The sequence below is a fragment of the Lepidochelys kempii genome, chromosome 12 (assembly GCF_965140285.1).
Source record: "Lepidochelys kempii isolate rLepKem1 chromosome 12, rLepKem1.hap1, whole genome shotgun sequence".
NCBI lineage: Eukaryota > Metazoa > Chordata > Testudines > Cheloniidae > Lepidochelys > Lepidochelys kempii.
This window is the reverse complement of record NC_136391.1, coordinates 11,847,209-11,991,387: the sequence shown is the minus strand read 5'-3', so window position 1 is coordinate 11,991,387 and position 144,179 is coordinate 11,847,209. Positions and strand designations below refer to the sequence as shown.

General features: G+C 42.5%; 6 protein-coding genes and 2 pseudogenes across 7 annotated transcripts; all 8 read right to left on the bottom strand.

Annotated features, from left to right (window-relative positions):
- Positions 1-88,040: 88,040 nt before the first annotated feature.
- LOC140896534 (ferritin heavy chain A-like) lies at positions 88,041-91,695 on the bottom strand (annotated as a pseudogene). Its single transcript, XR_013634504.1, has 4 exons — positions 91,594-91,695; positions 91,004-91,143; positions 89,979-90,111; positions 88,041-88,281 (listed from the first exon to the last, which is right to left on the bottom strand). The product of XR_013634504.1 is annotated as a ferritin heavy chain A-like (transcript).
- A 4,860-nt stretch (positions 91,696-96,555) lies between these two features.
- LOC140896533 (ferritin heavy chain A) lies at positions 96,556-100,129 on the bottom strand. The gene is made up of 4 exons (XM_073308459.1): positions 100,025-100,129; positions 99,213-99,359; positions 98,617-98,742; positions 96,556-96,711 (listed from the first exon to the last, which is right to left on the bottom strand). The coding sequence occupies exons 1-4, from the start codon at positions 100,124-100,126 to the stop codon at positions 96,556-96,558; spliced, it is 531 nt and encodes a 176-aa protein (XP_073164560.1). The 5' UTR covers positions 100,127-100,129.
- A 3,410-nt stretch (positions 100,130-103,539) lies between these two features.
- LOC140896532 (ferritin heavy chain A) lies at positions 103,540-106,278 on the bottom strand. The gene is made up of 4 exons (XM_073308458.2): positions 106,177-106,278; positions 105,585-105,731; positions 104,266-104,391; positions 103,540-103,695 (listed from the first exon to the last, which is right to left on the bottom strand). Exons 1-4 carry the CDS (start codon positions 106,276-106,278, stop codon positions 103,540-103,542), a joined length of 531 nt encoding a protein of 176 aa, XP_073164559.2.
- Positions 106,279-111,131: 4,853 nt separating this feature from the next.
- On the bottom strand, positions 111,132-113,902 carry LOC140896531 (ferritin heavy chain A). Its single transcript, XM_073308457.2, has 4 exons — positions 113,801-113,902; positions 113,274-113,420; positions 112,559-112,684; positions 111,132-111,287 (listed from the first exon to the last, which is right to left on the bottom strand). The coding sequence occupies exons 1-4, from the start codon at positions 113,900-113,902 to the stop codon at positions 111,132-111,134; spliced, it is 531 nt and encodes a 176-aa protein (XP_073164558.2).
- Positions 113,903-116,905: 3,003 nt separating this feature from the next.
- LOC140896530 (ferritin heavy chain A) lies at positions 116,906-119,337 on the bottom strand. Its single transcript, XM_073308455.1, has 4 exons — positions 119,236-119,337; positions 118,491-118,637; positions 117,929-118,033; positions 116,906-117,071 (listed from the first exon to the last, which is right to left on the bottom strand). The coding sequence occupies exons 1-4, from the start codon at positions 119,335-119,337 to the stop codon at positions 116,916-116,918; spliced, it is 510 nt and encodes a 169-aa protein (XP_073164556.1). The 3' UTR covers positions 116,906-116,915.
- Positions 119,338-128,457: 9,120 nt separating this feature from the next.
- Positions 128,458-131,072, bottom strand: LOC140896529 (ferritin heavy chain A-like; annotated as a pseudogene).
- A 3,544-nt stretch (positions 131,073-134,616) lies between these two features.
- Positions 134,617-137,476, bottom strand: LOC140896528 (ferritin heavy chain A). The gene is made up of 4 exons (XM_073308454.2): positions 137,375-137,476; positions 136,652-136,798; positions 135,564-135,689; positions 134,617-134,867 (listed from the first exon to the last, which is right to left on the bottom strand). The coding sequence occupies exons 1-4, from the start codon at positions 137,474-137,476 to the stop codon at positions 134,712-134,714; spliced, it is 531 nt and encodes a 176-aa protein (XP_073164555.2). The 3' UTR covers positions 134,617-134,711.
- A 3,115-nt stretch (positions 137,477-140,591) lies between these two features.
- On the bottom strand, positions 140,592-143,339 carry LOC140896527 (ferritin heavy chain A). The gene is made up of 4 exons (XM_073308453.2): positions 143,201-143,339; positions 141,957-142,103; positions 141,321-141,446; positions 140,592-140,747 (listed from the first exon to the last, which is right to left on the bottom strand). The coding sequence occupies exons 1-4, from the start codon at positions 143,300-143,302 to the stop codon at positions 140,592-140,594; spliced, it is 531 nt and encodes a 176-aa protein (XP_073164554.1). The 5' UTR covers positions 143,303-143,339.
- Positions 143,340-144,179: the final 840 nt, after the last annotated feature.

Sequence of the window (144,179 nt, the reverse complement as noted above, 5' to 3'; positions counted from 1 at the left end):
TGCTCTCTCTCTCTCTCTTTGGTCAGAAGTGACGAGAGCACCCTGGACCACAAAGCACTTTTCCAGTGAAAACTTAATCAAAACATGTATGTCTTGGCAAAAGAGCATATTTAAATGAAATTTAATTTAGTTGAAAATGTTCCAACCAGCTTCATATGGAACCCCCACGAGGTCAGACAGGAAGTGGAGACATAAGTCTGCAGTCTGGTCTTGCCCAGGAAGAACAAATTGCACCCCATAAATGGCTCCCCCTACTCATCCAGGAATCTAAAGGACCAGCCTGCTGAGGGGCAGGTTGCCTCTCTGAGCTACCTCAGGTGCAGTGGGACAGGACACCAGCACTTAGCTATCTGGAGTAGCTAACAATTCTATCGCTCCATTCACAGATTTGCTCTGAGGCATGTAAAGCAAGAAGCTTAAACTGAGACCTCGTGTATTTTAATAAGATATAATTAATTAGAAGTATACAGGATTCCAATATTAGTGCTCAAGAAAGGATACAAACAGGGAGTAATCATATTGTACAGAAAAAATGTTAATTATATTTTTCAGAAGAGAAAACCCTGTTAATCCTTGTATTGCTTTAACTTTGACACTACAGTTTTTCCAATTTTCTCCCCTTTGTTTCTATCCATGGCTTTGGCTACTATAACTGGCTGTGTGGATTAGTGTACATGATAAATATTTGCAGCAGCATGCTGTGGATTCTGTTGAATCAGTAAGTATAGTCAAAGGGCTCAGTCCAGAAGTTATGAGATGTTTAGTGAAATATCCATGTTGAACTGCCAAGTGATTTGCAAAAGCGTCATCAGACTCCCACAGCTCTTAATGTTCATTGTTCCATCCCGATACAAAGGAGAGGCCATTTTGACTGGAGGAAGTAATGGTCCATGCAGAGAAGACATTAGAATTAGAGCTCTGTATTATGGGTTCTCACATCTCCAACCCTTGCAACAACATATTACACTCAATTAAAGTGTACTGCTGTACACAAATAGACTTCAGGAGAGTGCAGTGGTGTGTATATATATTTAGCATGTGACACATTACACAACACTCTCAGTCTGCTGTCACTTACACCTTTCATGTTGTTATGGTGAATGCTCAGGAATAGAGTAACAAATAAATAGAGCTAGATAAAAACAACAAGGAGTCTGATGACACCTTAAAGACTAACAGATTTATTTGAGCATAAGCTTTTGTGGGTAAAAACCTCACTTCTTCAGATACATGGAGAAATGAGGTTTTTACCCACGAAAGCTTATGCTCAAATAAATCTGTTAGTCTTTAAGGTGCCACTGGACTTCTTGTTGTTTTTGTGGATACAGACTAACACAGCTACCCCCTGATACTACAGCTAGATAGACACAGCATACATTGCTACTACAAAAGTTCAAGGTTGGGTGAAATCATTAGGGAAAAGCAGCAAAGATACCACATTCCTTAAGGATTTTGCAAAGGTGAAGTTAGTTTAACCACTTCTTGGTGTACTGGGTCAAAAAGTTGCCCCCTTCCAGATGCCTATTGATTGAGAATGAATGTATTGTGCTTGGTGCTGTACAAAGCAGTTCCTTCTCCGAGAAAGTTACAATCTAAATCACCAACAGATAGTCCAGTCCTGTCCAGCCCAATTCATGAAATGTTGGTTGAAGGCTGGATCTTCAAGTGGGCTGAATATTCATTTTGTTTTCAAAATCTATGTGTATTTAGGAGAGGTGGTCAAGAAACAGAATTTATCACATAAATGGTGATCAAATGAAGTGCAAAAAGAAGTGCAGTGGGTTTGGACTATTTTTAACATTGCATCTCTTATGTTCTTGTTTTTATAAGCAGATGTGAAAGGGAAGGATGTCTAGAGCTCTGGATGGATGTGGTTTTGTGGGGAGTTTGTATAAGACCAAAATCTCAAATAATAAAGTAAATACAATATCTAGGGTCAGTTTGTAAAATCTTAGTTTTGAAAGCATTTTTATGCAGAAATGTAGATTTTGGGGGAGGTCTTTTAACTGATTTTAGCAAGTTATTCACTCTGGATGTACTATAATGTTGCTTTAGATATTTGAGATGTCACAGTGTACTAAAGTGTTAGAAAAGTTACACATAACAGTACACATCTGCAATGTAGGGATGTTTGAAGGCCAAAATAGAGCGTGATGCACAAACAATTAGAAGGCTAAAATATCCTCAATAAAAACTTATTTGGTCTCCAGTACTGTATGACTGAAAAAGTACAGCAAGCCAGAAACTTTAAAGGGTTGAGTCCTATATTTTAACAGCACTTTTTTTTCAAATAAAATGTATTTTTGTTATCATAAATGAATCACCACAAATCCTGTAAGCTAGAGGCTTATTTTAACATAAGCTTGTTTTGTGAATTAAAACTCTCAGCAGTGTATCAGCCCATCCTGCGTTCGCTCACTGTGTTGTCAGCGGACCGCTGTGTTATGAAATTCTTCATAACTCAACATCACCCATGTTCAAAACTGATAATGAGGCCTCGGAAAAGGCAAGCTTTTGGAGTCAAATGGAAATTAACCATGATGAGGGCAGTGGGTAGGAGAGAAATTGCATTTTCCCAAGATTAGGGAATAACAATACAACTCAGTCAAAATTGTGCTATATTCATTGTTGGCATTTCTCCTGTAAAACATACATTGACCTTGACAATCAATGCACTGACGTGGGGTAGTAATAGCTATCTGACTCTCCTGGCTGTGTGCGTTTATTCTGCAAGATGAGGATCACAGCCCACAATGTAAACTGCCAGTGATGAGAGAATGCACTGGGTTTTTGAGATGTTTAACGTGCCCTGTCAAGAAGGTGAGAAATAATGTGGCAATAATTATAGAGAACATAAGCTGCTGGGTATATACTCTGAACACTGGAGTAAGTTATTCTATACGCTGTCTACGATCTTGTGTAAACTTGGATGATGAATGAAGGTGTTAAAGGAAAAGTTAAAAATAATGAACTGAGTTTGTTTTACATAAGTTAATATAAACACAGGCAAATCACATTCCATTAATTTGTATTCCTCACTAAATGGAATGATTACCCATTACATTACATACTTTGCTGATCCAGGCCCTGCTTCAACAGAGCACTTAAGTACTAGCTTAGCTTTAAAATAAGCATTTGTTTAAATCCCTAGGAACTTAATCACATGCGTAAGTGCTTTGCTGAATTGGAGCTTCATTTCCCAAACCTCACCCTACTCCCAAACCTTCAACCCCTCCTCTTTTGTTTCCACTACATGCTGAAGCAGTACAGAGTCTGCAGGGGGAATGAACCCTCTGCTATACCCGGTGCAGTTAGTTTGCATTGCTGAGATCAAGTGAAAAAGTGAATCATCTTTTTCAGTCTGCAGATGAGGGAATTATCTTAACCACTAGCAAAGAGAGCATGTCAAGTGTTGGATGCCTTTACAACTGATCATTTTGTTTCTTTCCGCAGTAGAAACATTCCAGATGTTTTAAGGAAGGGAACCATCACTAGGGAGTTGACTTGTTCAGCAACAAAACAAAGACCAAAAAATAATCTTATTTTTACCCTTTCCTGAATGTCTGTCTACTTCTAGAAGCATAACTGGTCTAAACTGTTTGATGATAGGGTTGTTTTAGTTTACAGGTCCAAATTCTGCTATCAATCCGCCCGCTGAGCTTCTCCCCATCAGTGAGGTGGCAGCAATGTAAGTGAGCCCAGAATTTATGCTTACAAGAAGAAGGGAAGAATATTTTGTCCTCTGCGGTGTGTTAAATCTGGCAATTCAAAAGCTGACCCCTTTCCGAGAAGTTGCTTTCCCTCTTTTGAATTTGATTAAAATGCTCAGAGCCATAGAGATTATACCCTTTAAATCAAATACAGTGGCATCAAGTACTGCTCTGCCTAGACAAGAAAAATACGCCTTTCTTCAGTGTTTTTTCAGCTAGACAGGTAGCAGAGTTGCAGGTATCAGTTACTGACATTCCTTATTTCACTTTGTCGATCTGTTTTCAGGCCACACTTCTCATTATTGTCTTAAATGTTGTCTGTTTGCCATGTTAATTTTTGCATCAAACTTCTGTAAATTGTTTTCAAGCCTCTAAAATCAGCATTATTAACAACTACTACTACTAAAGTGGTCCCGTAGAGGTCTTTGACTGGAGAAAGTCTAGTTTGTGCGTCCTCCTAAAAGTGTAATAGAAGTAATGATTTCTTCTCAGCTTTTGGCCAATTATGTTGGGCCTCTTCTGTTAGAGAAGCTAAATCTAAAATTAATTAATTAAATTAAAATGGCGTGTCCTTTCCAAGTTGAGGACTCAATAGTGGTAACAATATATGGTGTTAATTGCATTAAAAGGCACAATAGGTACAAAATGTACCCTGAAAATGGTCTTTTTCTATAGTTTTCACAAAATTAAGCTTCTTGGTACACTGTGGTAATAGAAACAGAACAGGTTATCTGTCCTGCCGAGAGCTAAAATCTGGAGAATGTTGGTCTACATTAAAGTGAATTAGAGAGCATACAGGCACATAGAAACAGTAAAGGAGATTTTAAAGGTGATTTCAGTGTCATTCCCTTGGGGCAATAGAAAAGCGTGACCAGGCAATTTGTTTCTAGTAGCTGTATTGCACTAAGAAAAACTCTCACACTTGTAAACAAACAAGAAAGATTTGGATGCAAGAACTCCTTAACCTTATATAACACAAACTTCTACAGCAGTCTCTCTCAGCATTCTCACTGTGTGCTGTGGATATATGCTGAGATCAAGTGGTATAGTAGGATAGTATATGATTTGAGGGTCATCTCCTGTATCATCTCCTTTTATTATTCAAGGCCCAATGCCATTCGGCCATAATTGTCACACTCTGCCTCCCTGATTTTCACATAATCTCACATACAAGTATGTGAACTTGTTACTTATCATGAAAGTCCACAGCCTATTCTCAGTTTGTATAAAGTTTACAGCCAACAAGAATGGTGGAAAGCTGCATGTAATTGGATTTAGTGATCGAGTTACAACTCTTATTTATGCAATCCTCAGTTTCTACTATAAACAAATCCTGATGGATACCTGATTTTTTGCCAGTGCCATTCTCTTTCTACCTTTGACAGCAATGGATGGTTTATACAGTTTGGATTGTGATCCTCAGTACAGTTTTGTAACAAGCACATTAGAATGAAATAGATAAACAATAGATCAACATCCACAACCAGAATCATGTAAAATCAAGCTGTTCCAGATTAATGATTTTAAGTTTGGGGTTTTTTTTATTTGCCTTCTGCTGTCTGAGCCTTTCAGGTTCATGTTTTCAATTTTTTCTCCATAACCAAGAAGGCTAGAAACTTTCATTTAATAAAGATGGCAGAGACGCTCAGGTAATCATTTGACTGGGGTTTAAGAAAAATGCCAAATATTACTACATCTGTAACAAAATCTCAAGAGTTGGCAACACTGCAATCAGCTTGATAATATTAACATAGTATTTAAAAAGCCCTAACATACTATTCTTCCCTTGCACGGAAGATACAAAAACGTTTCTACAACTGGCTGAAACCTGCATTGAAAAGATAAAAGTCTGAGACCTTTCCATCCATGTGAAAAATAACTGTCACCCAAATTTTTGCCACTGACATCAGAGGTATTGTTCTGGTGCTATCTTTTCAGAAAATCTATCATTTGCTAATCCTCACTTTGTTGAATTATAGAGGTTATAATCTGTATAGAAAATTAGCAGCCTTTCCTGACCTCTCAGCAAATAATTAATAGCAGATGCTATACGTATAATTACTTAGATTTATACCAATCCCTGCCACAAACCCCATTGCCAACTCTGTCTGTATATCTATTCAAGGAACACCATCATAGGACCTAACCACATCAGCCACACCATCAGGGGCTCAATCACCAATGTGATATATGCCATCATGTGCCAGCAATGCCCCTCTGCCATGTACATTGGCCAAACTGGACCATCTCTACACAAAAGAATAAATGGACACAAATCAGACACCAAGAATTGTAACATTCAAAAACCAGTAGGAGAGCACTTCAATCTCCCTGGACTCTCAATAACAGCCTTAAAAGTGGCCATTCTTCCACACAAAAAAACTTCAAAAACAGACTTCAGTGAGAAACTGCAGAACTGGAATTAATTTGCAAACTGGACACCATCAAATTAGGCTTGAATAAAGACTGGGAGTGGCTCAGTCACTACAAAAAGTAATTTTCCCTCTGTTGACACTCACACCTTCTTGTCAACTGTTGGGAATGGGCGACATCCACCCTGATTGAATTGGCCTTGTTAGCCCTACAAAAAGTAATTTTCCCTCTGTTGATATTCACCCCTTCTTGCCAACTCTTGAGAATAGGCCACTTCCACTTTGATTGAATTGGCCTCGTTAGCACTGACCACCCTTCCCCCCACCCCCTCGGTAAGGCAACTCCCATCTTTTCAGGTGCTGTAATATATATACTGCCTATTGTATTTTTCACTCCATGCATCTGATGAAGTGAGTTTTAGCCCATGAAAGCTTATGCCCAAATAAATTTGTTAGTCTCTAAGGTGCCACAAGGACTCCTCATTGTTGTTTTTTAGATTAAAACATATATTACTTAGATTCTATTTTTATATAAAATATACAAAATATGTATTAACGTACTGTATTATATAGTATCAATAATTCAAATTATGACTGGCAAAATAAATGAACAAAGTGCAATTTGTGATAAATTAATTGTATATAAGAGCTCGGTATTATTATTAGGTTTATAGTCATTCATTTACTTGCTAGTTCAGAAAATTCAGCCATTCACAACGAGTTTCCCAGCCAGTCCTGTGAATTAGCAAAGTTCTTGCCTATATATATATCTTTAAGCTACACGCAGAGCAGATAATAGTTCCTGCTATAGGACTGCCGCTATTCTTGAAACTGAACGATCTATAGGGAGTTCTTGCAGCTAGCAGATCCCTTGGATTTAGTTTGGGCCACATTATTGAAGATGTTGTAACAGTGAAGACCTCCAAAAATACAGATTTTTAATATTAAACATACAATGACCTGTTAATCCTATGTTTACAATTATATTGCCATCTCCAGTCAATAATAATAAACAAATATCTGGGTTAAACAACCAATATTATGCCAAAAAGCTTTAGCTCTTCAACACTCATTTTTCCTTAGAAACATGACCAATTTCAAAATCTCTGTCTATAGTCCCTATCAATATTTGTAACAACTACGTCTTGTCTTTAAATCCTCCATGAAATGTACCCCTATAACCACACCTATTAACCGCTATTATTTAGAACCGGGTAGCCTGGTGGCAAGCTGGGGCTTTTCTTCTGAAAAGCCGTTTCTTTTATTGTTACCTCAGCTTCCCAACCCGGGTTCACCCCTTCATCCATTTTGTCCACCCATTGCATCTGGTTGAACAACTAAACCCCACTCCTGCAAACACTTATGCACATGCTCAATTTTATGTTCATTAGTAGCTCTATCAAAGCCAAAGAATTTACAGGAATGGGGTCCTAAAATGTGAGGTCTACAGGGCAGGGGCTGTATTTTTTGTTACATGTCTGTAACACCTTGCAAAACGGGGCCCTCACTTTTTATTATGACGCCCAGGCAGTACTATTACATACATACTCAACAAATACATGTTTTTAATCATATTGAGAAATGTCCTAGTGGTGTAGCAGGAAGCAAATATATTTTAAAATAATAATTAATGTTGGTTGTATTAAATAATTAATGATGGCGGAAAATGCAAATTGCAATTTTAGTTTAAAAAATAAAAAAGGAAAAGTCATGCCAAATAATACTTCAATATTTATTACGCTTCTTCTATGTGATGGAAATGCTTTAAACTGCAGTCCTCAACAGTTTATAAGCAGGTGAACATAGCACACCACCAAAAACAAAGCAAAATGTGTAGGCAATCATGGACAAATCTCACTAGGTGGAGGACAGCTCAAGGTGAGAAAAGGCAAACATTTTTTGTGCCAAATGAACCTATGCTATGACTTGGTTGATGAAATCAGGGCTGTGACAAACATACAGCTTTACTCATACTACAATGATATATTTAGCATGTGGTATAAAAGTTTGGAAATCTCCTTCCATGTTATATCTTTGTATATTTCATCTCCGCAGCCAGATGGAGTTATTTTGGGGGTGGTTTTGTTGTTGTTGTTGTTGTTTTTAAAGGCCCCCAAATTGCTCTGGGAAGCCCTTCGTGCAGAGAAATTACCCATCCCAGCTCTCACAGCATGCTTGTTGGCTACCATAAACATTACTTCTGATCATACGGAAGCACTGTTGTCTAAGGGCTGGGGTGCACTACGCAGCAGTTTAGTTTATTCTTTTAATTTTTTTACCAACTGTCTGGTGGTGTAGACTACTTGCTGCTTTCATCTAGTGGGAACCTAGACTGGCCTGTGCGGGTAGATAGAAAATGTTTGTGTGCACACTCGTGTGTGTGTGTGCATATGCATATTTGTGGGAGATAAACCTTTCTCTCATCTATATTAGTGGTATTATCTTAATTTTACCGATGAGGCACAGAGAGACTGAGTGACTTGCCCAACGATGGAGCAAAGAATGGATCCATGTCTTCAAAGTCCCAGAGTAGGATCCTAATAACTGAGCCACCACACCACACCATATAATAAGGACCAAGAGAATACTGGCCAGACAGTCACAACTCTTCCTTTACGGGACTTTGCACTCTGCTATCAACTTATATTCAGCTCTTGACAAAACAAGTGAAAATTCCTTTCTTTTCTGCATTTTCTTCTTCCATTTGATAGAGATTGGCAACTTTTGTATTTCATTTTTTTATTTTTCATTTTCCTGCACTTTTCTATGCACTAGAACCAGAAGTGCTGAGATAGTATAAGCAAGCCTCCACCCTGACGTCAATTACTAGGCAATAAGTAACTGCTCATCATCCCACAAGGTAAAAGGAGACACAGAGCAGTTTATCTCCTGTTGTTAATAAGATGCACAACAACAACAACAAAAACTAGTAACAGGCCACAAATAATGGAAAGGAATCCAAGGTGATGAATGAAGATATTATTGATAAAAATCTACATATCAGATGGGAATGCAAAAGCTAGAAGCATTGTAAGAATTAGAAAGGCACAAGTCTGTCTAAGGGCCTGATTCAAAGCCCATTAAAGCCAATGGAAAGATTCTGTTAACTTCAGTGGGGTTTAGCTCAGGCTCCGAGTCCTCCTGACAGGAGTATGCATTTAAAGTAGCCTCCTCTGAGCAGGATATAATTTACAACTGTCACGTTAGTTAAGGAGTTTAAGAATTCAGTGAATTTCTGCCATTATTACAAATGGAACACCAAGAACAACCAGACACACCAGCAGCTGATCAATGCATTATTGCAGTCACTGTTTGATAGAGGCAGCAGGCCTCAATGTAGAACCCAATGCGGCAAGGTGTCTGCCATGACTGTGTGGAATTAATTTGTACCATATTCCATCACAGAAGGAGGGTTGTTAAGAATCTTTTAGTGAAGCTGCCACCTTTCTTTGGGGAGATGTAGTAATAGTCTTCCTCTTTCTATAAATGACAGCTAGCAAAGAGCACTCAGCCAAGCACATCTCTCCACAGGAAAACAAGTATTCCATAACTATAGCTAGACACAGCTTTTATTGAATCTATTTTTACTGGGCTGAATGTCATGCAAACACTTGTGTACTTATCCTAATCCTGATACCAATAAAAAGAGATGTACAGATGGATTATAGAAATTAAACACAATGCTATGGAGAAGATGAACATGCAGTAAGCCATTACCCCTACAAAAACCACATTCAAGAAATGTTAATGTTGATGGCTAATGTAGATGCTGACCCTGCAGGAGGGGGATCTGTAACATACACTCAATGGGCACTGACACGTTCTGTTATGATCCTAGTGGCAAATGAAAAGATGTGCAAAACGGAATGGAACTTCCACATACACCTGCATACCCACCATCCTTACCGTAACATTTTGGAACCTTAAAACAACAGATTCGGTTGAATTTGGGTCTGTAAATGGACAAAGATTTGGGGATGTGTTTGCCTCATTTTTTTTCTGAACCTGCTTGCCAATTTCCTAGCTTATCTCAGATACAATAACCGTATTGCTTACATGTTTTTCCAAAAACTCATCTTTGTGCTCTCAAATTGCGATGACATTAATTCTTTGGTTTGGCAACAGCAGAAAGTGTCCATTTATTTTGTTCTTATACTACTTGAAAAGCTAATGGAACACCGTATCTGAACATTACAAACTCACTTTCAGTTAAAGCTGATATGTGCATCGTCCTTCTGGCTGTAGGCATCTCTGGAATACATCAGATTACATTGTGCATTAGAATCCTGATGGACAGTATGTTCAAGGATCGTGGCAAGGTTACAGTGACACAAGGCAGGGAACTGACCTTTCAGTCTCACAAAAAAAAAAAAGAGCATTATACTAAAGCAGCAATCTCAGACAGCACTCAAAATCTGGATTAAACTTGGGTCCCACAACAGGAACAATATCATAGAATAAATATGCATGAAAAAGAATGGCTAAAGGGGACAATCATCATATCTTCCATTTGCAGATTCAGAACAAATTGACACATTCTGGAGCTGCATAAAGTTGATATATACCACCACCAAAACACTAGTGATGAATTTGGGATGAATCTGCTCATCTGCTTTTAACTAAAGTTGGAAGACACCAGCTGTGGGCAGATGTACAAACAGAATGTGATGAGATGTAGCAGAAATGTACGTGGCTGATGCTACACCTAAATAAAAAGTATTACATTAAATATATATTTATTTTCAGACGCACAAAGAATGTGATTGTTTTCCCTTGGTGAGTATAATCTAACTCTTCTTTTTCTTAGCACATTTCATTTCCTTCTCGCTTAAACACTAGAAGTTTTACATGCTTTTCTTCTAACAATAAATATACCTGAATTGGTAATATTCATACATTGCCAGGCAATCTGTCTAAAGACTTGAAGCATATAATATTTAATAAAACTTAGCCTAAAAATAAGACATGTTCCATCCTTAGAGACTAATGTACACACTGATGACTTCAAAATTTCTCTCATTAAAAAACAAAATGACTACATTTCACACCACCTATCATAGAATATCAGGGTTGGAAGGGACCTCAGGAGGTCATTCAGTCCAACCCCCTGCTCAAAGCAGGACCAACCCCAACTAAATCATCCTAGCCAGGGCTTTGTCAAGCCTGACCTTAAAAATATCTATATTTCTCAGAAGAGATGAAGAAATATTTGGAAAACTTGAATATATGCAAATCAGTTCAGAGCTGGCGGAAATTTTTCATTTGAAACTTTTTTTTTAAATTGAAGAATGGACAGTTACAAAAATCAAAATTCTCTCAGTTTTTTTAAAAGTTTTCCTATTTCTCAATTAATAAAAATCAAAAATATTTCTTTTTTTGTCCTCCCCCCTTTTAATTTAAAAAAAATAGAAAAAGAAATACAAACGAAGGGCAAAAGAAGTAAAGTAAGGGAGAATAAAAAATACCAAAAGCGGAACCACCAAAATCCAAAACATTTATATTTTTGGTTCAAAACCTGAAAAGTGTTTTGTTTTTTCTCTTTATTTCATCAAAAAAATCACATTTTTTAAAAATTGTAAATAAAATCGAGAAAAGTAATTTTTTTGCAAAAGATATTTACCATTTTCCAACCAGCGCTAAATCAATCAATTGAGATTATACACACGCTAAAGCACTATGGGAATAATACTGTTACACAGTGAGTTTGTGATTTTATGGGTCTCAAGACCTACCTCTGATCAGTGCCAACTTTTTCCCCAAATCATGGGACTTGGGAAACAGAGAGTGCAGCCTGCTGGCAGACAAGCCGCACTCAGTTCCCAGTAACAAAGGAAGCTAGAAGCTTCTCTTGTAACCATCATCTGGAAATGGACCAGCAGTTCTTCCTGTGCTGATGGGGAAACAGGCACTTCCAGAAAACCTCTGCATGCAGAAGCTAGAGGGGAAGGCTTAATAAATCAGGAACTGACTGACAGGATGCGAAGAAGTCTGCGATACAAGCTCAGGGGATTGGAGGATTCCTGTACAAGAACTGGACGATAATCCCCATATTAAGTAGTCAGATCCAGGAGCGTAAATTTTCTGTTGAACTCTAAAGTCTGGTGAGAGAGAGAGAGAATTTGGATGTCGAGGCAGTGGGAAAGACAAGCCACACACTATCACAGATACTGACAATTATTTGGAAGCCAGAGAAAGGAGGAGACTAACTGAAAAAATAAGAGTAGTTTTCAAATACGGAAATATGAGTCAACCTAAGAACGACAGTCGCATCATCTAATTTCTATCCCCAGCAAAATATTGAAAGAAAAGAGGATAAAAGAAACAAAACAGAACAGAAGCAGGAGAAATAAGCCACATACAACAAATCTTTCCAGACACACTTGATTGATTTGTGTTTAAATACAATTACAAAAGCAGGGATAGCAATACTGACCTTCTTTGTAAAGCATTTTGAAATCTAGGCGTAAAAAGTGCTATAAGAAAAGGTAAGTATTATGATTATCACATAGACTTGGATGGAACTATGGACAAATAGATCCAAATTCCACTTAGGACATTTAAAACTAACCTGGACAATACACTGAACCTGCCATAGGGAAAATTCTCACACAGGGTAGGAGAGGGACTTAATGACACTACAAATTTCCCCTCTCCTCAAAATAAATCACTAATTTGTAGAATTGGTGAAGAAGAGAAAACCATAGGTTTCGAAAGTTTAGCGGCTGTACTTGAAGTGCACCTTGCAGGGGTGGGCAGAGCCAGGGTTCCATTCATTATGGCTCTGGGTCAGATAATCTTCACAGATACACAAACACAGCTTCCATTGATTTGAGTCTTCTTCTGCTATCCCTCGATGCGAGGATGATGTCTGCCAAGGGATTCATTGGTAGATTTTTAAGCGGCTGAGGAGCCCAATTCGTGCCCTGCTAATTTTCCCACAGAAGTGGCAGGTGTAATCTTGGAGGAGACATAGTTGTTGGCTGGAGTGTTGTGCCCTTTCTTTCCTCCTTTGTCGCTTCTCTGTCTCATGAGCACATCTGTTCTCCTCAAAGTGAGCTGTGGCTTGGTGTATGGTGTGGCACCACTGTGTTCTGTCCCGCACCGAGTCCTCCCAGTTTGTTGGATTGATGCCTCCCTTTTTAAGCTGTACTTTCAGTATGTCTTTGAAGCGCTTCCACTGCCCTCTGCGAGCCCTTCTTCCTTGCCTTAACAGAGAGAAGAGTACTTGTTTTGGAGGACAAGTGTCAGGCATACGTACACAGTGGCCAGCCCAGTGGAGTTGGTATTTTATGACCTGCACTGCCATACTGCTGATGTTGGCTGCAGAGAGAATGCTGATGTTAGTGTGTTGGTCTTCCCAGCTGATCCTGAGAATCTTCCTGAGACAGCGTTGCTGGAACCACTCCAGCCACTTGAGATGTCGTCTGTAGGTTACCCAGGTCTCACACCCATAGTCTTGTAAAGCAAGATCTTGGTACCTGTTTGTAGGTCCCTATCACTGAAGACTCATTTGAGTAGTCTTCAAAAGGATGTGCTTGCACTGTGGATCCTGAATTCAATTTCTGTATCAGTGCTGGCTGTTTGGGAGCGGTAGCTGCCAAGGTATGGAAAATGGTCCACTTTCTCCAGGGGTTCTCCACGGGTTCTTCTCTGATGGTGATTTGTGGAGTACAAAGAGTAATTTGGACAGGTGAGGGCTGGTAGAGTACATTGTTTTTTCTGATGTTGAGAGAGATACCCAGAATGGTATCTGCAAAAAGGTCGGCCTCTGTGTGTGCGAGAATGACGCAGTCATCTGCATACTGAAGGCCAGTGGTGCCAGTTCTTATCATCTTAGATTTTGTTTGGAGACATTGGAGATTGAGGAGTTGACCATCCATATGATACTCAATCCCGATTCCATCAGGAAGGCAGTCGTGGATGAGAATCAGGATCACGGCAAGGTAAGTGGAGAAGAGTGTTGGAGCAATGAGACAGCCCTGTTGACACTGGTGCGAATGATTCGGTCTCTGAGCTGTTAAACAGAATGGTGGTAGTCATCCCATCATGGAGTAGTCTGATGATGGAAATGAATTTCTGTGGACAGCCACACCTACACAGCACCTTCCATGGGACATCAAGATTGACAGAGTCAAAGACCTTGATTAGATTGATGAATGCCATGAACAGTTCCTGGTGTTGCTCTCTGCACTTCTCCTGCCACAAAGATCGTGTCAGTTGTGCCTCAGGATGGCCCGAAGCCAAACTGTGATTCAGGGAGGAGTTCCTCGGCAAGGGGGAGAAGGTGGTTTAGTAGGATCTGGGCAAGATCTTCCCTGCAATGGAGAGGAGGGCAATACCTCTGTAGTTCCCGCACAAACATTCATCCCATTTCTTGAATATTGTAACAATGTTGGTGTTCTTAAAGTTAGGTGAAATTTCTTTGCAGGTCCAGATTTTGTCGAGAAGTTGGCAAAGTTTGTGCTGGAGCATTGTTCCACCAACTTTAGAAACCTCAGCTGGGATGCCATCTGGGCCTGGTGCCTTGTGATTTTTTGTCTGGGTGATGGCATGCCAGACTTCCTCAGAAGATGGGGGATCAGCAAGGTGTTCAGTTGCTGAGCATTGTGGAATAGACTCTATGGTGTCTTCAGAGACCATGGATTCGCGGTTTAGTATGCTCTCAAAGAGCTCCTTCCTGCATTGTTTAATGGCCGCATTGTCCTTAAGAATGGTGGAGCCATCCTGAGAATATAAGGGGGCTGGGCCTTTGGAGCTTGGCCCATATATAGCTTTTGTTTCTTGAAAGAAGCTTCTCATGTCATCCTGGTCTATGAAACCCTGGATCTCAGAGGCCTTCTCTTACCACCACTTATTTTTGATGTCATGTAGCCTCCTTTGGACTTCACCTTTGAGCAGGTGACAGACCTCATGTTTTTGTTGATTAGAGGAATCATTTTGCCAGTTGCAGAATGCAGTTCTTTTCTGTTGAATTAATGCTAGGATTTTCCTCATTATTTTCATCAAATCAAATCAAATGGTGTCAATGAGTGGAATATCCTAGCGTTTCAGCACATGCACTGTGAATGGTATTTTTAAGTTGATCCCAGTGCTCTTGAATGTCAATGATGTTATCAGGCAAGTTAGAGAGTTTCTCAGACAGGTGTTGCTGGAACATCTCACACTGCCTTGGTCTTGAACTGCTTTGACATTGTACCCCTTTTGGTTAGTCTTTGGGTGTTTGTGGTGTGGTGGAGCAAGCTTCAGGTACAGGATTGATCCTACTAATCAGTGGTCTGTCCAACATTCATCTGTACCTCTCATGGCTCGAGTTATATGGACATTGGAGTAATCTTGGGCTCTGACTATAACATAGTCAAGGAGGTGCCAGTGTTTGGACAGAGGATGTTTCCAGGTGATCTTAAATTTGTTACTCAGCCTAAAGATGGTATTTGTGATGAGCAGGTCATGCTCCACACATTTTCTGAGGAGGAGAATACCATTGGGTTTACATTTCCCACCCCTTTTTTGCCAATTGTGCCTCTCCAGAGTTGAGAGTCCCGTCCGACTCTGGCACTGAAATCTCCCAGGAGAATGAGTTTCTCTGCCTTAGGTGTGGCTGTGAGGACTGCACTGAGAGTTCCATAAAACTGCTCCTTATTGTCTTCCTCATCATCGAGCGTTGGGCTCTATGCGCTGATGACCATGGCATATTGGTTGTTGCGGAGCTTGAGCCAAAGAGTCATGAGATGCTCGTTGATCCCCTTGGGAAGCTCCAAAAGCTGACTGGCAATCTTATTTTTGATGGCAAAGCCAATTCCGTGACTGCGTCTCTCTTCAGTGGCTTTCCTTTCCAAAAGAAGGTGTAGGCACCTCCATTCTCTTTTAATTGGCCCTCACCGACCCAGCGGGTCTCACTAAGAGCTGCAATGTCAATGTTGAGTCTTGCCAGTTCTCTGGTAATTTTGGCAGTTCTCCTTTCTGGGCATTCACCGTGCTGAGAGTCCATAAGGGTCTGGACATTCTGGTGCACAGGCAGTGACCACACGAGACTTCACAGGAGGAAAACTCTGACCCAGTTGCAAGAAGATCCAAGACAACCAGGGACCTCCCTACTGCTGCAGTCCTCACCCGCCTTTACAGCCACAGTGTATTAGGAAGGTCCTCTATATGAGCCTGCTCCACCACTGGGGTCTTGTGAAGTTTGGACCACGGCTAGTCAGGAGCCTCACCTTAGGCCGGCTTACCAAGGGGGACCCTACCAGGAGCATAAAAGCTCCAGATGATGTAGCTCTGAGGGTCTTTAGCCCATGCAAGCCTCTCCACCATGACAAGGTTGAGGTCAATCAGAGTACAGAACTGCTTGATGCTCTGGCTTTTTATTATCTGGGCCCTGAAGACCAGAAAGGGAAATTTCCCACTTTCATGCTGTGAATTTATGATTTCCAAAGAAAGAGGTTTCAGGTCAGCTCCTCCTTTTAAGGACCCATCATTTACAGCTCTTTTCACTGACAGATCCATGACGGTAGTCAAACTCTGACCTGACAAGCTAAAACAGTGGAGAAGCGGAATTTGCATGAAACAGCAACCTCATCATGGCATCCTGTGGCCACACTATAGAAGCATTGCAGAATGACACATTCACACATTCATCATTGGGCTGCTTTTAACTTATTTTAGAAGAGCAAATCCATGAGGCACTGAATTTGTTTGTCATGCTGTGTAAGCATAACTGTGTTCCCATCAGAGTGCTGTGAGCTTGGACTGTTTACTTGATCCATCCCAGGGTAAAGTTTTCCTTTATCCTGAGCCCATTTCACATTGTGATGAGATTAACTAGACTTAGAACCAATCTTAAATATTGTTTTCTCCCCTTCCCATGCAGGGGTGGATAAAGACAATGGGCTTGATCTTCAGCACCTACTCACAGAAGGAGTCAATTGAAGTCAATGGGACTTCTTGCATGAATAAATATTACCCATAAGAATAAGGAGTACAGGTTTGTGCTCTCTATTATGCCTGGACACACCACACCTTTGCTGTCCCTACCCCCAAACATACACCAAAAAATCCTTCTAGTAGCGTATGCTGGATGAATGAGTCATTTATTGCCACTCACTGCCTGCCCACCCTACCCTGATGTCACATAGTCACATGATGTGAGATGACTGAGGAACTTTTACACCAGAATCAATCAGGTATTTGCCACAGCACCTGCTGACTGACTCACAGCTGTACTGCAGCCCCTCCAACTTGCAGCATCCAAAATCCCAAGGCTCTTACCTTTAATCACCTCTTTATTCATCTATTTTTCTTGCTACTGCAATTGACAATAAAGCCATAGTGGCAAGAGTAGGCAAAGCACAGCAACAGAAAATTTGCAACCCACTAACAATTCCTCTGAGGTCCTTCACCTGAAGTTGTCATGGAGATATTTGTGTCATACACAGAAATAATGACTTATAGTAAGAGAGAACCAAGAAAAGTAGATGAACTCCAGGGAGGAAAGATCTTATTTTCATGCAGAGGTGGACTAGTAGTAAAGAACTAAGGGTACACAATAGAGAAAATATGCTGTTGAGAAGTCAACTAGAATGTTCTTCAAAGATCTCAGGGTGTGTTTTACAGATTTTTATGTTCAGTTATTTCCTATAGAAGTAATAATTAAGAAAAGAGAATTTCACATAAACACTGGTGTCCTCTTGAGAGGAGTATTTAACAACATGTTGATGTCTAAATCTAACTATGATATAGCACTGATAAGAGCTGATCTACTGTAAGTTTTCAAACTGGAGAGTTTATTATCACAGCAGGTAATGATATAGTATTGGACACTATAATTTAGTACATCTTAGACGTGCTTCTTATCACAACATACACATGTTCCTGTTGCATGACTGCATAAAAGACTGAACTGTATTAAAGTGTATCTGTTAAGTAACAACAGACAGAGCTAAGATATCTTAAAAAACTCATAGCAAAGTAGCACCTGGTTTTCCAATGTGAATACGTCCAATAAGTGTAGATTGTGATTTTCCCAAATTTATTTTAAGCTATTTCACTAAATAATTTCTGCAGTTTATGGAGACAATTCAATATTTAAAATTTGCAGCTGTTTTGATTGGACACAAAAGTCATATGGTATAGTTCTGTTCTCTGATTAGATGAGCCAGAGCGTTCAATGGGAGATAGTGATGAATTCAAAATTTGCTTTCTGTGAATGTTCTCCACCATTCACTTTAGAGTTGCAGCTCCTGAAAACTATCCTGCCATTACAATCATTCCCCAGGACATGAATAGAAAGCAAGCACAAAAGGGGCCTCAATCAAGTCAAAGCAAATTTGTTTTAATATTATACCTTATGTTGGAAATTTTTGTGACAGTATTTACCCATCAAAAATCAGAGATCGGTCCACTAGAGAACCTTATAATGGGGGAAATGGCTAAGCAGACTGATCAAGTAATCACACAAAAAATGCACTGTATGGAAGAGATAGACAGCTGCTTGTCTGCTAATGTCTAGCTTCTATGAAAGATTGACTATCCCATGAGTAGGCCCACTTGATGTCTTCCAAACAGATGGGCGTAAGTATAAACACCCGAGAAGATACAGTCGGTGCAGTTTTTTCATTTGAACACACAATTGCCATGCACCAGAGACAAACATGAAAAACTACAACACACAGTCTTTCAGCAGCTCATGGGGCGGGACAGTGATGGGGAGGAGACGGTGTGGGTGCAGTCAGAGGTTTTTTTAACAAGAGGAGAAACTTCTAAAGCTTCAGATATCTATCCAAAATGTTTAGAACTAATTGTATTAAAGGCTGTCAACTTTTTATGCCTATGCTCTGTATCTTCTAGGGTGTTTATACTTATGCCCATCTGTTTGGAAGACATCATGTGGGCCTACTCATGGGCTAGTCAATCTTTCATAGAAGACAGACATTAGTAGACAAGCAGCTGCCTATCTATCTCCTCTCTGACTACCATACCGGCATCATATTTTGCCAAGTCTTCCTATCACTAGGCATTTTAAACCTGATGACTTATTTGACTTTAAAAATGTGAGAGTCAATTAGATGAACATGAAAACAAGATTACAATATTATTGGCTCCAGAAATTAAGCTCATGAAAGAACTTTAGCCCTGACAACCAACACTACCCTTGCCATTCCAGGGCTGGGCTCCTCCTAATCTTACTTCCATTAATCACTCTGCATTGTACCAAGCTGGGTGACAACTTTATCTTATGCATGATCTGGAACTGGATGAGACCACCAAAACCAACCCAACCATATTTTTAATTATGACTTACTCCAATTTCACTCAAGTGTCTCCGTCTGAAGAACTAGTGCTCCAACAATGTCCTCACATCCTCTGTTAAACCTATGCCACCAGCCCACACAATCTCCATGAGAAGTATATCTGACTGGAGAGGGTGGAAGACACGCAGCATGAGACTGCGAACAATAGACTCAGTCAAAAACACACATACCTGAAATATAGAGGCTAGTGATGAATCTTTTGCTCCCCATGTCCATCTCTACCCAGGACTGATTTCAAGGAAAGCATATTTCTACCCATACAAATGCCGTCTCAGCTTTATATTTCCATTCGTTTAAGACGACGGTAAATGACAATTAAAGTCAAAAAACTATTTAAGGTCAAAGACAAGCTAATCCCTGTCGATCATTTTGATATTAAAAATCAAATTCAGATTAATTACTGCATATATCATTTTTAATGCTAGAAGCTGTCATAGGTGTGCATTGATATTTTACATAAGGGTAAAACAGATTAGAGAGAAAAACTGACTCTTTGCTTTTTGAATGAATGCGCACAATATATGATAAAATGATTTGCATTGCTCAGGAATACAGTAGGTTAGCATAAAGGACCACCAAATCCTGAAAGGAAAGAGAATTTGCAGCTGCCTCTGAGAATTTTGCCTTATGAGTTACTGGAAGACGGGTAGTTTAGTCATCTATAAATTCATATATCTGTTTAATGTCTTGGCTTAGAAAGAGTTATAAAATCCATTGTTGCTTCAGGCCACATATATATCTTGAGAATTGATTTTTATTTAAATAAATACTTAGTTTCTTAACTGAATGGAAAAAAATCAGTTCTAAACAAGATATTTGATGTTGTGTACATTTTCAGTGGGTGCCAGTATTTGACTTCACATTACTGACTGAGCCATGGAGAAAGGACAAGAAACCCAATTTAAAAGGTACAGTATCTAAACAAAAACATTTAAAAAACTTTTAATGTTATTAACATATTAAAACTGAAGTAAATTTTTATAATCCACGTTTCTTTTAATCATTTTTGTCATTTCTTTCCCTAGAGCTGGACAAAGTCATTATTTTGTCAATATTTTATTCAATTAATTTCTGTTCTTTTCATTCCTGTTCACAAATTGTTCACACACCGCTGGCAAGTCAATACTTGAAATTCTTGGTTAATTTTCTTTGCTTCTGTTGAGTGCATGAGAGCAACTCTCAGAATCAAGTTTACAATATGAATTTTAATCTCAAAATGTGAGCATTCACATTCCTCAAATATTCACTTAAAACTCAGTGGTTCTGCAGATATTTCTGCTGGTGACTGTGTTTGCTATAATATTAACAAATGTGAACATGAAAGCTTGGAAATACAGCCAAGTGAATCTGACATTTGGGTTCAAGTGAATATTCATGAACAGTTTTTTGCAGTGTTTGCTCAGCTGTACTTTTTGTCGTTCATTCAGCTTGGAATGTAAAACTAGACCCATCAGTTTCATTGTCTGTTTTTATGGTTCATTTTTTGTTCCTCGTGTTCTAATGCAGTGCTAGTGAGTTTGGATTTCCAGCAATGCAGAAAAGTGTTCAATTAAAATGTTCAAGTGTTCCATGTTGATAAATTGGAGTGGGTTCAGAGAAGAGCCATGAGAATGATTAAACGATTAGAAAACCTGCCTTGCAGTGATAGACTGAAGAAGCTCAATCTCTATTTAGATTAATGAATAGAAGGTTAAGAGGTGCCCTACACAGCTGCGTGCTTTGTGTATGGGTAAGCATGACCCTGCATTGAACATAACAAATCATACTTTTACTACAAAAAGCATGTTACACCTAAGTACTCATTTTAGAGAGTGAATACACTGTTGCTGCTGCTGCTAAAAAATCTCTGCTCTGACCATGTTTGTTGGCTGTTCATAATTGCTCATGTTATAGATCCCACGAATAAATGGCTTTTCATCGACCTATTCACTAGCAGTCTATTAACCAATTTTGAGATCACCGTTGCTGGAAACCATGCACCATGCACTTGTGGCTGCAACAAATTCTTTTTAAAGCTGTGCTGCAGCACGTGCATTAGAAAAATTCCAAATTCGATTATAAATTATTTTCCAAATGAAAAGACAATTTTATAAATATTTTTGTTCGACCCCTGAAGGAGCCTGGATTCTCAGCAAACATCCTATGGATCCTTTTCAGTTTGAATGGACAAACATGTCTACAAAACAGGATGAAACTGTATTCTAACCCTATAGCATCCACAGGAGTGAAGGACCAGAAATGCTCAAACTTCAACCTGAAACGGAACCAATGAACCAGGATATCCCCTTCTCCCTCTTTATGTTTTCTTTAGCACTGGGCTAACTGGCAATCATAATTTAATTAAGGGGATTGCAGGAATTAAGGGGACCAAGATAATAAAATCAGTGTGTAATGTCTCCCTGAGTTCATCCACATAGACCTGACCCAGATGACATTTAAGTCCCTCCTCAAAGATCCACGTCTGCCATACTGCTTACAGTGAACTGAGCTGACTTGTATGTAAATTGATTGCTGTTATTCTCTTTCCCATAACCTGTGTCTATTTGTTTCTCCACCCATAGTGTGTGAGCTCTTCAGAGCAAGGATTGTCCAGAAAGCACATCATGGACACTATTATAAATCAAATAAATCAATAATAGCATAGATGACATTGTCTGGTGGTCACTTATATCTCACTTCCCCAAACATTACATACTAAAGGTTGTTGGGATGGGGCAACAGAGATTTGTTCCCCAAACACCCCACCCCAGACTGAAGATTTGCTTTAATTAGCAAAGAATGTATATGTGCTAACCTAGTAAAAATAAACAATAAGCTATGGGGGGGTGTGGGGGTTATGGATGCTTGCGTCAAGATACATAGTGCCTTTGACCATCTGAAACATGTGCCTGTAGCCTACTAGTGCACAGGCTGTTGGGGCTCATTGCTATCAGACAATGGTTTAAGTTTACATTTTATTCTATTTTTTTAATGGGGGGGGGGAGTTACACAATACCTCCTTCCCCTGTCTTAGTAAAATAGTAAGAGAAAATATTAGGAAGCAGGTTATAAATATCTTCAGCCTGCTATTCAGAATAAATTGATTGTTCATTTTTTTCTAAATCTCTCTCTATTTTTTGCAGGTTTTCCTGGACTCTTTAGACCACTTCCCTCTGAAAAGCCCAGTTGCCCTTTCAGTCTCAGTTTCTGGTCCACCAGACATCTTCAGCTCCCTTTCTTTTAAAAAATAAATGACCCTAAATTTGAAGTATTGACTAGCTTCCAGTGTAGCTTTCACCCCAGAAATTGGGTTAAAAGTGGCTAGAAGGGCCACAAAAGTGTCTCTCTCTTCATCAGTCCTATCCCTTGATGTCTTTGTCTAGTACCATCAAAATTTCACATTCACTTAACTCAATGGCACAAGAATTTTGCACAGCTGATTTAGGGTGTCTCTTCATCGCACAGTTAATGCACATTATAACTTGAGTGTGAACTCCTAACTCAACTCCTGTCCACACACAGAAATTTATACTGTAACTCAAATTAAATGGTGCTTTAATTGTGTGTTGGAAAAGTTGCAACTAACTCTCCTTCTGCCTTCTAACAATAGCTAAGGGGAGTGATTGGTTCTTGTGCTCTTCCACGACAGGGTTCCCCTCCCTAAGGAGTGCTGTTCAGTCTGAATCCCTTTTGTACAGACACCATTAGCTTCTTGTTCAGCGTTTATTCAGGTTGAGAAGAACGTTCCATTTATCTTGAGGGGGCCTAACTATATGGGACAAAATTCATGGTGCTGGATCTGCCCTGATCTTCTCAGGTTTTCTACTCACACATACAGCTTTGCACACACACCCCTTAAATCTCTTCTATCCCACATGCCTACTACTGACACTGGTCAGATTAAAGTTGTCAGACAGGAGCCTCATGAAAGATCACTTTCAAATGTGCTACTACCCCTTCAGCCCAACTTTTACCTCTAGGCAGAACATCCATTAGGATCCTATTTAATGGTATTCTAAACATACCAATATAGCTATAATTCCACAGTCATTTATACTAGTACTGAGAATGGAATCTCATTCTACCAAGCCACAACTTTTCATACTGACAAAAGTGTGCTAGATGCTTAATAACGAGTGAATTTAACATGTTGCTACTGCAAAAGGAAGCTTATTTTGCAATATAAAAAGACTCATAATACTATTTATCATGGATAAATATTTCATCTGCATATTTACTATAAATACTACTCTTAGGCTCAGTGCTGAGGATATACTAATGTGAAAAGTGATGCAAACGCACATTAGGCACTAGTCCAGAGAGATTAAAGCAATATGTACACCCTTCTGCTTTCCAGTGGTAGTTGTTATTGTAATTATTAAAGATATTCAGCCCACTAGCGTTATAAAATAATACATAATAGCATTATTGTACTAGACGCTAACACTTGTTTCTGAAAAGTCAGCTATTTCTCTTAGCTATTCCAACTAGCAGCCACCGTTTCCCCCCTAACCATGCATCATGGGTGCAATGTAAATGTTGATTTTATTATGCAGCTTCTTTGCCTTCAAAGAAGGTGAATGTCAGGGAAGTTTTAGTAATAAAAAAGGCAAAACGAAACACATGTTGGCATTACCTTTACATAGGCCTGCAGCAGCTTAGCACCACAGGCAAAATTCTCTGTGTACTGCTGACCATCCTCATAAGATAAATTACCCATTTCTCACTGTTTATCTGCTTATGAAACCTCTCTGCTTGAGCGACTGAAGCTTCTAATTTGCAGAGATTGATCTCAGTGCCCACAGCATTTTATTTTATTGCCAAGTAGGTTTCTTTTCCCAGTGGCAGTTGCAGTTTCCTATAGTGGTCTCCTTAAACACCTACTTCTTTTACCTTAGATGAATAGAAAAGAGTTCCTCCATTTTCACAACATTTCTTAAACTTATTGATACCATGGTATCATTATCTAGTTATCAACATCCTGCCTGCTAAATAGATTGCAAAGGATTGTCTTCCACTCTATGTACAGCATCAAGCATGATAAGGCCTTGATTCTGATGGGAAGTGTCTGAAGGCTACAATAATATGACTTTTTAAGTGTAACCACTGTACTTATTCTCTGTTTCCTAGTCTAGGTGCGTCACCCCTTTCCAAGTGGTGGGTTTTTTTATTTGGAGGACAATGAAAGATACCTCTTGCAGAAGGCATTCTAAGACAATGGGATGAAAGATGAAGATCCTAACAATAAAATATAGCTGAAATACATACCCTTCTTTGTTCTGTACACTTACAGGTTAAAAAAAATTCCAAACATGATTGCCAATAGATCAAAAGGCATCGTAATGGCCATTAAATATTCTCAGAAGTCAGCTGTTGGTTAAGGAAACTTAACTATTAGAGATCTGTATGACACCTTGCCTCAAACTCAGGCTGACAAGAGTCAAGGAAATCAGATGCTTATGCCAACAAAGCTGGTCCCTCAAACCTTCTCAGTCAACTTACCCATAAAGAGAAGATTTGAAGCTGGATGTTAATTGGTTTAACTGTCTATGGACTGGCATCCAGCAACCACAAGTTTAGGAGAATCTGGCCTACTCTTGCAGGAGGGCTCTGAGAATCCACTCTTTAAAGGACCAAACCCCACTTCCCACTTCTGTCTCTACCAGCCATGAGGACATAGGCTGCTAGTCACAGATCTCCCAGCTCCCCCAAAATTTTCATAGATGGTGAATGCAGAAGAGAGAATATTTAGGACAGTTCTAGGAATTAGATGATTCCTCCATCCCATCCTATCCTTCCCTCCACCCCCAACACACACAATAAAACACTCAATCTGTGCAGCATTTCATATACCAAGAAGAGTCAGTTAATCAGTTGGGTATTTTCATGAAGTTCCATGAGTACTTCACTGAACTGGGTATTTTAAGTGCATCTGGCTTAATTATAAAGATTTATCTATTTCCTCCAAGTATTTTATGAGGATAAAATAGAGAACCTGTTGAGTAGCTAATTAGCTAAAGCTAATTCAGGAAAGTATCTAAGCACTTGCATAAATCCCTTGACATTAATGAAAGTTAAGCATATGCATGCTGTCCTGAATAGAAATACCATCTTGAATCATAGCCCAAAGCAGGTGGGGCGACCTGCTAAAACCACTGCAAACTAAACGTATACCCATTTAAACTATTTCCTGAACACATACCATGAGAATCACAAGGTTAGAATGTTGAGCCTGTGGTGAGAAAGGAAAAGGATCATGTCACATTTTTAGTTCCTGATTGATTTTTGAGCTTTACTGTATCCTAATTACAAATTTTGTCATGAGAGTTTGAGAACACTAATGGCTTTTGTGTTCTGCTAATGAGGCACTGACAACCCTTTAAGACTTCTGTTTTCAAACTTTGAGATTAACTAAACCTTATAGTGATCTAATTGATCTAATTTTAATGGTGAATTTTAATTCTGCTGCAGCCAGGCTTCCAATCTTTGGAGAACTTCTAAAGGAGACCAAGTCAGACATACAGACAGGGGGTGCATGTTCTGAGCAAAGGACAAGAAAGTATGAAAGCAAGGACAAGAAGTATGAACTTGAAACACTCTGCAAATGAAAGCCAATGAAACGATTTGAGGTGCATATGATGCAACATGGTCAAAGTAAAAAGCAAAAAAAAACCAAGATGATTTTAGAAACAGCATTTTGGATAAACTGGAGCACGGGTAAGATTGGTATCAAAAATACCTAAAAGACAATCAAAGGAAGACGACCAGGCTATGTGTGAAGGATGTGTGAGGTTGGTTTATAAAACATTATGAATGATATAAATTACCTGGGTTATTAGGATAGTTATTGAATGGCTATAATGGGTTACTGGAATGTTTACTGTGTGCATATATTTGCTTAGTTTAATAGCCGGGCTAAACAAAAACAAAAAAACTTTCAAAATGTCCTGTGAAACAAAATTCATTTTGAGTCAATAGAAAAATTTTCAAAAAGAAAAGGAGTACTTGTGGCACCTTAGAGACTAACCAATTTATTTGAGCATAAGCTTTCGGGAGCTACAGCTCACTTCATACAGTTTCCACAGTATGCATCCGATGAAGTGAGCTGTAGCTCACGAAAGCTTATGCTCAAATAAATTGGTTAGTCTTTAAGGTGCCACAAGTACTCCTTTTCTTTTTGCGAATACAGACTAACACGGCTGTTACTCTGAAACCTAGAAAAATTTTGTTTCAATGAAATCAAAAACTTTTGTTCTGATTATGAACAGCTAAAACTTGTAAAGATAGCTCTTCATATGCAATTAATTTTATTCTGAAAGTCATCTTGAAGTGAAAAATGAACTTTCTATTCCAAAAATGTCAAAACATGACTTTTGACATTACCAAAACACTCTGTTTCACTGTTTAAAATGAAATTTTATGAGAATCAACATTTTTTGAAACATTGATTTCAACAAAAATGGCATTTTTCATTAAAAACATTTCTGACCAGCTCTAATGGTAAAACATAGGGAAGATGGATATACATATAGATTATTTTACTATTTTAAAATCCTATTTCCCTTTGCTGTGCTGTATTCCTACTGTTAAGATTAAACAATACTTTTCTTTAGGAAAGTTGTCTAGTCACTATATTAACCACAGGTCACAGGGTTCGAAAGGGAAGACTTTGCAAGTGTCAAACCCTGTCAGGCCTGCTGAGTAATCACTACTGGTACAGAGGGGGCTGTAGCCCAGTCTAAGAGTGGAGGAATCATGGGGTTACATTCCTGAAAAGATAAGGTCAAGAACTCTAACATCTGAGTGGGTGCACTCAAAAAGAAAAGAGAAAGGGTCAAGAAGTATAGCTAGTCTGTAACCATGAGAATGTGAACCAGTGACTTAGCCACCAGGATGGAGAAGGAGGACTGACTGGATTTTGGAGATCTTGCAAAGTAAAAAGTGACAGAATTCGGTCACAGCCTGGATGCAGAATAGAAAGGAGAAGGCGGAGTCAGAGACAACCCGAATGGTGTCTGTTTGGGTGACAGGGTGATGTTGCTCACAGCAAATGAGAAGAGAATAGTAGAGAGGAGTTGAGGAGTTTAGTTTTAGCCATGCTGAGATTTCAGATGCAGTGAGATTATCCAATACAAAAGGTCAGACAGACAGTGAGAGATGAGAGATTAACACACACACAGGCAGGTAGACCTGAGAGTCATCAGCATAGAGATGATAGGTTAACCCAAGAAAATGGGGAATGTCATTCAGCGAGAAAATACCGATGGAAAAAAGAAGACCAAGAACAGAGCCCTGAGGGACTGCCACAAAGAAGGAAATGTCAAAGGAGCGGTCAGGGAGGAGAAAGGGGAACTAGGTGTGGACAGTGTTGGGAAAAGACTATTAAGGAAGTGGGAGGGATCACCAGCATCAAAGGCAGCAGAAAGGACAAGGAGTTGGAGCAGAAATCATGAGACTTCACTGGAGATTCTGAGGGCAGTTTCACTGGTGAATAAAAAACAAATAAAAATAATTCACTTGTGATGTGAATATTAGTATGAACATGCATTCGTGATCAAATTCATGAAGTTTTCAGAAATTGTTAATATTTTCCCAAGGGGTTGCAATTGTTCAAATATGCAACAATTCATGAGTAACGTAGCAGTGTGAATAAAGTTCATCACTGCTAGTTGTAAAAAATACTAGTGACTTTTCATTATTAGTATTCTTTTAAAACTATTGATCTAACTCTCAAGTGGTGATAAGTAAATTTTCAGATCTCTTTCTTCATGGGCATGCATAAAAATACATGGTCTCACAGCTGGCAGGTGCAGGCATCTGCTCACACTCTTTATGCAGTTTATCACATGTACTTATACTCGCCAAACCCATTGTAACACTGGCAAAGACTGTAAGCTCCCCAAACCAATTATTTCTGGGTTTCTCTTTGCACCTTTTTTTTCCCCCTCCCATATAATAGCCAAGGAACTATTTGACGGGATGTACCTGCCCTTTGCTGATCCCCACAGAAGGCCCTGCGGTCCTGCTACACCCTGCCCCAGGAAGCAGTGATATGGGAGGAACAGGGCAGTTAAGGTGGGTCCTCCAGACCTGGCTAGAGAAGCCACCTTGGAGAAGCCATTTTAGAAACTACAGAAACCTGGTCCTCCCAGGGCTGGGGGGGGCTAGCAACAGACAATCGGGGTCCTTTTGGGCCAGCTAAAAGGAGCTGCAGGGCCCTATTTGGTGAGTTCCTGGCTGGGACCAAAGAAGTGAAGAAAGGCGCTCCTCTATGGCTGAAGGAGCCTAACGGTCAGAAAGAGCTTATGGCTACCTGAACTTACATAGCTGGGATTGTGGAGAGAGAAGAACATGAGATAGGGCTGGAGATAAAAGGGTCCAGCAGGATGAGGCCCAGGGAAAGGCAGCAAAGGATTGAAGTGAACAGTGTGTAGCTCCTGTATAGCGGGTCCATAGGCTGGAACCCGGGGTAGTGGGCAGACCCAGGTTCCCCAGGTAAAGTGGCATTAACCCCAAGAGGAGGACAGTTCTTATTTGGGAGCCCGAATTAAGGGCTGAATTTAAAGGGCCTAGAGCCAGAGTGAAGACCCTAGAGAGGGCAGACAGACTGTTTATTTGTTGGACTCTTAAATACCCTGGAAGGGGTTCATTAGGACATTGTGATTTGGCTGGAGGACCAAGCCACTGAAGACCTCTCCCCATGATCAGCCAGCAGCCTGCAAGGGACACCAGGGTCAAGAAAAAAACTGAAATACTGCACCCTACCACCCAGAGGGTTCTAGAAATGAGTGCTCCTTTACAAACCAAAAAGCAAAAAAGATGGCATGAATGCAGTGTTAAGGTCAACATCTCTCACTGTAACAGGCTAAATCTTAAAATACTCCAAAATCTAGTAAAGCTCAGATATGGATCTGCACTACAAATCCCTATGTTTGGGAACTTTGACTTCAGATCTAGGGTTTAGCCTCATGCCCATGCCTGATAGAGCGTTCCATGTGGTAAAGTTAAGGATATAAAATCATTCCCTACCTTCTGGATTTTCTTGCATGGGTTGATAGTTTCTCCAATTAAAGCGACGGGCATGCAAAATATCCAAAAGCTATGAGGGGGGAAAAGAACTATACAGGTGCAGGAATCATATGGCAAAGAAACTAATGTACTGGCTACCTCCCTTCTCCCCAGTGTGGGGAGAAAAATGGGTAGCCATAGACATTATAACACACTGGCTCCTCAATACGTAAAAAGAGCAGCCTGGATTTGGGTTTCTAATGTCTCATCCAAAAGACCTACAAGGGACAATAAACCAATTAGAAGTCAATGCATCTACTTCAGAAGGTCGAAAGCTCAATCAACCTCGCTAAAGTTTGGAATTAAGTTTAAAGGAAGTCGAGGAATTTATGCTTAAACAACAAAGCCATCCTCTCAGGCAATTTTGTTCTTTTTTCCTTGTTAAAGATGTTATGGAACAAATAATTAAATGTCCTACTGAATTGACCCTGAATTCCTTGAACTGTTTTGTTCTTTGCTTTTTAACCTATTTATTTAAAAATCAAATCTGAAATATGAATGTTCCTGCCAGGCATGTATAGTGCAGTATTCTTTGTTATCTAGGAACAGAATAAGCTGTTTTCTATTCACTGATGTGATGGCTTTTGTCCTCACAATATGTCAGTTCAGTAGTTCACATATTCCACTGGCTCTTCAATGCTTCCTGAAGCCCAGAATGACATTATCTTTTAAGTACATGAGTCTACTGTCATTAAGAAAGAGGTAGCACAGAAAAGTCACCGTACACTAAACTAAGCTATTTATTAGTTACCTAATTGTAACTGTGATCAACAAATTCTGCTCCCATTCTCTCTGTTTATTGAGACATATTGGAGAAACATATGGTCTGACATTCATAAGAATAAGAATAGGGTAGCAGGACAAGTCAGGTCAAAAAGAGTTCAGTTCACCCTGTATTCTGTTCTCTTCCAAAGACATTTGAAAAAGTCCCTTGGTAACACTTACACACAAAAAAGCAAGACAAAACAAAAACACCTCTTGCAGCTGTGTTACTTGTAAGAAGTAGGGTTTAAAACTTCTTTTTAGCAATTCATCTAGGACCCAAGCCAGGTACTTCAGTTTATCCATTTACTTCAATGGTCTTTGGATCAGATACTTATTTCATTTGTTTGTTTCTGAGGCAGATCCCACAACTGGTCAAATCTAGATGATTTCTAACAGTGACCGAAAGATACCTAGTGCTTTATTCCTCTTCCTCTCGTCTATCATTAAAATCAGTGTAATTTCCAGGAATATTGCAGACCCACAGGCAGATTCTATAGCTACACCAACAATAAGGCCATACGTTATTTTCTTATTTGAAAATTAACTTTTGTTTTTATTGGTGTCAATTATAGAGCTGGTCAAAAAATTTTCATCATAATTTCTTTTTTGTCAAAAAATGGCTTTTTCTAAAAAAAAATCCATTTTTATTTTTAAAAATCCATTTTCAATAAAAAAGTTCAGATTTTTCTTTAAAAAGACAAAGCTAGCCAAATATTTCACTTTTTGTTTGCCGGACAATGAAGGGAGTTTGGCCTCGGGCTTTTCAATAAACATTTTTTATAACAATGAAGGATTTTCATTGTCATCAAAACTTTTTTGCTGGGAGAATAAAGTAAGTTTCCTGAACAGGTCCAAGTTCAATTTCTCAACATTCTTGAGAGAAGAAAAAATCCCTTGAAGTGGAGCGAAGGTATATTAAAAAGAGCTTATCTTGTTAGTTTGAGAGATGAAAAATGTAATTTTGTTGTGGCTCGTAGTTGTCACTGCAATCACATGGTGTTATTTCATGATTTTTGCACGATTGGGAGAGAAGGTTTTTACTTCACTTGTTTTTGTAAATTATTTAAATTACTTTTTATTAATACATGTTTCTCTAAACCATTTTCAACAACAAAAATAGCTTTTTACAGTAGACAAAAGGAAAACAGGTTAATAGTTGTACTAAAGGGCAGTTTTTATCTTTTATCTGCAAAAAACAAAGATCTTTGAGACAAATACTAACCATTTGTAATGAAACATGTTTTTTAACAGTTTTTACAGCCTCAAGAAGTTTTTTCACACATTTCTATTGAGAGGTACAGTAACAGTTATTTCACTATACACAGACAGAAACTGAGAGATGGTGTACTGCAGCTCAATCCTTCAGGGCCACAAGACTGCAAATCTTGCGGCATGAATAGCACCCACAGAATCTAGCCTGTTGTTCTATGGTACCTAGGGTGCTGGTCCTCTGATATAAGTTCTGCATTGCTTCATTCCCTTCATGGGGTGTTTATATCAATGGAGTTCCAGGGACATGTTTTTGACAGCTGTCAAGGGATCGTATAAATAAAACAAAAATTGTCTCAGTTTTTTACCTGAAACCCAAACTGATCCCAAACTGATTCTTTCAGGTAGTCTGAAAACCACCTGGGCAACTCCCTCCCTCCCTCCCTTCACACTCACATATTCATATACAGTCTTTTAACTTTTCCTCAGCTTCCAGTTGCTTCTAGTCCCTGTAGCACTCAGGATACATAAAGTATCTACCTACTATCTAGAACAGGGTCACTCTTCCTCCCATTTCTACCTTAACCTGAAATATCAAGTAGAAGAACTGTCCAAAGAAAGCCCAGGCTTTGCAAAATTTCCAGCCCAATTTTGCAAACCCAAGAGGTCTGGAGAGCAGTGAGATGAGCATCCGAACTTGGAGGTGTTTCTCCAGAATAAACCTAACCACAAAACGTTTTGAAGATTCCCCATTCTCCAACACATTCTCTGTCCCCAGAGATTCCATTCCCACCCTGCGCAAATGAAGTAATGTTTGATGTGCTCTGTCCGCAAATCTGATTCTGCACATTTGACTCATTCTGGGAGCTCCTTTATTTTGTAATCTATTCAATGATCCAAAAATATCTATAGAAAGCTTTAATAGAATGAAGAATTTGGGGGGCAAACATCAAATCCATAGTGTAATAGAAGAGTTGCAATGAGCTGCATAGCTCTTACAATCTTTGTAACTAACCTGGCCTAATGCATGTAACAAGAGGGAAAAGTATCACTCCATGGAAATACACAAGTAGTACCGTACACAGTGATGAGGGAAAGAGGGGATTCTACCAGAACAAAAGAGATTGTTATACAGATATCTGGAGCAACATCAAAAGTGATTCAAGATAATTGGAAAGGAGCATGGACATTAATAGCAGCATGTCCAGGCATTCCACACATGCATAGTATGAAAACAATAACAGTGAGCAAGAAGGTCCTAAGAAAAACCACAGAAACAGTCCCCCTACAGGATCCTTCTGGGCCTAAATGAAATTCTGACATAAAATGGATTTCTATTGCACTGGATGCGCATATTATGCTGGTGCATATATGGACATAGGGTCATATAGCTATGAATGTCTACCACTGAAGCCAATGAGAATAGGCATGGGGCCTTAGGGACCTTGCTACTACTGAAGTCAATTAGGGTTTTGTCTTTGACTCATTTGGGACCAGGTCTAGACCCATTCTCAATAGTTAGGTGTCCATGATAATAATTTAAATCTCTCTGTATCTGATGTAATTGATGAGTTTCCATCGTAAGTCATGGTATGGCTAATATCTGTAATAGTGCCAAATGCAGTCATACGTTTATTTTCCAGAAACCATTTGTATATTCCTTCTATGAGGCTATTTTTGGAGTACTCTGTTTAGGAATTAACTCTGTTTGTACAAAACCAGATGTTACCTTGTTAGAAAAGAGTCTGGTGGAGTAAAACATGTAGACCAATAAATACCAATAATCCCAGTGAACAAAACTGATTTTAAGTAAATACTTATTAGAAAAATAGGGAAATAGCGATACAATAATGGCAAATGCATCAAATATTTTAAAAATCTTCTGCAGTTTGAATATAATCTGTGTTTATAGTCTATGATAATATGCATGGGAGAGTCTGACATTTCAATATTTCCTTATCTTGCTGGTTTTCTTCCAACCTGTTGCTATATAATGATACAAAAGGTCAAACTCACAAAATTCCTTAAAATTTGTTTAAATCATAAAAGCAGCAAACTGGTTACAAACCCCAGCATAATTGCTATGACTATAACAGTTTTAATCCAATTCAGGAGAAGAAAGGATTTTTTGGTTTGCCGTCTGGTAGCAAAAACTTATTCAGACCATTTCAACTCTAATCTAATTGGGAAAACATTAATCTGTCTGATTCGTGATCTAAAAACTACCATTCTCAAAAACTTGCATCTAATCTAATTTGAATATTTTCAGACTGTATAACAACAATCCCAAAACACAACTTCTGCTGAGAATAACTACAGTTATCCACAGTGGGCATGTGCAAATATACTCATACATACTAAAAGTTCCTATCTTGCAGAGTTTCCATAGTACATTCTGTTTCTGATTTATAATTATTAGAAGCTTCAGGGTACAATACAAAATCTTAAGAGGAATCTCACGAATAGAATATTTACTCAAACTAGGTTTTTTAAAGTACATTATAAATATGAAATACAACAGAAGGCTTTGATGTAGAACATTACAATAAGTTACATTCTAGAAGAGTACTATACTCCGCTTCTTGCCAGAAAATCTGCACAAAGCAAGGGGAACTTGCAGTGAAAGTTTTCCACTGGCTTTCTCCAAAACCCACAGAGAATAGCATATTCCATCTTTTTAGTTGTTATGAGTTGAATATGTTGAGTGCATGATTTTCTATTATTTGTTGTGGTTTGGATGATTTCAACCAGGGTGAAATATGTTCATTGCAAGAGAAATTGCTTATGTTAGGCATGGCTGGTAGACTGTAAATTCAAAACCAGAGAACATATTTAGTGCAATCCCTATGGATGGGTTTCATTATTTTCTAAAACTTCCACAGCTGTAAGACTCACATAGCTTTTTTTGTGGTGAAAACAAAAAAATCAGTTTTTCAACTCAGAAGTGTACTCAAACACAGCTGTGTGAGCATACCCAAATCTGCCTAGTGGAAGCTGTCCAGAAGATCTTCAGGAAATTCTCAGCTTGGTCAATCACTATATTGATAATCTGCTTTGAAATATCTACATGCACAAAATATAAAGCTGATTGAATAGTGGAAAATATCATCCATTTTACTGCCAACATGAGTGCTCAAGCTGCCAATCTGTATGCTTCGAAGTCCTCCTTAAGACTGCCCTCTCTTGTGATGCATAAGAAACCCTGCAACAGGCTGGCTGATGAGTAGGTTGAGTATAAGTCATCAATAGCTGATATTATTTATTTGTAAAAGAGGATAAGGATAGAGAAAAGTTTCATACAATTCAGAACCCCAAAGCTGTGCAGACACCTAATCCATATAACTTTGCATGAAACTTTATGACTATTATGTGTACCTCTGTTTGTTTGATTATGGTATAGTCTTGCCATATGGTGACACAGAGATTAATTCCTGCAGAAGTCAAACAGATCATGTTCCCAGGAAATGAGTACAATAGCCAACCATCTACCAACACTTACAAGACAATGACTGTACTGTTCTCTTTGATGGTCTACCTCTACCTCCTGGTGTGTTCACCAGATGAGTTTGGTAAGGGGTGGGAGGCCCCAACTTGTTGACACAGAACAAAGGCACCTGTCTGGTTTTAAAAAGACACACTCCCAGAAGCTCAGGGAAGACAGGAGACACAGAGGCAGTGCCTACAGGGAAGCAGACTGAAATGCAATTCCCAGAAGGGAAGGTACCTGAGGTAAGGTGGGCCTGCCTAAGTTTTGAGAGAATATTAAGCTTTAGGTACCACAATATGCAGGCAGACTCTTTGTTACCTTAACCTTTTTCTTTCTGAATGTGATGTTCCTATGGCTGAATAAATAACACTTTATTCTAAAACTGTTCTGAGTCACTATATTTACCCTGTTGATCATAGCTTCCAAAAGAAAGTCTCTTGCTGAGGAATCACAGTTGGTAACAAGGAGTGCTATCGCCCAGGAATCTGGTCTGGGAGTGGGAGAATTGTGGGATTCTACCCTAAGAGGAGTGGAAGCACAGCATTTGTCCCTTGAAAGGGTGCAATCCATGAGTAGAGCTGGGTAGGAAACTGTTTTCCCATCCCAGAAAAGTGTTCAGGATTTCAGAATTTTTCCCATTCCACACTGGGACAAAACTGAGACTTGTTAAAGCATTCTGCAAAAAAAGAGAGAAAGACCCTACCGCAACAACCAGGTGGTAAAGGCACACTCCTCTGGGGTGTGGGACACCCAGATTCAAAGCCTGGACTGGAACCCGAGTCTCCCACATACCAAGTGAGTGCCCTAACCACTAGGCTATTGGCTCTGCTGAGAGGGGTGGGGGGGGTCTCTTGTTCTCTCTCTCCCTCCCGAGCTAAGACGCCTTTCCTGATGAACATCAAGTCAAAACTGATACCTTCCCACAAAAACTTTCAGCTTCAAATCAACATTTTTCCAGTAAAAATCCATTTAATCCCACCAACTTCTACTTGTGAGATACTCAGGAAGAGCCAATGGGTGGGTTACCCTGTAACTGCGACAATTTACAATATTAGTGTTACCCTCAGCCTCTCTTGCTCCCTCCCATTTTGTTACCTTCACTTCCTGAGCTGTATTTTGAGTTAAACTGTAATCTCTCCTAGTGTGTTTGCACAGCACTGAGGATAATGTTTAGTACTTTAGTACCTGATGCTGTTTAGTACTTTGGGTGCTACTGCAGTATTATTAATAAATAATAGCAGGTTTACTTTCAACATGATTGTTTTTAGCTTGGATTCTTGCAGGACACAAGTAACCCCCTCTGCTAGTCTGAGTGGATGGAATGGCACCCCCTATTGATTCACTAATACCACATCCTAATGTGCACAGGTGACATCATGGTGAGCAGAAAAACTAAAGCTGGATGGATGGGGCAGGCATTGTATCCTGACTATTACTTACAGTCATGCAACTAGAAAATATAAGCACAATGTAGTGACTAATAAATTGCACATTCTGAATATTTGCAATGAGGCATTTACAAAGGGATCTAGAGACAAAGAATTATTTGATGAATACATTTGTGAACAATTTCAAAACCAAAAATACATTCAAGGACAATTTCTGAAAAGGAAAAGAGGCAAAATTCAACAAACAAATTTTATTTTGTGAATCATTCTATCAGCTCTACAAGAAACCCTGATTTGACGCTTTTGGGGACTGATTTGAAGCCTGGGAAGCGTGGTATTTGTTAAAGCAAATAAGCTCCAATAGCCCATACCTCTATCTAAAGGTTAATATAATTTTAAGGCAGTGGTCTTCTGCCAGACTAAATTAAAAAAATCTAAATTAAACAAAATTATTTTAAGTCTTCTTGGTATTAAATTACATATATATTCCCAACAACTTCACTCGGAATACAACTTCACAATGCAAACGTTTAAATAAGTTCATTCTTGTACTGTTGGTTTTCATTTTCTATCACTTCAGACTACGTGTATGTATACTTCCTACGTCGTGGTGGTTTCAAATATGCATTGCAAACTTGCATTGGTAGCTTGCCAGTTGAGGCACGAATACAATAATTTGCCTCATGATGCAGTTATACTGTAACGCAGGTCCCTCTAAAACTAGAATGTGAACAATCTTTAAAGAACTGTGCAACTTTTCTTACCTTTTCTGAAGGAGGATCTAACTTCGCTCCTAATTTAGCTTGAGAGGAAGGGTATACAAGCCATTTACAACGCACACTTTGCTTCTCTACATATGCTCTAATAAATTGGTTAGTCTCTAAGGTGCCACAAGTCCTCCTTTTCTTTTTACTACTTCCATAATGACTTTTCAGATACTACTTCAGATGAAGTGAAGAAAAATTGCATGTGGGCCCTTAAAGGGAGTAATTAAATATTCAGCAACAAAATGAGCACTAAGTTATCGGGCTTTAATATGGAATCTGAAGGAAAAATTGTGAGACTAATGTTGTAGCAACCAGGCAAGGTACTAACAAGCTTCAACAGGACTTTATTTTTTAAAGTGGAAACCTCTTTACCAAGCTGCTGCTGCACCCTCGGTAGCTCTCACTCCGCCTCCTCAACTTCCCTCCCCCTCCTTCCTGTTTCCTGTCCTTTCAGAGTCCCAACAGCCAGTGCTCCCAGTTCTAATAATTACAAACAGCATCTATACACCACATTCCCTCCTCTCTTAAGAAACTTCCAGTTAAAATAAACATTGTTGTTCTAACCACAGGAACAAATATGAAACGAGACACTATACTACTGGTAGAAATATTACACTGAAAACACTGTAGATACTACATACCATAGTCTCTAGTCCAGACAGGTGGTCGTCTGGGTCTGACAGGCCGTCTCTCAAGCCCCGGTCCCAGTGCAATGTCTTGTTGTGTTGGTACTACGGTGAAGTCATCCAATGCAGACTGGGTGTTGGCATAATCTCCTCTTGGTGCATAGGTAGGTGCAAGATAAGAAACATTCTGTACCTGCCCATCAGAAAGTCGATAGGTGTAAGGTCCCTTCTTCTCTATGATTTTAAGAAGAGCTGTGAATTTATGGTCCCCTTTGCGTAAAACTCCAGGTTTTCGTATTCTAACGAAGGAACCACACTCAAACTTTGGTTCCTTAGCACCCCGCCGCTTGTCTGTGAAAGCCTTAGACTTTGCTTGGTTCTGTTCAACTGTTTTCCTCACATCATCCTCGTTTGGGGCATCAGGTCGTGCCTTTAACAATCCAGCAATGTTCAGTTTAGTATTCATCTGTTTCCCATGCAGTAACTCTGCGGGTGATCTTTGTGTTGTGGCATGTTGTGTAGCCCGGTATGCTTGCAAGAAACCAGTAGTGAAGGTTATCCACAATCACCCTTCCAGTTTAGCCGTTTGCAAACTCTCTTTAAAACTTCTGTTAAACCATTCAATTTCCCCATTAGCTTGAGGGTAATATAGGGATGACCTTCTGTGTAAAATGTTCCTCTCTGCTAGAAAAGTTTCAAACTCCAGGGAAGTAAATTGACTACCATTATCTGACACCAGTTCTTTGGTGTTACCTTCCCTCCTAAAAAATGAAGAGAGCAACTTAATTACTGTAGCAGAAGAGATTTGTGACGTAAATGCTACCTCAGGCCATTTACTGAAATAGTCTATTAAAGTGATGGCATAATGGCAGTCACTTGGAGCAGTATCAAAGGGTCCTACAATGTCAATCGCCACTTCTTCCCCATGAAGATTCAGGAAGAGGAACAGGCTGTAATGGAGGGGTACATGTCACTGCTGTCTTATCATGCATTTGGCAAGTGACACGGGATTTTATTAATGCTTCAGTTTGAGAGTCCATCCCTGGCCACCCATACAGTCATTGTTTAGTTCTGACAATTCCTTGATGATAATCGTGTGCCAGGTGTATGAGTTTTGACTGTAATTCTTCTGGCACAGATAACCGGTGTGTACCTCGTAGCGCACAGCCATCAAGCAAAGAAAGTTCATCCCGAATTCTAAAATAAGGCAGCAAAACTGGGTCAAGGTTTTAGGGTTACTGGGCCATCTCTTTGTCTGAAATTCCCATAGCTTTTGTGAATTGGACTCGCTGAACAAGCAGCTTGAAATTGTTCTCTTGTAAGTGCAGTGAGAGTGCTTGTAATAAGCGCAACCACTACATCCTCATCCTCCGGTGGACCATCTGGGGAAGGCAAAGGCAGGCGAGAAAGGCAATCAGCGACCACATTTTGGTTTCCAGGCTTATATTCCAGTTCATAATTGAAAGAGAGTAGTCTTGCAGACCATCGAGCAATACGATATCCTACTCTTCCCAGTCCTTTCATAGTGAGCAACGTCATCAAAGGACTGTGGTCTGTGTGCAACTTGAACGTGTGGCCGCACAGTTAAGTTCTCCATTTTTCAGTAGCCCAGACACAAGCAAGTGCTTCTTTTTCGACTGTAGAATATTTCCTCTCAGCATTACTTAGTGTCCTTGAAGCAAATGCAACAGTCCTCTCTGTTTTGTCCTCATGAAGTTGTGTGAGGACAGCCCAAGTCCATAATCAGAAGCATCAGTAGTTACAACTGTGGGCAATGCAGGAGTCAATAGTGCAAGTACTGGACTATGTACAATCAAGTCTTTCACAGTTTCAAACTAGCTTGTGCATTCGTTGTCCACACTAAGGTTGAACTTCTCCACAGTAATTCTCATAATGGTTCAATGACAGAAGCATAACTGAGAATGAATTTTGCATGCCAGGAGGTAAGACCCAAGAAGGAATGTAAGGTTTGCGAATCTGTTGGAGGAGGAGCATTTGAAATTGCCAGGATATGATCTGGATCAGGTTTTCGTCCAGCCTGTGAAATTGTATGCCCCAGAAAGGAGAGTTCAGTTTGTCTAAATTTGCAATTTGACCTATTGAGCATAAGGCCTGCTTTGCTAATGCAGTTTAGTACAGACTGCAGGTTATTGTCATGCTCCTCAGAAGTATTTCCAAACACGATAATATCATCCAGATACACTGAACTCCATATTGATTCTTCAGAATCAATGACATCATTTTTGGAAGGCACTTGGGGCAGATGCGAGACCATATGGAACACGTTTAAAAAGAAATAGTCCCTCATGTGTAATAAATGCTGTGAGGTCTCTTCTATCTTCATGCAACATAACCTGGTAGTATGCGGTCTGCAAATCAAGAGTAGAAAACATCTATGCTACACTGAGTTCTGCAAATACTTCTTCTATGTGAGGAAGAGGATGGCTGTCAATCAAAATAGCTTTATTTGGCTCCCTTAAGTCCACACACAGAAGAATGCCTCCACCTTCTTCTGCATCACTACGAAAGGTGAAACCCATTTCGAGGAGTCACTCTCTTCAATAATGTCCTTTTGAACAAGTTTTCTATGTTCCTCTGAAATAGCTTCCCTGATTGAAAATGGTAAGCGCCGTAACTTCTGTCGTACAGGCATCACATTATTCTGCATTTTAACTTTATGCAGAAACCCATAAGCACAGCCGAGTTTCTCCTCAACCTGGTGCTGGGTCGCACATGAAACTGGTGTGTGTACCGCAAGAGTGCTTTGCTGAGGAAGATCAATTCACCAATTAACTACTCTGAGATTTAAAGCAGCCAATAAATCTCTGCCAAGGATCGGAGTGCCTTTGTGGACAATGTAAAACTCTGCAGTTACACAGCAATCACCAGAAGTAACTGGAATATGGTTTTTCAAACAGCACACCAATAGAAGTTTGGGTTCAGTAAGAGGCACATCTTTAAAGTAAGACAAATAGATGGAATCAGGTAGTATAGATACTGCTGAGCCAGTGTCCAACATTAGCTGAATAGAGAGTGGTTTGCCTGAGGGTATGGCGGAAATGTTTACAGTGCACTTTATCTGTTCTGGAATATGTGCAGTAGTCTTTTTGCCCATGCTCAGCACAATAACATCTGGTATTGTAACTGCATGCACCTGTTGATTGAACTGGCTGCTGCAACATACTTTAGCAAAATGCCCAATCTTTTTGCAATGATTGCCCTGAGCTACTTTTGCCGGACATCCTGTGTAGCTTGCAAGGTGTTGTGGGGATCCCAGCGAAAGCATCTTTTACTGTTTTTTGAATTTACTGATTCGGTGGTTTTCCATTAGTTTTCCTCTTGTAATCGTTTGTCTGCAGCGATAGTGAACTTTTCTGCAAAGGAGTCACAGCCTGGACTGTGCCTCCTGTATCCATGTTCATTATTTTGGCTTTAGCTATAGCTGACTCAATCTGAGTAGCAATGGTTATTGCTTTTTCTAGTGTAAGTTGTGGTTCTAGAAGTAAGCGTTCTTTTACACGAAGCATGGTTGTTTTCTCAATGAGCTGGTCTCTAATCATCTCATCTGCCATATTCCCAAAGTCACAAGTTACAATCAGACTCCTCAGAGAAGCAATACACTGCATTATAGTCTCCCCTGTTTTCTGCTCACGCTGGTGAAATCTGTAGTGATTAGCTACTACATTCACGTTTGGCACAAAAAAGTTCTTTAATGCAGTGAGTGCAGTCTCATATTTATCATCTGCAAGGAGAAATGTGTAAAATATACGCTGCCCTTCTGCTCCAAGGCAGTGGATTATCATAGCACGCTTTCTTACTTCAGAAATCTCTGTAGCAGTGATTGCAAGCAGATAAGTCTCAAACATATGGATCCAGGCAGTAAAAGCAATTGGAGGCTCACCTGGGCTTTGCAGAAAGGGTGCAGGTGGGTTCAGAGGCAGAAGATCCATTCTCGTTGCCAAAATGTTGTAGCAACCAGGTAAGGTACTAACAAACTACAACAGGACTTTATTTTTAAAGTGGAAACCTCTTTACCAAGCTGCTGCTGCACCCTCGGTAGCTCCCCCTCCTTCCTGTTTCCCATCCTTTCAGACTCCCAACAGCCAGTGCTCCCAGTTCTAATAATTACATGCAGCATCTAAACACCACAACTAAGTAGGAGAGGACAGGATATTCTCATCTACCAGTGGAACAAGAGAACGAAGTTATCTGGAACAGCATCATTAATGTTATTTAAAAAAAATCTTTCCCTTCCCCATCCTAAGATTAGATTAGATTAAGGTTTCCTGTGCTAGAAAAACCTCATCTATTTATAAATTATGTTTACAGTGGACTGTGCAATACATTCCCTATATAGAGCACTTTGCTTGTCAAATACCTACCGAATAGTATTATCTAAACATTATTAATTGTCCCTAAATCAGCAAATAAAAATGTAGATGTTTAAAAGGTTTAGAAATGCAGATAGAAACTGTACCCCTACTATACATGGGCAAGGAATTTCAAAACTTCACCAAACGGCAGGCAAATGCACCAGCACAGAAAAAAACCGCAATCTGTTAAACAGAATGACCACTCTTCTTTGAATGAACAAAGAGAATCAGAATACTAAGGGACAGATTGTACCCTTTATCCAGAGCGCAAAGAGTGGGGGGTGGGCATTGGCAGGCATTCTGCCTCAGAGGAAACATAACCAAATCTGCGGCCCTTTCTGGCGTGGTGTATATATTAATTCCTTCTCTGCTGTGCATGTCTTACTCCATGAACTATTGCAAAGGTGGCAGGCAAGAGACTAGCAAAGGATTAGAATTTCTCTTCCTGAGTGCAGGGACTGCAATTTTGCCTGACTCTTATATAAACTACTTTGAGGTGTAAGTGGGGAAAACATGGCATGTTATGGCTGAATAACACATTCCAGCCCTATATATATGCATAAGTGCAACTGCAAGGCAATTATACATGCTCTGTACCTTTGGATTCTCAGCCTCTAGCCATACAATCTTCTTTCCATGACAGGTAGATATAAGTATGCTGTGGAGTCATATGTTGTTTTTCTAGGCAATACAATTTTTGAAAGTGCAAATTCCTTTGACACCATCCCGGAGGAGTCAGGTTCCCAACAAACATAAAGAAAGCATCTTTGCTGGAGAAATTTGGAAGTAAACTCTGATAAGACAAACATTTGGTATGCAAAATAAAACTTCATCTCCATGTATTCTGGCTGACAAAAACCACCCAGTAAAAAGAAAAAAAAAAGCACTCTCATTAATTTACTTAGCAACCACTAATAATTTCCCCATATTTATGAAAACAGAGTCATTGCTCCCAGTTACAAATAATTTAAGTCTGACTCATTTTCAGGATTCCACAGCACAAGTATTTTTTTCATGACACTATCTGGCTTCAATAAAAACAACAGCAAAGAAAGTTTAAAAGTAATGATCAGAAGCAAGTCTTAACTGTGGTGGGGGGAGGGTTCAGCTAGAAACCAGCGGGATATTAATATCTAAAAGCAGAAGAGACCCGGCTAACCTCAAAGGATTATTTTATAGACCTCAGATGCCTGCAGGTAGCACGTCTGTCTCAGCTACCCTCATTCTTTGGTGTCACTTAAGACCTTTTGAGCTGCTTAGCACTATGAACTTTCTTTTTTCAGTCTGAAATAAATGCTACAGTACAGTAGGTACAAGGTGATACTAAGGGTTGGTCTACACTTAAAATGTATGCCACCGTAGCTGTGCTTGTCAGGGGTGTAAAACCATTCATGTGAGCAACAGAGCTATGCCAACAAATCCCCAGCAGAGACACAGCTATGCCAACAGAAAAGCATTCAGGTAATGGTGTTCCCACACTGCCAGAAAAACTCCTGCCAGGGTAGGTTGCACCTACCCTATGGGGCTTTGCCACCACGGGCTCTGCAGCATAGACCTAGCCTGAGCCTCTTGGTCACTGAGTTACATACACAGTGCTGTGTGCAGCTACCATCTTGCTCATTGTGTGACCTTCAGTAACTATGCGATATTTCAGTCTACCCCTCCACAAAATGGATATAATCATGTTTACCTGCTTCACAGGACCAGGCTTATTAATGAACTTTTAAAAAACTCTCTGAATCCCCAAATGAAAGGTAGCATTCCTGCAATGAATCACAGTAATTATGCAACCATTCATATTTTCCCCCCTTCATAATGCATGTTTAAATCTCTGAGTCTGTTGCAAACAGCTGCCTTTTTGTATTCATTTCAATTCCAGCCCATTACAAAGAAGACACAGGCCATCCTATCTCCTAGAGACTTTACTTTTGTTTTTTCTTGGTTTATTGTTTTCCTGTAAAGGCAATAATAAGGCCAAAATAAAAGGCATTCAAACTAATGACATTACCTAAATCACAGGACAAAAACGTGAACATATTCTGTAAAATCTCAAGCATTATAAATCATAATGAACTTGGTCAGTAAGATTTATCCTTGATGTAACTCCACTGAAATCAATGGGCTTAATTCTACTCTCCAACCCACTAGTGAAAATCCTGGGTCATTCCAATGATTTCAGTTGTGTTAACTCTGGATTACACCAGCAAAGCTGAGCAGAATTTGGCCTATTGGATTTATAAATGAGATTAATTTGGTCCATAATTTCTAAATGGTCACATGTAGTGAGGTTTAATGTAACTTTGATAATTACATGACCCATACATATATTCTATGAGAGAAACATACAATTCTGTATGTAGCTAAAACTTATAAAGATGTTCTTAATAATTCCATTCAAAAATTCATTCTATCAAAATGGTTTATAAGTTATGCATAGGAACTTTAGAGGCAAATCAGTTATTTTTTTTCTTAAGGGTTTTTTAACTATCAAAAACTTTATGTTTTAATAACTGTGGAAAGTCTATGGGGCTGTATTTAAGAAATTCCATGTGTGAATGGTTCAAGCTATACTTCATAATAGCACCCCAAGTTCTGCACACTGAAAAGCTTCAAAAATATTCAGAGTTTACAATTCATTATACCCATAAGTGCTCAGCAGAGGATGAGTGTAAATCACCCCAGGGCAGCTTTAACAAGTCTATGGCACAACATTGCTTCTTCTCCTATCCACAGCACTGAACTACTTAATAAGTCAGTATTTATGCTTCGATTCCTGGTGGGCCAGAGGACTGCATGGAATTTGATTTATTGAAAAGACTGCAGTAAATATTATGTTTGCACACATTTGGACATATCCCTTAAGTTATAAATGAGGTTCGAGATATGTGTGTGTACAAATAAATCATTCTTATATTGAAAGTTGCCATAGAGACACACTACTTACTATTGACCAGAATGGCAGTTCCTAGAGAAGTAAACAGGGCTGAGAAGACAAGAAGATAATAGAGCTTGAGATGTAAAAACTAAGTCCCATTAATCTATCTCTTCAAAAAGCCTTGTTAGTTACACTGGGAATGAATTTGGCTCTGCGTGTTCTTAGGGGCTATTGTTATCCCATTTACTTCAATGGAGTTACATCAGGGTTGAATTTGCCTTTTAGAGTTTTACTGATGCTCTCCATTCCTGATAAAGCTTATCTGCAGTGCTGAGCTGAACAGCAGGCCTGGGTCAATAACAAGCTATCTTCTAACTTATACTGTAGTAGTAACTTCCATGGCCCAAATATGACTCCGCATTACAACATGCCCAGTGGGACTTATTATCAGAGGTGTTGAAACATACTATTGTCAGAACTCAGTGAATATTATACTGAACTGATTTTAAAAGCCCCTTGCAGTTCACCAGATAAATTTTAAAATATATATTATTTCACCAGTCCCAGCCCCATCCAACTTTCAACCCCTTGTTGTGTCTCTTCTCAGCCAACTCTGCAGATTACAAAGGTATCTGTGTACACAACACAGTGTTCTCCTATCTTATCAGCCCGTTCCTCCTGTTGGATTAATTCAGAGAGCTTTGACCGCTCAGGATTTGTGACAGGACTACACACCACTGGGGACATGAGGCATCTCTGTGAAAGTCAGATTGGCCCATGAACATCTTAGCTAAAGAAAAACCTGCCCTCTTCTATGATACCTAAGAACACAAAGCACCATGAATTCCTTTTTACCAAGCTGCCCTAAGAGTTGCAGTAAAGGACCTGACCCAGAGCAGTTAAGAGCCCTTAGCCTAGGAAAGGCAAACACAAAATGCTCCACCATCTAAGCTGTCATAGCAGGGGATGGTAGGGGTGTAAGCATCAGAGAGGACATACTGAGTAACTTTTGGAGCCACAAGTCTGAAAGCTGGTCAGGTGGTTTCATTCTTTCTTTCATGGTATATACATTGAGTACCAGATCTTCAGCTGGTATAAGTTGATATAATTCTGTCTGGATAGTGTTCCATTCAGTTTATACAGGGTGAGATTTGGACAGAACCTTAAAAGGTGAGATTCTGTCTGTCTGCTCCCTGTGGAGATAATATCTCATGGGACTTTTCTTCTGAGCAGGGGTTTGTCCTCCCATGTTTCTCAGTCAAACTTCACTTCTGTATGCTTGTTGAACTCTAGATGGTTTTCAGCTGTGCTGTATATATAAGGTTTGGAAAGTGCTTTGAGGAGGAGAATGCTAAATATGTGATTTTAGTACATATTCATCATTGGACAGGTCAAGACCTTTGCTGCATGCTCCCACAGGTGAGTAAAGGGGGCATACAGTGCCATGTTCTTTTCCTTTTCTTACTACCCATATCATGGTGGTGCATCAGTAGCCCCCTTCATGCAGGTAAGCAGGCAGTAGACAAACAAGATATAAGAATGGGAGAGCCGACACCACCTCCCTTCCTTTTAAAACTGTCCCCTCCTGCTGGTTTTACAATGGGCGGGAGAAGATCTTGCCTTTAGCATTTATTAATGGTAATCTTTCCTACTGAAATCCCTTCATTGTCTTTCCCTTGCATTCTGTACCCACTTTACAAAACACAGCACATGATCCTGAGCCCATTGAAGTCAATGGCAAAGCTCCCATCAGCGAACGCATGTTCAGGGCCACAAGCCATGCAAAGATGACTGACATAGGTGTGAATCTTCTAGAGGGATCTCAAACTTTTTCAGTGTGGACTAACCTGAGGACAATTTAAAATTGTGCAGACCACTCCTCTCCCATTTGCAATTTCATGACATCCTGTCATAACTACAGCAACAGTTTCTCTTGAAAAGTAACATCAAGCCAAGTATTTATTTTTAAGCTGTCTATTAATGCAATTTAGCAGCTGGAAATATGGAATCAAGCAACACATGGCCAGCAATCCATGGTCAAAGTTGGGAACCACTGCTCTAATATATCACAGGCTACTACGTGAAAGAGTTAAAGGTATCAGCTTTTGCAGGTGGTGTCTCTTAATGCTCTATAAAATGAGATTTGAGGCTTCTTTTGTCCCCTAGATGCGCATATATCCCCATTAATGTCAGTGGGAATTATACATGGGTGTGGAGTGTAGACAGACTTTTGAATGTCTCCTTAACCTTGAACTAAAAGCATAAATATATATATTTATTTAATAAAACAGATTGAAAATCTTAATGTGGTTATTTAAACAGAATAGGAGAGCTGGGAATGAGATAATTCCAGAATATCATCTGACACACCCCCTCTTTGGGGACTGCAACCTGCTTTGTCAGCAGAAAAAACTCAGTGATCTAATGTGGCCTTTTTTTTTCCCCAGCTCTATCTTGTATACACAGAACAAGTTCAAAATCATTTTGTTTCTTTCTTTCCTGAGTCGTGTTGTGGTTACAACCAGACCTGAGTTAACACGTGAAAGTCTGAGTTCTGTTGAACAAAAGATACAGGGGGGAAAAAAAAACCCTCTCAGCTCCCCCCAAATCAACAAAGTGAGCTCCTTGCCTTATTTCACTGTTCCCTAACCCTTCTTCCCCATTCTATATCCCTACTTTAGTATTATTTAGGAAACTTTGATTCCAGAATTGAGAATGCCAAGGTGGATTTGGGAGTGAGCAGGACAGAATACTCACCTTCATTGCAGAAACAATATGTTCTGAAAAGAGTTATGCATCAGCTCAGAGAAGTTTATATCCTGCTCACCTTATGCAAGTAGTAATATATCTGACTAATAGAGCTGGTCAAAACATTTTTGATTAAACAGTTTTCCATGAAAAAATTCAGTTTTATCAAAATTGAAATATTTCAAAGGAACATGTCAATTTCAATAACATTTTCAATTCAGCTTGACTCACTCATTTTGTTGAAGTCAAAACATTTCGATACAGCCACATTTCATTTCCGCTTTATCACTTCAATTCATTGTCTTCAGACTTTAAGATGATATTAAAATAAAGTTGAAATGACATGTTTTCACCCTGCCAAAAGGAAACATTTAATCGTTATCCTAACAAAACGATTTGGTGACCCTGAACTGAATTTTTTTGGAATTTGTGGTTCTTAAGAAATTTCAAAATGTCAGCTTTTTGTTACGATTTGGAAGAGTTTTTTTCAAAATGTCAGAATTTCCTGCAGAATGGAATTCTGGTTCCCAAACTGCTCTCTCAGCTCAGTTACGCTAGCAGGATTTGGCTCCTAGTGAGTTAATCATGACATGTTATGCTGTCTCACTCCGAATAATTTAATTTTTTATTGATTTTTTTTTAATGAAGTGACTAAGTTAAGATGAATTTCACTTTCATTGCAGCAGTTAAATTAACATCCTCGATCACTACAGTCTTCTCGTTTTAGTGCACAGAGCAGGTACAGAGCAAGCAGAGGTAGTGAAAGCTGCTACCCTACCAATGATCCTGAAGTGGGAGATAACTACCTCTAAGTGGAATCATAGAATCATAGATTTTAAGGTCAGAAGGGATCATTATGATCGTCTTGTCTGACCTCTTGCACAATGCAGGCCACAGAATCTCACCCACCAACTCCTGTAACAAACCTCTAACTTATGTCTGAGCTATTGAGTGGTTTAAAGACTTCAAGGTGCAGAGAATCCTCCAGCAAGTGACCCATGCCCCACACTGCAGAGGAAAGCGAAAAGCCCCCGTGGCCTCTGCCAATCTGCCCTGGAGGAAAATTCCTTCCCAACCCCAAATATGGCGATCAGCTAAACTCTGAGCATGTGGGAAGATTCACCAGCCAGACACCTGGGAAAGAATTCTTTGTAGTAACTCAGATCCCACCCCATCTAACATCCCACCACAGGCCATTGGGCATATCTACCGCTAATAGTCGAAGATCAATTAATTGCCAAAATTAGGCAATCCCACCATATCATCTCCTCCATAAATTTATCAAGCTTAGTCTTGAAGCCAGATATGTCTTTTGCCCCCACTGCTTCTCTTGGAAGGCTGTTCCATAGAACTTCACTCCTCTGATGGTTAGAAACCTTCATCTAATTTCAAGTCTAAGCTTCCTGATGGAAGAGGGTATTTCAATCTTTATGCCTATTGAAATCCTTGGCTTCTCTTTGGAGATCTGCCATCTAACCTAGAGAGAGGCTGCTATGGTAGGTTTTACACACTATTTTCAAGATTTAGTTAAAGAAATCTTGTTCAGATTTGTTTTCTCTACATATTTGCTAATAATATGATAGTCCAATGCACTTTCAATAAATGACATTTTCTCAGCTAGATTGTTTCAAGTTCTCAATCAGTGTTGCAAAATGTTTGCATCCCCTTAAGATCTGAATATGCATGCCACTCTCATACCAAAATCTGACTCACATTCAAGGAAAACCTTGTCCCCTCACTCTTTAAAACACTTCCAGTTTTGAAGCTGCCCATTGTTATAGCTTGGACCAGGACCATTCTACATGGTCACCAGTATGTTGCAAAAACACAGGTTCAACTTGTTTCCAAGTCAACTGGGTCTGGTCAGAATCTAGTTTCTAGCTTTGGGACTCTAGGGCACAATCCCAGAATCAGACGCCCTCTCTAAAACCATTCTTTGGGATGCAGGACTCCATAGCTCAGCTGTCCAAGGCCTTCCAAGTTGCTTAATCATACTCTCCCAGAGCTCCACCTAGGCTGTGGACTTTCTGGGCTTTAGTTTAACTCTTTTGGGGACAGTAGCAGGACAGCAAGGAACACAGGCTAAGCAAAGGAATTCCTTCACTAATGTGCCTTTATCTTAAAGCACTCCAGAGTTACAGATCTCTGCAAACAACAAAAGTCTTGAGATGCATCCTCCCCTAGTCTGATCTCAACCCTTCTGTGAGTCCGTAGGTCATCAGTGTTACTAGCTAGGCAGAGTCCCACTACCCTCTCTGTCCTGCTATCTTTACATACAGTAATAGTTGTCACCTCCCCCCACTCACACACACTCATAGCATCACCCCACTCTTAACTGGTGTCTCTGTAATGTGTTCTACTGGAACATTCCCAACTCTTCCCAGCCTCATGCCTGTGGGACCTGGTGTAGAAAAATCATTGTTCCATGGGAGTGGATCAGTACCTGAGAGTTATTCAAAGTCTATAGTTCCAGATGGCTTTCAATGAGGGGTTAAGCACCTTTCCTGGGTAGGAATGCAGCATCCCTACCTAGGAAAGGTGCTTGACCCCTCATTAATAGCCATCTGTTGTACAATAGACATGTCTTGGACAAGCTCAAGTATGTCTACAGCAAATATAAAATGAAGTTCACAATTTGATACAGACATATCCCACTCTGCCACACCCATTTCCTACACTTAAAACACTTTCCCACCCAGTACTGAAGTCAAGGGGACTACTACTGTGTCTAAGAGATCGTCAAGTGTTTAAGTACCTTGCTGAATCAGGTCCCCACAGCACAGGGTTTAAATTCCGTTTTTATATTCCTCTCATGCTAGAAAATAAAATTATTTTAAGCAATGACCATGCCTTTGGTAACACAGATGCATAAACATCTTCTAACAATGTAATGACTTAACAAATGTACTTAATTTTTTTTCTTATTTTTTCTCCCTGAGGATATTGTGGGAAATTGCTTTTATTCCCTAATGAGAATTTTAAGCCTATTTCTTCAACTCCAGAAGTAAATATCTAAGCAGTAAAGCGTAAATCCACTGGTCCTTTGCTGCCTGGACTGGCACAAAGAGTAGCCTAAGAAATTATTTATTATAGAGCCACCATGAGGACTATCGACAAAAACTTGTAATGACTGCCATCAAGGGTTAAAGCAGGGACTGAACCTAAGCCTTCACCATCTAAAGCAGAGATTTCTACTACTTCGCAAATAGAGTTACTCCATTAGCTGCTAACTTTAGTAGACTCTTATCCAGTATGTGGATTAGCCTGTAGAAGGGAGACAACACATCCAGCCAGTACGCTACACATACCACCTGCCAGCGGGTGCTACTCCTGACTATCTTAAGTCCACTAGAGTCAAGCATGAAATGAAGTCAGTGGGAGTTTTGCCGTAGATGTAAATGGAGCAAGGCTTTTACCCCAAACCCTTGTACAAGTCACCACTTGTAAATTATCATGCAGATATGAGCCAAGGAACTTCCATATTGAAAGCACATGGATAAATCACTTGCCAAGCTCACACAACAAATATCAGAGCATTCATGTCTTGAAGCTTAATCCTATTCTTCAACCACTGTACTTGATGCTCCTTGCATTAAGGCCATTTGTGTTTCCAGAGAGAAATCTTCCAGTTGGACTTCTTGTCTGTCTAGGTTTTGTTACAGTTGCTCATCACCATGGTATCGGAGAGCCTGCTCCACAGCTTGTGTGTGTAGAAATTAGATTGGTGTGGCATGGTTTTGTGAGCAGCTGGTGCCACTGAATGCTGCTACTGCCCTACTGATGAAAAGTCCTTCATTAATTATCTTTACTGCTGTGTTAGTTAAACTGGCACTTTGATGTGATGTCCCAAAGCGTGTGGCCAGCTCCAGCCTGCTATAGAGGAGTCACACATTGCAGAACAAAATTTTTCCTTTGATTTTATTGGGCTTTGGGTCAGGCCACAGTGTTTGATGGTGCTGTCCAGTGTCATTTTGGGCTCCTGAATCAAACTGCAGTCCAAAAAAGCGACGGTAAAGGGTGGACACACAGAACAAATATATGAAATAAAACAAAAAAGTAAAGGGTGTTCAAGCAAACATGAAAAACAGAATTCTAGCTTTGATCATCATGTGGAAGAGAATTCAACCAACTCAACTTGTTAGGGGTGCCAGTATCTAGATTTTGACTATAACCCAGAGAGCTTATCTAAAACGAATTTACCATTTATTTCATACTATTAAGGGTAAAGTACACCACTGTGCAGAGGATCAACAGAAAAGGCCCATCTTGACAAAGCCCTGGCGGGGATGATTTAGTTGGGGTTGGTCCTGCTTTGAGCAGGGGGTTGGACTAGATGACCTCCTGAGGTCTCTTCCAACTCTACTCTTCTATGATTCTATGAAAAGGCCAATGTACTGTGTAAATCCTATTGTTGAGGGCTTAAACGATAGTTAAGTGATGTATATGTCTTATTCTATACCTTTGCCCAGATGAAATCTGATATAAATCGGATATATATTGCACAGCTGGTGGGACATAGAACTCGTATGTAAAGCAATTGATCTGATCCTGTATCATTGTCATTCTAGACAAAATCCTAGTTTCTAGTAATTAATTTTAATATAGGCAGCTATTTCGTTAGAAAAACGTAACCCTGAAGTGAAACAAACATCCACAATGAACCATAATAAGAAGTGAATGCCTAAAAGCGATGCTGTACAGCTTTGCTGTATGAGATAAGGAAAGGATATATGTAATAATACCAATATTATTTCTTGTCCATGAAAAAAGCAAGCACCATGGGGAAACAGTATTAGCTACAATTACTTTCGCTATTTAAAAACAACCACCACCTATATTTAGGTTAAAAATATTTATTGCTTCCAAAAGACACACTATCGCAGACTTTCCTGGACTATGTAAGAGGTTAATTTCTATTTGTGATTTTCAAAATGAGGCACAAGATAATTAATAATAAAACAATAATACCTTTCTATAGTATCTGGTATCCAAGTATCTGAATGTGCTTTATAAATATTTATCCTCCAAACCATCATGGCTGGTTACCCTGTATTACAAATACAAAACCGACCCCCTGAGTTTAAGTAACTTGTCCAAAGTCACAAATTAAATTAGTGGCAGTATGGGGAATCAGAACCGTGATTGTTTGCCTCCCTGTCCTGTGTTTTAGCCACTAGAATATCCATCCATCCATCCATGAAATGCTGCAGTCCAGAATCAGTTATGTAGATTGGATAGTGCAGTATACTTTACTCCAGCTCCTAGCCTACCTATATTATTTTGAATAAATAGACTGAGGAAAGATAGTTTGGAAAAATTTAAGAGAGGAACTATAGAAGAAAGGAAAAATGTCCTACACCACAGGAATACATCCTGGCTCTCTGGTCTATTGGGAGCAAGATTCTGCCACACTTACTCCCATGGAATAGTACTTTACTCTGCAAAAATTCCCACCAGTTTCAGTGGAGCTGCACATGGACTCAAAGCGCTGCTTCTCATCATGAGGGTGGCTGAATTTGGATCTTAGATTTTAAACTTTCACTATTCACAAATTAGAACCATAGGCTAAATCCATTGTACAGTAGGTGCTGGGATTGTGCTGAAGGGCAAACAGATGATAATATAGGTTCTGTAAACACAAACTATTCCATGAATTCCATTATAAGAGTCTGAATCCCCTCTCTGCTCTGACCGGCTGCCATCTGGAACTATGCCCTTTAATTTGATTGTTGTGTCTAATTCTAGAAACGAATATGAAAAAGAAGCCGTATACAAATCACATTCTATTAAGTGGTTTATTAATGCTGAAAAGCCATGATTGGAAATTGAAATGAACATAAACACTTCACACTGAAAACCCATCTAGAAGTCTTTCTGGAGACATTAAGTTTAGACTCAGGAATGGCAGTAACAGCCCTGTGGACTATGCATGCCGATATGCACCAGATTTGGGATTCAATTAGCTCTGACTTTTATCTCCAAGCCAAGCATCCCCAAAGTAATAAACTCAAAATAATAGTTTACAGCTTCATCAGTACAAAGGCAATTTTAAAACTGCCCGGATCAATTATGCTCCAAAACTTGGTTAACTCAAGGTAAGGCTGTTCAAGCCTATTCCCTTGTAACATAATCATTAAAAAATGAAGGAAAGCATTAGTTAATGCAACATAAGCATTAAGACCAACTGGAATGCTGCCCAAACTGAGGGTTCATAAACATAAGTCTGGGGAACACAAGGGAGCATTCTCTTACCACCAACACCAAGAATATGATGCACATGGCTTCCCAGTTTTCAAAAGCAATCCAAACAAGGACACAATAGATAATATGCTTTTAAAAACACATTAACTTCACAATCCCCATACAACAAAGACATTTTCTGAGGAATAATGATTGGTTGCATCTCAAGCCACTACCTCTTCCTAGCACAATGCACAGGAACTACCATGGTAGTTATGCTGTACATGACAAGTAGAACTGGCCAAAAAAAGAATTTAGCAAATAATACATTTTGAAAATTTGTTTTGACTCAATTTGCAGAATGTTTTGTTTGATCCAAATTAAGTGTTCCCGTGTGTTTTGTTGTTGTTGGTTTGGGGAGGGGGGAAAAAATCAGTTTCAGTTCAAACCACCACATTTTCCACCCCACCCCCCCAGATTTTTCAGTTCAGCCACTGAACTGAAAAATCAATTATTCACCCTATTCTAATGATGAGTCCTTGTCTCTCCAGCTTGGATGGCCCATAAATGGAAGATTGTTGCAAACTGGACCAGTATCCCACTGTATAGCCATCAGTCTATTGCCAGTGGACCCAATTGTGGATCCCATGTGCTTCTAAATGAACTGCGTCTTGGTAGAGCATAATCACTGCTTCTAGCTCTGAGACCCAAGGGCATACTTTCAGGCTCAGATTTTTTGTCTGATGTCCTTCCTTAAGACATAGGGCACTGCCATACATCCACCCACCCACCCTAGCCCCTGAACCAGTGTCTGAGACCTTTGATTCCCCAGTCACTTACTTCACCTCAACTGTGGGCACTCTGGACTTCTAGTTCAATCCCTTTGGGGACAATGAGGCAGGAAAGCAAGGGATACAGGTTTAGCAAAGAAATATCTTAACCACAGCAGCTTGGCTCTTAAAGCACTTGAGAACCACCAATCTTTGAAATAATAAAAGACCTGACATGCGCCTTCCCCTAGTTTGACCTAAGCCCTTCTTTTGAGTCTGTGGTTTGGCCGTATTTCAGGCTAAGCAGAGTCCCTCCTGCATGTCCTTACATAAGAATGTAAGAACATAAGAATGGCCATACAGGGACAGGCCAAAGGTCCATCTAGCCCAGTACCCTGTCTTCGACAGTGGCCAATGCCAGGTGCCCCAGGGGAAATGAACAGAACAGGTAATCATCAAGTGATCCATCCCCTGTCGCCCATTCCCAGCTTCTGGCAAACAAAGGCTAGGGACACCCTCCCTGCCCATCCTGGCTAATAGCCATTGATGGACCTATACTTCATGACTATATCTAGTTCTTTTTTGAATCCTTGTGTAGTCTTGGCTTTCACAACATCCTCTGGCAAAGAGATCCACAGGTTGACTATGCATTGTGTGAAGAAATACTTCCTTTTGTTTAAAACCTACTGCTATTAATTTCATTTGGTGACCCCTAGTTTTTGTTATGAGAAGGAGTAAACAACACTTCCTTATTGACTTTCTCCACACCAGTCATAATTTTATAGACTTCTATCGTATCCCCCTTAGTCATCTCTTTTCCAAGCTGAAAAGTCCCCAAGTTATTAATCTCTCCTCATGCAGAAGCTATTCCATTCCCCTAGTCATTTTTATTGCCCTTTTCTGAACCTTTTCCAATTCCAATATATCTTTTTTGAGATGGGGCGATCACATCTGCAAGCAGTATTCAAGATGTGGATGTACCATAGATTTATATAGAGGCAATATGATATTTTCTGTCTTATTCTCTGGCCCTTTCTTAATGATTCCCAACATTCTGTATGCTTTTTTGACTGCTGCTGCATATTGAGTGGATGTTTTCAGAGAACTATCCACAATGACTCCAAGATCTCTTTCTTGACTGATAACAGCTAATGTAGACCCCATCATTTTATATGTATAGTTGGGAATATGTTTTCCAATGTGCATTACTTTGCATTTCTCAACATTGAATTTCATCTGCCATTTTGTTGCCCCGTCACCCAGTTTTGAGAGATCCTTTTGTAGCTCTTCACAGTCTGCCTGGGACTTAACTATCTTGAGTAGTTTTGTATCATCTGCAAATTTTGCCACCTCACTGTTTACCCCTTTTTCCAGATCATTTATGAGTATGTTGAATAGGACTGGGCCCAGTACAGACCCCTGAGGGACACCACCACTTACCACTCTCCACTCTGAAAACTGACCATTTTTTCCTACCTTTTGTTTCCTATCTTTTAACCAGTTACCAATCCATAAGAGGACCTTCCCCCTTATCCCATCACAGCTTACCTGACTGAAGAGCCTTTGGTGAGGGACCTAGTCAAAGGCTTTCTGAAAATCTAAGTACACTATATTCACTGGATCTCCCTTGTGCACATGCTTGTTGACCCTCTCAAAGAATTCTATGCGGCAATGGCTGGCTTCCTACACAGAATACAACTTTGCTCTTAATTAGGACTTCCATCTCTGTGACACATGAGCAAACTGAGACGCTCCGGATCCACAAGTCATGATTGCACCCCCACCACCCATTGCAGGCCCCTGTGTAGAAAAACAATTGGTCCATAGGCCAGTAGCTACGAGTCAATGACAATAGCCACAAACTGCAATCTTGAAGGCTCCCATGGTAGTCCTTAAATGAGGTGTCAAACACCTTCTCAGCCAGGGTAGCTGTCTGGAATGCAGTACAATAGACTTCCCTGGGGCAAGGCCAGACATATTACAGCAGTACAGTGCTTATATTTCCCCACATAGTACAACTGGGAGCTGGTCTATACCAGGAACTTACATCAGCATAGCTATCTCTCTTGGGGTGGGGGAAGAGCCACACCCCTGAGAGACGTAGCTATGCCAACTTAACTGCTGGTGTAGACAGCACTAGGGCCATGTCTACACTACCCGCCAGATCGGCGGGTAGTGATTGATCTATCAGGGATCAATTTATTGCGTCTAGTTTTAGATGCAATAAATTGATCCCCGATCACTCTGCCGTCAACTCCGGAACTCCACCAGGGCCAGAGGTGGCAGCGGAGTCGACGGGGGAGCGGCAGCCGTCGATCCTGCACTGCGAGGATGCGAAGTAGGTGATTCTATGTTGATCTAAGATATGTCGACTTCAGCTACGCTATTCTCGTAGCTGAAGTTGCGTATCTTAGATCGATCCCACCCCCCACAGTGTAGACCAGGCCTAGGTCAACTCAAGAATTCCTCCATCGATCTAGCTAGCACCTCTCAGGGAGGTGGATGACCTACGCTAACAGGTGAACCCCTCCCATTAGCATAGGAAGAGCGCACTGAAGCACTACATCATCAGAGCTGCAGCACTGCATCTATGCCACTGTAGCAGTTTAAGTGTTAACATACCCACAGAGTTCATAGTTTGATGCAGACATACCCCACTCTGTCACAAAGATGTCTTAATGAAACATCTGGATAAGCCAGGTGACAAAGCATGAAAACAAAGAGGCACTCTTCAAAGAGACTTTTTTTAAAAGCTTTTTTGGTGTACAGTGCAAGCCCGTGTATCAAACCAAACTCTCAACAGTGGCAGAATTTCAGTCCCTTTCCTCAGAGTTTTCTTTAACAGAGTAGTTCAATGTCAACCCAACTCAAAAATCTTTCATAGACTCCATAGTTACCTTCCTGAAACCAGGACCTGGTGCCTGGCCTTTCCTAAAGCCTCTCGCCATTGAAGCTTCTATCACTTCAGGTATCCCACTAGACCTTCTATATAGCTTGTGCAGAAAGTCCCTCCTGGAGCCTTCCTCGGTGCTGCATCTCCCTCTCTGACAGAGCAGGTTGCCTCTTGTCATCTGATTCCCTATGCAGAACAGAACTTCTTTCTTTGTCTTCAAGCTATGTCATCTGGTTTACCCAGATGTTTTATTAAGACACCTTTGTGACAGTGTGGGGAATGTCTGTATCAAATTATGTCTACACTTAAACCGCTACAGTGGTGCAGATGCAGTGCCGTACGCCAATGGGAGGCCACAGCCTTAAATTGCAACAGGTCATGTGCACACAGGACCGGTGAGTTACAAACTGTACAGTTTTCAAAAGGTAAAATTTTGGAGTCGCTACACACAGCACATTCCCTCACAGCACAGGATCGATCACCTCTCTGTTGTCAGGAGTTTTAAACTTCTCCTTTAGGATTCGAAAAAGGAAGCCGAGATCTCTGCTATTTCAATGGTTTCTTTCGGTGTATCGACAGCACTGATGCAGTGAAATGTTATGCTGGCAACGGTGCGGTAAAGACTCTGTCACACATCTTTTTTTCAGGTCTCTGGTCCAATATATATCGTAGGCACAAACAAACCTCATGGAGGGTGCACTTTTGTAAGCCCCTTTAGCTGACTGGGCTGGAGGTGGCTCAGACTGGCTTTTTATGAACAGAGCTGCCCTTAAAGCCACCTGCAGGATAATTACAACTTTCACTTTATAGGAGTTTCTAGCCCTTCTTCTTGAGAAGACTGAAAAACAATGAAAACCAATACCAACTGATCACTTGGCTGGAGGAACAAGCAGTTCCTTTACTTCTGGGGGTAGCTAAAGATCCCCATCACACAGAGTTTTCATGTGAAAACATCAGTTCAGCTTGTGGTGTGATGAAGGGAAAGACTCCCATTGGCTTCAGTGGGCTCTAAATCAAACGCTAGATTCAAACAAAACAGATAACATCTGTTTGTGCCATGTCAAAATTGATACACGTAAGAAACCAAAGAAGGAGGTGGAAAGGAATAAAGAATGTCGGGAAATGGGTCAAACTAAAGATTTAAAGTTAGAACATTCCACAGGAAATCAATATTGTTGCATACTCAAAGAACTTTAAAGTGACATTGTGTTAGCTTTACCTTAGTAGTTAGCTGCCATGCTAATTTTTTGGATTAAAAGATCAACAGGCGGTCTGTTTTTACTCAAGTGACACCATGGTGCTGACCCACAACAAATGACTGCAAATAGTTATTATAGTTAAAGTGTTTCATTTATGGTGAAAGCCAAGAAGAAAGACAACTAAAATCCAAAAAACTGAATGTTCATTAAAGCTCCTAAGTACATCATTCTAAAGATAGAGATGCAACCCCAATTTTGAGATATTTCTTGTAGCATATTTGTATTTCAGGAAGCTACAGTACATATCAGTAACAGAGGTGAATATTTTTCCATTCCATCTTTATTGGGTCAGAGGGCAAGTCACCTAATCTTTGCTTCAGTTCCCTATCTGTAAAATGGGGTTGATACTTCCTTTCTCCTCACCCTGCAACTAGTCAGATGTGAATTTTTTGGGCAAGGACTCTTTTCCTATTTATTTATATAGTGACTGGCTAAAATAGAGACTACCTTTATAGAAATATACAGCAATAACTAGATTAGAAGTAAATGTGGAACACTAGCAGAGCTAATAGAATAAGCCAGTGGAGTATAGATTTCCCAGAATGCACTCAATTTGTTTGACCATGTTGTTTCTGCCAATACTTTCCTGACAGAAGTACTAATTTAGGATTGATGTCATTTCTGCACGTTTTTTCATTTGTTTTAAGTCACTCAGTTTTGGTTCCAAATTGTACTGAGCCCCAGAGCCTGCAATGAGCTCTGTGCAGGGAAACCCGTACACCAGGATTGGAATCTCCGTTAAGATCATTTCAGTAAACTCAGTACAACTCTCATAACAAATAATCATACATAGCTCTTAAATTGCACTTTTCTTCAGCAGATTTTGAAGCACTTTAACAAAGAAGTTCTGTATCACTATCCCCTCATCTTACAGCTGTGGAAACAGACACAGAAAGGATGTCTACACTGCAAAAAAAAAAAAAAAATCCAAAAAGTGGCAGCGAGTCTCAGAGCCTGGGTCAACTGACTTGGGTTCACAGGGCTCATGCTATGGGCCTAAAAATAGCAGTGTAGACATTCTCACTCAGGTTGGAGCCCAAGCTCTGAGACCCTCCCCGCGTGCTGGGTTTCAGAGCTCAGGCTCCAGGCCAAGCCCACACATCTACACTGCTATTTTTAGCCCCATAGCATGAACCCTACAAGCCTGACTCAGTTGGCTGAGCTCTGAGGCTCAGTGACATGATTTTTTTTTCACTGTAGGCATACCCAGAGAGGGGAAGAGACTTGCCCAAAGTCCATCCAGCAGGCTAAAAAGCAGAGCAAGGAATAGAACCCAGGTCTTTCAAGTTACAGTCCACTAGGCCACACTGCCTCCCAAAGAAAGGGTTTTCCAAAACAGCACATTTCCAGAAAGCAAATGTTTGTTTGTTATCTCCTTGCTGTGCTTTTCCTCCTGCCATGAGCTAAATGCAAATGCCACTAGTTGGAAATAGTGCCCAACTTTATGTGATTGACCTTATTTCAGTGACTGTAACCATCAAATTAAGAGCTCTCTCTACCTCTCTAAGACTGAAGTCCCAGAGGAGGCCACCACTTTAAAAGAAGAAAAAACTGACAATAATTTGCAAGAAGAATTTGTAAGTGGAGCACTTAAAGCAAATGAAATGTCAAAACTCTGTGGTAAATGCTGACAATTATTGACTTTTTAAATGTCGACCATTGTATGTCTTATATCGGAACATTATAGCAGAAAGTTCTTTGTAATTTAAAAGGCATTGGCCATTACTTTAAATTCTTCTTATGGTGCGGGGTGGGTGGGGAGGGGAGGAGAGCATTCATTAGCTAGCACAAGCAGGTAGCCCGTGCAACTCTCATTCCCCAACACATCCAACACCAAGGTTATTTCTCCTGCCCTTCTGTGGCAGCCATATGGAAGCAACATAAAGCCCATCTGGTGACTCCGATGTCCTTACCTACACTTCTCTAAATAAAAGCATTTACCATGCACAAGACAATTGTGTGTGTCATTGTTGAGAGCATAATGGTTTCTGCCTTAAGTCACTGCACTCTTGAGCTTTTCACAGTCACTCTTTCTAAACGCCACTCCCATTCTAGTCCCGTTGATGTAAGTGAGAGCACAGGTAAACCATTATTGCTCACTTTTGAAAATCCCACCCTGAGCCTTTAATGCATTGCTTTGTAACACAGAGATTCACAGCTGGGAAGATGCTACAAGCAAGCCAACCTCTAACTTTATTTGAGATCCATTCCTGAAAGCTGCTCTCTTGGAGTGGACTGCTGGTCTTGCATGTACCCCACTAAAGACCATGGGTCTCCATGCCAGGAGAAAAGTCCACCCACCTGGAACAATTTGCAGAATTGGAGCCTTTTATACCTCCAAAAAAGAAAAAAAAAGTTAACATCTGAAAATAAAACTTACTGGGAATAAGAATTGGAATATGCAGTCAGATAAAGATGGGAGATTTGCCTCTAGAGTAAGTAGCCCTGAAGAGAAACATTTGAGAATTTTGCCTATCTTACATTAACCCTCTGGATCAGAGCATGTCTTTTCTTAGTTGTCCCCATTTCTAGATTGTAATTAACCCCTTGGTATATGGTTCTTCCATGAATGACTGGTGCTGTTAGACTATGCTGAGCAATTAATGGTTTATGATCATTCTCAGAAGTAATATGCTGGTTTTGAGGTCTCAAGACAAGGAAAAGTGGTAAGTAAGCATTATAGACTGTATTTCCCTCCCATCCACTAAAGCTTAACAGATCTTTCCCCCTGCAAACAGAAACCTATGTTTTTATAAGCTTTCCCCAGTAATTAATATATTAAAAAATTATCTGAACTTCTGTACGGCCTTTATGCAAGGATCTCAAAGCAGTAATTAAGCATGACAACACTCCAGTGAAGGACACAGGTAGCTACAAAAATTATGTACAACAATAGCTTCCAAATTTCTTTGTTTTTTCTGGTTCTGTCTCAGACCATTCATCATATCTTACACTTTGGGAGAAGGGGGAAGGAGTGGCTGGGAGCATCAAGTCTGCATTCACATCCTTTTTTTTTTTTTTTTTTTTCATTTTTGCCTTTTGGCTTGTTTGGCTTTGTATAAACCTTGTGAGAGTTGATCAAAATGTATCATACCATTTTTCATAAAAAAGAGAATGTTTTGGTTATTGATGAAACCCAATACATAAAATTTTGTTACCATTTTTCAATCAACTCTAAACCATATATTTCCTTTTGCTGCATCCATTTGTATCAAGGTCGATAAAGTTTGTGTGTCTGATTTCGTGAAGAATATTTCAACAACAGCTCAGCTTATAAAGAAGAAAGTACATTTTTAAGAATGTTTTGCAGTAGACATGGTTAATATTACCTTGCTACTTTTATGAGACACATAATAACCCATTTTTTAAACAGTAGTCCAACTAGATTTAAACCAAAGTCAAAATAATATTTTTGTATATATATATATATATATATATATATATATATATATATATATATATATATATATATATATATACACACACACATATACACAGACACACTTAAACCATTCCAAAGAACCTGTATAGTGCCCTTAGATGAACACTTTTTTTAAACACATAGACTATTATATAGTACAATAAAAATGGCTGATGTCATTTGCAAAACTATGCTGGAGACAAATAGGGAAATGTATGCTGTTTTAAAACCAATGAAGGAGTCAACTGAGATGGATTACATTTTAGGTACAGAATACACAACTTTCTAAAAGCAGCTGAATGGACGTCAAATAATGTCAGAATGGATAGTTTAAAAATATTTATGTCATTTTCTGCCTGGATTGTTTGATTATTAAGGAGATGCAGGTTTGGGGATCATGGATCAGATGAACTTGCAAAATGCATGCATAGTTTTTTTTCTTTCTTCCCTTGACATGGAAGAAAATTGACAGGTTCAAAATGGAGCCATAGGGGTTAATCAGACAGGATTTGCCCCCTAATATATGCCTGTAACATAGTCACTGAGTGATTGGTTATAGGGTGAATGAAGTACAAATTCTAAAGCACACTAGCCTCACTGTACTAGAACCAACAATGGCTGTCTACCATCATGCCTCTCACTTCCAAGTACCTCACTATTCTACATCATTCATTTGAACCCAAGTATCCCTCATCATCTCCATGTTAACTCACTGCTTATTACAATACAACCCAACCATCAGAAAACCTCAGTTTTAAAACGGAGTTCAAAAGAAGCAGTACACATGATAATGAACAGAGTCCACATTCTTCATTTGTGTCCTCCAACTCCTCTGCTATTTTTAGCCTATTTCCTCTTTCTATGTTTTTTTCAAGTGTGCACACAGCTGGACTACAGGAAACTGTACTCATATCACCTTGTCCTCACTTCCCTCCCCCCCCTCCCCCCCCCTAGCCTGTTTCATCCCCCTGCTGTGTATTATCAATGAGACAGATTGAGGACAGGGATTGACTCTTACCACATTTTTGTACAATACCCACCACAAGGAATCCTAGGTGTTACTGTAATATAAATAGTTAAGAATGTAAATGCTCCCACTGCCCTGAGCTTACCTCTACGAACAGTACAGAATTTTCACATCCGACACATCTAATGACAAGGGGTCCCCCAAATAGGACAACACATGAACTCTAGATGTTACAAAAGAAAACCAGCAATCTTTTTAACCTCTTAGACTAAACAACAATGCCCAGCCTAGCCTCTCCCACCTCCTTGATAAAGTCATTTGGCACTTTGTTTCTGGTCCTAGCTGGAAGCTAGAAATTAATAAACTTTCACCTGAATATTTCAGAACCCCAGAAAATGCTGGAATCCAGTTTGGAGAACCACATGAAGGTTCTGGAGCGGAAGGGGTCTGTAGGGCAGCGTCTTCCCTCTGAATCAGTTTGTCCAGCCTTTTATCGGAATAAGTTTGTTTTGTTTTAACAAAATGTCCGGTGCAGAAGACTGTACGGTGTCTATCTAAGGGACCAACCCCCTCCGCTAAGAGGAGCAATCTGAACTTTGAGGAAAGTTTGGATCCAAACTTTGCAGCTCCAGCCTATTTCTAGTTTTCTTCCCACCCCCCATTTTAAGCCTGGTAATGGTCTTCTTTGCTCTCACTCACAAATCACGTGGCATAGCTTAAGAAGTAACAATACGACGTGGTAGTAATTACACTCATCCATGCCCTCAAAAAAGGGGCTACATAGCAATTCCTGTCAACCAGCCTTCCTCCATCCTCAGTTGTGCCCGCTGCGCTGAGTAATCCTCAAAGTGTGCATTCCACAATTCTTTCAGCCGCTTGAAGGTTGGCATTTTCTAAGAATTCTGTTATTGTGAGAGCAAAGCAGTTTGGACTGGCTTAGTTAGTGTTGGGCCAATATTTCCATCATCAGCCCTGTTTTCCAGGGATTTTATAACATGATTATAAAAACTGTCCCATGGCTAAACATGGGCATTTAGGATGAAATCTTGACTGCACTGAAATTAATGGCAAAACTCCCATTGACTTCAATGGGGCCCAGTTTCATCCCTAGAACTGGATGTTTTATCATTAATATTTTGCCTGTTTAAGTTTTAGTGGCACACTCAGTTGCTAGAGTCTGTTGGTTTTGCAGGTTTGAAAAATTCCTAGATTACTTGCTCTTCAGGGTCTTCCCAAAAATAGAAACGCAAACCACGCCCTGATTTGTAAAAGATATAGTGCACAAATCCATGTACATTCACATGTATGATTACGTGACCACATGTAGAAATCATGGATTTGCATTGACCAGTGGCCACATATAAGCAGCTAGTCAATTATACAGTCCCGCATATGCTGTGTACATGCTTTCAAGGTAATCATACACAGAGACTTGGACTGTTAATGCAGAATCTTTTATTTAACTTATTTATTTATTTCGGTGCACATGGCACATGCCTGGTCTTTTGAAAATCAGGCCCATGCTTTTCAAATCACGCTGGAAAGTGCAGACGTGGTATCAGGGCTTGGCTACCATATGTCCCCCTTTGTGTTGCATAACAGCAAAGGACAGCTGCTTTTACCAGCCTCCTGTGGATTTCTCTGGCCCTATGACACCCTCCCTTCATAGAGCCAGAACACAGGGGTGTATCAGGGTCATGACTACTGCAATGCTGTACTCTGGTGAAATCTGGCTCCTTGAAATCTGTTCAAGGCTGTTATAGCTGAACTCATTAACTGAAACCCTGAGGTAGCTCTCAGCCCTGGTCGACACTAGGAGTTAAGGTCAAATTTAGCAGCATTAAATCGATTTAATCCTGCACCTGTCCACATGACGAAGCCCTTTTTTTCGACTTAAAGGGCTCTTAAAATCGATTTCCTTACTCCACCCCCAACAAGGGGATTAGCGCTGAAATCGGCCTTGCTGGGTCGAATTTGAGGTACTGTGGACACAATTAGATGGTATTGGTCTCTGGGAGCTATCCCAAAGTGCTCCATTGTGACCACTCTGGACAGCACTCTCAACTCAGATGCACTGGCCAGGTAGACAGGAAAAGGCCCGCAAACTTTTGAATTTCAGTTTCCTGTTTGGCCAGCATGGCAAGCTGCAGGTAACCATGCAGAGCTCATCAGCAGAGGTGACCATGATGGAGTCCCAGAATCGCAAAAGAGCTCCAGCATGGACCGAACAGGAGGTACGGGATCTGATCACTGTATGGGGAGAGGAATCCGTGCTGTCAGAACTCCGTTCCAGTTTTCGAAAAGCTAAAACATTTGTCAAAATCTCCCAGGGCAGAAGGAGAGAGGCCATAACAGGGACCTGAAGCAGTGCCGTGTGAAACTTAAGGAGCTGAGGCAAGCCTACCAGAACACCAGAGAGGCGAATGGCCGCTCCGGGTCACAGCCCAAAACATGCCGCTTCTATGATGAGCTGCATGCCATTTTAGGGGTTTCAGCCACCACTACCCCAGCCGTGTTGTTTGACTCCTTCAATGGAGATGGAGGCAACATGGAAGCAGGTTTTGGGGATGAGGAAGATGATGATGATGACGTTGTAGATAGCTCACAGCAAGCAAGCGGAGAAACCGGTTTTCCCGACATCCAGGAACTGTTTCTCACCCTGGCCCTGGAGCCAGTACCCCCCGAACCCACCCAAGGCTGCCTCCCAGACCCGCCAGGCGGAGAAGGGACCTCTGGTGAGTGTACCTTTTAAAATACTATACATGGTTTAAAAGCAAGCATGTTTAATGATTAATTTGCCCTGGCATTCGTGGCTCTCCTGGATGTACTCCCAAAGCCTTTGCAAAAGGTTTCTGGGGAGGGCAGCCTAATTCCATCCACCATGGTAGGACACTTTACCACTCCAGGCCAGTAGCATGTACTCGGGAATCATTGTAGAACAAAGCATTGCAGTGTATGTTTGCTGGCATTCAAACAACATCCGTTCTTTAGCTCTCTGTGTTATCCTCAGGAGAGTGATATCATTCATGGTCACCTGGTTGAAATAGGGTGCTTTTCTCAAGTGGACATTCAGAGGTGCCCATTCCTGCTGGGCTGTTTGCCTGTGGCTGAACAGAAATGTTCCCCGCTATTTGCCATGGGGAGGGGCTAGCCACACGCTGTGGGGAGGCAAAATGTGACCTTGAACCAAAAGCACATGTGCTATGTATGTAATGTTAACAGCAAGGTTTACCGTGAAAGAGTGTACCCATTGTTCTATAAAATGTGTCTTTTTAAATACCACTATCCCTTTTTTTTCTCCACCAGCTGCATGTGCTTCAAGGATCACAGGATCTTCTCCTTCCCAGAGGCTAGTGAAGATTAGAAGGCGAAAAAAACACACTCGCGATGAAATGTTCTCTGAGCTCATGCTGTCCTCCCACACTGACAGAGCACAGACGAATGCATGGAGGCAGACAATGTCAGAGTGCAGGAAAGCACAAAATGACCCGGAGGAGAGGTGGCGGGCTGAAGAGAGTAAGTGGCGGGCTGAAGAGAGGGCTGAAGCTGAAAGGTGGTGGCAGCGTGATGAGAGGAGGCAGGATTCAATGCTGAGGCTGCTGGAGTATCAAACTAATATGCTCCAGCGTATGGTTGAGCTGCAGGAAAGGCAGCAGGAGCACAGACCACCGCTACAGCCCCTGTGTAACCAACCACCCTCCTCCCCAAGTTCCATAGCCTCCTCATCCAGACGCCCAAGAACGCAGTAGTGGGGCCTCCGGCCACCCAGCCACTCCACCCCCAGAGGATTGCTCAAGCAACAGAAGGCTGGCATTCAATAAGTTTTAAAGTTTTAAACTTTTAAAGTGCTGTGTGGCCTTGTCCTTCCCATCTCCACCACCCCTCCTGGTGCTTCTCTCCTCTACCACCCCTCCTGGGCTACCTTGGTAGTTATCCCACTATTTGTGTGTTGAATTAATAAAGAATGCATGAATGTGAAGCAACAATGACTTTATTGCCTCTGCAAGTGGTGATCGAAGGGAGGAGGGGAGGGTGGTTAGCTTACAGGGAATTAGAGTGAAACAAGGGGTGGGGGTTTTCATCAAGGAGAAACAAACAGAACTTTCACACCATAGCCTGGCCAGTCATGAAACTGGTTTTCAAAGCTTCTCTGACATGCACCGCGCCCTCCTGTGCTCTTCTAACCGCCCTGGTGTCTGGCTGTGCGTAACCAGCAGCCAGGCGGTTTGCCTCAACCTCCCACCCCACCATAAACATCTCCCCCTTACTCTCATAGATATTGTGGAGTGCACAGCAAGCAGTAATAACAGTGGGAATATTGGTTTCGCTGAGGTCTAACCAAGTCAGTAAACTGCACCAGCGTGCTTTTAAACGTCCAAATGCACATTCTACCGCCATTCTGCACTTGCTCAGCCTGTAGTTGAACAACTCCTGACTACTTTCCAGGCTGCCTGTGTATGGCTTCATGAACCATGGCATTAAGGGGTAGGCTGGGTTCCCAAGGATAACTATAGGCATTCAACATCCCCAATGGTTATTTTATGGTCTGGGAATAAAGTCCCTTCCTGCAGCTTTTGAAACAGACCAGAGTTCCTGAAGATGCGAGTGTGGTGTACCTTTCCCGGCCATCCCACATTGATGTTGGTGAAACGTCCCTTGTGATCCACCAGTGCTTGCAGCACTATTGAAAAGTACCTCTTGCAGTTTATGTAGTTGCCGGCTTGGTGCTCCGGTGCCAAGATAGGGATATGGATTTCATCTATGGCCCCACCACAGTTAGGGAATCCCATTGCAGCAAAGCCATCCACTATGACCCGCACATTTCCCAGGGTCACTACCCTTGATATCAGCAGATCTTTGATTGCATTGGCTACTTGCATCACAGCAGCCCCCACTGTAGATTTGCCCACTCCAAATTGATTCCCGACTGACCGGTAGTTGTCTGGCATTGCAAGCTTCCTCGGGGCTATTGCCGCTCACTTCTCAACTGTGAGGGCTGCTCTCAACTTGGTATTCTTGCGCTTCAGGGCAGGGGAAAGCAAGTCACAAAGTTCCATGAAAGTGCCCTTACGCATGCGAAAGTTTTGCAGCCACTGGGAATCGTCCCAGACCTGCAACACTATGTGGTCCCACCAGTCTGTGCTTGTTTCCCGAGCCCAGAATCGGCATTCCACTGCATGAACCTTCCCCATTAGCACCATGATGCCCACATTGCCAGGGCCTGTGCTTTGAGAGAAGTCTGTGTCCATGTATGGACATAAATGATCTGGAGGATGGTGTGGATTGCACTCTCAGCAAATTTGCGGATGATTCTAAACTGGGAGGAGTGGTAGATACGCTGGAGGGGAGGGATAGGATACAGAAGGACCTAGACAAATTGGAGGATTGGGCCAAAAGAAATCTGATGAGGTTCAATAAGGATAAGTGCAGGGTCCTGCACTTAGGACGGAAGAACCCAATGCACAGCTACAGACTAGGGACCGAATGGCTAGGCAGCAGTTCTGCGGAAAAGGATCTAGGGGTGACAGTGGACGAGAAGCTGGATATGAGTCAGCAGTGTGCCCTTGTTGCCAAGAAGGCCAATGGCATTTTGGGATGTATAAGTAGGGGCACAGCGAGCAGATCGAGGGACGTGATCGTTCCCCTCTATTCGACATTGGTGAGGCCTCATCTGGAGTAGTGTGTCCAGTTTTGGGCCCCACACTTCAAGAAGGATGTGGATAAATTGGAGAGAGTCCAGCGAAGGGCAACAAAAATGATTAGGGGTCTGGAACACATGAGTTATGAGGAGAAGCTGAGGGAGCTGGGATTGTTTAGCCTGCAGAAGAGAAGAGAAGAATGAGGGGGGATTTGATAGCTGCTTTCAACTACCTGAAAGGGGGTTCCAAAGAGGATGGCTCTAGACTGTTCTCAATGGTAGCAGATGACAGAACGAGGAGTAATGGTCTCAAGTTGCAGTGGGGGAGGTTTAGATTGGATATTAGGAAAAACTTTTTCACTAAGAGGGTGGTGAAACACTGGAATGCGTTACCTAGGGAGGTGGTAGAATCTCCTTCCTTATCGGTTTTTAAGGTCAGGCTTGACAAAGCCCTGGCTGGGATGATTTAACTGGGAATTGGTCCTGCTTCGAGCAGGGGGTTAGACTAGATAACCTTCTGGGGTCCCTTCCAACCCTGATATTCTATGATTTTATGATTCTATGTCCTCATCACTCTCGTCACCACACTGACGTCGCCTACTCGCCCGGTTTCGCTTTGCCAGGTTCTGGTGCTGCATATATTGCTGGATAATGCGTGTGGTGTTTAATGTGCTCCTAATTGCCAAAGTGATCTGAGCGGGCTCCATGCTTGCTGCGGTATGGCATCTGCACAGAAAAAAGGCATGGAACGATTGTCTGCCGTTGCTCTGACGGAGGGAGGGGCAACTGACGATATGGCTTACAGGGAATTAACAAAGGGGGTGGCTTTGCAAGAAACTGAATGCTCCCCTCAAGGATAGAACTCAAAACCTCAAGGATAGAACTCAAAACTGGGTTTAGCAGGCCGTTGATTTCACAGAGGGAGGGAGGGAGGAGAAAATGAATACAAAACAAATCTGGTCTATTTCTTGTTTTGAGCCACTTCATCTATCTTTATACATCTTTCTGGCAGCAGACTGTGCAGTGCGACCGCTAGCCATCGTCAACTCCTGGGTGCTCGGCAGAAGACGGTGCAGTATGACTGCTGGCCATCATCTTCTGCTGGCTGCTGATTAAAAGACAGTGCACTGCTGGTAGGACTCAATCACCACGAGACGAAACTTAAAAGGGAAATGACCTGGCTTAGTCACTTCCATGTTTGCCCAGGTGCCCCTGACCTCATCGAGGTCGGTTAAAAGAGCACCCAGGACTACGTCGACGATGGCTACCAGTCATACTGCACTGTCAGCTGTCAAAAGGCAATAAACTGCTGCTGTGTAGCAATGCAGTACCACGTCTGCCAGCACCCAGGAGACATAAGGTGATGGTTAGCTAAGCGGGCTCCATGCTTGCCATGGTATGGCGTCTGCACAGGTAACTCAAGAAAAAAGGCACAAAACGATTGTCTGCCCTTGCTTTCATGGAAGGAGGGAGGGAAGGGGGGGCCTGATGATATGTACCCAGAACACCCGCGACAATGTTTTAGCCCCATCAGGCACTGGGATTTCTACCCAGAATTCAAATGGGTGGCGGAGACTGCGGGAACTGTGGGATAGCTACCCACGGTGCAACACTCCGGAAGTCAATGGTTGCCTCAGTACTGTGGACACACTCTGCCGACTACATGCACTTACAGCATTTGTGTGGGGACACACACAATCGACTGTATAAAAACGCTTTCTACAAAACCGATTTCTATAAATTTGACCTAATTTCGTAGTGTAGACATACCCTAAGTTGCACTGCTGACCAGATTGGTCTCTAGCAAGTCCAGAAGGTGGAGTAAAGCCACCTTTGTTGCACAGAGCAGAGCTCAGCCACAGCTGAGCATTAAAGCTCAATATTTCTGTCAAAACAAAGGCCTTTCGCAAAAGAGGAGGCAGGTGGTAAAAACAACTTGTCTATTTGCCTTCATTCCAGAAAGCTAAATGAGTTTGAGCAGTCACCTATCCCCTACTTCATGGCTGAGGGGGACCTGCAGCTAGAGCAGAGTAAAAAAAAAAACAATAATAATTTTGGCTCCCATGTTTTTAGCAAATTCAAACCATCAGGTCTGCTTACACAGCTCCCCATGCTGAGGGTCATGTGGCACTTAATTCCCACCTGTTGGCAATCAGGAACTCATATAAGGCATTGCCTGAGTCAGTAATGGCAGTAGAGTCTAGTCATCTTTTGCCATTTGATGACTAATTGCTAAGAAAGGCCGTAGGACTCAATTGTTCCTGATTAATTAAAAAACAAAAACAAAAATAGTACATGTTCCAGCTGACATCAGATCAGAGCCAACATTTAAGTTTGAACATACAGCATATAACTGCAATTCCAGCCTTTTGGCTTAAATCAAGGGTGGAAAAACTTAAATCTCCCACATGTCTTCAGATGGGAGGCTGTATCCTACATTTGCAGGACGATTAACTCTGTGATCTAATATGTCTTTGTCATCTCTATCATCTATGACTGGGCTTTAAGGCTTCAGCTTAGCTAAATCAGCAAAAAGCCTCAAACGGAGACTATATGTGTTTATTATGATCTCCTCTTATATGAAACAGTAATGTCTTCAGCTGTGTTCCCTCTAAGCTGCGGGTTGGTCGGCCACCCAGGAGAGATTCAAGTGCCGCCCAGTTGATTAGCAGCCATGTTGCTCCATCCTGCAGCTGCTCCCAGGACCCTCCTGCTGGCTGTGCAGAGCGGGAGTGGAGGGGGGTGCTGATGTCAGGGTGTCCCCCTCCCCCTGTACCCCATCTCCACAGAGCAGAGAAGAGAGGACAGCCTGGCTCAGGACCCAGAGCACTTAAAGAGAGAGTGTACTGTTTCTGAGCCTTCCCCAGTAGCCAGCTCACAGAGTCTCTGTCAGTGTCTCTTTCTCTCACCCAAACACACTCTCTCTCTCTCCCTCCCCCCTGCCCAGGAAACAGGCTTAGGACAGAGTAGGAGAGCTTTCAATGAGTGTCTTAAAGAGACAGCACATGGCATTGCTCAGAAACTTCCCCAAGTGTGTGTGTCTCTCTCTCACACACACACCCAACACATTATTATTGTTGTTGTTATTTCTTGGTACTTCCTGCAATGCACATATCTTCTCTGTAATTTTATTCTTTCAAAGTGTGTTATTTTAGTGTTTGGACTGCTCTATGCATTTCATAATTTTTATTTCTCTTACTCCTAAATTTAATTCTTTGAGTAGTGAGTTCTAAAATGCCAAACCCTATGCAATTAGCCCTATGGTATCTTTTTAAAAATATATAGTATATTTAGGTTTTTTTTCTTTCTCCTGGTGACGCACATCCGCACATACCTTGGTGCACATCAAATTTATTCCACACATGGATGGAAAAAATTAGGGAACATTGGTCCTCTGTGATGGAACTGTGCAGGTAAGGAAGGATAATTCTGTAGGGATAGCACTGAACTGGGGACTGGATTTATTTCCAAACTCTACCACACATTCTCTCTGAGATCTTATTCAGATCATGAAGAGCCAGATTTTCAGAGAAGCCCAGCTCCCATTTAAACACCAAAACACGTGGCCAGAGCTTCAAAAGAGCTTAACCCTTTAGGTGCTGAAGGTCTTTGAAAATCTGGCCCTACATCTGTGTTTCCGTTCTGCCTCTGTAAAATAGGAATACTACTACATCTCTCCCACCCCTTCTCTATCTCATCTATTTCTGTTGTAAGCTCTTTGGTACAGTGACTGTCCCTTAGTACGCATTTATAGCTTTGCCTATTGGCTGGAAGAGCTGTGAAAAACTGTAGAACCCTCCCATACTGACCCTTGCCAAAGGAAGAAGACTTGCAAGGCACCATTCAAAATGGAAGCCCACTGTACACACACCCATAGCTACATCATAGTTACATAGAGTCTTTTTTTACTTTCAAATGGCTCCTTGACCTCTCTGACTGACAACATGATCCCAAGAGTCTACAGGAAAAAGCAGACATGCCAACTCTCGCAAACTGATCGCGAGAGTCACCATTTCTAAGTAAAATTAAGCCTTACTCCTGATCTTGCAAGAGAACTCTCAAATGTCATGATTTCTGCCCCCCCCCGTAACTGTGGCACAAATGCATTTACAGTCAAACAGAAGTTACCCCCACCCTAAACAATGGAATATGGTTTCTCCACTGGATAGTTATTTCCAAAGTACTGTGAAAGACAATGAGAATTCATTTGCTATCAGAGAAGCAAAGCTATGAAGCTAACAAGAGACAGCATGGATACACCTCAGCAGGGAAGAAAAACTTCATCTGAGAGAGAAAGGGGTGCGGGCCAACCCTCAAAGAAGCAATTGAATCAACTCGGGGGGGGGGGGGGGAATCACCAGTCAGACTCCCTGAGAAGTAGGAGAGGGGACCCCACTGCAGTCCCCTCAGGCCTGGGGATGGTGAAGAAACCTAAGGAGCAGAGGTGAGGCTGGGGGCTGCAGAATGGCTGAAGTGAGGAGGGTGGGGCTGATTTGGGTTGCGGGGCTGTAGAGATAGTGGGTTCTGAGCAGATGGAGAGAGTGCGGGGAGGGTAAACTCAGGGTGGGGGACAATGGGGAAGGGGGGCTGAACTGATGGGCTGGTGATAATGAGGGCTGGGAGACTAAACTGAGGGAGGGCAGAGTTGGGGAGGGTTGGGTGGAGAGAGAACTGATGGGGGACTGAGGAACAGGCTGTGCAGGAGGTGGGCAGATGTGGGGGTGAGAGCTTCTGTAGCAGGGGCCAAAAATCACCATATCCAGTACACACAGAAGAGTGGGCAACGTTAATTGTCACATGCACACACCCTGGGGATGATCGGGGGGTGGGGTGATTCAAAAAAATCAAGAGATTTACTTAAAAATACAATATAATCTTTTTTTAAAATGTCATGATTTTGGGGTCAAGCTCACGATTTTTGGGAGTCCAATTCCTGATTTTTTCTCTCTCGAAGTTGGCAGTACTGAAAAAGTTAACAGAGAAATGAGTGTAAATGCAGGGGGGAAAAAATATTTGCCAAACTCTTTCAAGTCAGTAACAAGTGTCCCTCTGCTTTCATAATCCTTGCTGTGTCAAAGGCCATTCATGTTTAATTAATTAAAAGTTATGCCAAGAAAGAACAAACAGGCACAGGAAAAGAGGAAGGCAAAGGGGGCGGAAGGAAGGAGAGAAGGAACAAAATGAAGAGGTGGGAGGTATAAGCAAAATGGAATAAACGAGAAAAAAAATAAAAGACTAACATGACTCAGCGGCACAGTTCCCAGATGGACTGAAGACCCATTTCTGGAGAGGAAAGAAATATGAATGAAATCACATTAAACAAACATTCCCTCTGACATTTTTCACTCGTCCTTTCACACCTTTCCTTGAAATTTTCCATACCAGCTGTAATTCATTCTGAAGCCAAAATCCATCAGCAGCTTGAAAGATGTAAATGTTTGGGCCTATTCTGTTTTTCTAAATAGATAAAATACAGCCCTGCTGGGAGGAAATAACTGCCTCATTTGTTAGGGAATGTTCTTCATTTGAAGTGAGTAGCAGGTCCAAATGCTGTACCTGAAATCATACAATAAGAAAACGAGCCTATAAAAAAAAGAAAAGGCTTCTGTTTCATAAAGCTGCATTTTTCAATAAGAGGTTTAGAAGGAATTTGAATTACTTCTTTAACTGAAGCATGATCGAGATTAGATAATCCATTAACTTGCCAATAGACCACATTGATATCACCCAAAGAGAGAGTGCAGGGAAAGGAGAATGCTAAAGCTGGAACACTGACTCCTACAGAAAGGAATAGCGCCTCCAAGTGAAATGCTGAAAGAATGGCCAGGACAGTTTATAGCAAAGTAGGAGAATACAGAGTCACACAAAAGCCTGAGAAGTTTCTAATAGAGACATATTCTTATAACAAATTCCACAGCAGATTTCCATAGCAGATCAGGTGAGCATTCCATCTAGTTTAATATACTCCAACAGTCTGACCATGAGCGGAATCAAAGAAAAGTCCACAATGGGTAATTATGGATCATCATCTTTCTCACTAACCATCACAATTTAGCAGCTGGCTTGTGCCTGGAAATAAAAGGCTTCATGTCATGTTTTTCCCCTGTCTAATCTGATTGAGACCTTCTCATTATCCAGATAGATATCCAGCCTTTATTTAAAACTACTAAGCTTTTGGCCTGTAAGATATCTTCTGATAGTGAGTTCCATAGGATGATTATATTCTAAATAAAAATGTTTCCCTTTGTGTGAAAAGAAAAGGAGTACTAGTGGCACCTTAGAGACTAACCAATTTATTTGAGCATAAGCTACAGCTCACTTCTGTAGCTCATGAAAGCTTATGCTCAAATAAATTGGTTAGTCTCTAAGGTGCCATAAGTACTCCTTTTCTTTTTGCGAATACAGACTAACACGGCTGCTACTCTGAAACCTTTCCTTTTGTGTGGAATACGTTAAGCAGAATTCAAGTCATTTCTGGGGTATAAATGTTACTTTCTTTACTGTAACTGAAGTCAGAGTGAGAACAACCTTGCACACTCCCCTAACCGTACATGTAAAAAAATAATCCATCTTTAGTGCAAGCACCACTTTTTCAATATGTTATGGTGAATTCAGGCCATAGTCACATTCACAAAGTGCTTTGCTTCTATAGCGAGCAGGAGGGGCATGGTTAGCTCAAAACAGTGCCCAGCACTGATCCGTGTTACCATGACAATGGAATGCAACTGTAAATGGCCTCCACTTATGGTCCCTATCGCTGAGTCCTACCGGGCACGTGCCACCAATTTACATGTAGCTTATTGTTTTTATTACAGTACTGTGTAGAGGGCCCACTGACATCAGGACCCCCCCATGCTAGGCACTTTGGGGCACATAGAGAAAATGCCTGCCCCGAGGAGCTTACAGTTTAAGTAAGCAAGACAAATAAGAGGCCACGGAAAGGATACACAGAGAGAGGAAGTGACTTGCTCATGATCACAGCTGTTCAGTGGCAAAGCCAGGAATAAAAACCTGTAAGGACTGTGTTATGGCAAGTTATATTTTGCCCAGGCTATGGCGACAAAGCTTTTAAATGTTGCATTAATGCTTTCCCATTAATAAAATGCAATTGCATTCCGCTAGTATAAGCTACCGCTTTGCAGTTTCTCTCTCTCCAGTTGTCTGTCATTTTGAGCAGTATGGCTAGAGAAAGAGAGAGGAGGAGGGGCGTGGGGGTATAAGTGTAATGGTGCTGCAGCCCCCTTCAATTGAAGCGGAAGCTGGGATTATAGGCTAAAACTCACCAAAATATTTCATCATATCCTTCATAACAACAACAAAGATGGCTGAGCACATCTTACCCAGCTAAGATGCTCCATCCTCCCCTCATTCTCCTGGTCAACCCGCTCTGCACGTCTTAACCTAGCTCAAGGAAAAGATCTTGAGATTCAGGGCCAAGGTCCTCTCCCTCACTGGGAGTTGGGGGATGCCGTCTGTCCAGGGGGCTAGGAGGTTGTTTCCTGTTCAAGTTCCAAAACTACAGCCACTCCAGCTCCCCTAGATAAATCCATGTCGAAATGGGGTTCCAGGCTTGGGGGCACAGCTCAGAACATGGTCCTGCTCATTACAAAATGGGAACTTGTCAGAGCAGCATTAGACCTGGACTTGTTATCCTTGGCTTTCCAGTAGCTCACCTTGAGCATCTTTACCTTCTCCATGCACTGCTGTCCAGTCTCCTGGATCCCACAGTCAGCCAGTGGCTGCCAACGTATGTCATTGTACAGAGAAGGTTCCTTTTAGAGGAGCCAAAGTTGCAGTTTTGGTTTGCTTCAGCCCAAGATGCACCAAGATTTTGGTGTCAGTCTCTGGCCAGATGGCTACAGGCTTATTCTTACCAGGCATTCTGCTGTATCAAACACTGGAAATGTCCAAAGCTGGGAGAAACTGCAAGACTGTGACACCAAGGACACTGAGCAAAAGCATATGAAGGTAGGTCACTTCTGGTCCGGGGTCAGACTACAGGTAGATGCGAAGACAGTACATAGGACTGGGTGTCTCAGGGGGCTTGTGGGAATGTTTCTATTGTCATTTCCTTAGGTTAGCAATATGTGCAATAAGCTAACTTGGTGTCTGATTTGCATGAGGTATGACTGGAGGCAAGTTGACATGTGAAGGTAGAACATGTTCAGGGGAAAGCTCGCAGCTGAACCCGAGTTAAATCTGCAGTGAAGATAAAGCTTTGGTCTCATGACTGTGCGTCCAGTGCCGGGCGCACTGCACCACGCTACCTTTCTAAGCTTATGTAACAACGACGACACTGTATTTCATGGCATAGACAGGTGCTCTGCCCAGGGGACCCACTGTGGCCTCCAGGCACCCTGCCTCGCTTACCTTCTGAATTCCCAAAATAATCCACTTACACGCAGAGTCTTTAAAACAACATTTCCCCCCTCTTGGGGATCAGATTAATCAGCTCCCAAAAAGAGCACCCCTTTTTAGATCCAGGGTTTCACAGTTCTCCCTCTTGTGCTTCTAGCTCTGCATGCCTGTAGACTCTCCCCTTGGGTTCAAGGATTGCACAGCCCTTCTTTCTGGGGCTGTGAGCTTGCTGAGTTCTTCCCCTTAGCAGCCCTCCTGGACTGGGCTTGGTGACTCCTTTTGAGTCACCTGCCCCATCAACTAATCAGTCCCTTGATCCTCCCCAGGTGGGTCTAGTAACCCGTCTGTGCAGGCTGGGTGAGAGAAGATCCTTATCTCACCTGCTCTACAGGGTCTTAAAGGAATAGTGATGTAGGATGGCCCTATACCTTCTCTCTCCCAGGACCATCTTCCCCTTTCCCAATGGCCGCTTCAATTATTTTTCCAGACTTCATCTTCTTTCCCTGGATCCCCTAAATGGGGTAATTGGCCTCCCACTTATCTCTCCTGGCCTTAAAGCACCCCCTTGCAGATGGCATAAAAACATGACATGATATATTCAAATGAAATGCAAATCATTCCAAAAGGCTTCTGTGAAATTCAAGATGCATTTGGCCACTTTGTCAATAACTGCAGAGTAACAGAGGCTGCCACACAACCCCCAGAACTTGCTGCTTAATGTAGAGAATTGTGATAATTATGCCCTGTATATTTCCTGCAATCTCTAGTTCTTTGGTTTGCACTTTTTAAGACACACCTTGAAAACTTTTTCACTGCCTTGCTTTTACAGAGCTGGGGAACTACGCACTGGATACTTCTGGAGAGATTGCACAGCTCTAGGGTGCCACCAACAGACAAAAAAGGGACAGGATTTGATTATTACAGGCACAGGCCTTGTATGTCTCCACATGCTACAGAGTGGGTGTGTATGAGATACATATTTTCTGTTTTAATAGTGGCAGTGATCTGTTTATCATTGTCCTCACAACAATATCTCCTCGCAGCAGAACCTGGGACTGCACTTGCTATTGAGATGCCTTGTACAAAGTTCAAAAGGAAACAAGTTCTCTTATTCTTCCTTTGGGATGTAGGGTTGGACTAAGAGGCCTTAAGTGATACCACATTCAATATGCACCTTTGGGAGGATGACTCCCCCATTCCTCACCCAGTTTTCCTGCCTATCTGTGTATATCCCTTGACACCCTAAAAATGACATGTAATCTGGTACTAAATACAAGTGTGTTTGTGTTGGGCAGAACTTCTTTACATTGTGGACAGCAATCTTCAAATGATTTCATTAAAACAGAAATTATTTATTTTAAGGCAATGGCAAGAGTATTTCATTGTCTTATTTTGATATTTACTGATTATTTTTAACCATTAACACTTACAGTAGAACCTCAGAGCTACAAACACCGGAGTTACAAACTGACCAGTAAGGCACACGTCTCATTTGGAACTGGACAATCAGGCAGCAGCAGAGCCAAAAAGAAAAAAAGGCAAATACAGTACAGGGCGGTGTTAAATGTGAACTACTAAAAAATAAAGGGAAAGTTTAAAAAAGAAAAAAAAAGATTTGACAAGGTAAGGAAACCGTTTCTGTGCTTGTTTCATTTAAATTAAGATGGTTAAAAGCAGCGTTTTTCTTTTGCATAGTGGAGTTTCAAAGCTATATCAAGTCCATGTTCAGTTGTAAACTTTTGAAAGAACGACCATAAGGTTTTGTTCAGAGTTACAAACATTTCAGAATAAAGAAAAGGAGTACTTGTGGCACCTTAGAGACTAACCAATTTATTTGAGCATGAGCTTTCGTGAGCTACAGCTCACTTCATCGGATGCATACCCTGGAAACTGCAGAAGACATTATATACACACAGAGACCATGAAACAATACCTCCTCACACCCCACTGTCCTGATGGTAATAGCTTATCTAAAGTGATCATCAAGTTGGGCCATTTCCAGCACAAATCCAGGTTTTCTCACCCTCCGCCCCCCCACACACAAACTCACTCTCCTGCTGGTAATAGCCCATCCAAAGTGATAACTCTCTTCACAGTGTGTATGATAATCAATCTCTCTGGTCACGCAATCACAGACATGAAGGTCTCTATCCTAAAACAAAAAAACTTCAAATCCAGACTCCAGCGAGAAACTGCTGAATTGGAATTCATTTGCAAATTGAATACTATTAATTTAGGCTTAAATAGAGACTGGGAGTGGCTAAGTCATTATGCAAGGTAGCCTGTTTCCCCTTGTTTTTTCCTCCCCCCCCCCCCAACGTTCTGGTTAAACTTGGATTTAAACTTGGAGAGTGGTCAGTTTGGATGAGCTATTGCCAGCAGGAGAGTGAGTTTGTGTGTGTGTCCCCCCGGAAGGGGGGGGGGGTGAGAAAGCCTGGATTTGTGCAGGAAATGGCCCACCTTGATTACCATGCACATTGTAGGGAGAGTGGTCACTTTGGATGAGCTATTACCAGCAGGAGAGTGAGTTTGTATGTGTGGTTTTTGGAGGGGGGTGAGGGGGTGAGAGAACCTGGATTTGTGCAGGAAATGGCCCACCTTGATTATCATACACATTGTGAAGAGAGTGGTCACTTTGGATGGGCTATTACCAGCAGGAGAGTGAGTTTGTGTGTGGGGGGGTGGAGGGTGAGAAAACCTGGATTTGTGCTGGAAATGGCCCAACTTGATGATCACTTTTGATAAGCTATTACCTGCAGGAGAGTGAGTTTGTGTGTGTATGGGGGTGGGGGCGGTCAGAAAACCTGGATTTGTGCTGGAAATGGCCCAACTTGATGATCACTTTAGATAAGCTATTACCATCAGGACAGTGGGGTGTGAGGAGGTATTGTTTCATGGTCTCTGTGTGTATATAATGTCTTCTGCAGTTTCCACGGTATGCATCCGATGAAGTGAGCTGTAGCTCACGAAAGCTCATGCTCAAATAAATTGGTTAGTCTCTAAGGTGCCACAAGTACTCCTTTTCTTTTTGCGAATACAGACTAACACGGCTGTTACTCTGAAACATTTCAAAGTTACGAACAACCTCCATTCCCAAGGTGTTCGAAATTCTGAGGTTCTACTGTAAATGGCAAAGGATTAGGGCTAACAATGAGCAAACACATCCACAGAATGGCAGCTAGCGCTTTTACTTTTCGGGGGTTGTGCTATTGAAGGTGTGGCAAGAATCAGACCACTGGGCAGAATGTTCTCATTGCTCCTATTTCCCACGCTGCTCGGGATCCATTATGTCTCTCTTTTTCCTGCAGCACTAGAAGTTTGACCCTCATTCCTCTTCTTGCTTGCAGGCCTAATTCAGTGCAGCATCTTACCTCCACCCAGAAAGGCAAGAGAGTTCTTTCTCCAAACTATCAAATCTTTCTGACATTATGTATCAATCATCTCCTAGAGCAGTGTTTCTCAAACTGGGGACTGGGGGTCTGCGAGGGTGCTCCTGGGGGGTCTGCAAGTCATGTCCAGGGCCACTGGCCCTGCTGATCAAATCCTCCCCCTCCCTCCCAGTGCATACCGTGGAACAGCTGCTCAGTGGCGTATAGGAGGCACTGGGAGGGAGGGGGAGGAGCAAGGATGGGACATGCTCAGGGGAGGGGGTAGGAATAGGAGGGGTAGGGGTGGAGTGGGGGGGATGGAATTTTTTTCTTCAAATGTAAACATACATCAGTAGACTTGGGGGTCTGTGAAAAATTTTAAATCAAAACATGGGTCCTCAGGTTGCTAAAGTTCTGCTGTACCTAAAGCAAAGCAGCTGTCACCCTCTCCTGCTTGAAAAGTCCACATGTATCAGAGAGAGATAGGTGATGAGTTGCATAGTAAATCTTGATGTTCCACTGCTTGGAATCAGAAAGCTAACTCTTCATGGGGCTAAAACACAGCTGCAGGTCCCCTGCTCCAACCTGATGCTCTGATATAAATCAGAGTTTTATTTCACTTAGAAAAACAACTTGTTTTAAACTGTCTCAAATCCATATATTTTTACTTTAAAAAATTAACAGAAATAGACAGCAACTAATAGCCTTAACCAGTAACATGCCTCCAAGGAAGTATCAAATTTTACAGGATTTTCTCTCTCTGAGACACCTCCATCAGTACCATTCAGAGTTCAGGAACATTTCCAATGACTATCAATCTATTGTTACCTTAGAAAATCAGGTGTTACTGTGACTGTGAATTGGAAGAAGAGAATAGGAAAGACTCAAGATATTCAACCACATTATTATATATATTTTCCTCTAATAGAAACAGATTTAAACGATACATTGGGAGCATGGTAAATAGTGTGTAATGCAGCATAGAATAGGATTTGGCAACTTCAAACATCCACTACTACTGTAAAAAAGTGGAATTTTTGATGGTAAAGTCAGAGACAGCTTTCAATTTGCAATAGGTGAACTTCAAAAGGCCTGGAGGAGCAGTTAGTGTAAATGTTTAAACTTTGACTGCTTATCTGAGCTGGGACTTCAAATCTCAGGAGAGCAGATGTTTTCATGAGATTTCTGATACTTCCAGGTGACTGGAAACTGAAACAGTCTCTCTTAAAGTGTGTTAGTCCTTTGGGCTTCCAGGCAAAAGCAGAACCCAGAAAAGGAGATGAACATTGACATGAAAAATAATGGAAAAGGAAAAGTTGTAAGAAGTGTCAAACTCCATTAAAGTTTGGAGGGAATGTGGAGATCAATTATACCAAAGCCAATTGCATCAGTGAGGCCTGCCAAAACATTACAAAGTTTCTCATTAAAACACTTTTCCTTTTCACCCTCTACACTCTACATGATGGGACCTGCAGCTCACTTGGTCCATTATATAAGAAAGAAATAATGTGTGTGTTCCTCTGGGAACTTAACAGCCCCTATGATTTCAGCCACCAACTTTTTGTTCATGACTCTGCACCCTAAAGCTCCCCCTTCATCCAGGCTGGCGTCACTGCCTGCCCTCCCAGTATCTCCTCCTAGATGTCCTGCCACTTCCTCACACTACATGTGGCAAAGGCTAAACTTCTCAGGTGTCCTCCCAACCTGTCTTACCTCCTCTTTCTCTCTCCTCCATTAACAAGTCTGCTATCCTCACAAGCTCACCACCTAGGGGGCATCTTTGTCTCCATATCAACATACTCCACATGGAGATAATCTTAGTTAAATACTATTATTATTCAAATCTACTTAAAATTAAAGGCAACTATGTCTCTTTTAGGGCTGGTCAAAAACTTGGTCAAAACTTTGATGGAAAATGGGGCTTTCAATTAAATGAACATTAGGGATAATGCAGAGCGTCTGGTTAACTCAAAATTTTTAGTTTATAAAAAAAATCATGTTTTAATTAAAAGTCAATTTTTTCCTACTGTTGTAGTTTCCTAGTTAAACATCAATTTGTTTTGCAACATTCTGCCTAACTACAATTCTACTTAGAGTTACAATTGGACGTGGTATTCTTCTCCCCCTCCCCCTGTGTCCAGTTGTAGTGCAGCCTAGCTGTTCCCTGTTCAACTATTGCCACATTTCACCCCAAAGGCAGTTGCCCTTTGGTGTTGGGTGAAGTGATTGTATAGCTGCAGTGGAAGCTGGGACAGAAAATAAAGGTTAGGCATTTATATGGATACGGAAAATATCTAATTACATTAGAGGAATGAAAAAATAGAAGGGACAGAAGTCCTCATGCTTCACAACTGAAGCCAACTTCCAACAGAGCGGGGTTAGGGTAGAACTCTTCCGATGGTCTAGCTATTCCAAAAATGTCCAAAATGGGGGTTCTCTCACTGGACTGGATGACTCACACACCTGATTCATGTAGCAATTCCTGTGCTCTATATTTTCAAGCAAGTTCTAACAAAACAGAGCAGATTTCAAACCACAAAATCTGTTATGTCTTTCTCTTTTAATCACTTACATCTGTTCCTTTTCACAGATTGCATTCTGATGCAGTTTAACTACTGTGGTTGGAAACAATTTGCTTTCAAATTTCCTTGCTAAAGGAAAAATACTGTTGGCCAATTGACACATATTCCCCACGTATCCATCAGAATACACCCCTAAATATCTTTAGATAGATTCTACAGAGGATTTGGTTGCTTAGGGGATAGATAATGGAACAGAGCGACAAATCCCAATCCAGGTCAACAGTAATCAATAGTTGTTACCTTCTGATGGCCTACCTGGAGTGAGTCAGAGGTGTTAATACAGTCCACGGTAGAAGAGTGTCTGTATCATACTGAGTGCCACAATTGGCAACCTCGTTGCCAGTCTCAAAAGAAACGCCCTGGACAGTGTAGACACAGATTGAACTACCTTCTCCCCGGCTGACGTAGCTGTATCAGGTCAGGTGTGAACCACACTGCCAGCACCACATAGGGGAACTTGCAATCCAACTGCACGTGCGATACCGAACAAAAGACCAGTTCACAGGACAGTGAACCAAGCACCTTCTTGCAAAACTACCTTAAAAAATTGTAAAAACTATAATGCTGCAAAGCCAAAAATATATCTAACAAATAACAGGAAGCCAAGTGCTTCTTGTATTCATATCCACAATACTTGGATATGAATTCCTTAGCAAGCAGGTAGTATGCCAACTACTCCTATTTAGAGACAGAGGCTGCATTTGAACAGAAAACAATTATCTGTTGTGTTTGGCACAGCTCTATGGTTCTCTTTTCTTCATTTCAATAAATATTTACATTTTCTGGAAGAAAGAAAAATGTACACTGCTTTGTTCCCTCTTGTATTTTCTCCCCCTGAGAAGATTGTGTTGTTAAGCAACTTCATTGCACCTGGCTTTTTAATAAGCCACAAAGCTGTCATGGTCTCAATGTCACAACTGGCTTTTTAAGCATGGATCTCAAAGACCATTCAAACAATCAAGAAAGTGACGGTGTTAAAATTGTCAGCATGACTGGAGTCGGAATCTATATTACAGCTAGTTCTTAGGTCAGGACCTTAAATAGCCATTTGTTTAAATTTATTTTCTTTTATTTAGTGAGAGAGAGAAAAAAATGTATATGAACAAAGCTAGATAGAGAAAATAGTTAAATAATTCTGAGCCGGTCAATGGCCTCTGTTCAATGGTCAGCTTGAGAAGACCTCTAACTATATCCATCTGCTAACTAAAGTCAATATACTATCTTCTTTATAGTAAACATCCCAAAGGAAATATATAGGCATTTGATTTTTCTGCCCCTTTCTAACCATTTTTATTGTTGTTTACCACAGCTTCTATTCCATGTGAGCTCTAAAATGGTTTTGTACGTTAAGGCCAGGTACAAGTAACCCAAAGACTATGTAGTTTTATTTTTAAATTATAGGGAATGGCCATGCAGGAACAAACAGAAAAGGGCTAAAATCAGGCCTACAATCGGAACTATTGGATCTGTTTCTCCTCCTGCCCCCCACCCCACCTCAGAACCACAATCAAGAACACCTATTTTCATGAGACTTTAGCAAGATGATGAAAGTCTTATTAGAAGAGTGGAGATACCAATATCTCTGCCTTTCAAGATAGTGAAAATCTCAGAGATAATAGATTTAGAGAGAGCCACCCTTTTGGGTAGAACTGTCATGAGAACAGTTACTACCAAATTAATAAGAGGAACAAAAAGTTATTCATATGCTTGTGAGACTCTCTGATACAATCATCACCCCATATACTCCAGCATTGGGAAAGCAAAACCCATTGCCTCAAGTCTTTGCTCCAGCAGCCTCAGCCATTTGATTAGATTTATTGCTCACCTTGATGTCTTACAGAACAATGCACCTTCCTCCTCCTTTGTTCTGGTACCTCAGGAACATCTCTGTATGCTCCATCTCCTCACACAGCAACTCCTTCATGAGCTTGGCCATGTGCCTCAGGCCACATCACCACAGTCAAAGTAGCAGAACTAGAAAAAAAGTACAGGAGACTAATGAAGATGTCTTACTTTTAGGAGACTATACCCCAATAGAAGATAAGGATCTAGGTAGCAGCTATACCAGGGGTTCTCAAACTGGGGGTCAGGACCCCACAGGGGGTTGCAAGGTTATTATTACATGGGGGGTCACGAACTGTCAGCCTCCACCCCCAACCCCGCTTCGTCTCCAGCATTTATAATGGTGTTAAATATATTTTTTAAAAGTGTTTTTAATGTATTGGGGGGGTGTGTCACACTCAGAAGCTTGCTGTGTGAAAGGGGTCACCAGTACAAAAGTCTGAGAACCCCTAAGCTATCCCTATAACAGAGGAACAAAAACACTTAAGGAAGCATATTCGTTTATACCATAAATAATGACAGGTTTCAGAGTAACAGCCGTGTTAGTCTGTCTTTGCAAAAAGAAAAGGAGTACTTGTAGCACCTTAGAGACTAACCAATTTATTGAGCATGAGCTTTTCGGATGCATCCGATGAAGTGAGCTGTAGCTCACGAAAGCTCATGCTCAAATAAATTGGTTAGTCTCTAAGGTGCCACAAGTACTCCTTTTCTTTTTACCATAAATAACATAAGTCTCCAGCCTTCTTAACCAATCTCCTGTCATTGATATACTCCAGCAAGATTTGTTCCATAACTCCAGCATTGTTGACATTCAAGGCTGTGGGAATGGTTCTTCCTAAGAGCCCACGAGTAGTTGCCCACAAGTTTAACATTCACAATATGCTATCAAGTGTTACACAAGTGACATTTTGTTACGTTTGATTAAAGGCTTGTAATTCTGACCCCAGCAGATATAACCGAGGGTGGGGAAGAGAACTGTTGGGGGGCTTTCATTGCAAAGCCTGAAGAGTAGGAAAAAGAACCACTCACTATGGAACAGACAAAATCCCGTCTGCCATTGTCAGTAGCTTCATAGTCAGAGAAAACCCTTGAACCTGGGTTCTGTAGGGGCAGCTATGGCCTGACGAGCTATTACTGTCCAGCCCATGGAAATCCCTTTGTTTGGATTAGTTAGTGCTGCATGTTTGGGTAGTGGATGGGAATGGATTGTGCATAGAGAAAAGGGCCCACAAAATAAAAGTGAGACAGCCAGAACAAGTCTTTAGTCTCACTGCAAGTTAATAAACTCCATTTGCTAGCTACTTACACAGTGCACAACAGTGCATAGTTTCCACCATCTATGAAAGTGCCCACACTATGCTGCTTATCAACTGTTCCCCACCAGCAGCTGGAATGGTTATATTATTTCACCAGGAAGCATTTGGGTTTTGTAGGAAGGCACCTGAACGGAAGCATCACTATGGCAAACACTAATCAGCCTATACAAACATGGTCATAAAACCAGCACAGACTAAAGCAAGGGATGGGGCCTGGAGAAGTGAGGATTAAGTGGCCCACATTTAGGGCATTAAGCTGAGAGATTATAGTTATTAGGCATCTCAGTTTCTCTGCAGCCTGGATCGGGACACCACCATTTGTGCATTTCCCCTCTGGCTGTGCATGCAGCTATATCGGAGAGATGGAAGGCCTGTTGCCATAGTGACACTCCACAGAGAGCAGGGTTCAGGCCAAGGCTACTATGGAGATATGCTCCTGCAGTCAGAGTAGAGCTGGTCAAGAATGTTATTTTGGCAAGAGTGTCCAATCTCTGTCCATATGTGGACAGGACAAGTTTGACGTACCCAGTGTTTTCTGATCATTATAGTCAAGTCACCAGGAGACAGGATGAGGAAGTGTTCCATTGTCAACTTCAGAACAGAGAGCAAGAAAGCCAGGGGAATGCTGCTCTTTGGCCGGAGTTAGAGGGATTAGCACTCAAACTACCATGAAGTTTTAGACAGTACTGTATTATGCAGTCATGACATGCACTGTATCAGATGTCAGTCTTTTTGGACTTCTTGAGCTTATAAGTAACTCCTAGGAAACTTGATTCCCCATCACCCTTCTAAAAAGGGGGAACCATTTTACAGGGTATTGTGCAAGTGTATTTGTTTCATTTCAAGGTGGGTTTTTTTGTATGGGGAGGAGAAAGCCTGGGGAGAAAGCCCCAGGCACGAAAGTGGCTCTAAAGTAAACTGGTTCTCCCCCTCCAACCCATCCCCATCACAGTTTCAAGTAGTCAGAAAATGAAACCTGGATTAAATGTGAAAAGGTAATTTCCATCTAAAAACCATCCAGGAAGACTGACCGGCACATCTAGTTAATCTAATTAAACATTGCACTTTGATTCCCCTTTCCCCATAAGGGAATCCCATTATTCATTAGCTTCCCTCCTTCCACTCAAAATAGGGCCTAAATTTGGGAAATCTGATCAAGCCTTATATTTTACTTCAGGCTTCGTTGCTCACCATGAATCAATATGCAGAGTCCTGCTGTTCATGTACACCCACAGAAGATTTTCATTCTATTAGTATCAAACCTTTTCTGGGGTATCCCTTGATACCTAAGCTAAGCCATTCAGCATGGCCATCTAGGCAGTCTTAGCAGCACTAGCAGCTGAGAGAAGAGACTTAGATTGGCTGGACCTCCAGCATATCTAACTGGGCACTCCCTAAAGCATCCCCCCATGCCTCCTACTATTTGAGGAACATAACACGTTCTACTCATTTTCCCTACTGCCTAGCAGACACTACACCAAGCCTCTTTGCTTTGGTACTAGGCAACTCCTGCTGTGGTGAACAGGACCGAAAATGGTGTTGTAGCACAGCAGACCCAAAATGTCTTTGCTCGTTATATTGCCTCTTACAGTGGCCATGGCCATATGCTTTAGAGTGTATTTGTCACAACTGGACTTCTGCATGTGGGAAGTGCAGGAGGAAGAGTCAATGACACTGTTTTAGGCCCTGTAACAGCCGATTAGACTTTTCATTGTATATTAAATTTAACAATGAGGAAACCAAGTAATAGCTTGAAGCCAAGTTTTATTCACCATACTGAGGGGTTAGGCAATGGATCTTTTGCTGTCTTCTAGAGGAGGGGTCCAGGGTTCTTACTGAAGGATAAAAGTAGAGAAGAGTTCAGCTGCTCTCCCCCAGGGTGTGCTTGTCAAACAGGTACTCTCCCATGGCATTCTGGGGCACTCCCAGGTGCTTCAGGTTGGTGAGGTGGTCTCCCAGTTGCTTGATGGCCTTCACCTGCTTCTCCAGGTACTCAGAGTCTGGGAAGTCACAGAGCTGCAGGAAAGAAGAGATGGACTCACTTCTGCTTCACATTACTGTTGGTTTAGCACATTTAACTGCCTGCTATGGTAAAGCATGACACCTACCCATGGTGTCCCTAGACCTCCAACTACCATAAGCTGGGACTGGACAACAAGGGACAGATGATACAAAGTTGCCCTGTTTTGTTCATTCCCTCTCAATCATCTGGCAAACTCTGCTGTCAGAGACAGAATACTGGGGTAGATGGACCATTGGCCTAATCCACTTAGGTCATTCTTATGGTCAAATCTGATAATAGCGATGTTGCCAAGTGTTCACGGCACAAAGTTTAGAGCCTTCCTTATTTGCTACACAGACAGTGCAAGCAAGGGGACAGATTACTAGGGCCATAACAAATTCGTGGCCATGAACCCCCCCTCCCCTCCCCACATCCTGGGCCGTGAAATCTAGTCTTGTGTGCTTTAACCAATACTATCCAGATTTCATGGGGGAAGAACAGCATTTCTCAGATTGGGGTTCCTGAGCCAAAGAGCGAGTTGGGGGGGGGGGTCACAAATGTTATTTTAAGGGGAAATCGCAGTATTGTCACCCTTGCTTCTGTGCTGCCTTCAAAACTGGGCGGCTGGAGACCAGCAGCTGTTGGTCAGGTGCCCAGCTCTGAAGACAGTGCTTCACCAGCAGCGGTGGCAAAGTGAGGAGGAGGAGAATACCATGGCACCCTTACTCCTGCGCTGCTGCTGGCAGCGGCTCTGCCTTCAGAGCTGGGCTCCCGGCCAGCAGCCACCGCTCTCCAACTGCCCAGCTATGAAGGCGGAAGTAAGGATAGCAGTACTGCAAACCCCCCGCCCCAAGCACACACACCCCTACCTTTTTTGTGTTGGGACCCCTACAATTACAACACCATGAAATTTCAGCTTTAAATAGCTGAAATCATGAAATTTATGATTTTTAAAATCCTATGACCATGAAATTGACCAAAATGGACCACAAATTTGGTAGGGCCCAAATCATTTCGTAAGAGTTAAAGTAGTTTTTGTATGGATTTAGGGGAAGTTTGCAGAGGACTAGTATTTTCTGTTTCTTATTGGCAATTAACTAGATGCTGACTTTTGTTTTTCAGAAAGCAGCATTTTCCATTGCTGTGTAAACATGGCCAACATTTTAGGTGGGATAACGTTGGTTCCCAGGTTTATATAGTGGTCCTGAATGGCCCCTAGTTAGCGTATTTTTTAGCGAAGTTACACCAGGGATAAGTTCAGTTCAACTACACTCTCCAGAAGCTTGTTTATTAGCTTCAGTGATTGGCTTATACACAACAGTCCCTGAATCAAAAAGGAAGCTACTGCCCTTTTACCATATCAAACCAGAAAGGTAATTAGACTATCCTCTGCAATCTACTTAAGACCCAGCAATAGCTTATTGTAGGTGCCAATTAATCCATGACAGGTAGCTTGGGGATCTAGCAAAGCTCATGCTCTCAGTTTAGTTGCTAGTAATCATGAGGGCTATTAAGGACAGGATAAGTTACAGGCACCATATGCCTAGCTTAGAAGGCACTAAGCCACTGCTATGGCTCAACATTGATTAATGTTTTTCCTTGTGTCCACTCAGCCAGAGAGTTAGGCGAACATGGAGCATTAAACTTTGAGTTCACAAATGCCTTAACATCTCCACAAGCAGGATTTGAGGGCAGCGGCATGATTACTCACACAGGAATCACTCTTCTCCATAGCCAGCTTCTGCAGGTCCAACAGGGCCTGGTTCACAGTCTTCTCCAGCTGCAGGTCACATTGCAGGGCCTCCAGGCTGTTCCCCCACTCATCCCGCTCTGGCTTCTGCATGAGGAAAAAACAAACCAAAAATGCATATTATTTATATATATGCACTAGTAGACCTCACCTTCATGAGGATCATAGGGACTCTGCAGGGGGACTCATATACTTTGCAGGAGAAATAGGTAGGCTCCAAGGAAAGTAACAAGGGGCACTTAGATTAGTCCTCTGTTCTCAGGAGGAGGGAACAGCACTGAGAGCTCCCTTGAAGTATTCCACTCACCCACTCTCCCTTCCCCTGCCACACAAGGCAGACTGCAGAAGTAATACAAAGGAGCAGGCTGCCACCCCCTGCAGGAAAGGGGGAGTAGTGGTATGGCACAAACATAAGTGAAAAAACATAGCAGTGAGGAATGATTTAAGATGCATCAGGCAGACTAAGTTTGTATTTTGAGGCTCATCTGAACAGCTATGCCTGCTGAGTCTGCCATAAGGTCCCTCAGCCCACCAGTATTGGGTGAAGTTGTCCACTTTACTGCTAGCAGCCTTTCTTCAGGCAGCCCTGAGTATACAGGAGCCTTTAGAACAGAATTAACTCTATTTGTGTTTATCAATACTATTGTAGAGGAAGCAGCAAGATCACGGACTACAGCTAAGCATATTGCAGGAAAAAGATGTACAGGCTTCCCACACAATTTTTAAATGCAGATCCACAGCACCCCTTAGTGTTCCAGTTCCAAGTTACAGAATATGTATTAACAGATGGATTAACTAAATAGAGGCTTCTCTCCACTCAGAGAAAAGGAGAAACACTGAAATTATTGAAACTGCTCATAAATAAATCAGTAATACAGTAATAACCTCACATTATAGATTCAGTGCTTTCAGATAAGCTCTTAATATGGTTTCAATAATCCCTTTCCTGGATACATGAATGGATTTGTTTTGTACCTTGATGTCCTTCCTGCAGGACAACACGCCCCCCTCATTTGTTGTGGGGTGACAAAAACCTCTCTGTATGCTCCTTTGCCTCATAGGACTTCTCCTTCAGGAACTGGGTCACGTACCTCAGAACCACAACAGCACCATCAAAATAGCAGGACTGAGGAAATACGAGAAGTGAGAGTAGTGAGATTATACATCACACCTGGGGGTGGTTAAGGAGCCACCAATAGTTGAAAGCCTCTTATATACATATATATCTCCTACAAAGTAACTAGCTCTTACCTCCTATGAGAACACCTTCCTTCCTGCTGCTTCTGCAGCAGTGCTTCAAAATCCTCAAGTTTCTGTCCCCCACACATAGGCCTTTAGCCCAAGCCATTCTGTAGCCACAGCATCCTGAATAACTCCCCATTATTTTCGTAGTAGTATTTGTACCTCCAACTTAATGCATTACTATAGTCTCTGGATAAGATATCAGCCAGTAGTTCTTCTCCCCTCCACCAAACAAACAAACAAAAACACCACCACCAAAAAATAAAAGTCCACAAGCATTTCTAAATTAAAGCCTTAGACCTCTAAGAAAAGGCTAAGAAACACAAACACTCACCATGGACTGATGTACGCAGCTGACATACAGCTCCTTGTTTACCACGCAGTTCACAGCAGCCTCACATTCAGCAGGGAAGTTCTGGCGCACCTGGGACTCCATTCGGGAGACACAGCACTACAGTATCTTTAATAGTTCAGCAACCTAGTGAGGTTCTGAGTAAACTCTACTAAAGCACAAACACAACTCAGAACAAATGTAAAAATCTTGCCTCACACAGTTACTATTAATACTGCTCAGACAAGGGTGTGGCAGCTACTTCTAGCTAATAGAATTCTTTCTTCCACCCCAATTAGCCTCCTGGACAGTGTCTGACAGATATTCCACAGGTGACAGCATTATTCAGCAATGAGCCAGCCCAGCAGTTCCCACGGGTAATGGACACACTTTCTTGGAACAGCCCAGGTAGGTGCCTTTTGGCTCCTTCCCTTTGACTGTGAAGAGTATGATACAGTAAGTGTAAAAGGAGGAGAAAATTGAGTAAAGATATACAGATTATATCAATCAACTTCTAAGGTGCCTCTATATCACCAGTCACTGTGATATTTAGGAGTACTTGTGGCACCTTAGAGACTAACCAATTTATTTGAGCATGAACAAGTACTCCTTTTCTTTTTGCGAATACAGACTAACACGGCTGTTCCTCTGAAACCTGTGATATTTAGCTGTTGGTACCTCACAGTCACTTCTAGTAGCTCCAGTAGTCGTGTGCCTAAAGTGTACACAGTTTATCAGTGCATACTGAATGGCACCAGGAACCATCTTCAGGATCTATTAGAAGCCCACACCTTGCCTGAGGCATACGCCTAAAACAACATACAGCAGCACTCTCTGCTCTGTAGTCTAGTACTCTGAGTGTGACATTAGAAACCAACCATTCCTGTGTTCTAATCCCACATTACACTGACTCTCTCTGCAGCTATAGGCAAATCATTTCACCTTTCTGCCTTATTTTTCCCATCTGCAAAAGATGAATAATCATGCCATTTGCCTGATTCAAAAGGGAGCTGACTGATTGAATTAGCTTTGAAGTTGGAAAATGCCATGTAAATACTCAATATTATTTCAGCACTCTGAGATGACTCATAGCCAAGACATGGTAAGGGGTGACCTTCCCCCTTCACTCTGTGGGAAACTGGAAAGAACAAGCTACGCCACACTTATAATCGTTGCAATTTAAATATTTAGGAAACAGTATCCTCCTTTATTGGCTTTTGCTCTGCATTTGCTAAGCTGTGTGTACATATAGTGCTAAAATGTCACAGGGCTCGTGTGGCCTACCAGAATGAACCTTGCAAGGGGCGTCATGGACTCCTGGGTTCCAACACGGACTCATTCTAAAACAGATAATCCCTCAGACCGCGAGCGCCTCGGCACAGGGACTGCGCAAATGTCCGAGCACATTGTGGGCACCGATGCACTTAAATAAAAATAATAATAGGGAGTTCATTATAGGATCAGGGCCTGATGCACTATACCCTCAATCTTGCAAACACTCAGGCTCATGCTTAACTCGCAGCACTTAAATATTTCTATTGACTTTGGTTGGACAGCTCGTGTGCATAAGGTCAAACTCAGGAGTGTCTGTAGAAGTTTGGCCTTGTGCAAGGCACTCCACAGCTTGTCATCTATAAAATGGGGATAAAATGGACTGAACTCCACCAGGGGTACATCAAGGATAGTTAGGTAAAATGCTTTGAACATGCTATGCTTTGAGCATGTGAAGTTATAAGTATTACATCAGTTGTGCTACAACTTTGTCATCTGTTATGAAGTAAAAGCAAATCACAGTCCCAGCTCTGGAGCAGTCCCCTTAGTGGGCTGCCCTAAAACCATAGACCCCAGAAACCCTGAGGTCCCTGACTTTGAGCCAGCCTTGTAGGCCACTGAGCTGCCAAGAAAGTGGCCTGGGTTACATCAGAGCTTCACTGAAACTGAACAATCTCCACAAAACATTTCCACTTAGACAAATCAGCAAATTCAGACAAAAATGTTTTGTCTGAATTTTTCTAATGAAAGCTAATATTTATATTGTCCCCTTTTATGCTGTGGGGGGAGCGGGATGGATTTTGGTATAGGACATTCACCATTTGTTACTGTAACTTACACTTGGGCTAATACCAGAAAATTGTAACCTCACATTGGGGCCCCGATAAAATGTGTCCCAATTCCAAACCTGGACTGACAAAGTTTTGCAAAAGGTAAAACACTATGGTTTTTCCCAGTGTTTGGGAATAGTGAAAGGCCAAAACTGGAAGCAGAAAGATGGGTAAATGCAGGGTAAACGCATTACTTTAGTAGACATTACCTTCAGATTATGTGGTGGATATCACGGTCAGGAGTGGCTCACAACTGTGAGTGCCTACCTCCAGGCAGACACCCCAAGCTCGTGACTTGTTCTATAATTAGATTTCACCAAGCCAGTAACAAATGTGAACTCCTTGATCACTAGAACAGTCTTTTCCATAGAATCCCAGGCAGTCCCCTTCGATTCTCCAGTCTATCTTGCCCCCCAAACAAACTGGACGTTATGATAAAATGATTAGTTACACCAAAAATCACATCAGTTAGGTTGCTTCTAGTCCCAAGAGACCAGTCACTTACCCCAGATAAATTGGCACTCTAGATCTTACACCAAAGACAATGCTGGCAGGCAATTCTATAGTAAACTACCTAAACGTTTATTAGTTAAGAAAAGGAAATGAGAGTTATTGAGAGATTAAAGCAGGTAACCTATATATACAGGTGAATCACAGCCTAAAATTCTAAATGGTGGCAGTGATGTAATAAACCCAGTTTCCCAAAAGTCTTTTCAGAGTACCCAGATTGTCTCTGGGGATCTGCGCTTTGCATCTAGTTCACTTCCCTGTAAGAGTCCAAACAATCCAGAGATGCAGGATCCTTCCTTGAATCCATACTTATAGCTCACAGAAAACAAGCTGACAGTGTCACTACCCTCATAGGATTTTCCTTTAATGATGGAGAGTGAGGAATGCAGTTTGAGTTTTTAACCTTCACTCCACACACAATGACCACTTGCCTTGGAGTTCACATTTTTCTATTAAAGGTCTTCATTTGCATTCCACAAGGCTTCTTTCTCACTGGATGGGTGATTAATTTACATTTACAAAATGTAAATGTTTGCTACTACATTGCAACAGGATATAGATGAATGAAAACAATACAAGTAACATCCCATTAGTTTTCATGACATTAAAACACCAAATACACTCTTGTACATTTAACAATCATCACTTTGCTCTATACTAATACACAAATGAATTGGTCTGGGGTTTCAACCTGAGTTGTCACTTACTCTGCCAGTGTCACAGTGGGCATATCATGTAGTTGTCCTTTAATTGCAATGTATTTGCTGGTCTGCTAAAAATCATCCCTTTATCCATTTTTTTCTTTAAGTTATTTCACCACACACACAAATCATACAAAACAAAATCATCACGTTGACACTCTGCTCTCTTAGTAGATGGTATTGGCTCAGATGACATCACAAAATTGATTTTCAGGAAATTCAGACACAGTCTGCCTTACATTTTGCTCAGGTCCCGCTCTGTTTCTTCGGGTTAATCTAAATCTCTTTTTTCCAAGATCCCATGATGTCTTCACAGAAATGTCTTAGCCCACCTGCATTAAGACATGTGTGGGAAAGGGAAATTCATACAAGCAGCTGGAACAATTGGGGGACTACTGTGAAATTCCTGAGGTCTTCTTACCCCCTCACTTTTTTTTTTTTAATTTATACACACACTCCTCGGAAGGAAAACCAGGAAGAATCCCCATATTACCCTACCGTACTTCTCAAAGCCAAGGTCACTGTTAACCTATTAGCTCTCTGTCATGAATATTCAAGTGACCCCCATGTTATAGGGCCACCTCAAGCAGGTATTTGGGAAGAGCCACTTGAAGTTCTGCTGACAGTGGTGGTCACCATGCAAAGCTGAAATGATTACATTAACAATTTTCAGACACTAAGCCGTCTTAATTCCCATTCACCACTCTCCCCGCTAGGGTTCCCAAGCTGCCAGACAAAACTGTAGCCTGATTTCAGGAGCAAACAAATCTATATACGCCACTTGATGTACAGAGATGGAAGGAAAAGAGGTCCACATTTACTGCCATTATGGGGGGGTGTTTTGAGAGAGACATGCTAGCCTCTGTTGGAAAAAGTCATTTTGTTGGAGCAACAACCTGGTCATAACTTAGGAGGTAGAGGAGTTTCTACTCCTAAAATATGCTCTTGGAAATCATTAAGTAATGTGGAAAAGTGACTTGGAATAAATGATTCTTACCCCATCCACATGGGTTCCCCCACCCCTGTGTTATTCAAGTACTTATTACTCCAGAGTAAGTATAGGATACCAAACCACAGAGGTTGAATCAAGGGTTTTAAAAGGATTGTCTCTAATCTAAAAGCAGGTTAGGCTAGGAGAGGGAGGAAATTCAAGGGCATGTGTAGTATTACTGGGCCAGCTCTTCTTGTTGCTTAGAGATACTGGAATTGAGCCTAGGGCTCTGTAGGAAGTATGTTGAAAGAGTGCCTAACATGGTTTGAATGCTGTTGCAATTTTAACTAAATGCATGAGATGGCTTTTAGAGGGCCTGGTTTTGCCAATATCTGTGCCAGGGCAAGTCTAGGGAGGGTTAGTTTTCTAAACCACTTCTTACATCAAGACCCAGTCTTTTCTCCTTTACACCTGCTTTACCCACTGTAGAGCATACACTACTCAAAGCACCACCCAAGTTTAGATCTACACTGCATGATGGCTAGCAAGGGGAACACAATTCCTCATCCTGCCTTTTCCATCTGAATTCCTGCACCCTCTAAGGGCCAACCCCCCCCCGCCCCCTCATACAAATGGAGCAGATACCAGATTGCAACTGAAAGTCAAGTTTTATTCAGATTCATAACAGCCAGCATGACAAGAAGCCATAGAAGTAACTAGTTCAGCTGCTCCCCCCCAGGGTGAGCTTGTCAAACAGGTACTCTCCCATGCCATTCTGGGGCACTCCCAGGCGCTTCAGGTTGGTGACATGGTCTCCCAGCTGCTTGATGGCCTTCACCTGCTCCTCCAGGTAGTCAGACTCCAGGAAGTCACAAAGCTGCAAGGTAAATGGACATTTAGTTTCAATCTCTCGGATCAGGAACAGATCTTGATGGTCATACATCATGATGTGTGCAGGTAACAAAGGACTGAATGCAAATATTTGAAATCCACTACCTTTAACTGGAAGAGTCCTGGGACTGGAAAGAATGGGTGTTCTTCTTTCAAGTTTCAGCCAGGAGAAAGATTGTGGTGGAGCAGTCATTCAAGTGTAACATTTACCTACAGTCCAAATTCCCTCCCACCCCTTAAATCTATAGCTACCCCCATGCATTTTGGGCTTTAGCCTAGAGAATGTTAGCTGGGAAAGAGCTTCATACTGGTGATGGTTTTTTACTTCATCCAGCAACATTCTATACTGTATGGCTAGAAATAGGCAATAGCTGATGCCATTCACCACAGGTTAAGGTCTTGTTAGCAGCCACAAGGAATAGAGACATCTAGACATCTCAGTTCTGACAGCATGTGTTTTGCTGACTCATTTCAATTCAATACTGCCCTTTCTGCTGGTTTTATACTGCACTAAAGTTTAAATGTTCACACTCTAGTCTAAGTTGATTTAGTTAGCAGTAACGCTCTTTCAGGAAGGCTCCCCCCCCTCCCCCCAATCATTCCCTTTCTCACCCTCTCTCACAGGTCCAGAGATTCCTATGGCCCCAGTTAATCCACTGGGGAACAAGTATGGCCCTATCAGAACATTTGGCAATAGGAGGACCTTGACCCATGATAGCTTGTGGTCATTAGGATTTCCCTGCCCAGTTCAGAAGTGCCTCCTTTCAAGGCTCATCTTAGCTGACCCAAGTACAGAGCGTGTGCTGCTATATAAAGCAGTGGCATGAACTAGGCCAGGGGTGGCCAACCTGAGCCTGAGAAGGAGACAGAATTTATCAGTGTACACCGCCAAAGAGCCACAGTAATAGGTCAGCAGCCCCCCTATCAGATCCCCCATCCTGCTCCCAGCACCTCCCACCCACCAGCAGCCCCACACCTCCCCCTCAGCTGTTTTGTGGCATTCAGAAGGCTCTGGGGAGGAGCAAGGGCATGGCAAGCTCAAGGGAGGGGGCAGAAAGGAGTGGAGTAGTGGCAGGACCTGGGGCAGAGCCAGGGGTTGAGTAGTGAGCACCCCCGGGGGCATTGGAAAGTTAGCACCTGTAGCTCCAGCCCTGGTGTCGGTGCCTATATAAGGAGCTGCATATTAACTTCTGAAGAGCCGCATGCAGCTCTAGAGCCACAGGTTAGCCACCCCTGAACTAGGCCCTCCTTAGAAGGGGTTGCTTTAGCTGATCAGTTCATACCTCAGTGAATTGCTCCCCAGCAACCTCTCACCTAAAGCACATGTCCAACTCCCAAACACTTCTTTTGTCACTCCTTTTTCAGAGTCAAAGAGCTTTGAAGGAGTTAGAGTATAAGAGGGGGATGCTGTCTAGGTTCCCATGCTATTGCTTCTTCCCCCCCATTTGAAGCAAGTGGGGAAAGCCAAGACAAATACAGTTATGTTTTTTCTGAAGGTTTGACAACTTAAACTGTTGGAAAAACAGGGTGGTTAGGTTTTTTGTTATCGGGAAGATTTGTTGGTCAGAGTTCCCAGCTGAGAGAGGCAGCTTCCTTAAAAGACATGAGTTGACAAGGCACAGAAGTGGGAAGTAGTATACAGCAGTGGCTTCTAGATTTCTGATTCATGTACAATCTCAGAATATTGTAGTGAAGTGAATGGATGCAACATCAAGCTCATGTGACCCCAGTGGTCTACCAACCACAGTTTGGGAACGTTTGCACTATAGCTCCGGTGCCTCAGAACATTTCTTCCTTTTTACGAAAGGATTGGCCTACTGGCCAATCACCAAGAAGTTCTTCCCATGCAGTTGCCAACTTATTCCCTTTCTTCCTACTACCTTATACTCACATGGGGGTCATTCTTCTCTGTGGCCAGCTTATGCAGGTCAAGCAGGGCCTGGTTCACGGTCTTCTCCAGCTGCAAGGCACATTGCAGGGCCTCCAGGCTGTTCCCCCACTCATCCCGCTCTGGCTTCTGTTCAGCGTTGACCAAGAAACCAAGCAACATTCAGTCCAAACCAACTTCACCACTCACTGAAGGTACATGGTGACCCACTGCCTACTCACCCTGACACTTCTCCTTCCCCATGCCCTGGTATGCAAGGAAGTAGTACCCACTGAGTAGACCAAAAAGATGCTTCCTACAGAAATAGGAACTAGAGCTCTAAGTAAGGGACGTTAATATACAAAAAAGGTAAAGGACCAAGCAGGATACCAAGATTGTATAACTACATGCATCTGTATTAAGTAGATTTATGAGAGCTGTCCATGTTATACCTTTGGGGAAAGGATTAGCACATAGATAATTAATGTTGTCTAAGAAATGACAACCCCAACCTCTGATGCCTCTAGTTGTTTTCCCCTCCCATCCCCAATCCAAATCCATAGGGCTCATTAGTATGTGTGAATTTTTTGGAAGGAAGCCCGTATTATATAGTTTCTCACCTTGATATCCTGTAGGACAATGCGTCCCCCTCGCTTGTTCTGGTAGGTCAGAAATTTCTCTGCATGCTCCCTCTCCTCATGGGACTGCTCCTTCAGGAACTGGGCCATGTGCCTCAGGGCCACATCATCACGGTCAAAGTAGAAAGACTAGGGAGAACAAACAAACCATTAGTGACAACAGTATTTTTAAAATATGGCTACACCAGACCCAATAGCAGGCAATTTAGGGATCTTGGATAGTGCTCAGACTGACACACACTCAGAGCAATGGAATTACACCAGTGCAATACACACCCCCTGAGATTAGAGCAACTCTGGAGAAGCCCTATTCTTACTACTGCCAGCCTGTAGGAAGAGCAACTTCCAACTACTATGTGTTTCATGTGGAGATCCTTGCCACTGAATCAGTTACCATCATATCTGACCTTCAGTTTGCAGCTCAGTACACTGCAAAGGAGAGACTGCCTGGAAGAGATGCATGTAGAACCTTCATAAATACAAACCTATGTGTTTTTTTTCCTGAATAGGGGAGAATTTCTGTAGCAGCAGCCATCATCCAGAGACTGGAAGTCTCTAGAGGAAAAGGAACACAATCCCTTTTGAAATATAGCTGCAGCTTACATCAGCATTTCATTGCTTTGAAAGAATAAGAGTAGGCCATTCAGCAGAAGCACTCAGTGTTTTCCAGACTAGGAAAACAAATTCTACAGACATTACACCTGAGCAAGAAAGCTCTCCAGCAATGCCTGTTTGCAACCATAGGCCACACTTACCTTCAAACAGAGAACAGCAGGAGAAATAGAAGCACTTACCATGGAGAGGTAAACATAGCTGGCATACAACTCCAAGTTCACCATGCGATTAACAGCAGCCTCACAGTCCAGGTGGAAGTTCTGGCACACCTGAGACTCCATCTTTGCCAGTCCAACAAAAGCTTAAATAAGAATGACACACAGTTCTACACAAGCTCTGTGAAAACAGAACCTCCACCCACAAAAAAGAGAAGAACTATTCCCCTACCTAGCACAGCTGCTCTTAATAATGGTCAGAAAGGCTGTAGGCATGATTGGCAGCTGCTGTTGGCCAGTGGAAATTCCCTTCTCCAGCAAGGAGCTAGTTAACATTGTGGGCGTGGCTATAGCAGCATTTCCACCAGGGAGAGGTTCATTTAGCAACATTTCGTCTCTTGCTCTGAGCCCAGCTAAAGGAGCTGGGGTTTGTAGATATTCTCCAAACAGTGAGGTCGCTCCCTGGTTCCTTTGTGTCAGATAACTGAGGCATTAGCTCTGAGGTGGAGAAAACAGCCAATAAGTCAGATTTCCCCACCAAGAACTGCTCTGAAGAGATGAAAGTTTCATCAGGAGTCTGGGGCAATGATGCCTATTGTGCACGCATTAATGTTTTTTTTAATTCTGCACTTGGGTATGAGAGGCTTGGCATGAAACATGTGACTTTTATGCATCTGTCAGTCCCTTCTCTGTGTAATCAGACTTCTCTTTTGGATCCCAAGTGTAGCCCAGCACTGTAGTATGGACATGTGGGAGTCACAGGGAGAGTGGGAAACACAGGACACAGAGAGGTTGCTGGGACAGGAACACCCAGTTGATGGCAGGAGATATTTCACACTATTGCCTTTGCAGACACCAGAATTAGGGAAGCGACCGATGATTGAGGTTCCACCAGGAATTGTCATGGCATACACGTTTGCAGGGGCGTGAGATGGGCAGCTCATGTGGCTCAATAGAAGCAGCAGGTGGGGTCACTTCTGTGATTTAGTATCTGAAAGAAAAAAAATTTTGGCTTCTGTACCTCTGTAACAAACACCCCTGCTGTCATGAAAAGAAGATGTAGGGGGTCCAAGAAAAGGCGGCATGGCATTCTTTTTCTGCCTTTTATTGAAGACTTATTTAAATTGATACCCATTGAAAATATTAACCAAACTCTGTCCCTCAGGCACCTCACTTCTGTCTAAAAGAGCTGGGCTCAGCTGGAACATCCTGGCTTTTGGCCTCTGGCTGCTGCAGAATACAAATAATAGTTGATAAAGAAACTCTTTCAAGCAATTGTCTTGAAGTGAGAAAAAAAGATGGGCTAGTTTGCCCCTTATTTCTCCTGGGGCAGTTTGCTTCTTCTCCACCCCTACCCTCCCTTTGGTTTAGTCCCTTTTAGTGTCATTGGATTACAAGATGTGCCCCCCACCTCCCCTGCTACAGCTAGTGAAACCATTCAAGTGTTGTCCATGAGGTTCCAGTGAAGAGAGACATAAGCCTTGGTACTAGGGGCACTTCTCTGCAGAAGTCATGACAGAGGAAAAAGTCCTTTTTAAAAGAGCAGGGCTGTGTCCAGCTTGGGTCATATTATATTCCATGCCTCTTAAGTTCTCCCTACTTTGTCCATTGTCACAATTATACAGCCTCTAGCCTGTCTTCAAAACTGACAGCTAGTGCTGCTGATGGGTGCCTGTTGGCTTTCACCTGCTGGAGAGCAGCATTTTAGTAGATTCATAGATATTAAGGTCAGAAGGGACCATCATGATCATCTAGTCTGACCTTCTGCACAATGCAGGCCACAGAATCTCATCCCCTGCCTCCTGCAAAAACTTCTCACCTATGTCTGAGCTACTGAAGTCCTCAAATCATGGTTTAAAGACTTCAAGGTGCAGAGAATCCTCCAGCAAGTGACTCATGCTGCAGAGGAAGTCAAAAAACCCACAGGGCCTCTTCCAGTCTGCCCTGGAGGAAAACTCCTTCCTGCCCCCAAATATGGTGATCAGCTTGGCACTTCTCCATAGCATGGGGAAGACCTTTAGACTTTCACTGGCTGAATGGGGCTATCTAACCATTAATGCTCTTGCCCTACTAAATAGGACAAATCAAACAATTGGCAAGGGCCAAATATTCTCTCCTCCCAGAATAAAATTAAAAGTGCAAACTTAACTATCTTGGGACAGAACTTCAGGAGAACTGCATGGAATTACATCTGCTGCATACCTGCTCTTTTTTGTTTGTTTACTGTTTAGGGGTAAGACTCTCCACTGCCTGTGACCTGTAGTACCACAGTCCCCATGGCATCCTGTAGCTGCTTCTTGTTTCTCCCACCCCTCTTGCTACAAGAGCTGGCAAAAGATAACTAGGCACAAAGTTGTGGGACACTGGGCACATCCAAACACGAGCAAATAAGCGAACCCAACTCCCCATGTTTAGCAATATGAAAGTAAGTCACATTAACTTGACTCAGCCCACAGCAGGCTCCCTCAGTCATTTAATTAATAACATGCCATAAAATGAGCTATTGGTTACACTAACTCTACATTTGTTTACCCCTACTCCCCCCACAGGGCAGGTTTCCACAACATTGTCTAACACTGGGCAGGGATGAATGGCAGGAAAGTTTACTGCCTTCTTGACTCCTGGGGAGAGTGAAGGTTGTCATGGGGTGGATTTTCCCATTCCCCTGAGAAAGAACAAACAGCCATGCAGTGTCCTTATCCTGGCCTTTCTGGACAGCCTCTTAGCTCTAGAGAGCTGCTACTCCAGTTGGCACATATCAATAGGGAAGGAGAGCTCTTTAGCAAAAGGTTCAGGCTGGAAGAGGGACTTACTCCCCCCATGAAGGGTCACCTAGGTGGGGCGAAGTCATTGACCAGCTCTCTTCATGCAATATGAGGTTATTTAAGAGACCTACTAAAGGAGGGAGGGGAAGTAGTGGGAGAAGAGTCCCGTGGCGCTACACAACCAGCAGGAGGCCCTCTCAGTGTGGTTTTAGACTAACCTCAATGTTAGTACTGGCTTCAAGGAGAAATTTCTCCTATTTGATAAAAGCCAGCAAGGGAGACTAAGCCCAGCATAGTCCAACTGTTACTACATTAACCTAGGGTGTGAGAAGTCACAGTTCGAGGCCCAGCTCTGACTCAGGCAAAGCTGAGATTTTAACTGGGTTCCTCCCCCTGTCATTCCAGCTAAGAGCAGTAGCTACTGGGCTAGTGACATCTGTGGTAGGAGGTTGTCAGAGACACCATTGTACGGCAACATAGAATATAGAACTTTTGGTAATCTCAAAATTGAGGCAGGAGAGCACATCACACCCTGCTCTTGCTATCAGAAGCAGTGGTAAGTAGGATTCTACTGCCATTGCCCCAAAATAGCGGTCATTCCTTCTGCACAGAGTGTGCTGAAGAGGAATGGTCATCTTGACCACATAAAAGACACAGGATATTGGATGCATAGAATGTTTTATTGTCAGCACTTGACTCTAGGTTGCTAGACCTTGTCTATTTGGCTGTGAAGTGTAGAGCTCTGCATGGCACTCTCAGCTGGCAGTGTGCCGTTCAGCTTCTCTCCCCCAGGGTGAGCTTGTCAAACAGGTACTCTCCCATGCCATTCTGGGGCACTCCCAGGCGCTTCAGGTTGGTGACATGGTCTCCCAGCTGCTTGATGACCTTCACCTGCTCCTCCAGGTAGTCAGACTCCAGGAAGTCACAGAGCTGCAGCCAAGCAAGGGAAGGAAGAGGACTATTTATTCCAGTTCAATTATGTACCATTACATTTCAGTGCAGAGTTTTAGCTGCAAGTAAGAGTCGCAATGAGCTACGGATCGACCATCTCTCCCTGGCACACATCAGTAGGGTGTGAAACCACTACTTGTCAGGTTTATGTGAATTCCAAAATTGTTAATATTGCTTCTCACACCCTTGAGCAAGGAAGCTCTGTAGTCAAAGAATGGGAAGCATCATTGCCAGCATTACCAACAATCTAAGGCATAGATGCAGTAAGACAGACTTGACAACTGTAACCATAAATCCCTCTCCCTGCCCAGATCTTCCAACTACTCCCCCCACCCCCTGTTCCAAGGAGAGGGAGACACAGAAGCCTGGAGGCAAAAAGAGTAGAGGGCTCTCCTGCAAGAGAAGGCCACTTCTGGGCAGATAAGACGACTGAACACAGCATCTCCCCCACATCCCAGAAACGGGAGAGGAAGCCAAACTTCCCTAGAGGAACAAGTGCTCCCAAACATCTACTCCAACTGCGTTGTATTTGTCTGCCATTATACTCACATGAGGGTCATTCTTCTCAGTAGCCAGCTTGTGCAGGTCCAGCAGGGCCTGGTTCAGAGTCTTCTCCAGCTGCAGGGCACACTGCAGGGCCTCCAGGCTGTTCCCCCACTCATCCCGCTCTGGCCTCTGTACAAACCCAAACAAAGCAATGCTAAGCTCACTTGTTGACTCCCACTGCAGCTAGGAGCTAGTGTCTACTGCATGGAGAGTTGGCTTCCTTCATTTAAGAGGTGAAGTGTGGGCTGGAAAAAAAAAATCTCACCTACACTTATCTAATAGACAGTAGTAGTAAGCATCAGAGATGTGATGCTGGTAAGCCAAGTGCCAACTCTAACCAAAGCCTAGTTGTCAGCTGAGACCTCAAAGTCACTGCTGGAAATCAGGCCAGTTCATTTGGGTATCAGTATAGATCAAAGAATGTAAACTTCATGAAAACTAGCAGTATATTACCTGCCTTGTTCTCACTTATATGTATCACGTTAGATGAATAGCAAACATTTACATGTTCTATACCCCTGTAACTAAATAAAGAATCCTTTGTGGAATGCAAATGAAGAGTTTTCACAGGCAAGTAGTAACTCTTGTGCATTTGAAGGCAAGTGATCGTTGTGTGGTATGATCAGATATCAAAGACTCTAAATGCATGCCTCTCCCAGCAAGAGCCCGTGTAGTGGTAATGATGCTATCAGCTTGTTTTCTGCTAGCAGCTACAGGTATAGACACAAGGGAAAAAACCTTTATCTCCTGGTTATCTGGAGTCTAACAGAGCAGAATAATTGAATGAGAGGACTGAGATCCCCAGAATTATTTCTAAGTAGCCCTGAGAGACTTTTGGAAAACTGGAGAATGATAACATCTGTTACCATTAGGAATTCTAGACTGGGACTCACCTGTACATGTTGAAAGGTTAAAGCAGATCAACCAAGAAGAGAAATTTAAAAATGTTACTATAGACTTGGCTACTCATATTGTTTGGCGTGAGATCTAGGGTACAAGTCAACCCAGGTGAGTGATGGGTTTCTTGGGACTGGATGCTGAGATAGTGGGTGTAAGTGACCATTCACCAGTCCAGCTTGCCTAGATAGCAAGATAGTCCACTTGGATGCTCTAGTCTGGGACTCCATTATAGACTACTGTAGTAGTCTGGGAGGTCACATTAAGTACCGGGCTGGTAAAATCTACTTCTAGACCACACCACCAGTTGGGGGGGGGGGGTCTGCCCTGAGGCAGGCACTCATGATTATTTGCCACTCCAGACAGGGTGACAAGATGCAGGGACTATAAAGCAAGACAGAACAGCAAGTGCCCTTAGTGGTCACCTTGATATCCTGCAGGACAACGCTCCCACCTCGCTTGTTTTGATAGGTCAGGAACTTCTCTGCATGTTCCTTCTGCTCATGAGACTGTACCTTCAAGAACTGGGCCATGTGCCTCAAGGCCACATCATCCCGTTGAAAGTAGTAGGACTAGAGATAGAAGAGAACAGCAAAAGCAATGCATCAGATGTTTACTACAGGTAAATATCAAAAAGCTACTTAAACCCCCATATGTGGGCACAAGCCTGCTTGTCTCCTTCATCTTTTAGCCAGGTACAATGCCATTATCTCTGCCTAACTAACTGCAATTCAAGGGAAGTCTAAGCTTCTAGATTTACTCTTTGTGCAATCTGAAGTAGTGCTCACAATCAGTCTCCCCCTTCCCCACAGGGGCACATTCCAAGATACTCCCCCCTCAGTACAACACCTGCCCATTACAACTACAACTGTGTTTGTCCCAACACACCACCAAAATACTACTCATTTCCTCACTAGCACAGAGATGTCACCGCCAAGATCACACGCAGTATTTGTTCCATATTTTCACTCTCATTAGCTAGGAGAGGAAAGGAACACCCAGAACTAGCATACTCACCATAGACAGATAGACATAGCTAGCATAGAGCTCCAGGTTCACCAGGCGGTTCACAGCAGCCTCACACTCAGCATGGAAGTTCTGACGCACCTGGGATTCCATTTCAAGACCTAGAGAATACAGTTGTAACAGCAAAGGAAAAAAATCTGAAAGCACCTAAGCTAAGAGGAATACACACCCCCAAAGGCAAGCAGAACTTGCACTTGAAGACAGGTGGCATTAATACTGTTCAGAGTAGGGAATGCTTGTGATGGGCAGCTGATGCTAACCAATGGAAATTCCCTTCCTCAGCAAGGCACCAGTCAGCATTGTAGGTGGGACTGTCATAATGTTCACAGCTGAGAGGCTGGCTCATCAAGATAACATAATCTGTTGTAATTACAGCCACAGTAGGAGGAGGGTGGGGGTTATGGACTCTTCTTGAACAAGTTACTTAGCTGATTGTTTTATTTGCTCACTTCCTTGGCATTTCCTAGCCTTGGGTAACTAGCTGTAAATTTAGAACCATGTAGGAAACTAATAGTTTTACTGTCATGCTGTTTACTTAGACACTATGGAATAAGTTTTCAAAAGCACCCAAGTCCCACCTCCAAGAGTGACTGAGGCACTCAAAAGTGTGAGAATCACTGAAAAGCACTGGGACATGAGCTCCTAAGTCACTTTCCAAAATGGCACTTAAGTGCTTTTGAATATCTTATTCTGACGAGACATGCATTAGTGATTTAGGCACCGGTGTTTTGGCAACACAAATATCCCCCTCACAGCCATCTTGCCAAGCTCCCCAGACCTTTGCAAAAACACAGCTATTTTTGCCTGGTGCTAAAAAAGCTGCAATTCATCCTCTCTATCGCCCCAGGAAAGGGAACAGTTTCTGACAGAACTATGGAGCCCCTCCAACAGGAAACCTCTTTCTCTGCAAAAAGACAGGCCTGCTGGCCATTGCAAACTGGTGCCCAAGTTATCACCAACAGGGCTGCCAGAGTTGCTTTTCCCCTGCAGTCACGACACAGAGGACTGAAAACTCTGTGGGGTCTGCGAGGAAGTGTCCCAAAGCAAATTCAGCAAGGAACCTTAAGAGCAGAGGCAACAAGACTGACAGAAAATTTGGTTAATTTTTCCTCAGGAGCATTCATTTTAGCTGCTGGAAGCATGAGTTGGCAGGGCAGGACTGTTGCCACATCCCTCATGTCAGACATAGGAGGTAGGGATGCAGCAAGAGATGCTTCTCCCTCGGTGGTCAGCTCCCCTCCACTCCTGAATGCTAAGAAACCAAGGACGATATGGTCCTGATGCCTACACACAAGCAGACAGAAGTACTATTAGTCCTTCCCCAGCAATCTAGCTTTAGACCTAGAGAAGGTCCCACCTCTTGTAACTTAATTTTTCAGTTACAAAATCCTGATTGGACAAAAGCAAGAGGTAGATATTGGGAAGATATCAATTTCCTTCATATTTGAATGGGACATTATTGAAACAATTCATTCTGAAGGTTCAAAACACATTATTTCAGCTTTATCCTTTTCACTTTTTTAGGAAGCTTTAGTGTGAATGTAAACAAAAGAAAAGTTGCATAAAACAGTTTGATGAGTGCTTATTTTTTGACCCTTGTTTCACACAAATTGCAAGTTTTCATTCCCCTCCACACACACACACCCCGGTTCAGTGCCTGAGTGTATTGAACATTTTTCCAGAAGCTGTATTTTGTCACTTGTTTTTATTTTCACACAGCATCACAAAAATCAGCAACCTCAGTGCTCGTGGCTATATTGCTAGGGAGGATCATGCTAGTTCCAGAAAAAGACAGAGTGGTCTTTCAAGTTGCAGTGGGGGAGGTTTAGGTTGGATATTAGAAAAAAACTTTTTCACTAGGAGGGTGGTGAAACACTGGAATGCGTTGCCTAGGGAGGTGGTGGAATCTCCTTCCTTAGAAGTTTTTAAGGTCAGGCTTGACAAAGTCCTGGCTGGGATGATTTAATTGGGGATGGGTCCTGCTTTTGAGCAGGGGGTTGGACTAGATGACCTCCTGAGGTCCCTTCCAACCCTGGTATTCTATGATTCTATGGTGCAGTTGGTTAGCACCATCCAATGTCCTAGAAGGCACTGGTGTTGAGGGTACAGCATTGAGCAGAAAGTGGCTTCACAACAGTTCTGAAATCAGGGCATTAATAGATTTCCCTTCATTGATCTGTGACTCGTTCTAGTTACGTCACCAGATTTTCCCTTCCCAGTGGAAGCTGAGCAATAAGAATTGTAAGCCAAGGTCCCCCTGCCAGGGGGTGCACTATCTCCAGTCACTTCTCTAAGCCAGCTCTTTGGTTCCCCCACACACACACACCTCTTCCATGTGTCAGATAGCGATACTACTCATTAGCGCACTCCTCTTACCCCCAGCTTCTACACAGCTGAATGTGGGACTGGATGGAAGTTCTGTCCTTCAACCCACAAAGTGACATTGTAGAGCCTTTAGCCCTAGACCTGGCATAAAGGATATCACACTAGGTGTGAGTTAGTGTAGTTGGTCGATTTCCTACAATACCCAGAATGAAATTACATTAGACATAATACAACCGCCGAGCCCTCCCCCAGGAGAGCACACATGGGATGTATATCTAGGCTAAGCCTTTCCAATAGCAGCCTTCCTCAACCTCCACCATGTTCCCTGTGATTCCCATCCCACACCCCCCAGAAAGAAAGACACCTTAGAGATTTCAACAGGTTAATACATTTTATTCTCAGCACTTGGATGACCATCAACCCAGCTTTACTATGCTAGTAAAGGAGAGTCTCCCATGTGCATTGTTCAGCTACTCTCCCTCAGTAGGATCCTACTGCCATGGCCCAGAATAACAGTCATCTCATCTGCACAGAGTGTGCAGAAGAGGAATTGTCATCTTGACCAAATCAAAGATACAGGATACTGGATGCATAGAACGTTTTATTGTTAGCACTTGGCCCTAGGTTGCTACACCTTGTCTGTGAAGGCCTAGAGGTGAGCTTGTCAAACAGGTACTCTCCCATGCCATTCTGGGGCACTCCCGGGTGCTTCAGGTTGGTGAGGTGGTCTCCCAGCTGCCTGATAGCCTTTACCTGCTCCTCCAGGTAGTCACACAGCTGCAGCCAGAAAAGGAAAGAAAGGTTAGAAGATGGGTTTGTTCCATCTAGGATAGGCACCATTGCATTTCAGTACACATAACCTACAGTGGTGAGCTATGCTGTCATGCTAAGTTATGGGATCTTTGTCCCTCTGTCCTCCCAGAGGAAAACCCTCAGGCTTTTGCATGTTGGCACTTGTATGTTTGAGCTAACTAGTATCATTAGTGAACATCCCTTCTCACAACCACAGTTGAGAACAAAGTTCTCTAGTTTGAAGGCTGTTCACCGTGGCAAGGAGATAGTAAGCCACTTGTCCACATTCCCAAAGAAGTCAGACACAGCTGCCATAGAAGGGGCTTATTCTTAAGCATATCACCATCTTAGTTCCTCATCTCCCATTTCATGGTCTCCAGACACCATAGAGAATTCTGCTGCAGCAAAGCAACTGGAAGGAAGATGTTTAGCCAAAATAGTATAAGACAAGACAGAACTGATTCTCAGCTACAGAAGAGGAAGAGGACTGGAAAGCCCCCGATGGACTGTAGAAGACAAGAAAACACATCCTAAGTTGGTTTACATTCAGCACAGAAGAACTTTTCAAAGACCCAAAATTCCACACAGGATGGAAATGCCCTTTCCTGGCCAGCTCCAATTATCGCTTTTACAAGATAAGCTTAACCAATTCTTGGCAAAGATGAAATTTCTACCACCAACTGTAAAGAACTTGCAGGAGGCCAGAACCTCAGCTGGTGTGAACTAGCATAGCTTCAGAGTTATATATCTGCCAGTTGCTGAAGATACATACAACAGCTCAGGAGGAGGAATTAAGATGTTTCCAGGAACAAATGGGTGAAGTTATATACACATTAGTCATTGTCAGGTGATTATTTGCCTGCCACAGTAGCTTTGCTAGTATTGTAACCCTCTAATGTCAAGCAACCACAATTGGAAGCCCTGCATGATCTCCATTTCACTCCTTCCTGCAAGTCACAATTTTCTTCTCTAATATAATAAGAGACACTGGGTCACCTTTTCCATTATCCCTATGCAGAAACAGCCACTCATCCCTCCCCCCCCCCCCCATTTTCCTCCCTGTGGAGGTGAAAATGCTTCAGTGCACCTGTGCAAGAAAGACATACTGGGGTCACCCACTACTGCTTTTGTTCAAATGCCTCCACATATATTCCAGCCCTAGTTGCAGGAAGGGAAGGAGAGTTGAAGTAGTTCAGCAACAGGAGAATCCCCTGTAGTTAGTTCTGGGTAGAGGCCAAAGGGTTTGTCATCAGTGAGAAACGCTCCATTTGGAGGATAACTAATTTGTCAGCCCCTCTCTCAACATAATTAGAAAATTATTTGGAAGAGAAGTGGTCACATGAGCTGGGGGGAGGAGAGGAGGGAGGTAAGAATAGAAGGAAGAAATAAGAATAGAGCCTTAGAACAGGAGGTCCAGATCACTGTTATCTTTACCCAGATGTCTAACTTTGGGCCCTCTGAAGTTGAGTTTCAGGTAGAAGATTTGAAATGTGTTGAGGAATGTGTTGCTAGCAGACAAAAGGCTTCTCTCCCTGGTGCACAGACCATGGGAATTACTGTATGTTGCCTCTACCCACTTCAAATGCCTTTTCTTAGCACCCAAAATAGCCAGTTCAGTCTACTAGATGAATCCTATCATTCTTTCCTGTTTGTTCCAGGACAGGTGGTCACCATGTGTCCAAAATCCCATTGCATACACTAAAAAAAAAAATCACACCATACAGATCCTAGATTAAGTTTTATTGTCAGCACTTAACCAATCAAAAGATGTACTGGTTAATGGGAAGGGTAATATATTCAATTGGACATTGCAGCTCTCAGTGCAGACTTCAGCTGCTGTGCCCCAGGGTGAGCTTGTCGAACAGGTACTCTCCCATGCCGTTCTGGGGCGCTCCCAGGCACTTCAGGTTGGTGAGGTGGTCTCCCAGCTGCTTGATGGCCTTCACCTGCTCCTCCAGGTAGTCAGACTCCAGGAAGTCACAGAGCTGCAGAAAGTGACAACAGGAAGACTCATTCCAACTCCTATGTGCTTAGTAGAAAGATGGCGGATTACTTGACATTTAGTCTAACAAATCTTAACTTACTAACTGTACATGCTATGTATGAGCTGGCCGAATGAGTGACCTGGAGAATCCTGGGACTAAGAAGAAAGGTTGCTCTTTCTTAAAGTTTGAAGCATAAAAGTGTAACACCTCAATGGTGGTTTACATGGAATCAGATCCCCTACATCAACCCCAAGTCATCATTAAACAATACATACAATGGAGAAGTATTACAGGATTTCATACTGGTGATAGTCTTTGCATTCAACCAGGAACATTCTGTACAACGTAGGCAGGAAATATCCTAGAGTGTGTCACTCATTTATTGCATGGCAGGAGGTTAAGATCACTGTAAAGGACATGGGTACAGACATTACACTATTTCTAAATAAATGTTTTGCTACCTCCCATTTTAGTTCTCCATGCTCACCTTTCTGCCGGTTTTATACTGCATTGACTTTTACATGTTTGCCCCCTCAGTTTAGGGCTTTCCATTTAGCTAGCCATTGCCTTTTTCAGGAGGGCTCCCCTCCTGTTATTCCCTTCCAGCTAGGTCCAGGAACTCCTTGGGCCACTTTCACTCTAATGGGGAACAACTGTGACTATGAGAGAATGTTTTGCAGTAGCTAGAGCCTATCCATGAGAATTGCTGGCCATTGATATTTTGCTGCTTAATTCAGAAAGCATTTATTTCAGGGCTCAGACTAATTAAGTGTAGTAAAGAGGCGGAAAACACTGCCACATATAGTGGCATGAACTAGGCCCTCACTTAGGGGCTAAAGCCACCCTTTCAATCTGCTACAGATATAACCCCATATTAATTCCCACCCCAATTAGTGCCCCTCTGTGGTCTCAAAGGAGGGAGGGAAAATAGCTTCTGGAGAGCTGGAAGCTATTTTAGAAGTTGGAGTGGAAAGTGAAGGAAGAAAACTAGGGAACTTAAACACTTCATTCTGTCACACTGTGTGGCCAGAAAGGGAGAGAAGACAAAAAAAAATGTTTGAAATAAAGTGGTTCAGAAGGTAAAAAGATAAGATTTGACAACTTCAAAACTTAACAGTTGTAACTTTCCTGGAAAAAAAAAAAAGTGTCCCTTTACCAAAGCCCTGTTTTCCCCCCAAACCAGGAAGATATTTTTGATCTGAGTTTCCATTAACTTCCATTCTGAACTTTGCTGACTGCAGCCCCCGTTTCTCCTGCCAACTTATACTCACATGAGGATCATTCTGCTCTGTAGCCACCTTGTGCAGGTCCAGCAGGGCATAGTTCAAGGTCTTCTCCAGCTGCAGAGCATGCTGCAGGACCTCCAGGCTGTTCCCCCACTTGTCCCGCTCTGGCTTCTGTTAAATAGCCACCAAAAAGGTTAGTCACAACCCATACCTGCTCTAGCTCTGCTAACTTTTAGGCCCTAGTGAGGAAATCTGCCCTGCTGCTCTTCTTTTCTCTAGTATTGTTATGGCCAGTATGCCAATAGTCCCTTTGCAACGTAGGTCATTATTCCCTTTGCTACTAGAAGTCAACACCAATACTGCAACTCTGAAAGAGGCACATTGTGTGTGATTTCAAGACATTTACAGCCAATTGAGCTCACCCACTAGGACAGGTTAGTACTAAGCAGCAGCTCTCCAAGCTTATTCCCTCACTATACCTCTCATGCCTGTGGCTAGATAGAAGAGGGATCACAAGCATTCTAGTCCCCAGTCCATAGGTTACACCCTGCATAGTAAGCAGGTCGAGCCCATCACCTACCTGACTTGGTCGAGTGTATCCATCTATGGGAAGTTGTTACACAAAGCAGAAGTGTATGGTGCCAAGCAGAATTTGAACCTTTTCCCCACAATACAGGAGCTTTGAGTTCAGTAGTCCCTCCCCAGGGCATCTTATAGATCAGAGACTACATTGAAGAGATTGTGTACCCCACCCCCTCACCTCTACATCCTGCAGGACAATGCGTCCCCCTCGCTTGTTCTGGTATTGCAGGAACTTCTCTGCATGCTCCTTATGCTCATAGGACTGCTCCATCAGGAACTGAGCAATGTGCCTCAGGGCCACATCATCACGGTCAAAGTAGCAAGACTGGGAAGAAGTACAAGATTGATACACCCAGCCAGGCAATGAGATATTAAAGATCTTTGCTAGTGTAGAACTCAGTCCACACAGTCCTTAAATGCCACATACATGTGTAATCCAATAGCAATAGTATAGAGTTAGAGTTTTAGTCCCACCTCTGAAGCATTCTCTATTGTACTCTCAGATTTCCCCAGGGCTCTTGTTCAACTCCATCTCTGCCAAAGCAACCAGGTGAGTTACTACAATCTCTGAGTAAGCATTTATAATTCTATAATCAAAAAGCCTCAGCTACCTCAAAAAAGTTTCACAGGACTTTGTTGTAGTATTTGGAGTAACAGTTGAAGCAGAAAACAGAAAAAAAGTTCTTAAGAAAGCCTCTGACTCACCATGGACATGAAGACATAGCTAGCACGCAGCTCCAAATTCACAATGCAGTTGATAGCAGCCTCACCCTCCCGGTGGAAGTTCTGGCGTACCTGAGACTCCATTACAGCACTTCACAGAAGAAAGGATAACAAAAGCTGAACGCTCACCAAGCCCTGCCCCCACCCTACTGAAATAACCCCCCCCCGAGAAGACATAGAAAGTGTTTACCTCACAGCTGGTTTTAATTCTGTCTGGAGCATGGTGTGGGTGTGAAGGGTAGCTTCTGCCACCCAATGGAAATCCCTTCCCCATCAAGGAACCAATCAGCACAGCATGACTCGGCAATTGGGCATCTGCTGCTCTGAAACAATGTAGAGTTGCTGAGCTTTGTGGATGTTTTCCTCCGCTAGCATGGTCAGATCCCTCCCTCCCTGGTGTTTTTGTTTCCACTGACCAGGAGATTTGAGCTACTGTGGAGAAAGCAGCAAACAAGTGTGATTCCCCTCAAGCCCCTGCTCTGAAGAGAAGCAGCTGGAATGGGGACTCTGGGGCGATAATGCCTACAGTGCATATGGCTTAATGAGTTCTAGGAATTCTGCTTTTGATTGTCAGAGCTTCTTGGATGCCAGAAGCTTTGCATGACACCTGTGATTGTTAGGCTGCCTTGGAGACCCATCTCTTTAGAGCTGTAGCTGAAATCCACTATTATCTCCGAGCACCACAACTAACACAGCAAGTTCCCGTCATTCAGCAGAAGGCTTGTTTCTAATTCTTGATGTTCAGATGGATACTACTATTTAGATGTGCAGTCTGTGACTTGTCTTCATCTTACCCCCAGCAGCACTCACACTAGGATTTAATGCTGCAAGGCAGACAGTCTGTTCACAAGCAAGGAAAGCATGTGCCACTGTCTAAAGCGCACAGCAGTGCATATTATGGGGGAGTAAGGTGAATTATAGAGCACACCCGCATGCTAACTGCCCCCACGTGGACAGTACTGGAGTGAATAAAAGGTATTTAGTTCACATTAACAATCCTCTTTCAAGCAGGACTGTATTCACATCAATTAGGTACCTTTTAGGTCACACTGGCAGCATCCAAAAAGGGCAGTTAGCACTCAACACTTTGGGGTGTTCTGAAATTCACACACCCCAGCCTGCACACTGCCGTGTACTTTACAGAAGTCCTGATGCTCTTTTAAGTAGAACCACAACAGCCCGAGCTGGGACAGATTTTCCTTATTACCTGACCCCTAATCAGCCAGAACCAGGTAGCCAAAGTTGTTCTTCCAGCTTTTTTTAGCCCCCTGCTCTATCACCCTGCCCAGAGGATGTTTGGGTAGCAGGCTTACTTCTGAAACTCATTATGCCATGAAACATTTCCAGGGCTAATCGTTATCTCACCTTAATACAGGTAAGTAAACCTTCCTGTCAAGATAGGGACAAGAAAGCATAGATCACGTTGTCTCATCCATCACTTTGTGCAAATCAAAAGTATGATATACATGTGGATGTTTCCTTCAGCGCTAGTCCCTCTGCCACATTGCCGCTACAGTGAGCTTTGAGACACCTGATATAACTGCTTAAAGAACACACATCTTCCCAGTTTTTGATGTGGAACAGGATCAGATTAGTTGAGTCATTCTAGTTTCATTCCCGAAGAGCTAAGTAGACTCACCAATTACAGTACGGGGAAAAAACGCTTATATTGATTATCTGTTAAAGAGTCCAAAGGGCCTAGCCAGAAGAGGTACTGGTCATTCAACTTATGAGGTCACACATTCTGTTCAGGCCAATCCTCTCCTGTTACAGAGGGAGTAGTGGGTCATATCCTGCCATATGAGCCTGCAGCACAACGGAATGCTTTGAAAGCTTATTATGAGCCAAGAATTTAAAGCATCATCAGGTAAGCTTCTATTGTCTCAGGTGTAGTCATGGCTGCCCCATCCTCTGCTCGGAAACTTCAAGGCCCTTACAACCACTCTGCTTCCCACAACATTTACTTCATCCTTGCCACATGCCAGGCACTGCTTTTATTATTCTCCATTGCTCAGCATTATGCTGATATATTCCCAACAAGTGCCCCTTGCACCCCTCTCATGCTGAGGCACTAGACTCATGCATTATTTTAACAATGGAAGCTTGTTTACATTTGAGTAGCAAGATTTATTTTTTGATGATAGAGAGATGACAAGTCTCCCCTACATTTATCTCATTATGAATGCTCTAGCAACAGATAATAACTGTCAAAGATAATGGGCTCCTAACCTAAGTTTGGGCTTCTCTTGTTCTTCTAATGTAATTAACACATAAGAATCTGTCTCTGCATCCCAAGCTAATGAACACTGTTTCCACAGAGCTCCCGTCCTTTCCCCATGTCTTATTACTTTGATTGTGAGGACATGGTCCTGAGGCACGGGGCCCAGTTTCCCTCATAAGGGCAGGGAGCCAGCTGAGAGGGTCCAGAAATATCAGAACAAACAAGGGAAGTAGACAGGTGCATGGTCAAGGTTATGTTGCCTTCAATCCCCAGCTTCCTTTTTTTGATTCTGTAAGGACATGCAGGAGCATTCAGAATAAAAGTTAAGATGGTGAAGTGTACTGTTACAGGGTAAATCAAGCCACTTAGAGAACTAAGACTTCAGGCTGGTTTTTAGTGAAGCATTCAGAGGAAAGAAAAAAAATGCATACACTACACATGGAATTTTTACAATTAGATAGGTCTATAAGATGCTGGGTTATTGGCACCAACCTGGAGGTACTGGCAGCTCAATTCTCACCCCCTGGCTACATTAGTAAGTCTATCACCTCTTTAAACCCACTGTAGTACAGCCAGATTGTGTGGTGGTTTCTCTATTGCAGAGAGTTTCATGATTGCCCCTAGGGTGATGTAATCAAGCCCTAATTTCTCCCCTGGCATAATCAGACTTTACAAGTCATGAAATATAGCCTCCAACACAGATTGTTTCTTATGGGGAAAAGCTCACACTAAGTGGCTTATGTTATTCAAAGACAAGTCCAGGCTCAGGGATTAGAGAATTTTATTCTCAGCATTTAAGGATTTGTCAAACTATTCTTTGCCCTGGATACAAGGTTCCAGGAAAGCATAATGCATTCTAAGCCTCTGCTGTGCCATTCAGCTGCTCTCCCCCAGGGTGTGTTTGTCAAACAGGTACTCTCCCATGCCATTCTGAGGCACTTCCAGGCACTTCAGGTTGGTGAGGTGGTCTCCCAGCTGCTTAATGGCCTTCACCTGCTCCTCCAGGTAGTCAGACTCCAGGAAATCACACAGCTGTAGGAGGAGAGAGGATGGTTAGGGTATATGGACTCACTCTTGCTCTCTCGTATGCAATAGGGCATTTAGTGACCCCCATTTTGGGCATTGTGCCGAGAAATGGTGTTGAAGCAATGAACTATAGGACAGTTCAGAGTCTCTAGTACTGTACATGGTGTAGAAGCCACTGTACAGGTAGAAATAGCTAGAGAACAGTGCTATTGGTAACGAGATTATCTCAAATTTCATGTGCAGTAAATGGTTCATGTCACTTAAGAATGGGGGTATTCACTACTGACCAGGGTATGAAAACCCTATAGTTGCAAAAATTCAGAAGCTAGCGCAGCTTCTCATCAACCTGGCATTTTCCCCTGGGGTTGGGAAGGGCTAGAGAGGCCCTTTGAGGAGTAGTTTTCAAGGGACACAAAGGACAGGTAAGCACCTTACCCTCTCCATGTTTAAGTCTCCCCTTTATACACAGGACTAGCAAGAACAAATCTCTTTCTATGCTGCAATATTTGACATGCCACTCACTGTCTTTTACACATTGAGTGGTGAGGGCAGGAGCACATGCTGTATTCCAAGCCAGAGGGTATGTGCGCATGATTCTCCTGACCACACTCAGGTGAAGGTCATTTCTCCACTGGGCATCTTGTATAGGTTCAAAGCCTGGCTACTTTGTGCCCAAGGTAGGAAATTAAACATTCTGAGAACGTATGATGTTGGATCTATGCATTGTTACCTACCACAAACATCCCCAGTTTCAGGGCTGCTTCAGATGGAGAAGCAAACCCCGCCCCCACCCCCCTCCAAACCTCTGTCAAAGCAGCACTGCATGTAGTTACTGCCTTCACTCTCTCCACTACCACGCTCACGTGGGGGTCATTTTTCTCAGTAGCCAGCTTGTGCAGGTCCAGGTTCAGAGTCTTCTCCAGCTGCAGGGCCTCCAGGCTATTCCCCCACTCATCCCGCTCTGGCTTCTGTTGGAGAACAAAACACCTCAGGGTGCTCACTGTAGAGCTGTAGTTTCACAACCAAGGCATCTTTCCACCCCACCGCTAACAGCACTAGGCATCCCTGGATTTTCATGTTCTATAAATAGAACACAAAGTTGTTGCTTGTGAAGTGAGGGAGTAGATGGTCAGGTCACAGGTAAGCAAGCCTGTTCTGTGCTTTTAGCTAACACAGGCTCATGTATATCAACCCATGTCCATACTCACCCTTTACCATAAGATGGCCAAGGTCTGGTGCTCCTGAACCATGCAACTCTCCCTAATTTGCTACAGGGTTCACTCTTAGAAATGCCTGGGCAAGGCCTATCACTTACTCCTAGAGAAGAGAATTAGTACTACACCCCAAGCACAGCTACTAACCCCATTCTCTGAAGTCCAGTTTATGGGAGCCCTTCTAGGGACACAATGTTACTTTGTTGCTTACCTTGATGTCCTGCAGGACAAGGAGCCCCCCTCGCTTATTCTGATATTTCAGGAGTTTCTCAGCATGCTCCCTCTCCTCATGGGACTGCTCTTTCAAGAACTCAGCCATATGCCTCAGGGCCACAGCATCACAGTCAAAGTAGTAGGACTGAAGAATAGCAAATGCAACGTTTACTGACTTGGGCTAGAGAGACAGAAGATTCTAACATTTTATCTGGACTAGAATAGCAACCTAGAGACCCTAACCTCGGTTTTCAGCCCACTGTGTTGGAAGGCACTGTACTTGGCAAGAAACACTCTTTGAGCTTCAAGCTGTGCAGTCAAGGAGCATTCATCCCCTTCGATGAACAGGGAATGGAAACAGAGGGGAACTAGGTGGCAGGCCAGAGATCACAGGGGAGCTTAGGGTAGAGCTAGGAATCAAAGCCAGACTTGCTGAGTCCCACTCAGATAGCTGTATTAAGTTCCCTGCATTCAATCCTGTAAGAATAAACTCTCTAAATGACATCATTCTGCAGACAACACATTAGTCTTTCCATAGTCAATTCAGATTTATACAGATAGGGCTCTGTAGCCCCACAAACGACATACTATCCTCAACTGGAATTCATTAGAAATTAGGACTTGGAAAGTAGACTTAGAAAAGAAAAAGGAAAAGCCTTTTAGAAAAAGAAGCCCATCTCTCTTAGAGCATAATGAGACAAGAATGTGTGTTTATTAAAAAAAAAAAATCACCACACATTTACCATGGACAGGTAGACATAGCTAGCGTACAGCTCCATATTTACCATGCGGTTCACAGCAGCCTCACACTCAACATGGAAGTTCTGACACACTTGGGACTCCATTTCTAAATCTATGAGGTGTAGCCCTGCTTAACAATAACAAATATCAATAGAGCCCACTCTGTTCAAAGACTGCTAGCACAAACACACAGCCTAGAAACAGAACTTTTCTCTTAGCACAGCTGATATAAATACTGCTCAGAGGAGGCTTTACTGTGATTTACAGGTACTACTGCCCAATGGAAGTTCCCTTCCTCCCCAAGACACCAATCAGCATGGTAGGTGTGACTCTCACAGAATTTGCACTGGTGAGTGGCTGGCTCACCAACATGAACTCTCCTGTTGCCATTATACCCCCTGGAGGAAAAAGGAGGAAATATGAGAATTTGTGGGGGAGGGATAGCTCAGTGGTTTGAGCATTGGCCTACTAAACCCAGGGTTGTGAGTTCATTCCCTGAGGGGGCCATTTGGGATCTGGGGCAAAAATTGGGGATTGGTCCTGCTTTGAGCAGGGTATTGGACTAGATGACCTCCTGAGGTCCCTTCCAACCCTGATATCCTATGATTCTATATAGAGGCTCCCAGAACAGCACATTCAGCCCATTTGCTGGTTCTTGATCAATCCTCTCCAGTGGAAAGAAGGTGCAGAAAGAGCAAGTGATGCAATGATACCTGGTGGGTTCAAGCTACCATGTTGACCTTGTGAGAGATATCAGAGCTGTTTAATCACTAGAAGCATGGCCTGGCATATCTGTAGCTGGAGTTACTTCTTGATGCATTCAAGAATCCCAGGGTCTGTTAGGACAGAAAGTGCAGCATGGACATTTCATGATAAACGGGGACTGTTACATAGAAACAATGGGAAGAATCAGCACAGATACGGTTCCCACCTCTGTCTGTCTTTCAGGTTCCATAGCCAATCTCACATACCCCAAACCCATGTGATTCATGCCAGTCAGTCAATGACATCTTCTGCTTTCCATTCTTCTACCCCTTGAAACAAACATTTGTGTATAAGAAAACAGATTTGATCCAAAATTCATAGCAATCACAGGCAAAAGCACAGAAAGAGAAAACACTAAACCATCCACGTCCATATACAAGCAGCCCCATTACTGTAAGGTAGATCATAGTTCCATGGAATTTTCTAATCTTGCATATGTGGCTGCATATTTAATAGCAGGCATGAGGGTAATACTTTTATTCAGACTCTCTTCAGTAAAGGACCAATGTTTACTTTTCTTCAGACAAGCTATGCCTATCTAGTCTCAGCTATGAGTGAGTTATTTAAAGGTCATTTAGGCAGTGTTGTCCTGTTACGTTCCAGGAAGTGGGTTAGGTCGTGTTGCGTTAAACTGGCAGGAATCTTCATCTCATCCCAGGCTTTTTGACCAGCTTTTCAAACTTCTGTGATTGTGCAACTATCCTGTCTAGCGCTGGAGAATATGGAGTTCATATTCTTTATTCCCCTCTGAAAGGGAACAGCTTCTCATTGCCCCGGGGAGCAAGTCCAGCAGGAAGCATCTGCCACGATACAGGCTGGACGGGCAGTGGGAGCAAATGTCCAAGCACAGACTGATAGGAAACCTCCCTGGAGTTCCCATCCACTTTATTTATACATAGAATCATAGAATATCAGGGTTGGAAGGGACCTCAGGAGGTCATTGCGTCCAACCCCCTGCTCAAAGCAGGACCAATCCCCCAATTTTTGCCCCAAATCCCTAAATAGCCCCCTCAAGGATTGAACTCACAACCATGGGTTTAGCAGGCCAATGTTCAAACCACTGAGCTATCCCTCCATGATATATGGACATAATATAAAGCCATCATGGCAGAAACACAGATGTGATATACAAAAGCAAGTTACTCCCAGTAGTGCTTGGAAGAGTTGCTTTGCCCCAGGAGTCAGGACACAGTGGGGGATAACATCTTTTCTGCAGTGCAGTGCCAGAAAGTACAGTCATCTAAGGAGGCTCCATGGCAGATTTTTTTAAAGTTGAGTTTTCTTTGTGTAACTTAATGTACACATTGAAATTGCTGGATGCATTTGGGCTGCATGGCCAGAACTGTTATGAAGTATCTTGTGTCCCCTCTAGCACCCCAGGGATGCCGTGAGCAGTACTTTTCCCACCAGCCCCAGCAAGGTCGGAGAGTTGGACCTGCACTTAGGACGGAAGAACCCAATGCACAGCTACAGACTAGGGACCGAATGGCTAGGCAGCAGTTCTGCGGAAAAGGACCTAGGGGTGACAGTGGACGAGAAGCTGGATATGAGTCAGCAGTGTGCCCTTGTTGCCAAGAAGGCCAATGGCATTTTGGGATGTATAAGTAGGGGCATAGCGAGCAGATCGAGGGACGTGATCGTTCCCCTCTATTCGACATTGGTGAGGCCTCATCTGGAGTACTGTGTCCAGTTTTGGGCCCCACACTTCAAGAAGGATGTGGATAAATTGGAGAGAGTCCAGCGAAGGGCAACAAAAATGATTAGGGGACTGGAACACATGAGTTATGAGGAGAGGCTGAGGGAGCTGGGATTGTTTAGCCTGCAGAAGAGAAGAATGAGGGGGGATTTGATAGCTGCTTTCAACTACCTGAAAGGGGGTTCCAAAGAGGATGGCTCTAGACTGTTCTCAATGGTAGCAGATGACAGAACGAGGAGTAATGGTCTCAAGTTGCAGTGGGGGAGGTTTAGATTGGATATTAGGAAAAACTTTTTCACTAAGAGGGTGGTGAAACACTGGAATGCGTTACCTAGGGAGGTGGTAGAATCTCCTTCCTTAGAGGTTTTTAAGGTCAGGCTTGACAAAGCCCTGGCTGGGATGATTTAACTGGGAATTGGTCCTGCTTCGAGCAGGGGGTTGGACTAGATGACCTTCTGGGGTCCCTTCCAACCCTGATATTCTATGATTCTATGACCTTAGCTGGGGAAGAGCGGGAGGGCCCACAGAAGAGAGAGATAGGGCTCCAGCAACAAGTGGTAAAAGAAACTGAGACAGCAGGGTGCCGCAGTTCAGGGCAATGGCACCGGTGTTCCCCCTTTGTGGTCCAGCAAGAGCACCTGCTCTCAGGCTTCCAGCTCCCCAGACTTTGCCTTTCTTGAGTGGAGAGTTGCATCCCTCTCCCTGTTCACTGGGGTATTTCCAGGCTGAACAGTTCCCCATCTTCACTGTGTAGTCCCAGCAAGACAAGTCTTCCTCAGCAGACACATTTGCTTTTTCTTTCAGAAACTAACAAGGTAACTGCCCACAATTAAGCTACCACACAGCTCTTTCTACACAAGCTTATTTATTCTTATAGAAAAAACATTAGCGAAAACAGTAAATTAAAAGAAACCACACTCATATTACTAACCTTATTTGATTGCCCACACACACAATGCAGAAGGACCCTGGTCAGTGTCAGCTCTTCCAACCCTTCCCTGAGGATTGCATCCCTCCATGGACCAGACTCTTTGTATTTACTGCATTAGAATGAAGCAGTTTAAATGCAGGGTATTTATCTCACTGTCTTTTCTTGGTCTGCTGGGCTCTAGAGAATCTAGCGTGAAGCTTTGCAGAAAGGATGAAGAGATAATCCTCTGGAGAATGGATCCCTCCCCAGGCCAAAGCTGCAAATGGCTGATAACTGGAGAAATTATATTAGCACTTCCCCCTCCCCCCTTCCTTTTAGAGGTGGTACATAAAATCAAACCCTACTATGTGAACATTTGCTTTTTTAATACAATGAACTCCAGTGCTGTCCAGCTGAATTCAATAAGGTTTGTCCAAGATTTAGCCATGTGTCACAGGGGTCTCTTCTACTACATAAAATTAGCATCAGTCCACCATTACCCTCATACACTGCTATAGCTGCAGTTATTCTGGAGAGTATGATAGGCAAGAGAATATGAAGAAGAATCTAGATATTAGAATAGAGTGTCACAGGGCTATTCATGCTATCTAGCAGAATTAGGTGTTGTTCTTGGTTAGATGTGCCCTGCCCCTTCAAGTTAGTTGTTTGGGATGCTAGAGTAGGGCTAAAGCAGCTTCAGAGCCCTTTTGGAGGCAGACAGAAAGATGCTGTAGAATAGAGACCATTTCATTGCTTTTCATGGAGTTACAGTTTGACTGAATTTGAACCACTGGACAGAATTTGAATCACCTGCCACCTCTTTGATATTTTATTTCTTCACTGATTAATACCAGCTAAAATAGAACTGTGGGAGGTGTTTCATTCATCTCTATATTTGTTTCCCTGCTGTATATGACAAGTCACAGATGGGCTAATCTCACTCCTCCAACCCTCCCCACCTCATAATCTGACCCAGCCTCTGTCCCCTTGCACTGAGTAGGACCACCTAGGGCTTCCTTTGTCCCCCTCCCAAAAAGAAGAGGTAGATCCTTCAGGTACAAGCTTGGGACAATTTAATACCAATTACCAGTTCAAAGGAACAGCTTAACCCAGGAGTATGGAATGTGGGCTGTATACATCACACCCTTCCAATAATATCTTCTCCCCCATGCTCAGTGTAGTATTTTCCCATAGAGTAAATCATTTTTCAGAGATTCCATACTAGTAAATCATTTGTCAGAGACTCCATTGAAACAGCACCACAGAGATGATATATTGTAGCTTATTCTCAGCATTGGATAGCCATTCATACAGAGTTTATATTCTGGATAACAATTTCCAATCTGCAGTTCAGCTGCTCTCAGGTGCCAAACTGGTACTCTCCCATGTTGTTCTGGGACACTTCCAGGTGCTTCAGGTTGGTGACATGGTCTCTCAGCTGCTTGATGGCCTTCACCTACTCCTGCAGGTAGTCAGACTCCAGGAAGTCACAGAGCTGCAGAAGCCAACAGGATGATTAGGGTGCATTGATTCCAACCTGTTCTCAATATGTAGCTCTGTGAAGCTAGTGTTAGACATATCAAGATTGACTTCAGTTGCTCTTTTATCACTGCATGGTGTGAAATCTCTACAGGGGGCTCCAAAAACTATAGCACTGGAGTATTTAGATGGAAATAAAACAGGGGAATTGGCTTCATAGATTCCTGGACAATAAGTGTCCCATTACCTCTATGCACCTTATTTGAAAGGGAATCAGTCACTCACTGGAATAGAAGATAAGTGACTTCTGCCCACTGAGCTTCCAAGCCAAGAAGCTGGTAGAGTCCCCACTATCAACATGACTATGTCTCAGATCAAGGAGCTACTAGTCACTTATTTGTGCACAAGTTGGGAGACAAGCAACGTATCACAGAATCCAGTTTGACATTCCATTTATAACATGCATAAATGCAAGGACAGGCAATCATGTCAGAAAATAACATGGCTTTCAACCCAGGAAACAGAATTCTGGAGAAGACAAGGGCTCATCCCTCCCATACAGGGCAGGGCATTCAATGAAGGAATTGCTCACATTAGTCCTGACCATACTCACATGAGGGTCATTCTTCTCAGTAGCCAGCTTGAGGAGGTCCACTAGGACCTGGTTCACTGCTTCCTCCAGCTGCAGGGCACATTGCAGAGCCTCTGGGCTGTTCCCCCATTCATCCTGCTCTGGCTTCTGTAATACCAGCCAGGAAAATGAATAAGGCCCTCAGTCATCTTAGATACTGCATATACTTGCATGGAGTGGAGGAAGGGTTAAGACTGAGTAAAACTCAAGGATGGGGGAAATCCCAAGTCAATCCTCATCCACTCATTTCTGCCAGCACTAGCCTCCCAATATTTAGGAGTTTCCTAGGCTTCTGTTATTGCTAGTCAGGACAGGCGGACTGATAGCCGTATTACTACTTGACCACTAACCCAAAACCAACCATTCAGAACCTCTGGACATATTTAAGTGGAGCTATTTATATCTTAAGTTCTCTGCTCCACAAACACTTATTACTCTAAGGAGGTAAGCAAGTTAGGTGCCAAGAAAATTATATATGAGCAATTAGACCAATCATAAGAGAAGAGAAATTCTGAGATAGCTAGCCCACACATTCCCTCCATGCATTGTCTTTTCCTGGTACACAAAGACAAGCCTTCCCTAGAAGCTGCAGTTGTTCACTGGCTTTTTGTTTCTCACGCCGATATCCTGCAGGACAATGCATCCAGCTTTCTTGTTCTGGTATGTCAGAAACAACTCTGCATGCTCCTTCTGCTCATGTGACTGCTCCTTAAGGCACTTGGCCATGTGCCTCAGGGCCACATCACCACAGTCAAAGTAGTAAGACTGGGGGAAAACAGCGTAAACAATGTTTACTATCATGGGCTGCAGAGAGAAAGCTTCTGCATGTTAATTACATAGGCCCCTTCCTAAATGAATAGCCCTTTGTATTAGACACTATTTAGTAAGACAGGTTTCAGAGTAACAGCCGTGTTACTCTGTATTTGCAAAAAGAAAAAGAGTACTTGTGGCACTTTAGTAAGAGACAGCGTCTTTGCTAAATGGACAGATATCTATTTTACAAGTGGGGTGAACGTTAACAGAAGCAGAGTGAAATTAAATGAGTTGCCCCAACTCACATATCAGCCTATAGAAATGCTAGGCACTTGTGTTGGAAGAAGCTGGCAGTTTTATTCAGTATCTCTTTTTTAAAGGACTATGTTTAGTTTTCTGCAAACAAGCCATGCCCATCTAGAGTCAGGTATGAGTGAGTTATTTAAAGATCACATAGACATTGGTGCTTTAGGAAGGTAGAAATCTTCATCTTATCCCAGCCTTCTAGCCCAACCATCCTGGCTTCTGGAACTGCACGGATATTTTCTTTACTGCTAGAGAGTATGAACGCCATATTGTGTAGCTCCCTGAGAGGGAACAGATTCTTATTGAACCATGGAGCAACTCCATCAGGAAACATTATTAGTCCACAGATATACAGGCTGGGTGGGCAGCACAAAGCAATGGCCAAGCCAGGCAGATGGGAATCCCCCTGGGCTTTTCCATTCATTTTGTTTCTATATAAAGTAGCATCATCACAGAAGAAAAACGGACATGAAATACAACACAACACAGCATGCTTAGTGGAGTTGCCTTGCCCCGAAAGGATTTAAATCTCTGGGTACGTATACACTTTAAGTAGGGTGACCATGTTTCCCAAAGGGAAAACAGGACACCGCATGGGGCTGATCAAGTTGCTGAGAGCAAATGGGACAAATGCCCACTTTTGCCAAAAGAAGTCAGGACATCCAGGACAGGGCTTAAAAAAGGGACTGTCCCAGCCAAAGTGGGACATATGGTCACCCCAAGTCGGCGGTGTGATTCCTAGCTCAAAAAGACACCCTCGCACTAGTTCTCATTGCATAAGCACACTAAAAATAGAAAGTAGCCACAGCAGGTCAAGCAGCCAGAGCGGCTAGCCACCCCAAGTATATACCTTGTGTCCTGGACACACACACACACACTTACAGCAGCTAGTCCTCCCCCTGCACCATTTGCTCTGCTGCAGCTACATTCTATTTTTAACAGGCTAGCTCCAAGAGGTATGTCACCTCAAGCTGTAAATCACACCACCAGCCTGTAAATCCAAGTGGTGGCATACTCGTAGAGGGCTCTAGCTCTGCAGGGCGAGTGCCACAAAGTTAGTTTCTCTCAGATCCCATAACAAGGGCAGTTTTTTTTTTTTAAAAGTTAAGTTTCCCTTGTGTAATATAGTGTGTATATTACAGTTATTAGAAGCATGTGGGTGGCAAGATGAGTTGTGATATGAAGTACATCATGTCTAATACAGCACCTAGAGGATGCTGTAAGCAGAACTTCACTTTTGTTCTTCTCCCACCTAACCCTAAGTAGGGTGATCAGACAGCAAATGTGAAAAATCAGGATGGCGGTGGGGGGGAAAAATAGGAGCCTATGTAAGAAAAAGGCCCAAAAAAATCAGGGCTGTCCCTATAAAGGTCAGGACTTCTGTCACCCAACCCTAAGAGCTAGGAGATTAAGGCTCAAGAATGTGGTACTCTCAGTTGAGGAGGGAGGGCTGCAAGACAAAGATTGGTTGACAAGTAGACTGGGACCTTGTCTACCCCGAGACAAAATTAGTGTGAAGGATGCAGATGCAGGAGTTTAAAGCGTACTAGCTGCTCTGCACTGACTCGCTGCCTGGACTCACGTCACATTAAGCTTATTTAAGTGCTCATGCAGATAAGCCCATTGTTTGTAGCAAAATGGGGTATAAGTCTACCCCACACTAGTATGCCCCACCTCAAGTGTGGGTTGTCCTTATGGCTAGAAACTAGACATGCCCTAGTGCATTTTAATCTACACCCACATTACACAGACCTTACCCCAAACTAAGTGTTCATTTAGACAAGCAGGGTTTGCTTAATACACTTTGTACTAATATAATAGTGTCCACATGGAGAGCAAGTGCAAAGTTTCTCATGTACATTAACTAGCTCAAGCTTCCCTCCACCCCCATATAGTGCAGTCCTTTGATTTATTGCCCCTTTTTCACTGTAGGTTTAGGTTTTTAAGTTAAGTGTTGCTCTTCGTTAGGCCTCCACTATCCCCGTAGAGTCACTTGTTCCTGTAGGCCCATACATCTCAGCAATAATCTAGGTTTTCAAAACTGCTAAATAGATCACACTTCATTGACTAGTTGAATTACATCATGATGGGATTCAAACTCTGACAGAGACTAAGTCAGCTCCCACCCCACCTCCCCTTAGAGATTTCACTGTCTCTCCAGTTTTAGAGACACCAGCTATGGCACAACCCTGGTTAGGATATTACATGAAGCACAAAGTATGATGCAACCTACCACTCACTCCCATCCAGCCTCAGCATATGCTGACCTAACATCTGAGCCTTGTCGTAGGTGGACAGGGCTTTCTGCTAGAAGAGCAAAGGGAAAGTTAGATCCTTCAGGCATAAACTTGGGTTAGAGGATGGCACAGTTTGCCATGAAAGAGGTCAGCATCTTTATGCAGTTCCTCAGGGGACACTTCACCCATGAGCATAGGATGTCTGAGGAATATCCTTAGACCACGCACTCCTGTACCATCCCCTCCCCACCTGACGATCTGCTCTCAGTATGTTCATTCCATACTCACTAATTATTTGTCAGCAAGATGCCTGTGGCCTCCTTCATCCCCACCCCAATTCAACAGCACAATACAGACTTTAATGGGTTAGTCAATTTTATTCTCAGAATTTAGATGGTCATTGATACAGCTTCTCTCTTCTGGAAGAGAGAGCCCGAAGTGGGTAGTTCAGCTGCTCTCCCCCAGGGTGTGCTTATCAAATAGGTACTCTCCCATGCCATTCTGAGGCACTTCAGGTTGGTGAGGTAGTCTCCCAGCTGCTTGATGGCCTTCACCTGCTCCTCCAGGTACTCAGACTCCAGGAAGTCACATAACTGCAGAAGCAGATAGGAGGTTTAGGGTATTAGATACACTTTTGCTCTCCAGTATTCAATACTGTGGATTTAGTGAGCCAGTGGTGGACATACATAGTTACACCAAGAGATGCTTTCACTGCTAGTTAGCGTGAAGCCTCCAGTGCTATGCAGTTTTGAACAGGCCTCCCTGAAGACTGTTTAGATTCTGGGAGTATGGATTTGCTTCACAGGTTTCAGGGCCATGAATCTGCTTCACTTGAGCAGATGTGATCACTCATCAGGCACATGGAAGCGAAACTGATTGAACAGAGCTACTGTTACCAGCATGACAATATCATTAGTAAAAGAGGCTACTCAGTTATTTGTGCACAGATTACGAGACAGGACATTAGACAGATATTTGTAGCACATTCCACTTATAACATCAACAAACTAACAAGAGCAGATATGTATACAGGTTTCAGACGTGCTTCACTAAAGGACTCACCCTCCCACACTGGGCAGCACATCCAAAGCAGAGGATAGTACATATGCTAGTCCTGACCATACTCACATGAGGGTCATTCTTCTCCATAGTCAGCTTGTGCAGGTCCAGCAGGGCTTGGTTCACAGTCTTCTCCAGCTGCAGGGCGCACTGCAGGGCCTCCAGGCTGTTCCCCCACTCATCCTGTTCTGGCTTCTGTAATATTAGCCAGGATAGCATAATAGATCCTCAACATTCTCAGAAGAATGACTTACATACAGACGTGGAGCAGATGATTATGAGAGCTGGGCAGGAAACAGTTTTCCCATCTCTTCAAACTTTCCAGTTCTGCACTTGTATGAAACTCTGACCATTTGAAATTTCATAAAACCCAAAGGGAGAGACCCAACCCAGAATAGCCTGTAGCCTGCTGGCTAGGGCACTTATCTGGAATGGGGAGGACTCAGCTCTGCCCAATTTCTAGGGCCCAAAGACATTAGGCATCAGGATAATAGCTATTCTAAGTTGGGCTTGGTCTTTTGCTAGAAAGACCATTCTCACAAGTGTTTTGTCAAAAGCCATACCTTAAGAGTTCCCATTTCAATCACTTTTCAATGAAAGCCCACTTTGAACAAACAACCTAATGTGGCAAAGTATTTTTAAAAAAAAATCACACATTTCCTTTGGTCATGCCTGCCAATACTAATCTCTCAAGGCTTAAGTGTTTTCTAGTCAGCATGCATCATCCATTACCACTGATCAATAGCACGGCTATATTACTTCACCGCTAACCCCAAGCCTACCATTCACAGCTCAGACATTTAAGTAGAGCGGTTAGGAATTTAAATCCTGTGCTCTGGAAACAGTTTTACTCCTATGGCACTAAATAATAAGGTCAAGTTAGGTCCTTAGACTTCAAATTTGACTTGCTTATGTAGCAAAGCTCTATGGGAAATGCCTCTTAAGAGTCCCATCTCTACAGCCGCCTCATTTTCTCTTCACATAGCTGGAGAACTCCATTCCTACTAGAGACTCCATTCCACTGACCTCCCACCATGCATGGTTAGTGACTTAGTTGCTCACCTTGATGTCCTGCAGGACAATGCCCCCCCCCCTCGCTTGTTTTGGTAGGTCAGAAACCTCTTTGCATGCTCCCTTTCCTCATAGGACTACTCCTTCAGGAACTGGGCCATGTGCCTCAGGGCAACATCATCACGGTCAAAGTAGTAGGACTAGGCAGACAAGGAAAGCAGTGGTGATGATTTAGGCTATTTGGATTGTGGTGGCACCAGGAGGCCCCAGCTGAGATCAGGGCTTCATTACAGGATGTACGGTATATCAAAACACCTTCGTGCCTCAGGGAGTTTGATATGCAGCTGCATAAGACCTACATGGAATAACATTTTACATGTAAAGAAGTAAGGAACTGAGACACAAGGAGCTTAAGGACAGAGTTTTCTGAAGTACTTGTGCCTCTGGCAGTTGAGTCCCAGAAATGAATATCAGTGGGATTTACAGGTTTCAGAAGATTTGCCTTAAAAATGTCCCTCTTAAGTATCACCAGCTTCCTGTGTTGGACAACCAGAAACTGAACTCACCTTAACACATTGCATTAGTACTTGAGCTTAGTGATATCTTTAATCTAGGTCACTCTTCAAATAGTGAGAGCTAAACATCTCTTTCCCCATTTCAGGCCTCTCATAATTTCCCCCAAGCTTCCTATTAGCTCCACACTAGTAGTTACATAATCACAAAAACTCATCTTTACAAGTGTATGTAACACTGTAGTTTCTAAGGACATTCTACACAACTGGGATTTCTCATAGATGGCTTTAAAAACTCAACAGCCTTAGATTTCTACTAACACCTGAGGGCTAACATACAATGAAATAGCACAGTGTTTTTGTAAGACAGGCACTCACCATGGACAAATAGACATAGCTAGCATACAGTTCCATATTTGCCATGCAGTTAATCGCAGCCTCACACTCCGAATAAAAGTTCTGACGCACCTAGGACTCCATCACTACCTGTGGGGTTGAACAAGAAAGGGGCTATAGCAAAAATCTGTAACAATAACAAACACAATCTGAGCAGAAGCACAAGGCAGATATAGACCTTTCCTAGGCACAGCTGGCATTAATACTGTTCAGAATAGGATGTGGCTGTGACTGGCAGCTGCTGCCCATTAGAAAGTCCCTTCTTCACCAAGCCATTGCAGATGGGTGTGTTAATGAATTTCACCAGTGAATGGGTGTCAGCCATATGACATCTCCAGTTAAAACCACACCTCTGACAAGAGCTGGGGAGAGGGTTAGCGATATAGAATGCTCCGGCAACTGGACATTCAGCTCAGGGTGGGGCTTGTTTTGTTTCCTGGTACAAGTTATTTTATTTGTGTTCCACTGTGTACAAACAAATCTGGTTTCTCACACTGCCCTGTAGGGATCAGAAGACACAGAAAATGGGGTGGGGGGTGATAGATAGGTACCAAATGTATCATGTCCAAATGTCACTTACTCTAATCCAGGGGTTCTCAGACTGGGGGTTGTGACCCCTCAGGGGGTAGCAAGGTTATTACATGAGAAAGGGAGGGTCTCCTGAGCTGTCAGCCTCCATCCCAATCCACACTTCACCTCCAGCATTTATAATAGTGTTAAATATAAAAAAAGTGTTTTTAATTTATCAGGGGGATCACACTCAGAGGCTTGCTGTGCAAAAGGGGTCACCAGTACAAAAGTTTGAGAACCATTGCTCTAATCCCTACTGAGGTATTTCAGAGGTCTTTACATACTAGAAGGTTGGCCTACTGTAGGAGTTCTCCCCCAAAGCATTCATCTCTCTCTATTGAATCCCACCATCTGCCATAGCAGAGGCTGGAGCATGGATATATCAGATTAACAGTGACAGAGACAAAGACATTAAACTAGACAGCTGATTCATTGCACTTACAGTCAGTGAAAACAGGGTGTCAATAGGTACATGTCCATTTCTGTTGGTGGTTCTCCCCTTTGACCTGGGAGATTCCCACACACCCAGCTCTCTTATTTATTCACCAATGGGGCAAAATATACTCTGTTCCGAATAGGAAGAAATGTTAGAGTCTATGCCTCCCTCCTTCCAGCTGATCTTGTAACGCACACACATACACCACCCTTATTAAAATGTATTTATTGCTTTGGGGAAAGGACCCAGCTCTGTCAATAATCAGTAATTGACGTACACAGCTCATTTAAAGCCACACTCTCCACTCAGGTATTTGTCTCTTGTTAGCAGAGCAGGGCTGTCTCATAGGAAACAGCTGAAAATATTGTCTGGCCAGAAATCTAAAAGGTCCACTTTCCCTCAAACCTTTCTCAGTTTTGCAGAATGTGGCTTGTTCCAGCAACGGAGATGTATTATCACTGTAATCCACGCAGGCACCTTGTCCAGAGTGCACATGCACATAAACCACAAACGTAAACCAAGTCATTGTTATACCTGGTCTTCTTATCAAACCTTTTCAATTCTAGGAGACAAGCTCTGGCAGGTAGGAAACTGGCCGTGTGTGCACACTCCACAGAGAAGAAGCTCATTGAAAGAACGTTTAGGTACCAGTACAACCTGAGCCTATACAGAAGGAGGAAAGTATATGAAATTGCTCAGGTGGGAACATTATGCATTATAGCAAAGACATTAACTGGCTTGTCCCTGCTGCTTGTTCCCAAAGAGTTGTCTGTTTAATAATAGCACGCAATTTTCAACCTTGTATAACTAGCACCAATTTAATACCATACAAAAAGCTAAAAGGAACCTCCTGTGTTGTCATTCATTTATTCAAATTTATGCCTAAAGTGCATATTAAAACTGAATCTCCCTCACCCTACTACTGTAGCAATAGGTCATACAAAAAGTTGGCCTCCTATGCCATCTTCCCACCTAAAAATATAGCTGCAGATCCAACAAAATGACAGGGAGAAGAAAAATAAGATCAATATGATGATATTTTCTACCATAGCAAGCAGATGTGCCATACTTCCATTCTTAGAGTCATGCTTAGGTTGAGTCTCAGCCAGGTAGCCTTCATCCTCCATGCCCTATTCTTTCACACCCTGTCATAGCTTCTCCATTGCTGTTTCGGAGGCAGAAGAGCTCAATGTCACCTAGGTTAATTGACTATTAGCCACTTTATATCTCTGTCTGTCTAACAGACCCATATGCATGCTGAACATGAGCTAGGAGCCCTCTGAGCAGATGAAAGGTACCCCTCTAAGCTAGGGAATTACTATACCCATTTCACCAAAGGGGAGCTAAGGCACATGGCAGGTTAAGTAACTTGACCAAGGTCATAAGGGAATTCTACAGCTGAACCAAGTCCCAGTCCTGTGTCTTCTCAACTAGATCATCCCTCCTACCCAAGGTGCTCACTAACACTTGATGTTGAGCTATGTCAATGATAACAATACCCCTCTCAGAATGAGCACAGGCTTCTGTCAGAAGCCAAATCATCCACCTGCTTGATGGCTATTGTCTGTTAAGTTGCCCACATGCGGACTGCTGGAAGCATTTGAATTGTCTATAGAGAAGAGGTTGAGTTTCAGCTGTGTGACATAGCACACAGAGTAGACTAGAGATGAAGTCAATATGGGGTGGATGGGAGAAGCCCATGACACATACACTAGGCCCAAGGTGTGTATGCATGCATTACCTGTTCCCCAGTCTCTGGCTAGGTTATGCCTTGTTCTAGCAATCTTACTGTAGGATTGTAGTGTTTATTCTCTGCTTCCAGAATGCAGCCAGTGAGTAATTCAAAGAGAATGGCCTCCATAGAAAGCTTAGACTACCCACATGTCTGAGCCTACAAACTTCCAGAAGACTGAAGGTTTAACTTGCTCATATCCACACTAAAGAACAAAGGATATTTTGATGACACTTCCCCCATCCCCAGTTCTGTTGCTGGATGAGCCAGGCTCAATTTCAGCTCCTTGTTACATGGCTTTGGTCATCTTCAGTGCTGCAGAAGCCAACTAACTGGGATGTAGGCAAAACAACATCAAATAGCAACTCTGTTCTCTAGCTTGTCCTAAATTGGTACCATATTTGTGTGTTTGCTTTTCCACTCTGGACTTAGAGTGGAAAGTGAAGACCCTCATTGAAGATGCTACCAAAAGCACCCTGGGGTGGGGGGGGGTGCAGCAGGGCAAAACAAGACAAATAGGAGGCTATCCCAATATGGTTTAATGATTTAGTTCTGTAATTGATTCAGTGCAGTATGCTGGCCTATGTGTGCTTTAGGCAGGAAAACGTAAGCCTGTCTTATGGCTATTTCCATAAGAAACTGTACCTGAAGTCTTAGTGATGCATCATCTCCGTTTGTTTTGATGCCTGCCTCTTGTGTGGCAAGGATGAGACAATGTTTCCTTCTTCTCCAAGCTTTTTAGCAAGTCTACCCAGCAACCATGACACTATCTTGTAGGGAGTCATACTCCATGACTCCCAAAATGCTCCCTGTTCATGAGAATCATCTTCCTACAGGAATGAGACTAGAACAAATAAAAGTAGAAACCAAGTTGCTGGACAAATAGCACATTTTATTTTGAGGCCATGCAGATATTGTAACTCACAAGCAGCTGTAATAGACAAGAGATCAGGGCTGCACTCTTGACAGCTTCAGAGCTTGGAGCTCAGCTGCTCTCCCCCAGGGTGAGCTTGTCGAACAGGTACTCTCCCATGCTGTTCTGGGGCACTTCCAGGCGCTTCAGGTTGGTGAGGTGGTCTCCCAGCTGCTTGATGGTCTTCACCTGCTCCTCCAGGTACTCAGTCTCCAGGAAGTCACAGAGCTGCAGGGAAACAGGGAGGGCTAGAATGGACTTCCTCCTGCTCAGATATACAGCACAGCATGGTTTTATGGAGTTGCCAGCTATGCACCAAGCTGCAATGCCATAGACAGCTAGTTGTAGTCAAACTTTCTCAGTCCCCCAGATGCACTTCTCATGCTAGTCCCTGAAAGTCTGGGGAGGGAGGCTCAAGAGGGCATTCTGCAGACATTTAGTGCCTACTTACTGAGACAAGCCAACAAGTAGGCACTCATGCTACAGTGGCGGCTCACTCCAGGAGAAGCCTTGATCTATGGCTTCCCCCACCCCATCCTAGGGATTTTGTATGGGAAATAGCTATACAAGACAGCTTTGTCACCCTCCCTTAATTTGTAGCTATAGGAACCAGTCATTTCCTGACTTGATCTTGTGACCCTGCCCTCCCAAAACATTGTCTGGCTTATTCTTTTACAGTAGGTTGGGATAGTTGCTATTTGCTTATTTGTATCCATAAGAACCAGAGGGTGTAGAGGGAGACCTTCTATCATGGGTATGTTAGACCAATTCACTTTTGATGCCCTGACCGCAGAAGTCAGACACTCCCTAGTTTTAGAGAGGTCTGGGATCTGCAGAGGCCAGCTAATGAGGATTCTAGACCATGTCAACGTAGTATTGAAACTACCACCACTCATGAAGAGCTATTCGCTTCTCTTTACTCACATGAGGGTCATTCTGCTCTGTAGCCAGCTTGTGCAGGTCCAGCAGGGCCTGGTTCACAGTCTTCTCCAGCTGCAGGGCACACTGCAGGGCCTCCAGACTGTTCCCCCACTCATCCCGCTCTGGCTTCTGTGCAAGAGAGTAATATTCAGTCTAGTCCTGCCTCTCCAATTGCATTCTCATTTATCCAAAATTCTATTATCTGCACCTCTAAATTATCCAGATCCCTTCCTTGTTCCCCCATCTGTCTTATGCTGGTGACTAGAAAGGAATTTGGATAATGCATAGGTTCAGACAAGAGAGCAGAGACCCTTAACCAGGACTGTGAGGACCATAACTAATCCCCAGCTGCATGCAAGGCCATCCTGCTGCTGAATGGCTCATGCCCCCTTGATTATCTGATCTCCCAATGATCCAAATAGTCCTCAATGCTATTGGATAATCAGTATATAGCTAAAGTCTTAATTCACTGGCATATGTTGTATTAAAAAAGGTTTCCCCACCCTACCCTCAAGTATAGGGAAAGCAAACTGTAGCTAAAACACAGGGGAAGGGGAAGAGATTGTGTGGAAGCAGGAAAGGGAAGAGGATGGACAAAGTTCTGTGAATTATTATAATACCAGCTAGAGTGCTCACAAAAATCTCTAGTACAAGGGGTGGTGTAGACCACAGTGAATGAAGGCTAGGGCTAGAATTACAGAGAGTTTTACAGATACATGGACAAAAGGTACACATCTTGTGCTCCTGATCCATAGGCCTCAGAGAGAGCACCCTCAATAGATGAGAATACCTAACTTATGCAGTACTTAACAGATCTCAAAGCACATTACAAGGAAGTTATCCCCATTTCACAGATGGGGAAATTGAGGCACAAGAAGTAGTGACTTGCTAAAGGTCATCCACCCTGGGAATAACAAAACCAGGAATAGAACCCAGGTTGCCCGAGTCCCATTCATTAAGCCCTACTACTCTACATTTTATTCTTGCAGGGCCAGTGAGTCATGTTTATGCTATGGAAAAAAGTTACTTGGCAGCAGAATTTAGGGCAGCCATGTGATCCCTCAGAACCTCCCCTTGGATTTGTTTCTCACCTTGATGTCCTGCAGGACAATGCGCCCCCCTCGCTTGTTCTGGTATATCAGGAACTTCTCTGCATGCTCCCTCTCCTCCTGGGACTGCTCTGTCAGGAACTGGACCACATGCCTCAGGGCCACATCATCACGGTCAAAGTAATAAGACTAAGGAAAGTGTAAAATATTAACAAAGACATCTGTCATGTGATAAGGATAAAAACTTAACAGAAAAACAGTTTCTTCTAATGTGCAATAGAGAACCTCACTCTGAGGAAAGAGATCCCATCTCACTCTTCCTCTGTGAAGAAGGCTATACACAGAAACTCAAGCATCTCTTACCTATTGACGGTAGAGTACCTACATATGCAAATGAAGGCCTCCCCACTTACCCAACCAAGAAGCATTACTATCATACTCCTGATAGTGTTGACATAGGGACCTCAGATTGTGAGCGAGTGTTGGTAGCTCTTCCTTTGTCTGTAATAGATTTGCTGCATGGGCAATGGCCTGTTCTTGCCACCTTATACCCATGACTTAACACTAATGGGTGCCTCTCAGTTCTCAGGAGAGGCCATAGTCACTTTTTCCCCTATTTGTTACATAGTTTTGTAAGTTTTTTTTTTTTAAATTCACCATGGTTCATTTACTCAGTTACAAACAGTTACCTTAATAGGTCTATAAAGGACATTTCTGTCTACTTTCTAACAGCCTTAGCCTCTGAAGAACAGAGGCAACACTCACCATGGACAGATAGACATAGCTGGCATACAGCTCCAGGTTCACCAGGTGGTTCACAGCAGCCTCACAGTCAGCATGGAAATTTTGGCGCACCTGGGACTCCATTCCTCTGCTTGAAAAGTTTTTGCAGTATAGTGTGATCAATAAGCTAAAGCTTAGAGCAACTTCTCTTCAGGCACTACTGCACAAAACCCACAACTCCTCACCCACAAACACCTGTTTCCCCTCTAGCTGCTATTAATAGTGTTCAAAGCCAGGTATGGGTGTGAATGACAGCTGTGGCTGCCCAATGGAAACACCCTTCCTCACCAAGGAACCAGGTGGGGCTGTAGGTGAGGCTGTTTCTCAGTTTCCACAGGTAACGTGACCTGGCCAATTAGCAGAATGACCCTGAAGCCTAGGCTGGCCAGATAGGGAAGACAAATGAGGAAAGTTCAACAGACACATCCAGTTTCCCAATAGCTCTGTAAGGAAGGGAAAAGAGGAGTAGTGGGGGGTGTTTGGAGGACAGACACTGATGATGATAGTGGCCAGATAAGTACCTAGATACTTAGCTTAGGGATATACCTTAAATTAGACAAAATGCTCTGTGGAGTGCACATCTTTCCTATGACATCTCCAAAGGGGGGCATGAGCCCTTCTGCTATCTGAAATGTTACCTAGCACAGCTGGTGTTCTATGGAGAACATGGAAAGGACCTTGAGGTTTATCATAAGATAGGGCATGGGAGGAAAAATCAAGATCAGGAAGGTCACAGCAGCAAGGACTGTGCTTTTCTTTATGTTTTTACAGAACCTAGCACATTGAGGGTATTACCAGAAATGAATAAACAACAACAAAAAATATAACCTGGACAAAGGGGAAAACCTGGAGCCCCAGAGACCCCAGGAGAGAGTGAGGCACCTGGGGGGAGCCAGCAGCCACGTGGTGCATAGCAGCTGGGGCATCTGAGAGTTGGCAACAATGGTCACAGAAACAGAAAGCCAAAGGTAAAGCTGGACACAATTCATAATACGGTATTACACTGGAAGTTGTCAATGACAATCGAGGGTTTGTAGTGGCCAACCGCAGCATGTTGTTTCATGATTACATTTCCGGTTGATGGGGTGAGCAGCATAAATATGCAAGCGTTTTGAAGAAACAGGCAAACCTGGGCTAAAGGACTCCTGTGACCCACCTGCAATGATTTGACAGCCAATATTTTTCTTCAGTAAAAGATTACAGTATTTCCAACCTTCCTTTGCTGCCTTTTATTCCAAATGGTTTCTGGCTGCATATTCACTACATAATACAGCCTCCTCCCCCCCAACACACACCCCTTATGCCAGCATCTGGCTATATAGCAGGTCTGTCCACAAATGGCTAAATTTAAAGAGAGCCAGTGGCAGGAGCTACTGTCTCTCTAAGTTGTTCCACAGATTTTGATTCTCTGCCTTTCACTTCTAATAAATGGATCTTAGCAAGCAGGGGGAAGAATCCGATCCTGGCTCTGTTCACCACCTCAGAGGGTAAAATGAGAGGAGACCCCTTTGAATTATGTACAGTAGAAGTAGGAAAAACAAATCATGAATTTTCTGATTAGCTTGTAATATCAAACAGTCACCCTGTTGACATTCAGCCAGCTTGACAAGCTGCTTATTATGAACAGTGCCTATTTAGAGAGCTAACACGCACAGGATGGCAGTCACAGTGTTGCACAAAGACAGCCTAATACACTGCAGATGCAGAACTTGAGGCAGGTGCAGCTCAGGTGCTGAAACAGATTTCCAGGCAGACCAAGTTATCTCAACAGGTCTCTCCTGTAAAGGGCAGCAATAGAAACAGAACAAAACTGGCAACAACTCATCCCTGCCATTTTTTCCTGTTTATTACCTATCTGAAGCCAACATCTGAATAGAGTCCAACCTTCAGCACCTAAGTGTTAGGCCTCCCTCAGTAACCAAGGTGGCACTAAACTCTTGTGAGGTGGCATAAGAGAGGGGAGAAAGAATGGCTTCCTATTAATAAGTGGAGAAAAGTGTTGAACTCTGTTCCTTACTAAAGAGGAGGGGAGCCCATGGCATTTGACAGGTTTCAGAGTAGCAGCCGTGTTAGTTTGTATTTGCAAAAAGAACAGGAGGACTTGTGGCACCTTAGAGACTAACCAATTTGAGTGTAAGCTTTCATGAGCTACTGCTTTTTCCACTTTTATGCATCTGATGAAGTGAGCTGTAGCTCACAAAAGCTTATGCTCAAATAAATTGGTTAGTCTCTAAGGTGCCACAAGTCCTCCTTTTCTCATGGCATTTGGTTTACTGCTATAGTGTCTAGCCTGCACTCTCACATCTACAAATAGCAATGAAAGCTAAGCAGCTAATGGGCTGTCTCCCCCACCTACCTACACTCGCCTTTGCCCAGCAGTATGGTGCCTGGTTCTAGGTTGCGGGGAAGAGGTGACATCTGAAAAATATTAAGCCTTGCTGTGTACTTGAGCTCCTCTGGCAGGAAGCTCTCTCATTGCAGTTCTCATAAAGCTAGCACCAGATCCCAGTACATGTGCAGATTATGTTTAAGACCAAAGAAGGGTTGTTTTTTTGTTTTTTTTTAAACAAACTGTTGTATATAGCCATGTCAGAAGACCTCTTGTGAGACAGTACTAGCCAAATGCTTTTTAGCTGCTTGCCCGGGCAAGTTATGTTACATGGCATTATTTTGCCTAAGCAGAATCCTGGAATAGAACTTTTCACTCAGTACCTGCAGCAATGCTTTGACTGTACCTCAGTGATGTAGGGATACTAGCTGGAGAGTCAACACTATAAGAGCCTGAGTGGTAGGCATAAATCCAGCTTCTCTCTTAAGTGACTTTAAGATGCAGAAACTACTGCACCTGAAAATAAGCTGTATCTGTTTAGCTGACCACTCATGAATTAAGTGGATGGGCAAAGGATGGGAATGAACCTCAGCTGGGATGGAGAGTGTTACCTTCCAATGTATACTATAGTGGGCACAACCAAGAAGCCTGTTATTTTATTCACAGTAATTGCTAAGGCACTCACTGGATGTGCAGCTCCTGTTAGTGTGTAGTGTAATTAGTGACTCATTGAAGCCAATTTAACAGACTAAGAAAGGGCAAAGTCAAGTTACAACTGACAGCTAAGTTTTATTCACAGTAAATAGCTCAATTCTTATTTCCTCTGCATACAGATGAGTCACCAAATAAGCAATATCCCTAGAGTCCAGTTCAACTGCTGTCCTCCAGGGTGAGCTTGTCAAACAGGTACTCTCCCAAGCCATTCTGGGGCACTCCCAGGCGCTTCAGGTTGGTGAGGTGGTCTCCCAGCTGCTTGATGGCCTTCACCTGCTCCTCCAGGTACTCAGACTCCAGGAAGTCACAGAGCTGCAAGAGAAAAGCAGAGGGTTAGGAGGACTATGCTGGGTTACAGATTTTTGTAGCCCAGTAGTGTCAGTCACACTTCAGACTTTTCATGGCATAATCTCAAAATGAGACCTCCCATTTTCAGGGATGATTCTACAAAAAGCAGTATTCTGCATTTGTCCAGAGCAATAGCACCACTGACCTAAGGAATCCTAGGAGGTGGTAGCAAGGAACATGCAGAGTCATTGTATAAGCCTCATGCAGAGCAAAAAAAATTCCCAATCCCATCTAAGATTAGAGATCAAGGAAGATCAGGCCATAATCGAAGGCATAATACAGCAGATTAGAGCCTTAAGTGTAGGGAGAGGCAAAACATAAGCAGTGGTGAAGGGCAAAGAATAATGTGAGAGGCAGTCCAGGAAGGGGTCTCTCCAGCTTGATTTATGGCATGTTTCCTCTTTACCCCTTCCCACCACAGACCCTGTAGTTTCTCCTCAAGTGAATCACAGTGTTCAAATTCTGAGCCTCTCCTACTCTTCTCTCTGTAGGAAAGGAAATAGTAACTGCTATTTCCTTTACTATCCAGTCACTCACATGGGGGTCATTCCTCTCAGTAGCCAGCTTGTGCAGGTCCAGCAGGGCCTGGTTCACAGTTTTCTCCAGCTGCAGGGCACATTGCAAGGCCTCCAGGCTGTTTCCCCACTCATCCTGCTCCGGCCTCTGTAGGAGACCAGCAACAGAATGGAAACATTTGCACTATTAGAAGTGGATCCCTGCTTCCTTCATCTAGGAGTTAGCACATTTGCTTAGCTCCTTGCTATACTCTTGTCATTCAGCAATTTTATTCTTAATGCTTTTTCTCTAAGCAAAAGCATTTTTCCTGACACAAACACTTTAGAATTAACAAAGGGCCACTAGCTGTGCAGTCTTCTCACACACATAAAGGACACTTCAGTCATTGGAAAACAGTAAGTTAGAACAAAACAAAAATAGTGTCCATTTGAAAACAGAGCCCAATACATGCTAGGTAAGAAGCAGGAAGTAAAAGTTTCTTATTCTTCAAATGAGCACCAGGACAATGGGCTGATCAGGTAGTAGATTAGGTCTCTTTTACAGATGAGAAATGCCACTACCAGCCTATGCATCAGGTTCACACAGCAAGAAATGCTGAGTTACTGTCCTAGAATCTTCATTCTACCCTCCCATTTGGGCGATTACTGACTGTCTCACCTTGATGTCCTGCAGGACAATGCGTCCCCCTCGTTTGTTCTGGTATTTCAGGAACTTCTCTGCATGCTCCCACTCCTCATGGGACTGCTCCTTCAGGAACTGGGCCATGTGCTTCAGGGCCACATCATCACGGTCAAAGTAGTAGGACTGGGGAGGAGGACAGGAAATGAATGACATTTGACAGTAATAAAGCATCATGCCACAGGAAGTTCCTTGCTGTGAAGGGACTTTTCATGTGGCTTTCATTATTCTAGGCAGCAGCTCTTCAGGTGTAGCGATAGATCCTTCCCCATACCTTCACTGTGCTTACCTACTACAGGAAGAACAAAGCTATACACCTTCAGATGAAGCCAGACAAAGAATTATGACCATAGTTCTTTGATACCCACATCAGCCTCACAAAGAGAAGGGCTTCGGAAAGCCCTCCCTATACTCCAGAACATACAGGGAACCTAAATCCTTTCTATTTCATCCACATAGCTCACTGCCTCACATTCCTGCTGGACATTCTCAAGGCAGGACACAACATAGTGTTTCAGGGCTATACAGGTGCAGTATTGATTACTGGGTTTACAAGTAGGAACGCTACATAGAAAAAGAGGACTAGAAGAGCATGCCCCTTTTTCTGCCAGATCCCAGCTGTATAAAGTTTGCCAGCCAGCTAACTCTACTCACAGCTGTTTTAATTTAGAGCTTTCTGTGGAAGGCAGAGAGTCTTTAAGCAATACCATTAGACAAAAGAATCTAGTTTTCCCTCATTCACTTAACAGATCTGAGAGTTGTTTGTGCTGTTATAGATAAGGATATCTCCCCACCTCTCACATGGTGTCATTTTCCAGCCATCTTTGATGGTTATAAAGAAGAGGCAACCATTACTTAACTATGGCTCAGGAGCAAGCAGTTGTCCAGCATGAAGATATTTCACTAGCCACAGAGTTAATAAAGGGACAGGATTAGTGGTTCAAGAATCAGAGATGAACATAATGAACCTTCTAGATCTTGAAGATGAAGGCTCCATCTCCAAGGTTACTAGTTTAATAGCTGATCTATAGACCCCCTATAAGGGAAATTTTTACTTTGGCCTAAAATTGCTTCAGGAACAGCTACTTGGAAAAGGTACTCAACCCAGATAATAAGAGAAGCCTCTAAAGCTTATTTTAGCATGAGAATGTGAATCCCCCAATGCAAAAAAAAAAAAGTCACACCAAGTCCTGGATTTGCAGGAACACAAGAGAAACACTCACCAGGGACAGATAGACATAGCTGGCATACAGCTCCAGGTTCACCATGCTGTTCACAGCAGCTTCACACTCAGCATGGAAGTTCTGGCACACTTGAGACTCCATTCAGCAGTTTAGCTACCCACAAACTCTAAGACCAAGCTCTAGACAACCCCTCCCAAGACAAGACCACAGCCTATACCTTCACAGTTGCTATTAATTCCCTTCAGAGTCACATGTGGGTGTGATTGCCAGCTGCTGCTGCCCAATGGAAATCTCATTTGCATCAAGGAACCAATGAGCAGCAGGGTGGGGTTGTTCCTGACTTCCCACAGGTGAAGGGATGATTCAGTAATATGACTTGACCTGTTACCATGACAACCTATTTGGTGTATGGCAGCCTGAGCTAGAGCGACAAGTTCAGCAAATAAATCCAATAACACCCTGTGAGGAAGGAAAGGACAGAGGTGTTAGGGGGTGTCTGGAGGAATGTTTATATAGCTGCTGAGTCACTATGATAATAGAGGCTATATAAATGCCCACACAGAATAGATACACATGAGATTAGATACATGTTCCTTGGCCTGCACATGGCTTCCCATTTCTTGTGACATTTCCCAAGGAACGCCAAAGCCGCTCAGATGTCTGAAATGCAGCTTAATGCAACTCCCTGTTCTGTTCTATGGAGAACTCTGAAATCCCCTCTCTGTTCAGATCTGTCTCTAACAGGCTGGGGTTTCTCCCAGGAGAGACTGTGGTAGGAAAGTGCAAAGGCTGGAGCATCACAATGGAGTGTAAAAGGGGATTGTGCCTTCCCTCATATTTGTGTAGCACCCAGCTCATTATGGGCACTACAAAGGAAAAAATAATAACAGCAAAAGTATAACTGGAAGAGGACAGCTCAAGCAGAGCAGTGGAGACCTAAGGGAACTGGAGGGACACAAGAGGAGCCCAGGGGACATGGACAGGAGCAGCCAACATATGTGAAAATGGCAATGATTCC

Coding starts and splice junctions, on each gene's coding strand:
- LOC140896531 (XM_073308457.2), bottom strand. CDS start 113,902: ATGGAGTCTCAGGTACGCCAGAACTTCCACCGGGAGGGTGAGGCTGCT. Junction 113,421..113,800: donor GCTATGTCTTCATGTCCATG/GTGAGTCAGAGG, acceptor ACTTCTTCCCAG/TCTTGCTACTTTGACCGTGA. Junction 112,685..113,273: donor TTGTCCTGCAGGATGTAGAG/GTGAGGGGGTGG, acceptor GCTATTTAACAG/AAGCCAGAGCGGGACAAGTG.
- LOC140896530 (XM_073308455.1), bottom strand. CDS start 119,337: ATGGAGTCCCAAGTGTGTCAGAACTTCCATGTTGAGTGTGAGGCTGCT. Junction 118,034..118,490: donor TTGTCCTGCAGGACATCAAG/GTAAGCAACAAA, acceptor GTTCTCCAACAG/AAGCCAGAGCGGGATGAGTG. Junction 117,072..117,928: donor CTGAGAAAAATGACCCCCAC/GTGAGCGTGGTA, acceptor CTCCTCCTACAG/CTGTGTGATTTCCTGGAGTC.
- LOC140896528 (XM_073308454.2), bottom strand. CDS start 137,476: ATGGAGTCCCAGGTGCGCCAAAATTTCCATGCTGACTGTGAGGCTGCT. Junction 135,690..136,651: donor TTGTCCTGCAGGACATCAAG/GTGAGAAACAAA, acceptor TCTCTTGCACAG/AAGCCAGAGCGGGATGAGTG. Junction 134,868..135,563: donor CAGAGCAGAATGACCCTCAT/GTGAGTAAAGAG, acceptor GTTTCCCTGCAG/CTCTGTGACTTCCTGGAGAC.
- LOC140896527 (XM_073308453.2), bottom strand. CDS start 143,302: ATGGAGTCTCAAGTGTGCCAGAACTTCCATGCTGAGTGTGAAGCTGCT. Junction 141,447..141,956: donor TTGTCCTGCAGGACATCAAG/GTGAGACAGTCA, acceptor GGTCTCCTACAG/AGGCCGGAGCAGGATGAGTG. Junction 140,748..141,320: donor CTGAGAGGAATGACCCCCAT/GTGAGTGACTGG, acceptor TTTCTCTTGCAG/CTCTGTGACTTCCTGGAGTC.
- LOC140896532 (XM_073308458.2), bottom strand. CDS start 106,278: ATGGAATCCCAGGTGCGTCAGAACTTCCATGCTGAGTGTGAGGCTGCT. Junction 105,732..106,176: donor GCTATGTCTATCTGTCTATG/GTGAGTATGCTA, acceptor TTCTATCTCTAG/TCCTACTACTTTCAACGGGA. Junction 104,392..105,584: donor TTGTCCTGCAGGATATCAAG/GTGACCACTAAG, acceptor GGGTTTGTACAG/AGGCCAGAGCGGGATGAGTG.
- LOC140896533 (XM_073308459.1), bottom strand. CDS start 100,126: ATGGAGTCTCAGGTGTGCCAGAACTTCCACCTGGACTGTGAGGCTGCT. Junction 99,360..100,024: donor GCTATGTTTACCTCTCCATG/GTAAGTGCTTCT, acceptor TGTTCTCCCTAG/TCTTTCTACTTTGACCGTGA. Junction 98,743..99,212: donor TTGTCCTACAGGATATCAAG/GTGAGAAACTAT, acceptor AACGCTGAACAG/AAGCCAGAGCGGGATGAGTG.